Raw genomic sequence first — 144,179 nt, 5'->3', positions numbered from 1 at the left:
AGGTTGCTGGGCTAAAATCGGCCTAGGGGTTTGATTTAGCATGGATGTTCTTACGTTCTTATGCTTGAGGAATTCCATTTCTGTCAATGCCAAAGCAAACTGCCCAAACTAATGTGCAGAATGGAATATAATTATCCTTCAGCCTTCACACATCTCTGAATTTTGCATTGAAGTTTTTGGCTCAGAAAAGAAAAAGAAAAAAAGTACCAAAACGTGCTTAAAAATGCATTTTTCAGGATATGCTACTCTCAGAAATGCATAGGTTGAGATGAAATATTTCTATATAGATGTGCATTTTCTAACAAAATACCATCTGAAGGCATAAAAGTGGTCTTCAAGTGGCGCCGCCAACGGGGGCCCCAACCCCCTCCCTCAGCACTCCCCCACAGTGTTTTTTCATCTCCATTGAAATTAATTACACAATTAATTGTGTTTGTTTCAACAGCCATGGATAATGAGATGAACCAAGTAGGTTTTGTAAGAAGCCGAACCGCAGCAAAATGGAAACAGCACTGCTCACAATGAATATCAAGGCCTTGAACGTAGCCCAGGAGCTAACCAGCAGCCTATGCAAGTCTTTCAAAATCTTTCATAGGCTGGCAGCATTCTGCCCTGGAGAACAGCTGCTGCATTTTGCAGCCAATGCATCTTCCCAGGTCAATGTCAAGAGCTGCCCCCACACAGAACACATTGCAGTAATCTAGTCTGGAGATTACCAGAAGGCTCCAGAAATGGCCCATCCCTAAATATAGTAACAAAATAACTAAGTGCAGCTGGGGAATCGATCATAAAATAACCCCACAAGAGGCTGTTGGAACAAAAAAAAAATTCATTTCATGGAACAGGCCCTCTGGGATTCCTCAAAGGCAGACCACACAAGGAAATGTGCTTCCATGCACAGATTGCCCAGCACCTGTGGCAAAATTCTCATGCAGATGCTGTTAGGTCAAATCACCACCAAGTGCTGTAAGTTTCATTCTACGGATGCAGAATAAAAAAGGGTAAAAAAAAGGGGGGTAAAGGACCCCTGGATGGTTATGTCTGGTCAAAGGCTGAGGGAGCTGGCATTTGTCCACAGACAGCTTTCCGGGTCATGTGGCTGACATAACTAAACCACTTCTGGTGCAACGGAACACCGTGACGGAAACCAGAGGGCACAGAAACGCCGTTTACTTTCCCGCTGCAGCAGTACCTATTTATCTACTTGCACTGGTGTGCTTTCAAACTGCTAGGTTGGCAGGAGCTCGGACAGAGCAGCGGGAGCTCATTCCGTCACAGGGATTCGAACCGCCATCCTTCTAACTGGCAAGCCCAAGAGGCTCAGTGGTTTAGACCACAGCGCCACCCACATGCAGAAACGCCGTTTACCTTCCCGCTGGAGTGGTACCCATTTATCTACTTGCACTTTGACGTGCTTTTGAACTGCTAGGTTGGCAGGAGCAGGGACCGAGCAACGGGAGCTCACCCCATTGCGGGGATCCGAACCGCCAACCTTCTGATCAGCAAGCCCTAGGCTCTGTGGTTTAACCCACAGTGCCACCAGGGTCCCAAGGTTGGGTATACGCAGATTCAAAAAATGGGGGTGGGAACACACCAGACTCGGGATATACCATGATGTGCATACAGCTTCTGTGTGCTTCCAGACAAGTAGGATCGGCACAGCTCATGCATGCAAGTTTTCGGCAGAGTCCACATCACATCATGGCCGTCAAAATTCTAGCCTGCATTCCAGCAGCACCTCATTTAACCTGGAATTTTCATGGAAAAGCCCATTCTTTCTTTAAAAAACAACACCTGTTGCCATTGACTTTTTTGTCTGAACGACCCATTCACAATATTGTCCCTACCTTGAAACACCCTGAATTCTGATTTATACACATTAGTCTGAGAGGTGCGAATCAGGCCGATTAGTGTAGGAATTAACAAATATCAAATTCCTCAAGCATTCCTAAAACAGAGCAAAACATTTCACGATAGCCGGTGGGTAAACAAGCTGAAAATGAAGTTGCAAGGTTGAATGGCGATTCAATAGCATCCAACATGTGCTCAGATTTGATGCTCTCTTTACTCAGTAGTTTCCGCTCCCTTTTTCAGGGAACATTAAAATTTTACTGTATGGGGGGGGGGGGGAGAAAAGGAAAGAAATCAAAATTCTCAAGCATTGGGGGGGAGGGGAGTTAGACAAGAGTAATAAACCCCAGAATGAATAACTCCAAACTGGTAATTTTAATCACAGAAGCACAAAGAACTCAGAGAGTTTGATAATGAACATAAAATATTGTGGCCATTAAAATATATTTTTAAAAAAGTTCACCGTCCTTCCATTCCAATTTACTTCCCTATAAATCAGGGAGCAATTTACTCAAATGTTCTTCCACTTTAATTGTTTTTACCTTGGTTTTATGTTAAATTCCACTGAGTTACTGCTAGCACAAGGGTTCACATTATTTGGGGAGGGGGGGAAATGTCAGTGGGTGGGCAGGAATTAGTATAAAATTCAAACTTTAGGTCTGAACGCTGAAGGGCGTGTTGGGCAAGACTTGGCAAAAATGATCCATGAAAGAGGGTGTATCTGGAAACGTATGTTATCTTGCTCTGCTTTGCTTTGGACCACATGAGTGAGGCTGAGAGAGGGGGGGTTGTCACATGGGCAGCTCAGGACCTCCATGCACAGTGCCCAGACTTGCACCCCGGGCAGGTGCTGCCATAGAACCCAACTGCTAGGGGCCAAGGTTTCTTCAGCCCTGCCCCCAATGAAGTATTTGATGGGATTGGACACACACACACCAATTTTGATGGGCATTTCCATTCAAATGGTGTGTGTGTGTTCTTTGTCTTGTGATCAGGGCAGGGTGCAAAGCAGGAGTGGGACAAGGGTGTGGCCTGCTTGGCAGGGGGCGTGGCTTGAACTGAGTCCCAAAGCCCAGGTAGAGAGACCTAAAGGGTTGCATTAGGCCATAGGTAGGCAAACTACCAAACAAGTGAGAGCTGGACCATAAAGAAGGCTGATAGCCGAAGAACTGATGCTTTTGAATTATGGTGCTGGAGGAGACTCTTGAGAGTCCCATGGACTGCAAGAAGATCAAACCTATCCATTCTGAAGGAAATCAGGCCTGAGTGCTCACTGGAAGGACAGATCCTGAAGCTGAGGCTCTAATACTTTGGCCACCTCATGAGAAGAAGAAGAAGAAGAAGAAGAAGAAGAAGAAGAAGAAGAAGAAGAAGAAGAAGAAGAAGAAGAAGAAGAGTTTGAATTTGATATCCCACTTTATCACTACCTGAAGGAGTCTCAAAGTGGCTAACATTCTCCTTTCCCTTCTTCCCCCACAACAGACACTCTGTGAGGTGAGTGGGGCTGAGAGATTTCAGAGAAGTGTGACTAGCCCAAGGTCACACAGCAGCTGCATGTGGAGGAGCGGAGACACGAACACGGTTCCCCAGATTACGGGTCTACCGCTCTTAACCAATACACCACACTGGTGTCTCCCTGGAAAAGACCCGGATGTTGGGAAAGATGGAGGGCACAAGGAGAAGGCGACAACAGAGGACAGTGTTCTCGAAGCTACCAACATGAGTCTGACCGAACTGCGGGAGGCAATGGAAGACAGTAGTGCCTGGCGTGCTCTGGTCCATGGGGTCATGAGGAGTCGGACACGACTAAACGACTAAACAACAAAAGACAAACTAAATCCGGCCCGCGGACGATCCGGGAATCAGTGTGTTTTTACATGAGAAGAATGTGTCCTTTTATTTAAAATGCATCTCTGAGTTATTTGTGGGGCACAGGAAATTGTTCATTTATTATTTTTTCAAAATATAGTCCGGTCCACCACATGGTCTGAGAGACAGTGGGCCGACCCCCTGCTGAAAAAGTTTGCTGACCCCTGCATTAGGCTCTCAGTTCTAAGGACGCCCATCCCCTGCAGTGCATCATGTGTATGATGTATGGGGAAAACCTCTGGAGGAGGTATCCCTCAAATGCATTGTATATTGTGAGCCTTGGGAATAGGTGAGATGCTTAGAACATGAAAATGATGGCAAGTTTATTCTCTGTGTACATTTTGATTACAAAATACACTAATGGAACAGCCTTCCTCCAACTTAACAATCACCTTAGATGGTTTTGAGATGCATGCCTTCTCCCTGATAAGCTAGTTTTCTACATGCATGGAGTTCCCCACCCCTCCCATGGCAGAGTATTCAGTCATGCAAAAGAAAACAAAATCCCAACATCATCCAATCAAAGCTTTATCACTTGATTCTGTCAAATCAGGTATGGGGAATTTGTGACACACACACACACACACACACACACACACACCCAGATACACTGCTGTGAGTTGGACTAGATGGTGCTTTTGGTCCCTTCAAACTTACAATTTTGTGATTCTGGACAACATCAGCCATTGTCCTTGAGGCTGCAGTCCAACAATGTTCGGAAGGCCACAGGTTCCCCATGCATGATGTATGTCTAAACTGCCCTTAAATTGTTCTGCCTGGGAGCTACATTTCCCAGCCACCTTGTGCAACAGTTTAGGAATTAGAAAAGTGAATTCTCTCTCCCTCCCTCCCTCTCTCTCTCTCTCTCTCTCTCTCTCTCTCTCTCTCTCTCTCTCATCAGGCAGGAAGCCCTATTTCAAAGCCCTTCCAAATCCACCGAGAACAAGGAAGTTTCAGAATGTGCAGGTCTTTAGCCTAATATATGCAAATATTTTCATCAGCAGACAGGGAAGAAATATCCCTTTCTTTCTTTTCCCCCCTGCAGTTTTACCTGCTTACGGTTTCCTTGTTGTCGCTCTCGTGTTTTTTAATTATGTAAATGAGCAGAAGAAGGGGGAGCATCACACAGGTGCCAAGGGACCAAGCTGTTATCTCATTAGAACTAAGCATTCTCCAAAGGAGAAGAGGAGGTGTGACTGGGGGGGGGGGCAATAACATGTGAGAGTAAGATGTGGAGAAGGCAGAGGAAGGGTGGGATGCACGTTCTGTTTCTAGCTCGGAGAAGAACCAGGTGAAAAAAGAGTTTTTCGTTTGGATATTTCTGTTGATTTTGAAGGCCTGGCTGAATCAGGATACTGGCCCATCTAATCCAGCATCAGTTTCTTGTGGAATTTCCCAGTTTTCCCAGCCACAGCTCAGTGATAAAATGCCAGCTTTGCCTTCACAAAGTCCCAGGTCCATAGGAACATAATTTGTCTAATGTTCTTTTAACGTCATCCGAGTTGGTGGCCCTCAGTGCCTCATGTGGGAGTGAGTTCCACAGGTTAACAATGTACTGGGTGTTCGAAAAATCAGCTTTCTTGGATATCTATTAATACTAGTGTTGCGAGACAGGGAGAAAAACATTGCTCTATCACTTTCTCCATGCGACATGCTATTTTATACGCTCCTATCATGTGGTCCTCTTAGTCATCTTTTCTGTCAGCTGAAAAATTCCCAAGCCTGGAGTCTCTTCAACCGGTATAAATCCTGCTCAGATCTATTGGCCTTACACAGGCACAGGCAAACTCGGCCCTCCAGATGTTTTGGGACTACAACTCCCATCATCCCTGACCACTGGTCCTGTTAGCTAGGGATGATGGGAGTTGTAGTCCTAAAACATCTGGGGGCCGAGTTTGCCTATGCCTGGCCTTACATGAAAACCCATATCAAGAGATATTTTAATCTCTGCTTAACTCTGCCTCCAGAGAAGCGGACACGGGGCAATGGATTCAAACTACAAGAAAGAAGATTCCACCTAAACATTAGGAAGAACTTCCTGACAGTGAGAGCTGTTCGGCAGTGGAATTTGCTACCAAGGAGTGTGGTGGAGTCTCCTTCTTTGGAGGTCTTTAAGCAGAGGCTTGACAGCCATCTGTCAGGAATGCTTTGATGGTGTTTCCTGCTTGGCAGGGGGTTGGACTGGGTGGCCCTTGTGGTCTCTTCCAACTCTATGATTCTATGATTCCATTCCTTTTCCTACCTATGTTGTTTCCGCTGTATCAGATTTTATTTTATTTGGTAACGTTTTATTGAGGCTTTTCATAATACAATAAAAAAGCAAACTAATCTAAACAAATAATAATAATATAGGAGGAAAGAAGGAAAGAAAGAAAGGGGATTTTTAAAAATACAAAGCCCTCTCTCACAGTTACACCTTAACTTTTGTCTCATACAGAAAAAGTTGTATGCTCTCAGCTCTCACCTGGGAATATCCCTTTCTTCCCCCAGCCTCTCACCCTGGCTGATCTCACCTTCCCTGCCTCTCACCCAGGGTCCTTCGCCACCCGTCTTATCACTTTCATCTGCATGCAGCTCTTACCAAAATATAGCAAGAGAGACTATTAAAGGGAACAATAAAAGAATAAAGAGAAAAGCGGTAAAGAAACAACAGAAACGGAAAAGAAATAGATCTTTGATCCACCTGTCAGCCATAGATACAATAATTCTTCACAGTTTTCAAACGCTCAGTCTAGATTAATATATTCAGCTGTTTCTTCCTCTGCTGGGCAATATTTCCCCAATCTTCAGTCTCTGTATCAGATCTTAGATTGTAAGCTCTTTGGGGCAAAGCCTCTCATGAACACTGATGGCTGTAAAGAAACAAGCAGTTTAGCACAGGGTGTTAAACTTTTTTTCCGGTGGGACACAAGGGGTATGCATACCCCCAAACATTTTGTGAATCTAAGTTTGGCCTCATTGAGGGGCAGTATTGCAATATGAGTAGGAAAATGGAAGTACCCAAAAACATTTTTTAAAGGGAAAAACACACTGTCAAAACCCATGATAATTTCAGCACCACACTCCAACCAACTGAGCTAACTGGCAAGTCCAAAATATTTTGGGGGAGCAAGGTTGGGAAAGGTTGATCTAGACATTTGCATCACAGCATCTTAGATTTAAGTGCTGGTATACACCCTAGCTCTGAGTCTATACGAAATTCTTCTCTAGAGACCTGGTCACTAACCCTTGACCTGTACAGGCCACTTCATTTGCAATAACTGGAAATCCCTGCTCTTGGAGGGAAAGGAAGGCAGATTCTCAGCTAGCCAGGGTCAGTCTTTCCACATTCTTCAAGAGTCATTGCCTGGAGGGTCTCTTGGGGGACGGGACACAAACTGGGCTGCTTTCATAATTTCTGGATGCGGCTTAAGCGTTTGCGAAGATTGTTTGTTTGTTTGTTTGTTTGTTTCAGAAGGTTGACCTGAAAAGTCCAAGAAGAAACGTCAACGCCATGTCGAGACAGAAAAAGATGAATTTTCCAGGAGGAGAAATGCCAGGCGTGTTTAGGTTTTTAATTGGAAAACAAACAAACATATGTAATGTGGGCCTTAAACTGTCAATGCAAATGCAAATGTAGTGTGCAAATCAATCATTCCTGACCTCAAGTAAAACAATTTTTAAAAAATCCAGTAGCACTTTAGAGACCAACTAAGTTTGTTCTTGGTATGAGCTTTCGTGTGCATGCACACTTCTTCAGATACACTGAAACAGAAGTCACCAGACCCTTATATATATTGGGAAGGTGGGTGAGATCAGGGGCGTAACAAGGGAGGCGTAGGGGGCGGACCACCCCATATTCCATAATGGAGGGGGTGACAAATTATCAAGGAACAATTACTGCCCTACTAGGGCGGTTCATAAAAAAACATTTTTTAATGCCTGCTCCGAAGGTCTTATCTTACTATACTGGGGATTACATTGCAATATATGAAATTCAATGCATATTGGTTATTATCTTGACCCTCCTCCACCAAAATAGCTGTTTACTTGCCTGTTTTCCTGTCATGAAGGCTGAAATTTCAGTTCAGAGAACACTTACTGTTCCCAACCCTAACCCTGTGGAAAGCCATCTAATTAGACTTTAATTTGATTTTGAGATGTTTTTAGGAGGTGATTTAATTATTGTTTGATTTTATAACAATGTTATGTATCTGATGTTAGCCACCCTGAGCCTGACTTCGGCCGGGGAGGGCGGGATATAAATAAAAGTTTATTATTATTATTGCTTGTTATTATTCCTTTGTAAGAAAATATGAAATAGCGTAAAACCATTTGGGGGGGGAATCAATGGGGGGGACGACAAGAAATTTTCCACACCGGGTACCAGATGAATCACCCATCTCCTACTACCCTCCTGAGAAAAACCCCACCCCACCCTCCCACTATATATAAGGGTCTGGTGACTTCTGTTTCAGTGTATCTGAAGAAGTGTGCATGCACACAAAAGCTTATACCAAGAACAAACTTGGTTGGTCTCTAAGGTGCTACTGGAATTTTTTTTAAAAAAAATTATATATTTCGACTGCGTCAGACCAACACGGCTACCTACCTGACTCAAGTAAAACATTTGGCATAATGCAGCAACTATCCAAACTTGCGTGCATGGCAATTTACAGCGAATGAGAAGGCAAGTCTCTGCCCCAAGCAGCTTACAGTGCAGAAAATGATAGAAGGAAGAAAACAGAGGAACAGAAGCAAAACAGAGTCAGTGTCAAACAAATATATATATATCCAATTATTTCTGATACAATATGTACTATGCCCAAGCACACATTACTGAAGTGATTATGTATCCTTTTTCCCCCCCTGCCTCTGCTTCATCCCTGTTGTTGTTTAGTCGTTTAGTCATGTCTGACTCTTCATGACCCCATGGACCAGTGTACAACAGGCACTCCTGTCCTCCACACTCCTCCTGAATTGTTCAGCAGAACATGAGGACTAGCAGCCTCACAAAAAGTTTTGAAAGGAGCAAGAACTAGTGGAACAAACAATAAATCTCATTTTAATTTATTCAGACTTAACTGCCGAGTAAATCTGCAAGTGACTGGACCATAAATCTCCAGCTCTCAGCATGGTGAAAAGTACAGGGAAGATTCCTTATCCTTCTTCTGATGTTCCATAAATTATCATTATTAGAATACTCTCTGCCGCTGGCGAAGGCCGTAAATAACTGTAGCTCTAACAACTATATCAGCCTATATCTAAAGAACAGAAGCCTGTTCAAAACATCCCTTCAAGGGAATTATTAATATATTTTTGCGCTTGGAATTTTCTGATTATTGATATATATATATATATATATATATATATATATATATATATATGGGATGGTGTAATAGCCAAACAATAATACAGAGAAGGGTCTGACTCAGCTGAGAAATCTATGATAAAATGAGGGTTACTAATAACAAAGAAACTTGCCCACTGAGGCACAGGAGGTCTATAATATGATTACCAAGTTTTCAAGCAAACCCTGTAGCTGTGCTTTGATGTTAATGGGTTGGTGGATTTCTACACTTAGGCAGAAATAACCAGATACACAAATACAGGATGGGGGAATCCCAGCTGGCCAGCAGTATATGTGAAAAGGATCTAGGGGTCTTGGTGGACCACAAGCTTAACATGAGTCAACATTGTGGTGCAGCAGCAAAATCAGCTAATGTGATTCTAGGCTGCATCAACAGAAGTCTAGTGTCCGGATCAAGGGAAATCATAGTCCAACTCTATTCTGCCTTGCTCAGACCACACCTGGAGTCCTGTGTCCAGTTCTGGGCGCCACAATTTAAGAAGGATATTGACAAGCTGGAAGGTGTGCAGAGGAGGGCAACCAAGAGGATGAAGGGTCTGGAAACCATGCCTTATGAGGAACAGTTGAAGGAGCTGGTTATGTTTAGCCTGGAAAAGAGGAGACAGAGATATGATACCCATCTTTAAAAAAAATGTAAAGGGCTGTCACATGGAGGAAAGAGCAAGGTTGTTTTCTCCTGCTCCGGAGGGTAGGATTCAAATTTAAAGATTCCCACTAAACATCAGGAGAAACTTTTTGACAGTGAAAAGACTCTTTCCTTGGAGGTTTTTAGGAAGAGGGTAGCTGACCATCAGTCAGAGGTTCTTTAGCTCCGATTCCTGCAATGAAGGGGGTTGACCTTGGGGTCCCTTCCAACTCACAGAACTGTAGATTCCATGATGTGCAGACCTTAGCAGGTGATGATATCTCAGTAAGTGGTCTGAAAAGAAAATAGAAAATTCTTTCCAGTAGCACCTTAGAGACCAACTGAGTTTGTTCTTGGTATGAGCTTTCGTGTGCATGCACACGAAAGCTCATACCAAGAACAAACTCAGTTGGTCTCTAAGGTGCTACTGGAAAGAATTTTCTATTTTGTTTCGACTATGGCAGACCAACACAGCTAACTGGTCTGAAAAGATTTGCCTACTGGTTTGTGCAGATCATGCTGCTGCTAAGGGCAAGTTCAAAGTGGTGTAGTTTTTTTCTGTTCCGTTGGCTGGTCTTATATGCTTCCCATGTTCGTTGCCAAAAAGTTGCTAAACGCGTGGAATGCCACTCCCGGATTGCCTCTGTGCAAACTGCAAATTGATACATCAAAATGGCAATTGGGACAGAGTAACTTGTCTTTGTCCTCCTCCTCCCCCTCCTCCCTTCCCCCACCCCCACAACAAAGTATATTTCACAGCTGCCTGCCAGATAAAATACAGATTGCAACTTTCTTAATTTACAGAGCCTTTAAGTCTAATCTCGTGAGCCAGCCTAAAGGGGTTTTTCATCCATTGAAATGCCAGAATAATTGAAATTGTCTTCAGCCGACAGCCAGGCAATAATGAATATTGTACTTTGCCGACTGCATGTCAAGGTTACACATAGCATTGCAAACACAGCTAATCCCCACGGCACTCATAGCAAAGCTATTACCAGGGCTGGTCGCCAGTCACCTTTGGCACAAGATACAAAACCCAACCACTTAGAATCATAGAATCATAGAATCCTAGAATTGGAAGAGACCACAAGGGCCATCCAGTCCAACCCCCTGCCAAGCAGGAAACACCATCAAAGCATTCTTGACAGATGGCTGTCAAGCCTCTGCTTAAAGACCTCCAAAGAAGGAGACTCCACCACACTCCTTGGTAGCAAATTCCACTGTCGAACAGCTCTTACTGTCAGGAAGTTCTTCCTAATGTTTAGGTGGAATCTTCTTTCTTGTAGTTGGAATCCATTGCCCCGTGTCCGCTTCTCTGGAGCAGCAGAAAACAACCTTTCACCCTCCTCTATATAACATCCTTTTATATATTTGAACATGGCTATCATATCACCCCTTAACCTTCTCTTCTCCAGGCTAAACATACCCAGCTCCCTAAGCCGTTCCTCATAAGGCAACGCTTCCAGGCCTTGGACCATTTTGGTTGCCCTTCTCTGGACACGTTCCAGCTTGTCAGTATCCTTCTTGTCAGTATCCTTCAGTATCCCACTTCCCTTTCTTCCCAGGATATCTCCCACAAACGGGCGCCCACCGGGCTTCTGTGCAGCAGGCAACCTGAGGAACAACAATCTGCAATTCTCTGGAAGCAGGTGAAGGACTGGGAAAGTCCTTTTTCCAAGGTGGGTGGCAGGGGGAATATAAGAAATGCAGGAATCTGGGGGGGGGGGGGGGCAGAGGATCAGACGACAGGAGAGGCAACAAAGGTGATTCTGGGGAAAGGTGGCAATTTCCAGGCCTGCTCCCTTTGAACCAAGTCTCAGTCTCAGAACTTTTGGCGAAAGCAGACACTTGCTCGGAACAGCGTTCCTGGGCATGTGCAGAGCGCACCCCGCACAAGCTTAGCTGTAACACACTTTGGTATGACTGCGATTGTGGACGCAGGTGGCGCTGTGGTCTAAACCACTGAGCCTCTTGGGCTTGCCAATCGGAAGGTCGGGGGTTCGAATCCCTGTGACGGAGTGAGCTCCCGTTGCTCTGTCCCAGCTCCTGCCAACCAAGCAGTTCGAAAGCACGCCAGTGCAAGTAGATAAATAGGTACCGCTGCGGCGGGAAGGTAAACGGCATTTCAATGTGCTCTGGCACTCGTCACAGTCCTCCATGCACCAGAAGCGGTTTAGCCATGCTGGCCACATGACCTGGAAAAACTGTCTGTGGACAAACGCCAGCTCCCTCGGCCTGAAAGCGAGATGAGCTCCGCAACCCCATAGTCACCTTTGACTGGACTTAACCATCCAGGGGTCCTTTACCTTTACCTTTAATGACTGCAGTTAAAAGGGCAGTACTTCCATAGTGCCAGAGTGAATTCTGTAGTTTGGCTGTGTCCTGATCTCTCCAGCATTCAGCTTCCTTGGATGTCCAGGAGTTACGGCAGAGTTGAGGAAAAACTGTCGTCTAACCATACATAATTTTAAACGCTTCTAGCATGTTGCCTGTTCTCTAAGCTGGAAATGTGGCAATCCTTTCCCATAGGAGAGATGCTCCGCCCTATTGATTAATTTGGGTGCCCTTTTCTGAACCATTGTTCCAACTCTACAATATCCTTTTTGAGGCGCGGGAGCCGGAACTGTGCACAGTATCCCCAAATGCAGCCGCACCATAGATTAGTGTAGGAAGGCCGTCAAAGAGGATCACAGTACACCTTAAAATGCACTCTAAGGATATCAAAGGGACAGCCTTCCCCCCTCCCCCAATTCAGCATGCTAACCTGCTCAGCTCTGTGTCAAGGTAATTAACCCTTTCACTGATCTTAACTCCTGATTAGCCAAAGGCAATGCAGGTAAATGGTTTTATTTTGTTGTAATGGGGAGAGAGAGAGAGAGAGAGAGAGAGAGAGAGAGAGAGAGAGAGAGAGAGAGAGAGAGAGAGAGAGAGACTCAGTGAGGCAATATGGTATTGTTTTGTAATGCTGACCTATTTACCTGCTGGGGATTTCGACACCATTTACGAGATAATGATTGCCTTGCTTTTGACACACGTGTTGCAAGTCAGCAGTGGGGAGCCCCCAGCTCCTGAGCCAAACCAGCTGCACCCGGCCACCCAATTTGGGTCAGGGGTCTGCTTTGGGTCGGCCGTACCCACCTGTCATTGTCAGAAACGGGAGAGGTAAATCCTTCAGCCCCATCGGCACTATAAAGTAGATTCACGCTGCTAAAGTTTAGACACTCAAGGCTTCCGCCAAAGAATAATGGGAACGGTGGTTTGCACGCTGAGAGTTAGAAGAATAAAATCATATAATTGTAGAGTGGGAAGAGTCCCCGAGAGTCATCTAGTCCAACCCCCTGCAGGAATCTCAGCTAAAGCAGCCATGACAGATGGCCATCCGACCTCTGCTTAAAAATCTCCAAGCAAGGAGAGTCCACCACCTCACGTGAACTGCTCTTACTGTCAGAAAGTTCTTCCTGATGTTTAGTCGGGAGTCTCCTTTCTCAGAACTTGAATCCATTGGTTTCAAGTTGTTATTATTCCTTTCACAGAGCTTCCGTTCTCAGAGTGGGTTATTAACTAACCTCTTCCTAGAGAAATCTGGGAGGAGAATTGTTATGTACTGAGTTGAATAGGATCCAAAATGCAGCAGTCTGATTGGTCCTAGAACAATAGGATTGAGATTGCAGCAGTCTGATTGGTCCGCAGGAGCCACCCAATCCAGCTCCAGGTGGAAGTGAATCCGCAACCCGATTGGCATACAGGAGTATCCCGGAATTAGCCAATCACGTGGGGCCCATTGTGTAAATAGTGTATATAAAGCAAACGTTTTGGGGGAACTGCATTCCACACTACTATGAGCTGAATAAAGAGCATGAAATTCACACTTGACTCCGAGTATATTTCAAGAATAGAGTTCTTCAAACAACTCTCAGCACCCATAAGATAAGATAAGATTTATTTATTGTCATTGTCCGTATATACACAGTATACACAACAACGAAAATCAAACACCCAAAGACCGGATTTACCATACACATTTGCACATATCTCCAACACTCTCATCCTTATTAAAACATAATCTATTAAAACATAACATAATCCAGAGTATAACATAACCTATTAAAAGCATAGCATAACCTAAGAGCCTGTCTCATTCCTTACTACTCACTGCTTACTATTTCTTACTACTGACCCTGAGATCATTATTAAGTGCAATCAAAGCTCTTGGATAACCAATGCTCCTCTTCTAGAGTCTAGAACTCACTCTGAAAACCTCCCTTGTTCTCTTAGAACAGTGCCCACCTTAGAGGTGCTGGGACTGAGTTCTGGCTGAAAAAAACCCTGGGTCCCTCCCCTGGTCTCCTGCCTCCACCACACACTCTTCAGAGCCCTGCCAGTCTTTGACACATGGGCCTTTGGACTGATCCAGCAGGGCTCATCTTACGATCTTAGGAACAAATTGTTCTGAGAGTTTGTAGATGGAGGGAAGCAGTTTTATGGAACACCTGCAGAGTGGCAAAACTAGAGCAGCTTCCATTTTGAGATAAATCCCTACATGGAGTACACAGTGTTAAGTAGCCTAAAGTTTGTTTCATGCCCCGGTCTCCTCTTCCATCTTTTTTTTTTTTCCAAAGTTTGCAGCAGTGCATATCCTTAGGACAATGTTCAGTGATGCTGCAGAAAATAATATCCCAGAGCTCTTCTATGGTTTGCATTCTTACAGTAAAATGGGAATGGGGAGTTTGCGACACACACACAGCCCAGATGTGATCAGGCTCAAACTCCCATCCGCCAGCATGGCAAAAAAGTTCAAGGATGATGGGTGTTGTAGTCATAAGAACCCAAGAAGAACCTGCTGGATCAGGCCAATGGTCCATCTAGTCCAGCATCCTTTTCTCACAGTGGCCAGCCAGATTCCTGGGGGAAACCAAGGAGCAGAACACGAGCGCAAGATCACTCTTCCCTCCTGTGGTTCCCAGCAACTGATATTTGGAAGCATTGCTGCTCTCAGCTGCAGAGGAAGAACATGGTGATCTTGGCTAGTAGCCATGGATAGCTCTCTCCTCCGTGAATTTGTCCAATCCTCTTTTAAAACCATCTAGGATGGTGGTCATCATTGCTTCCAGTGGGAGTGAGTTCCATAGCTTAACTTCTTCTTCTTCTTCTTCTATCACTCGTAGTCGAGTAAGATGGTCTTCCATAAACACGGTTTTAACCATGAGTCCATTAATGGCTGTGGAGGCCAATTCTGGATCCACACGTCCTTCCACAGTGGGGACATTGGTTCCAGGGTGGGAGTTGATTTGCCAAGCATGCCTTCATCTAAGCACGTTTCTCCCTTGCGTTCTGAGTTCGAGTGTCTTCAAAGTCCATGACACCTTTGGTAAAGGCTGTTCTCCAACTGGAGCGCTCGCAGGCCAGGGTTTCCCAGCTGTCGGTGTTCTAAAATGTAGCTTAACTATGCACTGCATGAAGAGGTTCTTTCTTTAAGTCCAGCAACATCTTGAGAGACACACGTTCCCCACCTCTGTGGATGTGGTTAGACACCCTAGGAAGAAGTGATGACGCCCATCTTGCATATCTTGATTTGCAGTTACTCACAAGGATGGTACTGGATTCTACACTACATGACTGGAGCAAGTATTATTATTATTATTATTATTATTATTATTATTATTATTATTATTACCATGTCCATCTGGTTGGGTCTCCCCAGCTCCCTATAGAATATTAAAAACACAATAAAACATCAAACATAAAAAACTTCCTTAAACAGGGCTGCCTTCCAATGTCTTCTAAAAGTCAGATAGTTGTTTATTTCCTTCACATCTGATGGGAGGGAGGTTCCACAGGACGGGTGCCACCACTAAGAAGGCCCTATGCCACTACCTTCATGGCATCCTCATGGCAGAGAGAGACCAGGAGGAAGCAGCAGAGCTTGGGTTCTTAGTGAGAAACCTGAAAGCATATTTTCCCTGACAGTTTTCACCCTGCCTTCTACTTACTGGAGCTTGCAAAGTTGCTTATACCCGGGGGGGGGGGTTGAGCAGGAACTCAGGCAAACTGAGTTTCCTTACCTTTTAAAAATTAAATAATTATTTTTTGTCAGGGGTGAAGCAGATGAAATGGATGTGCCTGAGCCAAAAATCTACCTATATCTGTAACCAATAAATGTCTAATCCAGATCATTGTCTGTTTGAGTTTATCAATCACACCCTACATTTAGCCGCTGCCCCGAGAGGGGGGGGGTGCGTGGCACTGCGACTGGGCCTACAACAAACAAACTTCATGGTGAACTTCCCCCCTTTTTTCCACAAAAAAGTACTGCTTGCTTATACCTAAGAATACCCCCTGATGGCTATGCTTTATGTCCTCTGTTGGAGGCTGTATGCCTGTGCATCCCAGATGCTGGAAACTACAGGAAGAAAAGAGGCCCAATTCTCATTTGCAAGCATCCCGCAGGCAGCTGATTTGCCACTTTGAGAACTGGATGCCGGACTAGAAGGGCCATTGGTCTGATCCAGCAATCTGTCATTAGGTACTTATGTGCTTACGCTGAATTTAGGATGCTGAATACAGATTGCCTATTTCAAAGCCGAAGGGCATAAGGAACTGTGCGGCCTATATTTAAAACTGCTGAGAAATGTTTCAGAATGCAAATCACCATTCCCAGAAGCCATGAACAAAAGTCTCCGGAGTTTCTTCGTCTTCTTCTTCTCCTTTTGCCGGTGCATAAAGTGATTTTGTTATTTACCAAATAAACGGCAGCAACTCCTCCAGGAGCTGCTATGCTTGAGTGCCTTAATGCACATTTAGAATATGCAGAGAAAAATCGTGAGTCAGGCGAGGTACAAGCAAGAGAGTCATCTCAGGCTGAGCTGCGGGGACGAGTTCTCAGCCGGATCCCAAATGAGACGATATTGTGGATTAGGCAGTTGCTAAACTCCTTTTAAAACAACAACAACACACTGAACTGCAGCATGGATGCAAGAAGCAAGTTAGAAACCTTGATGATGACTTGGTCACATATTTAAGATCTAAGAAAGCACATTGTCCCAGAAGCCCCATGGCTGTTTTGTTTTGTTTTGTTTTGTTTTGTTTTGTTTTGTTTTGTTTTGTTTTGTTTTGTTTTGTTTTGTTTTGTTTTGTTTTGTTTTGTTGTTTTGTTTCCAAATAGGGAAACTCAGCTTTGGGAAGGGGATTTGTAAAAAAAAAGATTAAGTAAGGGGAGGGGTGCTTGTGGTTTGTTTACTGAACGCCCCCCCCAGCTGCTTTTACACCTGCACAGGTAGACAACTGTGACAGATTGGCCCTAGTGTGGAGGAGTTATTACCTCCCGGCTCAGAAGGAGTTAATCCACGTTCATCTTGACTGACAGTTAATCCTTTGGGGGCGGGGCAGTCCCAGTTTAAAAGGAGGGAACAGCCGTTTTGACAGGGGAGAAGAGGGAGGGTGTGTGTGGAGACAGGGAAGAAGAAGGGTGTGGGGCCAGGATAGTGGTGGTTTAGGTTAGGTTTAGTTTAACATGAAACTATAGATCGAAAGATGTTTCTGCATTACCGCAACTAAGATTGTGAATGCATGAATCTTTACATCAACTATGTTCTCAAGAAAATAAAGTTCAGTTCTTTTTGGTGCCAAGGAGGAATCGTCATTATTGGTCCAGCAGGGTATCAAATCTCAGAGGTGTGGACTCAAGAAAGGGCAAAACTTACCTGAGGAAAGGGGGTGATAGTTTGTGTCCTAGAGTCACACAGAAAAGTGTTAGATGGTGAAAACCTAGAGTGCCACGAAGTTGCCAGAGTGTTGAGGCAAATCGAGACAGTGGGGATCCGAGCTGAGGGAGGCCCTTTACTGTAGGCAAGAGGTTGTTCATTTAAGTAACCCAGAGTAGTGAGGATACCAGACCACGAAAGCTGGAAATAAGACTCTCATTACTATTAAGCCCATGAAGTAAGAGGGGTTTGTTTTCAGGCGAACCAAGTGGAGGGGGGTTGGTTTCACCCCTGTACCCTTTCGGACACGATTTTAGTAATTGAGAGGGTGGGGTTCGTCGCAACAACCATAGGAACAAGTCCAGTCCTACCATTAGGCAGAGTGAGTCAACCACATTGGGCTGCAGCAGATGCTGGGAGGAGGCATCAGTAGGGAGGTGCTGGAGAAGAGAGCAGGCCTGCACCCCCTACGTTTGTCTGACGCCCTCGGGTGTGGTGGAAAATACTGACTCATCGTCAGTGTTGAGGTAAATTTCAATGGCCAGTCCAGCTGGCTTCAATGCATTGAATTGCAGGAACGGGGGCTCCATCCATTTTGTCCTTCATCACAGCAATGTTGTTGTCGTTGTGGTTAAGATTTATATACTGTGCGTCATCCAAAGATTGCAGGGCAGTTTACAACATAAAAACACAAAATACATAATAATAATAATAATAATAATAATAATAATAATAAACATTGGGGCTGGCCCAAGACATTTTGGGCAAAGGAATGCAAACTAAGAGCCTGGTGTATTTCTTCTTCAGTTACAATAACTAAGGCAATGTTTGTTATCAATCCAGGGCATGTTGTCACTCTTTCTGAAGCAAAGTACAGTCAGTCGTACCTTGGATCCCGAACGCCACTGGAACTCAGACGTTTTGGCTCCTGAACGCTGCAAACCCGGAAGTGATTGCTCCAGTTTGCAAACGTTCTTTTGGAACCCGAACACCCGGCTGGGATTCCGTGGCTTCTGATAGGCTGCAGGAGCTTCCTGCAGCCAATCAGAAGCCGCGATTTGGTTTCCGAATGTTTTGGAAGTCGAACGGACTTCGGGAACGGATTCCGTTTGACTTCCAAGGTACGACTGTAATGCGCGCCTGTTTGGCATGGTGCTTATCTAGTTCTGACCTAGAAGCAGCCTGATCCTATGTGTGTTCCTCAGAAGTAAATCTCACTGGGTGCATTGGATTACATCCTTGCGTGCCCTGGTCCCCAACGTGCCACCTCTGGACACCAGCTCATCTCATGTGCTTATGATCTCCCCCTCTTTTTTAAAAAAAATGAAATTATCGTTTATTTATCAGATATACAATGTTTGGCGAAAGTGTACAATAAACATTCCAAATGCAAATGAAAATAAAAAAACAATTACAATTGCTATATTTGTTAGAGTTTTCAAATTGCCTAGGTGCAGAAATTCAGCTGTCTATCTTCAAGCAATTACCAGTTGGCAGAAAGCCCAGATCTGCTCTCTCTCTAGACCCTTAGCAACGACCTGTGATTGGTCAATGAGTTCCTAAAGAGTGAGCTCTGTGTGAGAGCTTGTGTGTTAGTGTGTGGTTGTATTAGGTGTAAGTGGTCAGTGTAGAGAGAGAGACAGAGAGGAAAGATTTTATGTTTTGTTTCTTTTATTTTGTATAGTCTGTACATAGTAACTTATGGATACTAGTTGCTTCAATAAATATTGTATAAAGTTATCCAAGGAGTTGCTGAGTTCCTGCGTTGTGCTGTCCAGTTAATTACACAACAGCCAGAAGCTTCCAGAAAAGTCTCCGGTTAACTCTGCTGTGTCCAGGAATACGTTATACTCCTGACACTAAATCATAAGAATATTTGTTTGGTTTTGTTATTACCCCTAACCAATATCCAATTCTATACACTTATAAAATACTACAAATGAATCAATAATAGTTTAAGTAATATCAACCAAAAATAACATATCATTGAACGGAAAGGAAAACATAAAAAAGAAGAAAAGAAGAAAAAGAAAGCCCCCCCCCCAACACCCCAAAATTAAAAAAAAACAATACCAATGAATTTCCCAAACCCATCTGACTTCCAATCAAGCCCAACCGTATGATTCACTCCTACTTATGAGATCTCCCCCTCCAACATCAGAGGTCTCTTGTCTCACGTCACTGTAACATATGGACTGTGAGATGTTCGCCATCACTTTGCACTCTAAGCATACCTGCTCTCCTTTGCCAGATATGGACGAAGGAAGCTCTCCATTGTACCGGAGGAAAATTGAACTACACAAACCTTTTCAGAGCCCGAGGGGTGCAGATTCTGACCCCTGTGCCCCCTCTGACCTTGCACCAGAGCTCCTGGCTTGAGCGCATACTGAAACCTCTCACCTAGCAGTTTAGCCAGAGGGGCTTTAAATCCTTCCCATTTATTATTTGCCATTTCCTTGTCCCAATCGAATCTCGCATTCAATTATTTTTTAAGGAGGCCGAAAACACTCATCATCAACGACTTTGCTCGGTTCGGAGCCTGCCTGCTCCTTGGCCTTTGTTGTTCAGTGAGGTAGAGCGTAATTGGCCGATTCTTCCCAAACGTTCGTGTTTGAGACAATAATCCACTCTGTCTCCTCTTAATTAAAGTAAATAACCCCGGCTTACAACAGCCAGTTCAGAGGGGCCTTTTAAGGAGAGGCATTCTCTCAGTGCAAGGAGCTAATTGATTTTTCAAATGATAATGGTGTTTACATTGGGGAGTCAACGGCCAGCCCCCTCTCCTTGCGAGGATAGCCAACTTCAGCCTTCTCCTTCAGTCTTCTTCGTCCCATGAATATCAAATAGCCAAAGATGTCACCCGTTGAGGAGGCACTCCCACATCTATGGACAGCACAAATCCATACCCCCTTCTCTGCAGCCAAGATTTTGAAAGCGAATAGAATTATTTCTCTCTTTTTTAAAAAAAACAAACTTTGTTAAGTAATCCAAGTATTTTTCAACAAAGCAAAACTAAGCATCAGGCGAAGACTTGCTATTATAGATCTGTGGCACATAGTTGGACATGACATCGGAACATGAAGAGGTGCAATCTAAAGTCAGACAAGAAAATAGGATTATTGCGCTTGCGGGAACAAAGACAGCTGGTAGTGGTGGATACTGGTATGTAATCAGTACCAAATAAAGTCAAATTTCATAGGAACCTGCCAGCCCTGAGTTTGTTTCTTCATGTACATCCAAAATGTCCACCGCTGGGGCAATAGAGCATGTTGAATTTTTCAACTTTCAATTTCCAATAATGTGCGGGTGCCAAAAAGTTGTAACAGCACTTGGGGGACTCAAAAGATATTTTGGTTACATTAATGTGATTTAGTCTTGCTTGGTAAGTAAAATGTGTGTAAAATTGCATAGAAATCGTTTTAAATTATTGCCAAGCACTTGCAGTTATGTTATATATTTATATTACATTAGTTAGTTAGTTAGTTAGTTAGTTAGTTAGTTAGTTAGTTAGTTTAGCATTGCCTGACATTTTCAGAAGGTAAAATTAAAATACTTTGGTTTTCCAAAAGCAGTTAAAAGAACTTCATCAAGCATAAACTTACCAAGCTAAATGTTGTCCAATCACAAAAAGAATAGCAGAGTTGAATTCCCTGTGTCCCAAAAAATATTTTTAAGACCGTGGCCAGAGGCTTACTTCACCCCAAAGTTTTACTTCATCCCAACGATGCACTCCTCTATTCTCTCCCGAGACAGACACCAACAACAAATGTTAGTCTGTAACACACAAACTGGCCAGTTTGTTTGAAATCATGAACCCAGTGAAATCCTCAGTAATTCTTTATTTTGAAGTCCCTGGACCTTTCTGGTTGCCTACGCAACACTCACAGCAGCTTATGACAATAAAAATTGCAGCCTCTCCGTAAAAACCTCAGGATTGATAAAATTGCAATGGAGGGTGCATGGCTGATAAAAACCATATTTTCTTACCTGGAGAAGCAAAAGAAAAGTGGCTGGAGTATAACATTATTCACTTCCTCATGTGGAAGACAGCAGAACTAAAGGGCTCATCCGGACTTGTCCTTGCCCCACTGCTTTCCCCAGAGAAACCCCAATCTTTACTGCTGAATCAGAGCAAACATCAATTGGGTTTCCTCACGACTGACGTTTGCTCTGATTTATCACTAAAGAGTGGGTTTTCCTAGGGAACAAAGTGGGCCAAGGGCTCAAGGGCTCCATCCTATGTCTAGAAAGCCTGGGGCAAGCAGAAAACTACTTGGACCTATGCTTTTATGTATGTGACAAGCACAAGCCTGGATGAGCCCTAATCCAGCCAACTGCGCCACCGAGCACATTGTCTCTCTAGCCCCTGCCAACCATGCTTCTTCTTTTCTTGACTTCCCACCCTGTTTTCCATTGTGTTTTAATTCCCCCGCCCCCCTCAGCTGCACATTGTCTTGTAATTCTTATAGCAGCGCATCAATACCATATTCTCCAACCAAGCTTCTGCCATAGGTGGCACACAGACAAGGTTCCCTCTGTTAGATCTTGGGCAGTGGGCAGGCTAGGGATATTTCAGCATCCTTTCCATCCCTTCAGTATATCATAGAATCATAGGCTTGGAAGGTGCCCCGGGGGGCTATCTAGTCCAACCCCCTGCAATGCAGGAATCTCTTGCCCAACGTGGGGCTTGAACCCACGACCCTGAGATTCAGAGTCTCATACTCTACTGACTGAGCTACCCTGATACCACCATGAATTTGGTAGTCCTTAAGTTGCCATGAATCAGAAGGTCGGCGGTTCGAATCCACATGGCGGGGTGAGCTCCTGTTGCTTGGTCCCAGCTCCTGCCCACCTAGCACTTCGAAAGCACGTCAAAGTGCTTTCCCAGCGGGAAGGTAAACGGTGTTTCCGTGCGCTGATCTGGTTCACCAGAAGTGGCTTGGTCATGCTGGCCACATGACCCGGAAGCTGTACGCCGGCTCCCTTAGCCAGTAAAGCGAGATGAGCACCGCAACCCCAGAGTCGGACACAACTGGACCTAATGGTCAAGGGTCCCTTTACCCTTTACCTCAAGTTGCCACGAAGCTCTTGCGAGGTTTGGAGCAAACAAATTTAACAGGCTTAACCCACACATCCCCTGGAATCTGTTGCTTAACACTATTGGGGAGGGCCACGGCTCACATGCAAAAGGACATGGGTTCATAGAATCATAGAATCATAGAGTTGGAAGAGACCAGAAGGGCCATCCAGTCCAACCCCCTGCCATGCAGGAAACACCATCAAAGCATTCCTGGCAGATGGCTCTCAAAGCCTCTGCTTAAAGACCTCCAAAGAAGGAGACTCCACCACACTCCTTGGCAGCAAATTCCACTGTCAAACAGCTCTCACTGTCAGGAAGTTCTTCTTAGTGTTTAGGTAGAATCAATTTAGGTTCAATCTCCAGCATCTTCAGACAGGACTGGGATTCTCCTTCCCTGAAATCATAGGAATTAATTAATTAATTGAAACAAAGCATCTTTTCTATCTCACTCGTAATCCTGTACTCGGAACAAACGCGAAAAGTCAGTTGATCATTATGGTGTCGGAAGCCTGCAGCCAATAGAAGGAATGATGCGCTCGCCACAATATATTGAAGTTCTACAAAAGAGAGTTATTCAAAAGCTGGAAAAGAGGTATCCTGACGGTACTGGGATATTGCAGCAGGACCTTAGCCCCCCTGTCGCACATTGAAAGCAGTGAAGAAATTCGTGACAGAGCAGCAAATACAGGTACTTGATTGGCCAGGGAATTCCCTGGACGTAAATCCCATTGCGAATATGTGGGCTATATGCAAAAGTCGCCTCCGTGCTGTAGACTGGACGACTATGGAGAAACTCATTCAGGCACCAATTCAAGTGTGGTACGGGGATCCAAAAATCAACACTGACTGTTCAAAACTAGTAGACTCCATGCCAAACCGTGTTCAAATGCTACTTAAAAATGGCGGAGGTCATATCCATTACTAATGTACGTGTATGTGAGTTTTGTCCATGTATATGTGAGTTTTGTACAATAAACTACATTGTTTGTTTCAATTAATTTGCACAAGGGTGTAATCACAGCAATACTGGGCTACATGGAGCAATGGCCCGACTCAAAGCTGCTTCCTGTGTTTCTATAAGCATTGCTGAAATGATAACCGGGGAAGGATAACAGATTAGAATCATAGAATTGTGAAGGGACCCTGAGGGTCATTTAGTCCAACCCCCCGCAATGCAGGGATCTCAGCATGTGGTTTTCCATCCAACCTGAAACCATACCAGACCCTGCTTAGCTTTGCAAGTCTGCCAGCCGTTTTATTGCTGCACCACTCTTTAGTTCAGGTCGTATTTGGGAAAGGGGCGTAGCTCAGTGGCGGAGCATTTGCCTTGCATTCGGAAGGTCCCATGTTCAATTCCTGGCATCTCCAGGTAGGGCTGGGAAAGGGTCCTTGTCTGAAATCCTGGATAGCTGCTGCCAGTCAGTGTAGACAACACTGAGCTAGATGCAGCAATGGCCTGATTTGGTATAAGGCAGCTTCCTCTGTTCCTCGGTCGTATGACCCTGGGAATAACGTCCCGCTTGTTTCAGCACACACATTCAAAAGGCCTCTTATCCACCTTGCAATCTTTCCAGGTAAATACATTGACAAAGTGGCGGTTCTTGGCTACCCTGTAATTAAGGGTGAATGCGACTTGCTTAATAAGGGCTGAGGGGGCCACCATTGCGTCGGCTCAATTTACCTCAGGTCAAGAACTTCCCAGCGGAGTCTCCCTGGCTGGCTTCATGCCCAAGCCCCCGCTGGGCATGATTTCTGCCAAGCAAACGAAACCGGGAGACTCTGTGCCTTCTTCCCCCTTTCCAAGAAAGGCTCCGGCCTCCCCAACCATTTGCGCAATTGTGGTCTTTCTCGACTCCGAAATCGCACTGAGGTTTTGCAGAGAGAAATTTTTAAAAAATAAAAAATAAAAATTAAGGAAGGGAAGCAAATTAAAGCCAGGGGGATATAGAGAAAGAATTGGGTTGTGGGGGAGAGAAAGAGGGAGAACAAGAAAAAAGGAGACGGGGGGGGGATGCGAGGCAGAGATTGCGGCCAGCTTCGCAAATTGGCACAGCCTTATCAACAGCATTTCATGGTTTTCTGGAACTCTTTCAAAGGGAACTTGCCTTTGTGTGCGATGGCTTAAGCTTTTCTGATATTTAAAGCTATGCTTAAAAGTTTACAGGGGAAAAAATTACTTCTTAGTTTTCCTCTCTGTCTCTTGCAAACTGCCAGCGCCGGTCTTCAGCTTTCCTTCTGTGGATTCTTCCTTCTTGCCACTTTGTTCTGCCAGCTCCCAATTTTCCCTTCTGCCGTGGGCACGCTGCCCGCCTGTCCTCTCTCCCCCATCCTTCACAGGGTTGCAAGGGAAGGGAATGGTTGGGGGTTCCCTTGATTTCTCATGAAAGCTGCTTCTCTGGCTGGCTTGGGGAAAGGACTCATCCAGCCCCACATTCGCCTTCCAGCGGTGAGCAGCTTGATGCCTCTAGGAGGCTCACAACCAGAACATTAAGATGGTGGTGGCATCTGTCTGTCTGTCTCAGGAGACAATGGAGTGTGCCTTTGGAGGTGAAGTCAAACTGTTGGAAAGTTAAAGCACCTGCTGTGGCCGTAGAGCCTAATACGGGAGAGACATGTTTTGTTGCAGCTGGGGCAGATGGCGGCATCTGGTTTCGCTGTTACAGATGCGCCAAGGTGTTTCTTCTCTCTGTGTTCCTCCCAGCAGTCATTTCTCCTCTGATCACTTCTGTGGATACACGACCAAGATGATCAAGGGTCTGGAAACCAAGTCTTATGAGGAATGGTTGAAGAAGCTGGGTATGTTTAGCCTGAAACCCCCTGCAATGCGGGAAGCTCAACAAGGTCATCCATGACAGGTAGACATCCAACCTCTACTTAAAAACCTCCAATGAAGGAGAGCCCACCACCTTCCGAAGAAGCCTGTTCCACTGTCGAACAGCTCTTACCATCAGAAAGTTTTCCCTGATGTTTAGCTAGAATCTCCTTTCTTCTAGTTTGAATCCATTGGTTTGGATCCTACCGTTTGGAGCAGCAGAAAACAACCTTGCTCCATCTTCCATGGGACAGCCCTTGAGATATTTGAAGAGATGGCTATCATATCACCTCTCAGTCTCCTCCTCTCAAGGCTAAGCATACCCAACGCTGTCAAATCGTTCCTCACCAGAAGGGGTTTGAACCTGGGACATCTTGAGTGCAAAACAAATGGTCTGGTATTGAGCACCCAGGGCCCATTGAGCATCTCTGCCAAAGGAGTATTACAAGTGTGTCCTTCTTTTCAATGATGAATTGAAAATCCATGAAATCCATGAAATGATGGAAGGGGTTTGTAAAACTGGCCTGAAGTAGAGAGCTCCAGAGTGTTAGCTTGGGACCCTGTCCAGAGTAGAAGAACCTCACAACTCATTGGCCATTCCCCCACAATAGAAGCATAGAATCGTAGAGTTGGAAGGGACTCTAGTCATGGGGTCATCTAGTCCAACCCCCTGCAATGCAGGAATCTCAACTAAAACCTCCATGACAGGTGGCCATCCAAACTCTGCTTTAAAACCTCCAAGGAAGAAGAGCCCACAACCTCCTGAGGGAGCCCGTTCCACTCTTCCCGCTGTTACTTCCAGCTGAAGTTCCTTGCTAAGCTTCTGCTGGAAGTTTAAGCATTTGGTTACCGAATGAGCAGCGAGCGCTCGCCCGACGGATTGCGGGGAGGGGAGAGAGAAAGAGGAAGAAGAAAGCAAGGGAGATGAAGAAAAAGCGAAAAATGCCAAGAGAAAGAAAGATCAATCGCTAATCCCCCTAAAGTAACTCTTTGTGGGCAGCACGTCTAAGTTTAGAAATCAAAACCGAGAACAAAAACGGGAGGCTGGTGCATATATTACTTCCCTTTGGAGCACATACTGCTGTTTTTCTCATACCCTCTGGTGTATCCTGTTCACCCTTTCAGACTGGTGTCAAAGTCCTGCGTGGCACCATGAGTATCGGGCAGAGAGAGGTGCCTGCCATTGCCCACGGGAAATTCTCTATCTCCTCCGGCATCACGCCTCTTACCTACCAAAATTAATTCCAAGCACATCCTTGGTGGGTACATTTCTCATCCCCCCCCTTTCTTCCCAGCCCCTCCCTTATTTGCTTTGTGTTTATTTCTGATTCAGTTATCACTAAAATACACATTTTAATTATATTGTAGGAGATTCAAACTTCCTTTGCTTTGAACATTTACATAAACAGTTTCGTTCGGCATACCTACACCAAAGCCTGGAAACCCTTGCAGAATACTGAGTGTGTTTCTTACCGCTCGATCCACCTCCAAATTGAGACAAAAGTGCTCAGGTTTAAGCTCATTTAATGCCTTTTGAAAATAATGGCACCAAGTCATTTAAAAAATTTAAAAAAAACCGCAGCCTTGTGAGTCGAAACCTACACGTGGTGCTTTAAAAACTGCAAAGATATGCACCAGGGGGGCTGGCAAAAAGTATATTTATCATTACTGCCCAAAGGGAACTGATTTTGAAACGGCAAGTTCCTAGTCCTCAGAGAGGTGTTTCAGGGAAGTGCAGGCAAAGTACGAAAACAAAGGAGGGGCGTGTAGGAAAACTGAGCAGTCAGATGCAACGGGAAATTCTCATGCAAGTTGTTATGAAGACAACAATTTGCCTCAATTTTTTATTTCTTCCAAGTTTTGCAGCTGCGGTAGAGTTTGGCGGCAGAATGTCTTATGCCGCCGCCGCACAAATTTCAAGCAGTTTTAATGCGGATTTACAGCACTTGGGTTGCACTATTAAATATGGTCGTTAAATTCAGGCCGTAGCCGACAGTCTCAAGGTTGGGGAAATAAGCCTGGTCCAATAAGTTATATGCACATTCATGGTTTAAAATGCAGTAAGGTTCCACCCTCCACTTGCTGCATTTCAAGTCGTAGATGTATGTTGCTAAAGAGAGAGAGTTCACCCCTTTTTCTGAATACATTTCCATTCTGATATCTCGTAACAGATGCGTTTTTTGCCTAATATATACAGGTACCTACTTCTGGCAGCAAAGTTCACCTATGAGATTTTTCTGCATTATTTTACGAATGTACACGTTTTCTTTTTATTAGCATGTTACAAAACAATATGAATGTGAAAAATGAAACCGAAAAATACACATTTTGTTTTTGTTTTTAAATTTTTTATTTATCCTTTTCGAGTTTATACATTTCACTAATTTTACCGTCATTTTGACGTTTCAAAACTTGACTTCCTTCCCCCTCTTTCTGTGGGTCCGTAAATTTATTTTTAATATTTTCTGCATTATCCAGATTAACTTGATTTGCTCATTTATTCATCTACTTTAAGTATATACTCTTATGAAACTGCAGGTTATTAGGGTTCTTATCTGTTTACAATTTATCTGTAAATATTTTTTTTAAAAAAACAAACATTTCCATTCTTTTATAAAAAGTTTGTTATCTTGGTTTCTTATTCTTCCAGTTAAGTTTCGCCATTTCTGCATATTGTAGGTTTCTGAGCACAATTCAAAGTGTTGGTGCTGACCTTTAAAGCCCTAAACGGCCTCGGCCCAGTTTACCTGAAGGAGTGTCTCCACCCCCATCATTCTGCCCGGACACTGAGGTCCAGCGCCGAGGGCCTTCTGGCGGTTCCCTCGCTGCAAGAAGCCAAGTTACAGGAACCAGGCAGAGGGCCTTCTCGGTAGTGGCACTCGCCCTGTGGAACGCCCTCCCACCAGATGTCAAGGAGAAAAACAACTACCAGACTTTTAGAAGACATCTGAAAACAACCCTGTTTAGGGAAGCTTTCAATGTTTAACAGACTATTGTATTTTAATATCTTGTTGGAAGTTGCCCAGAGTGGCTGGGGAAGCCCAGCCAGATGGGCGGGGTATAAATAAATTATTATTATTATTATTATTATTATTATTATTATTATTATTATTATTACATTCCATAGGTTTTTGTACCCATTCTTCCTTAGCTGGGACTTCTGCTTCTTTCCCTTCTTGAAAACGAAAAATACACATGGAGAGATGCAGTGCAAAATGAATAAAATTTTGGAAAACACCATTTTGGTTCTCACGTCAGTTCATGGAGTGCAAATCTGGTAGGTTTGCATTAAAATAGGAAGATAGATGCTTATACTGAGTCAATCCAGCGGTCCATTTAACTCAATATTAAACCAAATGGCTCTCCAGAGTTTCAGGCAGGGATGCTGTCGCAGGCCTCCTTAGAGATGTCGGGGATCGAACCATGGACCTCCCACATGCAAGGCAGATGCTCTGCCACTGAGCTACGCCCCTTTCCCCAAATATGAACTGAACTTGTTTCTTCCGCCTGCACTCAGTGGACATGTGTATCATATCACACCCTTAATGAAATAAGCAGTTAATAAGTACAATTGCAAGGGTGCCATTTTTATCCACGAGGGCCTAGAGAAATGGATACTGTTAACTCCTCTGGGCAGACCCTGGCAAGTCTTGGTGGAATTATTGACTCAGCTCAGCTCTTTTGTGTGAGTGTCTGAGAACAGAACGATTAGCAACTCCCTTGTGGATGGAGCCTAAATAGCTGTTGTTTGGCCTGATAACTGATGATTCATCCATGCAACTTCAGATAAGAGCGAGTATTTTTATGGAAATCCAATGCTATTATTTTGGAAAACCATTACATCACCACACACATCTCCAGGGAAGTTTTTTCCTCCTCCTCCTCCTTCCACAAAGCTTAATACTCGTCACAATTACCAAAGTGTGAATCTGAAATATCTTCCATCTCCAAAGTCCCGGGTGAGCACGTGGAACTCCCAAATCATGCAGACGATCTCCTTTCAATCAGCAATAAGGCTGGCTGCAAGGATGAGTAGAACCAAACATCACAAAGAGAGAGAGGAGTGATTTGTAATGTTTCCACGGTTGTCATAATCTAATAATATTATCAGCAATGAGGATAAGATGAGAAGGGAAGAAAGCCCTAATTCAATCAGCGCATGTTTCTATCTCCTCTCTGATTGCTTTTAATTCGTTGACTTCCTGGGTTTCATCTCCAAGAATCTGACTTCATCACAGAATTGAAAACAAAGCTTAAATCAAACCAGACACAGATATCTAGCCAATCATCCATTAGAGAAACCCATGGCATCCATTGGGGTTTCCCAGCATACCATTTTATCAATCACTCATTCTAATCTCTGGGGAAATCATGGAGGTCAGAAGATCAGGGGACCCTACATGATGGTGGTAAATGTGAGCTAGTATCCTCCCATACTGCTCAATTGTCCTGATTTAAGTGGGACATCACGGAATTACAGAATCTGATTGGATCCTGGAATGTCCCTTTTTTGTGGTCTGGCCCTCTGGTGCATGTCAACTAGCTTGTGCCAGAGTGCCAGACCAAAAGATGTTTTTAGCTTGTTTTTTTGGGGGGGGGTGTGTCTCGCACCCTCACGCAAGTCTCCCGGCTCACATCAGAGCACTGGACCAAATGACAAGCATTCTGATTTTGATCAGCAGGATGTTGAGGGGCATGTCTTCCTAAGGTTTTTCATACTTTCATTCGAAAATATTGGGAGCTGGCCGAGACCAGGGGTGACCTGGGGGAAGTCAGGACATTGCAGAAGGACCAAAGCTCAGTGGAAGTGGAGCTGCTTTGCATGCAGAAGGTTCCAGGTTCAATCCCTTGCATCTCCAGGTAGGGCAGGAAGAGACCAAGGTAATCTGAAAATCCTAAAGAGAGACAGTGCCGGTCAGTGCTGAAAGTACTGAGCTAGATGTACCTGTGGCCTGACTTAGGATAAGTCGGTTTTCTAGGGTCCTGTCTAGCTGAACAGGGCTAGATGGGGCCTCCCCATGATTCAACAAGTCAACTTGTTTTGAATGAATGAATGAATGAATGAATCTTTATTTGCATCAGCCATCGGCCATAGCAATAAAACAACAATACAATGTACAAAGAATAGAAATAAGTCAATTATATAAAATACATTTTAGGGGTTTTGAATCAATAGTCAAATAGTGGATCTTATTCTGATTGCCCCAGATAAAAGCCTTGCAACCTTTGCTGTCACCTGCTCATCTTGATCTGCCAAGAGAAATGACACGGTGGCAGTGGTTGGGCGACCCAGAATGGACAATGAAAGAGGGGTAATAATCTCATTAAGTCTTTATAAAGAGTGCAAGCCAGAAGGGCATGCGCCACCAATTTGGTACTGCCATCTCCACAGGGACATAAGTGTTTTTCATGTGGAATCTGTTGGAATCGTCCCTCGAGTACAGCCGAGGGCAAGACATTCAATCTTGTGAGAGTAAAAGTGTGTCTATACTTTAGAATTGCTGGGTTATGCAGATAGGGTGCCAGAGAGTCAAAATGGGAAGGTTGAAAATAGTCATACAAAAATTTCCTTATTGTGGCCAAGTTGTTCTGACGCTCGATATCATTTAGGCACTGACAAATTAGACTGTTTGCTTTACTAAAACCCAAAGTGAATAGCTGCTGTGGTGATAAACCACAAGAGTGAAGTTTTTGATAGACAATTTTAGTCCAGGTGCTCTTGTGATAATATTGCAGCACTAGGGATATTAGACAGGGGTGGGGGTGGGATTTGAGTTTAAGTGAAGCCAGTAGGTAAGTGTCCTACGCCAGATCTGTAATTCTGCCAAGGGAAGATTTGCCTCTAGGCTCAATGATGCGTTTGGTACAGGGTGGTACAGAGAAAATTTGCCTTAAGAACTTTGATTGGACATAGATCCAAGGTGAGTGTCTGTCCAAATCTGAGCCCCATACAATAACTGTGCTAGGGCAACTTGTTTTTAATATAAAGACATGGTGAGGTAAAGGTAAAAGACCCCTGGGTGGTTAAGTCCAGTCAAAGGTGATTATGGGGTTGCAGCGCTCATCTCGCTTTTCAGGCCGAGGGAGCTGGCGTTTGTCCACAGACAGCTTTCAGGGTCATGTGGCCAGCCTGACTAAACCACTTCTGGCGCAATGAAACACCATGACGGAAGCCAGAGTGCACAGAAATGCCGTTTACCCATGCTTTACCCCATGTCTTTATAAAAACACAGAGAAAGCATTGTCTAGGCCACACCACAACAAACAGGAGCAGGTTAACTTGCAATCTGACCAGGATGTGCTGTTCACCACACTTGTGGTTGTAAAGTTTGTTTGTGACGCAGGTGGGGGAAGGAGGTGCCAAGCCTGTGCCATCCTCACATGCACCATTTTAATTTTACTTTCTGGAGAGACCAAACCTTCATCTCGTCTGCTAAGAGGCTTGTGCAAAGAGATCAGAGGCTTGAAGGACTCTCCTGATTGGGGGGGGGGGGTGTTTAAAAACCCAACAACATAAAAACCAAGAACTTTTCATGGCTGGCACAGTTAACGAGCCTGTTTTGCCTGCCATGACCTCATTACTGCTCATTTTTCCTTTCTGTTTTTCAACATGGAGAAAAGTGTTAATGAATCAGGCTTTTGGAAATAATGCACACCTGGGGTCCTTTAAATCACACCACTGACACCTTTTGAACAAACACATGGTCCGTGTTTCAAATGACCACCTGGGGGATGCTGTCCAGACCAAAACGGGTGTTAAAATAAAAAAATTGAATGTTGATTATTATTTTTTGTTCGAGGCAGACAGCAATTAGAAATACAGAATCAAAACACTTAAATATCTTCTTCTCTCTGACTTTTTTAAAATGCCAACTTTCTCTTTCCAAGATGCAAAAAGTATGTTGGAATGCAAGGACCTTGCAATCTTCCAGGTAGGACTGGGGAATAAATTTGATTCAGTTTACAATTTAAAGGCCATTTTACCTAACTTGCACTTTTCAAAGCATTATACAAACCACCCTTCAAAATCCTCACTTCTCCAAATTTTGAAATGTAGTTCTCTAGCCAAGTAATGGGTACTCATATAAACAGCATGCTTAAGCCTAATTGGTGCATAAAGGGGTTAATACCATAGAGTAAGCTGTCCTGTCAGGCTTAGCTAAGTCCACTTCCCCTCCACCTTGGGAGGAACTAGGTAATCAAGCCCTTTCTCACCCAGAGTCTACCTGTGAAGTCTACATGTGAAGAGGTTTGAGCTGGTTGCTCCAGCTCTGACCGCATGGCTCTCACAAGCCACTCTTGAGTTCCTATACCAATAATTTAGAAAACTTTCACTACTTTGTAACTAACCTAAGTTTTACTGCCTGCGCAACTTTTCTGAAACATAACAACAAAAAGGCAATCCAGAGCACTTTAGATATCAGACAGCATATTGGATGGCTTCACTTCTTGCAAAGCACACACACTTAGAAAAACATAGAGTGCTATAGGAAAACATAGAGTTAATAATTGGAATAGGAATAATTTATTATTGGCCAAGTACATTTTCCAACATACTTGGAATTTGTTTCGGCTACATTGCAATGTAAACATACAGACACTGTTCCTCTCACAATACAAAGAAGTAAAGAAACCCCACCCATATTTTACCTCCCCTTAAGCTATACAACTACGAATTTAACAATTTAATGGCACAAGGGAAAAAACTATTCTTGTGCCTGGCCGATTTTGTATATGAAGTCCTGTAGCGACGTCCAGATGGAAGTAAATCAAGCAGATGATGACCGGGATGTAAAGGATCTGCTACAATTCTCTCTGCTCTCTTCCTAACTCAGGTAGCATAAATTGTCTCTATTGAAGGCAAGCTAACACCAATCACCCTTTCTGCAATTCTTACAGCTCGTTGGAGCCTTTTCTTGTCTCTCTTGGAGGCTGTACCATACCAAGCTGTTATAGAATTACAGAGAACAGTTTCAATGATGCCTCTGTAGAATTGGATCAACACTTCCTGGGACAATTTAAATTTCCTTAGTTGACGCAGGAAATACAGCCTCTGGTGGACCTTCTTAATAATACTATTGATGTTGCTTGACCAATTTAAGTTATGAGAAATTATAGAGCCCAGGAACTTAAAGGAACTTAATCAAAATAGATTAACGGAGGCATTGTTAACAGGGGCCCTGAGCTGATTTGTGGGCGGGGGCGGGGCAGTTAATGACATTGTGTTTTTTTTGGGGGGGGGACTCCAAATCATCCCAATTTGCATTGTTATTCACTCCGCAGACAGAGCCATTGTGCATATTTACACCACTGTAACAAAGGCTAATTATACTAGCAGCTTTTGGATAACAGTCCGCTTAGGCCAGAGCAGACTGGTGGAATTCAACATGGCTGCTCTAGACCCAATTTCATGTAAATCTGCTTTACGAAATGCTCCCTGAAAGAGACAGTATGCACACCTGTCAAGTTAAAACTGGCCTTTAAAAAAAAAGTTGCCCCCCCCCACGTTAAGTCGACAAAATTTAAGTTTTGGGGTTAACTTGCCAAAATGTATTCGATAACACACTCACACACCTATGAAAACACAGCGTTCCGTCAGAAATTCCACTAACTGAGCCTAAGGTTGCATTAGAGCCATACAGCTGCAAAAATATAAACTGTATCTATAATATATTTTATCATGGCGGGGGGAGGGGTTAATTCACTTTCTCCCCAAATGCAAAAGTGTCAGGTTATCCCCCCATAGACACCAGCATTCAGACATATATATGTGTATATATATACAGAAATGCAAAATCATATCCAGCATTGTTCAAGAATTCTAAGGAACCCCCCAAAAAACTCTGTGATTAAAATCAGTGCAAATGTGCCCAGGTAAAGGTAAAGGTACCCCTGACCGTTAGGTCCAGTCGTGGATGACTCTGGGGTTGCGGCGCTCATCTCGCTCTATAGGCTGAGGGAGCCGGCGTTTTGTCCGTAGACAGCTTCCGGGTCATGTGGCCAGCATGACTACGTCGCTTCTGGAGAACCAGAGCAGTGCACGGAAACGCCGCTTACCTTCCCGCCAGAGCAGTATCTATTTATCTACTTGCACTTTGACGTGCTTTCGAACTGCTAGGTTGGCAGGAGCTGGGACAGAGCAACGGGAGCTCAACCCGTCACGGGGATTCAAACCACCAACCTTCTGATCGGCAAGCCCTATGCTCAGTGGTTTAGACCACAGCGCCACTCGCGTCCCCGTAAAGGTGCCTACCTGGTGTCAATACTATAATACTGATTTGATAAAACTGCAGAAATGTTGGTCAGAGAGGTTTGAAAAAGAGAAGGAACAAGTATACCCTCCAAGTATTCCAATTTTCCATGGACAGTCCCAGAATTACAGAAGCCTGTTTCTGATTTGATCCCACAATGTCCCGGTTTTCCTTTTTCTTCCCCTCCTCGTCTTGGAGAACAAAGTGTTGTGCCTGTGTAGGTGCAAAAACGGGAGTCCCTGCACCAAATGAAGGAAAAGTTGAATCTGGCATATGAAGCCCTTCCTGCGATTTTGAAGGGAAAGCTCACCAATCTACTTTTAATTATTTCATCGCAATGCTTCAGCAGCCAGCCATTTTTTTTAGGAATCATAGGAAATGTTTATACCTCTATTGTAAATGGAGCCTTATACTGTCTACTCAGAGGTAAGTCCCACTATATTCAATGGAAACTGGGTCAAAACTGGGAAGCATTTTTATTCAGAACTACAGTGGAACCCCGGGTTACGCACGCGATCTGTTCTGGGTTGCCGTGCGTAACGCGGGCGTGCGTAACTCGAACGCACGTAAAAAAAAACAAAGAAACCCGGAAGCCACACAATTTGAGCACTTCTGCACATGCGCAAAGTGCGCAGAAGCGTTCTGCGCATCCAGCGGTTGCGCGCGCTCCGGAAAACACTTCTGGGGTGTGGGAGTGCGTATCCCGAACATACGCAACACGGAGCGTACACAACATGAGGTATGACTGTAAATCCCACTGAGTTTAATAGGATTTAATTTCTGGTATGTTCCTGCTGGAGGAGACTCTTGAGAGTCCCATGGACTGCAAGAAGATCAAACCTATCCATTCTTAAGGGAATCAGCCCTGAGTGCTCAATGGACGGACAGATCATGAAGCTGAGGCTCCAATACTTTGGCCACCTCATGAGAAGAGAAGACTCCCTGGAATAGACCCTGATGTTGGGAAAGATGGAGGGCACAAGGAGAAGGGGTCGACAGAGGACGAGGTGGTTGGACAGTGTTCTCGAAGCTACCAACATGAGTCTGACCAAACTGCGGGAGGCAGTGGAAGACAGGAGTGCCTGGCGTGCTCTGGTCCATGGGGTCACGAAGAGTCGGACACGACTGAACAACTAAACAACAACAACAACAACAATAACAACAACAACAACAATGTTCCTGATCATTCTCACAGTTTCCGTTGTTGTCAGTCCACCTTTTTCCCTGACAGGAACTCAAGGCAGCCTACAGCTACAACTTTATTTCATGCCATTCATCTGTGGAAGGTATTGTACAGGATCCCTTCCCTCGCACATTTTTTTTCTTTACAATAATCCAGCGAGGTCGGTTCGGTGGAGAGGTTGCACTTGGCTCGAGGTGACCAATGTCAATGTGTAAACGATGCCCATCCGTGTGGCGAAATCAAATGCAGGAGAAACTTCCTGTTGTAGAATAGGATGTCCCTATTTTCATTGGAGAAATGTTGGAGGCTATGGGACTGCTGAGAAAACCCAAGAGGTACATCAATACCATAAGGGATATGGAGCTCTGAAAGTTAAGCCAGATCTGCTCTGAGGCAAGTAAAACCCAAGTCCGCTAATGGATTCCAAACAGCTGGTTAAAAGCACCAGGACTTTCCTAACATTTAAATTCACGTTTTACTGGACAGTGTACGCTCTTGAGCTTCTATAAAGCCATTATAATATTCTGCAGACGTCATTTTGACACATATTTGAATGGGATGTGGAAGCTCTTGTTTGTTCAGCTTTCCCCCTGGGCACGCCAAGGAGTCTGTTCCCTTGTAATTCCAGTTCTGCTCCAATGTGGTCTCCTTCGCCTGAGCCGCATTCTGCTCTTGATGCAACACCTGACTAACACAAGTGACTGGATTTTGAAAGAACACCTCTCCCTCCCTCCCTCCCTCCCTCCCTCCCTCTCTCTCTCTCTCTCTCTCTCTCTCTCTCTCTCTCTCTCTCTCTCTCAACAAGTTGGTGAGTGAGGGGGTGACACAGTAGACCATGCAAGGGACATTCAGTGGAAACAAAAAGCTTTTTCAAACAGTCAAACGCAACTCATAGAGCCTTCGCGTGACAAGCATGGTGCTGAGCGAAAGGCTATTCAAAGGGAGACTTCTTTTGCATTTCCTAGCCCCACCTGTCCAAAGAAAGGGTGACACCTCAGAAAGATAGCACTAGCAATCTAGGTTGATGTTTCAGAGAAGCAGCAGGCTAGAGCCTCGGCTTCAGACCTGGGTTCAAATCCCACTTCATTCATGATTGAGCAGCTTTAGATAGGTAATATTCTGGTGTGGTTCTGAGCTCCCGGGATGGAGGGGAGAATAAATGTGATCAACTAAATAATGGCCGTTCTATATTATTAGGCGGACCAAAACAAAGGAAGCAGACAAAAGCTTGAAATACCTGTGAACTCTGAATTCCTGGAATCCGGATGCAAATCTTCAGTGCATAATGTCAATATTTAAGAAAGACTGGGCCACCACGGTGAGCGTGACTGTTTACCTGATGTCAGCCAACACAGTGTATTAATGCTCATCTGGTCCCTGCCAAAACACACATTATTCTGACAACGCATCAGTTAAAACAGCATTAACTCCAGCAGCAAACGCAAGTAATGTCCTGCAGTTTTCATGACCGGTTCCGGCCAATGCCACAAAGAGGCTCAACTTCCCGCATGCTCATTCTCTGGCTCGTTTTTCTCAAATCAAGCTGTGAAATTTAACCTTGCTTTCTGCTACTTGCCCTTTGCTAACTCCCTTCTCTCTCTCTTCCTTCTAGGCTCCCTTCCTCTCCCTTCCAATATTCTCTGACTGCTGCACCAAAACCCCTCTTTCGATCTCAGCCAGACTGACTGGTTTCCTTTCCCTCAGAGAAGCTGGACTGCAAACCTTTGGATAGCATTATTCCCTGGCCAATGCGGGAATGTTGACGAACTGTCTGTGACATCACAAAAACTTAACTGGTCAGTGTTAGAAGGTCAGAAGCACCGTAGGGTATAGATTTTTATGTCCTCATTACATTTTATGAATGGCTGTACATGACAGCAAACCCTCTTTGTAAGCAGCCCAGTGTGTTTTCAGTGGGCAGATTAACGTAAGCAACTCATTGCATTCATCACAGCTAAGCCAGGGTGGTGTTCAGAAATCTGTAAGTGTGAAAGACAACAGTTTAATTTTTGTGGCTCTGTAAATCAGTCATTTCAGTTTCTCCTTTACTGTTAAAGGCCTTGATCTTAGTTAATAGCTGTTCCCCTTTGTGGTGTATTGTACAACATATTGTTGAATGAACAGCGATTGAAGTACACATGAAGATGCAGAACACACCTTTAATTCTGTGGCCATTTTTGTTTGAGAGTAGCTAAAGGCTCAAGTGAGTTGCTTTGCTACCAGATTTAGGACAAAGCAGGATTCGTCTTCCTGATCTGAATTGCTTTTCTTCCTTCAGGAGAAACGGCCTCTCTCATTTCAACATCTTGCTCTTCAGAAGAATTGTGTCTTTGGATGAGTCGATCTGCTGTGACTAAGGTGGGACTTCCCCCAAGTGAAAGTCACCGCCTAATTTCTTCATGCCTTTCCTTGGCAGCGGCACCTGGGGCAGAGGTGGGACAGGGAGAGAAACACAACAAGAAAGAAGACAGAGAGGGCATTGCAGGATACATTAGCCACAACTGGAAGGCCTGTTGAATCACACCAATGTTTCACCTGCCCCAGCATCCAGTTTTCAACAGTGGTCAGCCAGGTACTTCTAGGAAGCACACAACCAGACTGGCTCAGCCCTTACCAGGGGTGAGGGGTGTCTGTGGGTGTGTTGGGGTGGGGCCATGGCCACATGGTGCCAAAGGTCTCCTGAGGTCTGGTACCAGACCTTCAAGCAGTTTATGAAGACAGCAGCAATCAGACCTTGGTTTCCTCTAGATTTAAGCAGGTGAAGGAGCCGCTTATTGACTGTCCTCTGATGACAGTAGTTTGATGTTTGGTAGCCAGCATCTGGTTTTTAGAATTATCGTGCCTATGGCTGTTGCATTTAACTTTCATGGCGACTAGCTGTTGATTTAGCTGTCCTCCGTCAATTTCTCTGGTCCTTTTTCCTACGAGAGGATGTTGAACTGCAGGAAAAGTCCATTTGCGGGGGGGGGGGGACGGGACACAGCTGGTGGTAGGTGGAGCTAGTACAAAAGTGGGTGGAGCTTGTCACAGTGCCGGATCGTACAGCTCCCTTCTCTCTCTATCTCTCTCTCTCTCTCTCTCTCTCTATTTCTCTGTGCCTCCTCAGACATATATGTGTAGGTATGTCCGTATCCTATCTTTCTTTCTCTCTGTCTCTCTTTGAGTCCATATTAACACCATACATTGAAAGCACTATGATTCCACTTTAAATGTTCATGGCTTTCCCCAAGGAATTTTAGGAGCTGTCATTTGTGAAGAGTACTGAGAGTTTCTAGGGGACCCCTATTTCCCTCACAGAGCTACAATTTTCAGAGCAGTTGAACAATCAAGCCCTCTTCCCAGGGAACTCTGGGGATTGTAGCTCTCGGCACTCTTGAATGACTACAGCTCCTTTTGGAGGGGAGGGGAAGCCATGACTCTTGAAAGCAATATCATAGTGCTTTCAATATATGGTGTGAATTGGCCTCAGTACAACCCAATTTCTCCTTCCCCCAATCTTTGCAGGGTACATGTGTGCCACCCCATCTGTGCCACCCTAGAGGAGGAAACGTAACAATATAGACAGTCTTTCCTGAGGTTTTGGATCACAGAATCCACCGCAACTGAAGTGGAAAAAGCGATTCTAATGATCCATGGATTGACTCTGAAGAATAGCTGCATTTAATCATTTTATTCTTTATCCTCCGTTCCATAGAGGCCATGATAGAATGCCCCCGGGTTCTCCCCATAACCCTGGGAGGTAGGCTTGTGGTGGAGCCAGGGTCACCCCAATGCTGGAGGGAAATAAACTTAGGGGTCTCGAGACTAACACTCTAGCCCCCATGCCCAAAAGAAGAAGGTTTTCCTGTGGTCTTCTCTCAGAGAGGTGTTTGATTATTGGCCATGAGGCCCTTAAGAAGGGGAATGCACTGATATTTCCTGATGAAAGAGGCATTTCTCTAAGGTCATGTTTCAATGTCCTTTTGTCTCCCAGCCTATGACCCCCAGGAGAAAAGGGGACGTATCTCGTTGTGGTGCCCCATTATCTATGGCCACTCAGTGGAATCACAGTAGCCAGGTGGCTCGGCTGTCAAACAATCCCATCTTTCATTTCTCCAGCGTCTGTTGCACCATCCTCGCCTCTCTCTCTCTCTTGCTCTCCATCCCCCCCAACTCCGCTCCGATCAGCCTGCGAAGCAGACCACAAAAACGCAGAGAGGAAGCTAGTGTGCCCCGGTGATGCAGAGCAACAAAATGAAACTGCTTTCCGTCTCGCAACCAGCTTCAAGCTCCCCCTCGAAATTGGTTTGAAACTGAGTGAGAACGGGAGTTGCAGAATGACTGGAATCAGGGCGGCAAAAATACAAGGCTCCGCAAAATCACTCCCAACGTTTCAAAACTCTACAAAGAAAGGAGATTCCAATGAAACAGCAGGCAGAAGTTTCGGGCAGTAAAAAAAAAAAGCTGTATGACAGCAGAACCACCTCAGAAAGTGGTGGGCTCTCCTTCCTTGGAGGCGTTTAAGAAGAGCTTGGATGGCCATCCGTCACGGATGCTTTAGCTGAGATTCCTGCATTGCAGGGGCTGGACTAGATGACCCCCAGAGATACCTTCCAACTCTACAATTCTATTATTCCAAGGAGGGGAAAAAGTTATTAATAATATAGCAAAACAGCAACGTAGGAACGCTTTCGCGAAAAAATAGCGAAACAATAGCAAATATAACATACCAAAAAAATTGCATTTCAGTACTAAAAATATAACTAGATTACTTGAACAACACGCCATATCTGATAGAGGGGGGGAAACCAGTGAGCTTCACAGTTTCACCTCAGTCCTAGAAACAATCCTATCATGATGTGACTCACAATCCGCCTCTTGCAGCAGCTTCTTATAAGTCTGCCAAGGGCAAGAAGTGAAGTAAATAAACTCCAAAAAAAAAAAGAAGAAGTGAGGTGGTTGGAAACCTCCCTCCCATGATGCTGGCAGACTACAAGTCCAATCACCTTGACATCTTTCTGCAGGGCCTGCAAGACGGAACTGTTCCGCCAGGCCTTTGGTCAGGGCCCAGTCTGACCCCTCTCCTCCTACAAGACCCTATACTCTAACTCCTCTCACCGGCTCATATAAATAGCTGAGCCTGGTGAGTATCTAAGGTTCCCAACCCCTAGGTGGTACCTGGGGTTAAGAACTTAATTCGTTCTGGAGGTCCGTTTTTAACCTGAAACTGTTCTTAACCTGAGGTACCACTTTAGCTAATGGGGCCTCCTGCTGCTGCCGCACGATTTCTGTTCTCATCCTGAAGCAAAGTTCTTAAACTGACGTACTATTTCTGGGTTAGTGGAGTCTATAACCTGAAGCGTCTGTAACCCAAGGTGCCACTGAAGTCATAATTTGCAGATTGCCTTCTGATCTTATTTGATTTTAATCCGATTTTAAGCTGTATTTCAGTCGATTGCTGAATTTTATTTTTTAATGTATTTATATTTTGATTACAGGTAGGTAGCCGTGTTGGTCTGCCATACTCAAAACAAAATAAAATAAAAAATTTAGCCACCCTGAGCCAAGTTATGGCTGGGGAGGGTGGGATATAAATAAAACTTTATCATCATCATCATCATCATCATCATCATCATCATCATCTATGGCCATTGGGTCCACTGTCTGGGGCTGGTGAGGACTGCAGTTAACAACATCTAGATGCTAAAGGGACTCCTGACCATTAGGTCCAGTCACATCCGACCTTGGGGTTGTGGCGCTCATCTCGCTTTACTGGCCGAGGGAGCTGGCGTGCAGCTTCCGGGTCAAGTGGACAGCATGATAAAGCCGCTTCTGGCGAACCAAAGCAGCGCACGGAAACGCCGTTTACCTTCCCACCGGAGCGGTGCCTATTTATCTACTTGCACTTTTGATGTGCTTCCGAACTGCTAGTTGGGCAGGAGCAGGGACCGAGCAATGGGAGCTCACCCCGTCGCGGGGATTCGAACCGCCGACCTTATGATCGGCAAGCCCTAGACTCTGTGGTTTAACCCATAGCGCCACCCGCGCCCCACAGCGCCACCACGTCTAGATGGTACCACATTGGCAACTCCTGTTTTATGTTGCAACTTGCCCTGGGAATCATGCATTGATAAAGCACAGGGTAGAAATTTAATTTAGTAAGTAAGTAACATAAGAAATGCCCAAAGTGACAGTTGAAATGTAATAGCAAATAATATCAGCTCACATAGCAGAATATGAGGAGCCTCAGCCACTCAAGTCATAAAACACCAGACCGAGTAACAAAAAGGAATCTATGCAAAAGTTCTCAGCGGCTTTATTTATATATTTTAAAAAAACCCTCCTTGGTCACTAGAATATATTTTAAGAGCTAAAAAGCAAGCTCTAAAATCAGGAGTCGGGAACCTTTCCCAGACTGAGAGTTACATTTTCTTCTGGTTGACCTCAAAGGGGTCACGTACCAAAAGCAAGAGCAGCAATGAATGTAGGTAAAACAATGAACGGGGTTTTAATCTTTCTATAAAAGTCGAATTTGTACACATCATACCTCATCTATCCAGGCCAGCTAGAGTCATGAACACTGAACAGTTGAAGGACGGGTTCTCGTCAGGCAAAAACACTCTCAGTAATATGAGGATAGGGAAATACTACAGATGTAATACAGTGTCCGTAGAAGGAGAGGGTGAGAGGAAGTCACCAAGACAATGTAATAGAAGATGTAAGTGAATTTATGATAATGTATTGTGTTGGTGTTGTTTTTCTTTATTGTTGTTTTTAGTGTGTTGTATTGTTTTTGTGTTTTTGTATTGTTATATCAAAAAATAATTTTTTATAAAAAAAAAAGAAGTGGCGAAGTCGAGGTCAGTGAGGGTGTGGCCTGGGGGAAGAGGGTGTGGCTAAGGAGGAGGTCCTTTGCCCTTTTAATTATCCCAGTGATTTTAAATGTTTTATACTGTGATGCCAAGAAAGGCAGTGCTTTTTTCATATATGTGTGTGTGTGTGTGTGTGTGTGTGTGTGTGTGTGTGTATGTATGTTTAGGGGTACTCTCATTTTCCTACTCATATTGAATTGAAATACTGCCCCTCAATGAGGCCAAACTTAGGTTCACAAAATGTTTAGGGGGTATCCGTACCCCTGAGTCCCTCCCCCCAGAAAAAAGCACTGAATAAAGGTATTTGATATTTGATAAGGTCCTAAGGGCCGGCTAGAGATGTCTGCAGGGCCACAATTATCAACCCCTGCTCTCAAATGTTTTTTTTTGGGGGGGGGAATAAAAAAATAGTAACCTCATACCTAAGACTTTTCCAGCTGACTTGGGCTGAGTACACACCATACATTCAAAGCACATTGTTTCCCCCAAGAATCCTGGGAACTGTAGTCTGCTAAGGGTGCTGGGAATTGTAGCTCTGCAGGGGGGGACTGCAGACAAGGCAGGCCCCCTCCCTGGTGAACTTCATGCACTTTGAAAAGACTTTCCTATCTCTGCAGGCATTTTAAGGTGGTTTTCTGTTTTCAGGATGAATTTTAATTGCTTTTACTCTTCATATGGTTTTTCTTTCTCTTCCCAAATTCTTAGAAATTCTTTATGTTCAGTGGAACATAAGCACCTGGAATAAACATAAAAGGAGGGAAGAGGAAAGAAGAATACTTTGCAAACTGTCACTCAGAAGAAAAGCTACCAGCTGGGAAGAAACAGCAGGAACAAAAAAATAAATGAATGAATGAATTGCCAATAACTTCTAAAATCAAGGATGCAAAGACACCAATTGGATCAATAGCATTTTAGCATATGGAGAGCTGAGATTAAGAAAAAACAACAAAGCCGAGACATCGTGTGTGAGGTTAAAATAAAAGATTGATATCTGGAGAGCAAAAAAAAAGCTGAGGAGAGAAGCCGAGATGTGAGATAGCCAGTACTAAGACCATGACAACACTTAAAAGCAAGTAACAGGAGCTTAAAGTTAATCTGCTGAGAAAGAGGGAGCCAATTATGTTTGTTCCTGAAGGACAAAGATGATCAACGTGTGAGAGAGAGAGAAATCAGGGAGCAGAAGAATTAAAAACAAATATTAAAGACTGGAGGGAAGGAAGAGGGAAAGAGGGAGAAGGAATCTTACATTATTCAGTTGTAGGAACAAACAAGAGACCGAATAGCAGTGCAATCCTAACCATGTCTGCTCAGAAGTAAGCCCTACTGAATTCAACGGGACTTACTCCCAGGTATGTGGGTTTAGGATTGCAGTCTAAGAATTGGTTACAGGTAGGTAGCCATGTTGGTCTGCCATAGTCAAAACAAAATTAAAAAATCCTTCCAGTAGCACCTTGTTGTTGTTCAGTCGTGTCCGACTCTTCGTGACCCCAATGGACCAGAGCACGCCAGGCACCCCTATCCTCCACTGCCTCCCGCAGTTTGGCCAAACTCATGCTAGTTGCTTCAAGAACACTGTCCAACCATCTCATCCTCTGTCGTCCCCTTCTCCTTGTGCCCTCCATCTTTTCCAACACCAACATCTTTTCTAGGGAGTCTTCTCTTCTAATGAGGTGGCCAAAGTACTGGAGCCTCAACTTCAAGATCTGTCCTTCCAGTGAGCACTCAGGACTGATTTCTTTAAGGATGGATAGGTTTGATCTTTTTGCAGTCCATGGGACTCTCAAGAGTCTCCTCCAGCACCGTAATTCAAAAGCATCAATTCTTCAGCGATCAGTCTTCTTTATGGTCCAGCTCTCACTTCCATACATTACAACTGGGAAAACCATAGCTTTAACTATACGGACCTTTGTCGGCAAGGTTCACTGAAATAGAAGTCACCAGACCCTTATATATCTATCTGAAGAAGTGTGCATGCACACGAAAGCTCATACCAAGTACAAGCTTAGTTGGTCTCTAAGGTGCCACTGGAAGGAATTTTTAATTTTGTTTTAGGAAATCCCTATTCCTCTCACAGAATTACAGTTCCCAGAACTCCCTGGGAAAGGGGATAGATTGCTTAAACCACTCTAAGAATTCTAGCTCTGCAAAGAACCTCTTAACTTCTCATGGCACCCTTAACCAACTACGGTCCCCAGAATTCTTTGGTGCTGTTTTAAAGGCATAGTTCAGATGGGGCGTCACCGATGGTTGACTGATTTCCCCTCCTGAGCCTCCTGCCATACTGGTCTTCCAACCCTCTGGGGCGGGAAGGAATGATCAAAAGGGGAAGCAATGAAGTTGGGAAGAAAAGGGGGGAAAGTGGCAAGGTGGTTCAGTTTCTGAGAAGAAAGAGGGCTATAGAAAAATGAGCAGCCAAAAATGAAAAGGAAAACATAAAAGCCCAACTGAACCAAATTCCCCACTTCCTCAGCCCTTTATTGTCAAACTTCCTTCTCGACTTACCCTACTTTCGAGTTTTACTTTCTCAAACCTTTGACTGCTCTGACGTTTACCTCGGCCTGCTGCATTTCCTGTGCCTAAGTTTTTTTTACTTCAAGGGAGTGCTTCTCAGTCCTCCACTTGGCCCTGTGCGAGGTGTTAGCCACAGCCAAACTGACAACTTCACCTTCCCTCACAGACACTGAACTGCAAGATTCTTAGCCCCGTGAACCACTGAACTGTCCATGCCTCTGCATCAGATCTTCCAGTCAGTGTCACTCCATGTCAGATTGTCTTACTTATCTTGCCCTTCTTCCATGGAGCTAAGTTCTTAGTGTTAGGAAGTTTCCCCCAGCAACTTCCACCCCACTGGTTTTTAATTCAACCACCAGATCTGATTGATAAGATTTAATACCCTGCCCTTCATCTCAAAATCAAGCTCTCAGGACAGTGGAGGGGGTTTGTGGTGTACCCCGTTGGAGCAGTGGTGGTGGCACTCACCCTTCTGATAGGAAATGTTCTTGGGGGGGCACCAAAATAATGGGAGGTCAAGGATAGTCAGTTGGGGGGAGTGAAGAAAGTCCCTATTTTCATCTCAGGAATGTTGAAGGGTGTGTGACAGACTCCAAATCCCATCAGCCCTAGTCAGCCTGGCAAAAGACCATGCAAGTTGTATTCCAACAACCTCTGGAGGGCCACAGTTTCCCCATTCCTGATGCAGGGAATAGACTAGGGCAAACCATTTCCCTAAAATGCTAGTTTTCAACATTCAGGGACTTTCAGGGACTTGTTTTCCCCATGGGAGAGCACTCAGACATGCAATCATTCCCAATTGGCAGTCCCGAAATGGCACAGTGCAGGAAAAGCTTCATTTGCTTCCTTCAGCTGATTGAATAAATTGGCTCCCAAATTTGAGCACCACATTTCATCTCCAGGTGAATGAAGCCAGCTTTATTCATCTAATTCCACAAGCCGTTTATCCTATTTTTACTCCCTCCCAAATCAAAGAAATGTGATGTGGTTACAAACCCATTCCCTTGTATAATTATTCCTTCCAAGTTAATTACAAGATGCTGTAATTAATTATATTTAATGATTAACGTACAAAAACGCAGAAAGGATGAGCACAACCCAGGGAACATTTGCTCTTAAAAGATAGGTCCAGACTAGTTTTTCCTCTTATCAGGGAAAGGTGCAGAAATTAAAAAAGGAAACAGAGAGTGAGAAAGAGAAAACGCCGAGGGGGCTGTGGTTTTTTTTTTTTTTTTTTTTTTTTTTAAGTAAGAAGAGTAATTATGTCCAAACGAGAGCGTATTTTTCCTTTGGAGTTCAAGCACCGCCTTCTGCCACCTCTCCACCCAAGTTTTGATTACTTTAATTGGATTCTGCTTGTCATTTACTCTGTTGTTCATTTGTACAGTAATTAAATTGAGTTGAGTTGGTGCATAATGTTACACCAGAGTTTACATTATGAATTCATGTTGCAATTATATCGAAATGGATACACACAGCTGTATTGGATCAGGTGGATGATGATCCATCATGCTCTCCCCATCCCATCTTCAATCATGTTGTCATCTCAGTGCCAGCCGTGATGTAACATCATGCATCCAGGAGCGATAAGACTCACTGAAGCTAGTGCAAGAGGGTGTGGAGAAGGCCCCATGGGCCTCAAGTTCAACATTGCCACGGGAAGGTCAAGGTCAAGCCACCAGCCAGATCCAGATGACCATGAGTTAGGAGGACACACCACAAATTACAAGAAAAGAGATAAACAACTACCTGACATTCAGAAAATACTTGAAGGCAGCCCTATTTAGGGAAGTTTTTAATCTGTGATATTTTAATGTATTTTAATATTTGTTGGAAGCCGCCCAGAGTGGGTGGGTAGACCCAACCAGATGGGCGGGGTACAAATAAATTATTATTATTATTATTATTATTATTATTATTATTATTATTATTACTAAAGTTGAGTCATTTCTCATGAGTCAAGGCCCTGAATGAAGGGAAATTGTGGGGTTGGTGTTACAATAAATAAGGGCCAACCTAATAATAACAGTCATTATTATTACAGTGGTGCCTCGCAAGACGAAAATAATTCGTTCTGCGAGTGTTGTCGTATAGCGAATTTTTCGTCTTACGAAGCACCCACGGGAAAATAGCGGTTTGATGGGGGGGAATTCGTCTTGCAAGGCAAGCCCATTGAAATTTTCGTCTTGCAAGACAGCCTTCTGCTAGTGAATGCCTTTTGTCTAGCGAGTTTTTCGTCTAGTGAGGCATTCGTCTAGCGGGGCACCACTGTATTATTATTATTATTTATTCATTTCATTTGTTACCTAATACAAAATATCTCTAGGTCACATGGGGGGGAACAAAACAAAAACATCCAGTTTAACAATGAAACTACAAGAGCCCACTAAAGAAAGAAAACCTCCACAGGAACAATAAACATGATTATTATAGTCCCTCAAAGGAAGAGTTATGTCTTAACCAAGCACCACAAAGATGTTGATGTTGGTGTCATCCATCTTGGACTTCCTTCTCTTTGAGTATTTCTGACCATGGAATCTCACCCAGTAGCTCCTTAAGCTTTCCCTTGCCTCTGTATCATGAAACCCAAGAGGACCTGATCACTTCCTCCCAAAGTTCCAGTACTTCCACTTGGTCAATCAGTTCCTCCCTGTTGGTGAGAACCAGGTCCAAGATAGATGATCCCCTTGTTGGTTCTTCCACCTTATGGGAAATGAAACTGTCAGCCAGGCAACAGAGGAATTTGTCAGACCTTACATTCTTGGCATAGTTTGAGTTCCAACAGGTATCGGGGAAGTTGAAGTCTCCCGTGATTACTATATCTCCCCTTTTTTAATGTTTGGTAATCTGCTCTAGGAAGGCATTATGCAAGTCTTCAGTCTGGCTCGGTGGTCTATAGCAGACATCACAGTAAGGTCAATGTTCTTTCCCTCCCCTACAATTTTTGCCCATATACTCTCAATCGGCTTTCCATGCTCCAAGTCATGGATCTCTTCACAAGTGTACCCATCCTTTACATATAATGCTACTCCGACTCCCTTCTCATTTGGTATCTTCTTTTGAATAAGTTGAAGCCCTCTATTTCTCCATTCCAGTCATGAGTCTCATCCCACCAGGTTTCAGTAATGCCTATTAGATCATATTTGCAATCCTGTATTAATCGCTCAAATTCGTCTTGCTTGTTTCCCATACTCTGTGCATTAATATAGAGACAATGCTATGGGGCCATGCTAGTAGTGCCCTCCTTAGCGGGTGAGCCCCTCCTCTGAACCCTGGTGGCAAGCATCAGCAGAATTCTACCCATGAGTGCTATATGTCTTCAGGACCTAAACTAATTTTTCTACAATGCTCCAAAGTACTCCTGACATGGTGTCATTCTGGAGCTTTGGGCACCATTTATATCATGATTCCAAGCCTTGGCCTACAGAAGAATTATTAAACTTTGGGTGCCCAGATATTTCTAGACTACAGTGCCCATGATGCCTAACCATTGACTAAGTTGGTTGGGAATGATAGGAGTTGAAGTCAATCAACGTTGGAGAATACAAGATTGAAGAACAATGGTGTAGAGCTCAACAGGGCCCTGAGCCCAGGGAGGACATCAGTGGTGGGCCCTTCCTGGAGCATTAGGTCCTCAACAGCTGCCACAATGATGCCCACTGCCAACACCAGCCCTGTAAATGGATGTAAGATGGTTTTCAGAAAGGGAATGTGCGCAACTGCCCAACCCACAACACCACGGAAACTATAGGACAGGCAGCCCTACTTTAGCACAATACAGTCTTGACACTGTACTATGGCCAGCCTCAACAGATGCCTTGTACACAAGTACCTCAGTTTAAGAACAATCCGGTTTAAGAACAATTTGGTTTACAAACGCCGCAAAACCGGAAATAGTGTCTTGGTTTGAGAACTTTACCTTGGTCTAAGAACGGAATCCGAACGGTGGAAGGGCACCGGCGGCAGGAGGCCTCGTTAGGCAAAGCGCACCTCAGTTTAAGAAAGGTTTTTGTTTAAGAACGGACTTCCGGAACGGATTAAGTTCGTAAAACAAAGGACCACTGTATGCAGAAGAAGAAGAAGAAGAAGAAGAAGAAGAAGAAGAAGAAGAAGAAGAAGAAGAAGACGAAGAAGAGTTTGGATTTGATATCCCGCTTTATCACTACCCGGAGGAGTCTCAAAGCGGCTAACATTCTCCTTTCCCTTCCTCCCCCACAACAAACACTCTGTTAGGTGAGTGGGGCTGAGAGACGTCAGAGAAGTGTGACTAGCCCAAGGTCACCCAGCAGCTGCATGTGGAGGAGCGGAGACGCGAACCCGGTTCACCAGATTATGAGTCCACCACTCTTAACCACTACATCACACTGGCTCTCAGCTGAAAATTTCAGCATACAGTAGAATCAGATGAAGATATCATGCAGGACAGAGAGAAACCTCACATCGCATTAATGTAACTAACATATTTTGCACATCACCACTCAACGGTGCATTGTTGCAAACCACAAACCTCTAAATGGTTATCTAAAAGCCCAAATACAATAAACATTTACACTCTATAGCACAGATGATGACCTTTCCAGCATGCAGCAACGTGTGTTTATAGTGTGGAAGTAGTGTGCGATATCACTTTTCAACACATTGTGATGTGATCTTGCATAACACACACACACACACAAACTTTCAAATAATAAAATACGAGCAGAATTAGAGAGTATTGAGTTGGAAAAGCTGGCGAAGCTTTGTTTTTAACTACGATGACTTTAAAAAACACAGAAAGAAGTGAAGGGAAAGTAAATAAAAGGGAATATGTTTAGGACTGCGGTCTTAAGTATATGTAAAAACCACATTTTGTAAACTTACGTGTAATCCCACTGAAGCCTCTCAACCGGCGTTGTCTCTGCAAAACAGACTCCACAAGAAACTTTGAAGGAATAACTTAAGCACCCCTGAAATGCGTGTTGGCTTTCATTGGCTCATGCAGGATTAAATCAGCTGGCAAACCCCAAACAAGGATTTTGTATTAACTTGGGCATGCGCTTGTAAAGCAAATTACTCTCTCTCTTTTTTTTTCCGGGGGGGGGGGGGGAGTGGAACCCTCTGGTCATTCAAACTGATTTTCCCAAGTCTGTATGCATTGATTAGCAGTTTGGGTTGACTTTTTCTTTCCACATTAAAAGTTCTCCTCTGGACTAAGCCCCTGTCAGTGAAAAATAAATAAAAATGAGAAGTCTGATGATACATGAGTTGGAAAGGGATTTATACAGGGTGGGGAAGGAGGAGGGAGTAATCTGTCTGCAGTTCTGCCAGCTGGTTTCATAACAAATCAACATTTGAGATTCAAAAATTAGGCTGGTTAGAATTAATTTCGGAATGTAGTTATTTACTTCCTTTTAAATTCTGACTTTTTGCAGACTTGATGCTCTGTCCCATTTCGTTTTCCTTTTGTTTTTAATTACAGTGCAAACCTATATATATATACCCTGAAACCGGGATAAGAGAGGAACTTGATTCAGTTTGCAATTTAAGGCAAACTTGCCGTGGTTGGCCCAGGATACCTGGACTAGATGGTCTGCTGGTCCGATCCAACAGGGCTCTTCTTGCATTCGTCGTTTGCACAATCCTAAACGAAATTGCAAAGCCAGCCGCAGTCATCCTGTGACATTCACACATCCCCAAATTTTGCATTGCAGTTCGCTAGCCAAGTACTGCATATAAAAACGCATAGAGTACAGTAGCATAGAGTAGAGCAAAGTGAGCATTAAAAATGTGTATATTTAATGAAGGCATTATACAAATTTGCCTTATTTTAGGAGAAATTGCAAAAACGTCTATAATAGACAAAATTACAAACATGAATATATTAGGAGAAATCCATACCAAAATCATAAACCAATGTGAAGTGAACTTGAAAAATGAGAAACTGAAATGCCCGGGGTTTCTTTTTTTTTTTTTAATAAGAATTTATTGGATTTTAACGGTAAAAATACACAAAATACAAATACATACACTACAAAAAACTACACAAAATACAGACAGACAAAACACTTATTTACTCATTCTTAGTTCCAGTTACAGGTGGGTAGCCGTGTTGGTCTGCCATAGTCGAAACAAAATAGAAAATTCTTTCCAGTAGCACCTTAGAGACCAACTGAGTTTGTTCTTGGTATGAGCTTTCGTGTGCCGAAGAAGTGTGCATGCACACGAAAGCTCATACCAAGAACAAACTCAGTTGGTCTCTAAGGTGCTACTGGAAAGAATTTTCTATTTTGTTACTCATCCTTATCTTCTTTATAATCCTAAACTTGAGACTTCCTCACATCCTCTCTTTTGCATTCAATTCTAATCTTCTTTAGTAACTTTGTAACATTGTAAAATCTACTTTCTTGCATCTGATCTTAGTCTTACAATTATAATCAACATATCTTAAGTCTTAAATCTTATTCTTATCAAATAAACCATCAACTTCTTATATCCTCTCTTCACTTAACTTTATTATGCTGTAGCCTATATATCTTCTGATTCCGATTTCACATATATAAAAAACACATTTTTACAAATACCTAAATGTTTCTTCCATTCTCATAAGCCGTTTTCCCTCTGGTTTCGGAGTATCGTGGTCAGCCTTTATAATATCCCCATTAATTCATACTTTACCCCACTCCCCTCCTGTCCAACATCACCCTTCCCATTACCTTCCCCATCCCCCACAGGTCTCCCCCCCCAAAAAATTCCCCCAATTCAGTTTCTTCTTCTTCTATTATTTCCTTCATGTTCCATTTTAAACTTAGTATTCCTTGTTGTAGCTCCTCCAGAATGTAACATTCTTCTTGAAAAGTAGTTGCAGTAACTTTGTCAAAAAGTATCTTTCCTCCACTCTCAGCTCCTATTGCAATTTCCAAGGTTGTTGTTCTCGGACCTCTGGGCTGCCACCCCAGAGGTTCACTGTATTGTCCAAACTGTGGGCTCCCCGCCTCTCACACCAGGGAAGCCTTTCTTGTTTTCCAGCTTGTCTATCCTGTTAAGTACGTGCATGCCTTTCTTTTCACAAGATAAGAAAAGAAATAACAAGCTTTCAAAATAACTGTTTTATGCTGCTCAGAACCTGATGGCAACAGTTAAACAAACTCCTTATCATGCCACCAATACCCTGTTTAAAAAAAAAATGTCCTGGGTTCAAATTTCCACTCAGCCATGAAGTTCCACCTACGTTCAGGGCTGTTGTGCAGAAGTGGGTGGTGCTGTGGTCTAAACCACTGAGCCTCTTGGGCTTGCCAATCAGAAGGTTGGCGGTTCGAATCCCCGTGACGGGGTGAGCTCCCATTGCTCTGTCCTGGATTCGGCCAATCTAGCAGTTCAAAAGCATGCCAGTGCAAGTAGATAAATAGGTACCGCTGTGGCAGGAAGGTAAACAGTGTTTCCATGCGCTCTGGTTTCTGTCACGGTGTTCCGTTGCGCCAGAAGTGGTTTAGTCATGCTGGCCACATGACCCAGAAAGCTGTCTGTGGAGAAACGCTGGCTCCCTCGGCCTGAAAGTGGGGTGAGCACCGCGCCCCATAGTCACCTTTGACCGGACTTAACTGCCCAGGGGTCCTTTACCTTACCTTTCTATCTTGTGCAGATACCCTGAGCTTCATAGAGGAAGAGCAAGAATGAAATGCACCTGAAACATGTTGTAGTCGCCTCACTTGGAAAAGTATGTGGTGGAACTGGAAAAAGTTTCCAAAAGGAACAACTCTCTTACGAGGAAAGGCTACAGCATTTGGTGTTTCTTAGTATAGAGGGGAAAGCAAGTAAGAGGGGACATGTTTGAAGTGTATAAAGTTACAGGTAGGTAGCCGTGTTGGTCTGCCGTAGTCAAAACAAAATAAAAAAATTCCTTCCAGTAGCACCTTAGAGACCAACTAAGTTTCAGTGTATCTGAAGAAGTGTGCATGCACATGAAAGCTCATACCAAGAACAAACTTAGTTGGTCTCTAAGGTGCTACTGGAAGGATTTTTTTATTTTTTTTATTTTGTTTTGAAGTGTATAAAACTATGAATGGGAAGTTTTTAGTGTTTGATGTTGTTCTGAGTTTTTACTTTTGCTGGGAGCTGTCCAGAGAGGCTGGGGCAACCCAGTCAGATGGGCAGCATATAAATTATTATTATTATTATTATTATTATTATTATTATTATTATTATTTGGAGCAAGTGGGTGGAGAAGTGTCTTTCTCCCTCTCACATAATACTAGAACTTGGGGCTATCCAATAAAACAAAACAATGGAAGATTCAGCACAGACAGCTCAACTGTGGAACTTGCTCCCACAAAGGAGGCAGCAATTGCTACCAACACGGCAAGCTCCAAAAGAGGTTTAGACAATTCAGTCTCTGGCAGATTGAGTGGATGATAGTGGGTCCAACGGTCAAGAAGGCAGTTTCTGCAAGTGTTGCAGAGGGGAGTGAGGGGCAAATAAGGCTCATCAACCTGGGAAGGAAGCCCACCCAGAAGAAGGAAAACTCTTGTCCTAAACTTCCCGTGCCTTGGGCAATATCATTGGGAGAAGAACGGGCTAAGGAATAAAAAAATCCAGAGTAGAGTGAATACACAAATGCAGAGTAGAGTCCCTGGGACAGCTGGATGCTGCCTTGTGCACCTCCTTCTGGCAACTCCCACAGCCAAGCTGGTGCCAAACATCTTGCTCTGCTTCCTTTGGGTCACATCAGCAAGTCTTGCCACCTAGACAGCCCAGGACCTCCATATGCAATGCCCATTCTGGTGCCCCAGGGAGGCCACTTTGGTGCTGTTAATGCAGCGGTTTGACTTCACCCTTGGAGGCGCACTCCATTGTCTCTCGAGACAGATGGGTGCCAACCAACCAGACAATTGATAGAGATTGCAGGTGGCACTGTGGGTTAAACCACAAAGCCTAGGGCTTGCTGATCAGAAGGTCGGCGGTTCGAATCCCCGCGATGGGGTGAGCTCCCGTTGCTCAGTCCCTGCTCCTGCCCACCTAGCAGTTCGAAAGCACGTCAAAGTGCAAGTAGATAAATAGGTACCGCTCCGGTGGGAAGGTAAAAGGTGTTTCCGTGCACTGCTCTGGTTCGCCAGAAGCGGCTTAGTCATGCTGGCCACATGACCTGGAAGCTGTACACCGGCTTCCTCAGCCAGTAAAGCGAGATGAGCGCCACAACCCCAGAGTCGTCCACGACTGGACCTAATGGTCAGAGGTCCCTTTACCTTTACTTAAGACTATCAATGGCTACCAGCCGTGAAGGCTATGTTCGACCTCCACTGTCAATGACTGTACGCCATTGAATATTAGCTGCTGGGGATCACAGGTAGGGAGAGAGCTGTTGCTTTTTCCATTTGATTATATACATTCAAATCATCATTATCCACTTCACCACCCTGGCTCTTTAGAGCCTATCGACTTCCCTCCCTCCCACCTCATGGCTTTCAAAATTAACTTTTATATCATGGGTAGGCTAACTAAGGCCCGGGGGCCGGATCCGGCCCAATCACCTTCTAAATCCGGCCCGCGGGCGGTCCGGGAATCAGCGTGTTTTTACATTAGTAGAATGTGTCCTTTTATTTAAAATGCATCTCTGGGTTATTTGTGAGGCATAGGAATTTGTTCATTTTCCTCCCCAAAAAATATAGTCCGGGCCCCCACAAGATCCGAGGGATGGTGGACCGGCCCCCTGCTGAAAAAGTTTGCTGACCCCTGCTTCATATCATTGCATTGTGTACGTTTACCAATTCTAATTGCACTCATTACAAAATGACTCAAAATTTAAATAAGATATAGAAAGGTAGACAATTTCTCATTACAAGTCTTCAGGCAGGCACCCCTGCTAATGATGTTAATTGCTTACAATAATCTTTCAAATACTGTGTTGGCAGGTGAAGAGGATGGACTTTGCAGAACTGGGGAAGCTGACAGGAAAAATCCGAAACCAGCATGATCAAGTATTCCAAAAGGACTGGAGTAAATTCATACGAGATTTATAGAGCTATTGCCTTCAGATCCAGGGAAATGTGCTCTTAGCTAAGAGTTAATTTTACTTAAAAGGGAAGGGCCGTCTGCACCCTAGGAGCAAATCTGATTACAGCCTTAAATGATTAGGTTGTGTTTCCATCCTCCCTCCTTGTATCAGCTGGCAGTCATCGTAATGAGCCAGCCCTTTCATGAAGCCGAATGTTATAAGATTCAGGTTAGATAAAAGAAAGCACTTCTATAAACTATGGAATTCACTCCCACCAGGGGCTGAGGAAGGGGGTGCGGTGGGTGCGGGCCACCCTGAGATGTCGCCACCGAAGGAGGTGACAAAATGCCGGGCGGCACTCACCAGGGGCCTGCAGTGCGCCCGAGCCATGCGTCTCTCCTGGGAGAGACACGGTGGCTTGGGCACACACAGGCTCCACGCTGCCCAAATGGTCTGCCCACTGCCTTCCCCCCCCCCAAGCTGTAGGGCGGCTGAGTAGGAGGAGGCAGGCAGACTCCGGAGGCCCCGCGGTGCGCCCCACCCCTGGGCGCGCCTACCCAGGCGCCCGAGCGGCTTCCTCCATCGCTGACTCAGACAGGAGGCAATGATGGCCACCAACTTATGTTACAGGTGGGTAGCCGTGTTGGTCTGCCATAGTCGAAACAAAATAGAAAATTCTTTCCAGTAGCACCTTAGAGACCAACTGAGTTTGTTCTTGGTATGAGCTTTCGTGTGCATGCAAATTATGTGGCTTTTTAAAAAGGACTGGACAAATTCATGAAGGGCATTTAGGCACAAACCTAATGTTCTGGAGTGTAGCTCCCACAAAAAAAATATTGAGTCTGGAGGTACCCATAGTCTTAACTACCACGTAAACTTCGTGTGAGCGAATCTGTGTGAATCAGGGGCCTGAATAGTTGGTTCCATCTGGAAGATGCTTCCCATGTGCCAAAATGGCGATTCCATCCTGCGGCAGCCGCACACTCTAAGCTTTTAAGTGGTGGGGATTTGGCTCCCTGCCCTGCACTCTGGTGCCTGTTTTCAAACTGTTGTGGCATAAAAAGCCATATCTGATGCAGCCTGTCATAGAATTGTAGAGTTGGAAGGAATCCTGAAGATTATCTAGTCCAACCCCCTGCAATGCAGGAATCTCAGCTAAAGCATCCGTGACAGATGGCCATCCAACCTCTGCTTAAAAAATCTCCAAGGAAGGAGAGTCCACAACCTCCCGAGGGAGACCATCTCACTGTCAAACAGCGCTCACTGTCAGAAAGTTTAGTCGGAATCTCCTTTCTTGTCGCTTGAAGCCATTGGTTCGAGTCCTACCCTCCAGAGCAGGAGAAAACAAGCTTCCACATGACAGCCCTTGAGATATTTGGAGGTATTTAGGAAACAGGACATGGCTCCAGCATGCCACAAAGAAGGGTATCGACAAAAGTCTCTCTGCGGCCCCTCCCAACGCCACTGGGAGATGGCGCGTCAGCAAACAGCCCGGCGCCTGTCAATGCATGGGAATATTTCCCCTCCCTTGGAGCAGAGGATCCCAGCACCCATAGCACTCCAATCCTCCTGAGACTCTTACATAAGCAGCCCCACGTGCCTCCGACCTCGACCGAATCCACAGAGGGCTTGGAGACATATTACCCATTTAGCAAATCTTTTTGAATTTAATTAAAGAGAGAAAGGCAATGTGGGCCCTTCCTTTTATTGCACTTGCCATTGAAGCTGGTTATGAAACTCTGGGGCTGGCTCTGAGAGCCACCTGCCTCTGGCATTCCAGCGGAGGGATGGGGTTTCTGCCTAAACCCTGTCCCAAATGCTAACCACTGAAATCAAGGCACCGACATTTCATTTGGTAGCTGCGGGGCAACTGTGCAAAGCAAGGAGTGGAACACCATATCCAGGCCAAGATGGCATTGTGCTTAGCAGTAAATTACTCGTCTCCTTTTATTTGATTTTGTACCTTTTGGGGAAATTTTTTAATGATTTTAATGAAGGTTTGGTACAAGATCATAACTTATATTTTCAGGTACTGGGGTTTTAGCATGTATTCCGAGCGCGATTTGTGCTTCTATCCCACTCAACAAAGTGTACCAGTAGTAAAGGAAGAGAGAGAGAAAGACTTAATAAATCTAAATCAATTAAGTCCTGTTGAAAAGTTCTCAATAAAGTTAGAAGCCAAAGATGCCCGAGGTAGGACTAAGTCTTACTCTGGCTTTTAATGAAAATGCTAATGATTTCTCCTTTTCCGGAATATATTTTGGCTTGCAGTTTCAACAAGATGCACTCCTTCCACAATCAATTCCGCACACCTTTATGTCGGTGGTTTTCTGCTTACCCCTCAAGGGGGGTAAAATTAATAAATGATCATTTCTACCCAAAGGGAGTCATGACAAGAAAGAGAAAAAAAATCATAAACAGGAAGCAAGAGGTTCCTCTTAACACCAGCGAGGGGCCATCAAACTGACTTGTGATGAATTTCGCAGGCAACGCTGTCAGACAAAATCCTCAGGTGTTTCATCTGGTGGGAAAGTAAAGAATCTCGCGTTGCAAATTTGCATTTGAAATTTCCACCACCAAAAGCATTGAATGGGTATCGTTGCTCAGATTCTCGGTGCCCATGACAGTTGTTCTTTCTGCCCAATGGGAAGGCCGGCTTTGCGCCCTGTTAGCTGAGAAAAAGGCTTGCTCGTTGCATTCTTTTCCAATGAATTACATGAAGGAAACAGAGTCCAGAGGAGAAGGCAGGGAATACACAGTTCCAGAACAGAACATCCTGCCAGTCCTGTCGTCCCTAAAATGTAATGGCTTTCATTATAATACCTGGTACTTCCTTCTCCTCCGTTGACAAACTGCTGCTGGTGTTTTGCTCAGAACAATAACTCAACTCAACAGGACGTTGACAGATTTGCATGCCATGGCTCCGCCATGCCCAATCTCTTTGTTGTAATTGTATAGGTCTCAGCCTGTGACAACAGCCAGTCAATTTCCCCCAACCACCCCATCTGTTTAAGTAACTACCAAACAGGTTCTGAGCTAGAGTTGCCATATTTCGAAAAGTGAAAATCCAGACAAAAAAAGTTGTCGTCGCTAAAAACTAAATTTCAGCAATTTCCACCCGGACGCTGTTTACAAGGGTTGAATACCGACTATGTCTGTGAAATTCCGGCAACTCTATCTGGTCATGAGCAACCAGAATTAGCCAACGTGCCCAGAGTTCTTTGGCTACTGGGCGGAGGATGAAGCCACGTGAAAGCACATTTAGTGGACTAGGGTTGAAACAAAAGGGGATCTTATATGATCTCTTATCTGACTCCTCATTTGGGTTTGTAGTACCCACCTTATTTTATGGTTGTAAGTCATTTTTAATTGTTTTTAATATTGTGTTTTAATGCTGTCCCAGGAACTTAGAGTAAAGCACAAGGAAAAGAAGAAGAAGAAGAAGAAGAAGAAGAAGAAGAAGAAGAAGAAGAAGAAGAAGAAGAAGAAGATTTCTGTATTTTGTACATCGCTCAATTTTGTTTGTGATATATAGTTGCATTTTGTTGTTAGCTGGTTTCTTGTTGTTGTTGTTGTTCAGTCGTTCAGTCATGTCCGACTCTTCGTGACCCCATGGACCACAGCACGCCAGGCACCCCTATCCTCCACTGCCTCCCGCAGTTGGGCCAAACTCATGTTAGTAGCTTCGAGAACACTGTCCAACCATCTCATCCTCTGCCGTCCCCTTCTCCTTGTGCCCTCCATCTTTCCCAACATCAGGGTCTTTTCCAGGGAGTCCTCTCTTCTCATGAGGTGGCCAAAGTATTGGTGCCTCAACTTCAGGATGTGTCCTTCCAGTGAGCACTCAGGGCTGATTTCTTTAAGGATGGATAGGTTTGATCTTTTTGCAGTCCATAAGTTTGATTTTTTTTTTGCAGCTGGTTTCTTAGGAAATGTTATTGACTGCAGTAGTCTTTGTGTTGGTTTTATGTAAAATGCAATAGCTACTTCTATCACATCAAGTGAATATATATATATATATATATAACAAACTCATAGAGATTAGGGAGGAGACAAATATAAGCGATCCAGATCACGCACTCACAAAGGTAAATTTCTACCCAGTTTGTCTGCACAGGGATTTTTTCATTATTACCATTTACGTTGGCATTATCTGCTTGTAAAACCACAAGATGTAGAGATAGCCACCAACTTGGATGGCTTTATAAGAGGATTAGACAAATTCATGGAGGATAAGCCTATCAATAGCTACTAGCCATGATGGTTACATTCTCCCCACTGTTTGAGGCATTATGCCTCTGAATACACCAGTTGCTTAGGAATCACAAGTGGGGAAGTGCCCTATTGTGCTCATGCCCTGCTTGCTGGCTTCTCGGAGGCAACTGGCAACCCACTGTGAGAACAGGATGCTGCACCAGATATGCCTTTTATATGTTCCAGCAGAGCTGGTCTTATTCCCTGGAGTCTGGCAAACGTGGCAAATTCAACATTGGAGTTCTTCTCTCTTCAAGACTAAGATCAAGGGAAGTAATAGTACCACTATATTGTGCTCTGGTCAAACCTCACCTGGAATACTGTGTCCAGTTCTGGGCACCACAGTTCAAGAAGGATACTGACAAGCTGGAACGTGTCCAGAGGAGGGCAACCAAAATGGTCAAAGGCCTGGAAACGATGCCTTATGAGGAACGGCTTAGGGAGCTGGGTATGTTTAGCCTGGAGAAGAGAAGGTTAAGGGGTGATATGATAGCCATGTTCAAATATATAAAAGGATGTCATCTAGAGGAGGGAGAAAGGTTGTTTTCTGCTGCTCCAGAGAAGCGGACACGGGGCAATGGATTCAAACTACAAGGAAGAAGATTCCACCTAAACATTAGGAAGAACTTCCTGACAGTGAGAGCTGTTCGACAGTGGAATTTGCTGCCAAGGAGTGTGGTGGAATCTCCTTCTTTGGAGGTCTTTAAGCAGAGGCTTAACAGCCACCTGTCAGGATGGAATGCTTTGATGGTGTTTCCTGCTTGGCAGGGGGTTGGACTAGATGGTCCTTGTGGTCTCTTCCAACTCTATGATTCTATGAAATTTACCTGGAATGTTAAAGGACCCAATAAGGGATCACCCACACATTCTTTTTGCTCTGCACTTTCTGGGCACAGGTTCTTGCTTTCAGAGGCACCATGTAGCCCCCAAGATTTAGGGGGCCCAGCCCCCTTCCAACAAATATTGAGGGGGCCAAAGACACCTCACCCCTTAAAGTAGACATGCCGGCTTGCTTTTTAAAGCTCCTGTCCGAGCACTTTTTCCCTCTCAGCGTTTTTCCCGCTCTTTAATGCTCAATCAGAACAAACAGCAATATGGGCTTTCCAACTAGAAACGCAGCAATAAAAGAAGTCTGGGTGAACCCTATACAGGTGAAACTCGAAAAATTAGAATATCGTGGAAAGGTTCATTTCTTTCAGTAATGCAACTTAAAAAGTGAAACTAATATATGAGATAGACTCATGACATGCTAAGTGAGATATGTCAAGCCTTTATTTGTTATAATTGTGATGATTATGGCGTGCAGCTGATGAGAACCCCAATTTAACAATTTCAACTCATATATTAAACTCCAGTAGCTAATGAAAACAATTGCTTACATAAAGGGACTTTTCCACGATATTCTAATTTTTCGAGTTTCACCTGTATGTGGTTATCTGGCATGAGAATTTCCAGGGGACAGCACTACCCAGTTGTGGCTTTATTCCAGAGCAGTGTTCCCTGGAAGATCACAGTGTTATTTCTGCAATATTTGATCTGCTTGCAAATAAAGCAGATCATAGGTGGAAGCAGAGAGACTGAAGACTTCCTCCCCACAGAAAGTGACCCACTTGGGTCCCCAAGAGTGAATAGGGACAAGTACAGAGATGCCATGGACTGCTAGGGTATCCAACGTGGTCCAATCAGAACTTGTTGAACTACAAAACCCATCATCCATCACCTTTGGCCAGAATGACTAAGGCTAACAGGATTTGGAGTCCAGCAACATATGGAGGGCACAAACATCTAGCTTACAGTACAGAACCAGACCAAGACATTTTGCTGCTTGAGGCAAAGAACAACACGGTACCCTCTGCTCCCATTACATGTATAACTGCCAGGTCGACTATCCGCTGAATCATCAACACCACTAATTGTATTTCTATTTACCTAAATTACATTAACAATTTCTAAATTTGCATCTGTGTGTATACATAAGCGTATGCCAAACTAATGTGAATCTGTGACCTCTTTTTTCGGTCATGCTTTACCTCTTTTTTTAAAGATGCATTTAGTGAGCAACATAGCCAGAAGCCACAGAGAGAAGAAAACAGCTTTCTGTTCCTCCTTTCTTCAGACAAGTCCCACATCACCTCCGAACATAAGTCCAGCTGGTCCAGTCCGAGAATCTAAGTGCTGCAACATGTCTTAACAGCTTTCGAGCACTTCCACTGGCTTCTAGCTCTTTGTTTACGGGCACAATTCAAAGTCCAGAAGTCTAGAAGTGAGTCAAGAACCTAAAGAACTGTCCATCCCTCTATATGCCTGCCCATTCTCTGACATCAAAAGCACAAGACCAGCACCAAATGTTTCCGCCATCAGAAATCAGGCAGGTTGCAATGCAGATAAGACCTTTTCACTAAGGGTGCTTTGATTCGGAAGCTGCAGACAGTGGCGGAGGAAGCATCCGTGCCGCCTGGGGCGGCGCACAGAGGCACCCCCCTGGGGGTGGGGCATCACAACATCACAACACATGTTGGGACGGGCTGCGCATGTGCAGAAATGCAGCACATACGCAGTACATCGGCCCGGCGCTGCTGCTCCCGTGACAACCAGGCGGGCTGCTGGGCAGGCGGTGGCTTGTGGGCTGCCCCGTTTGTGCTGCTTTACGGACAGGGCAGCCCCACAAGCCGCCGCTCGCTTGGCAGTTCGCTTGGTCACTGCAGGAGCAGCGGCACCAACTCGGATGCACTGTGAATGCCTGGAATTTTTGGGCATGCACAGTGCATCCCGCCCGGGGGAGCCACCGGGGGAGCAGCGGCTCATGGGGCTGCCCCAGCTGTCCGTGGAGCAGCACAGACGGGGTGCCAGGTGGCGGGGAGTGGCAGGAGGGACCGCCAAGTGTCACCCCCCCTCCCCTGGAACCTGGGGCGCAGCACCCCCTACGCCCCGCCCTTCCTACGCCACTGGCTGCAGATCTGAAGCCATCCTTCCTGAAGTAGATGCACCATATCAATCATTATTTATTTCACTTCATTTCCCCAGGCTTTTAATTAACAGAAGCCTCTGAGTGCATTATCTGCTTTCTCTTTTACATCTGTTCTGTATTTTATTACAACACCTTATCCTGCTGCTTTATGGATTGTTCTTTTGTGGGTCTATAGGAAAACGATCGCTTGTATCACACACCCCGCAAGTCTCCCGGAAAAAAAGGAACATCCCATTTTCTCGCGCAAGAGCGTGGCAGACATTTTGAGTACCGTTATCTCACGCAATTTCACACCAAGATCTTGTCCCTGAGAAAAGCACGTCTTTGGCGCTTTGTGTCTTTGGGGAAGACACATATCTTGGTTTTGGGACTCAAGATGTCGGAGGGTAAGATATTAATGTGTTCTGTTTGAAGCTGCCCAAGGAAGCTGTGGTTTGTTTCAAAGTGTCGGGGCTCATCAAAGCAGCCTACACAGAAACACAAACACACACACACACACACACACACACACACACACGCCACAGCTCCAGCCCCAAAGAGCATTGAAAAATGCAGAGGACTCTGGTTCATTAGAGCAACTGGCCCCAAAACATCCTTAGTCTCACCATTGCCCTTGTAGAACTCAAGAGGGGGGAGGAGGATAGGGACAAAAATGAAATTTGCTGTCTCTGCCCATCATTGGGTTCTGGCTCCACCTGTCATTATCTCTAGCGCCACCTATTGTTGGCCTCCCTGCTCTCTGTCCTACCAATTCCATTGCGTACCAAACACCACTGGAAAAGTGTGTGGTGGGGAAAGAGTGATGTAGTGGTTAGCTTCTTTGGATTTTGGCTGGAGAGACCTGGGTTTCCATCCCCGTTCAGCCATGAAGTTCATTGGGCGTCATATGTTCCTAATGTGGGTCTGATATACCCTTCCCATCTCTGGCCAGCGGTGCCACATGGTTGGGACCTTAGGGCATAAGTCTAAGACCCCACTCAGCAGAACAAGTAGAAAGGCCCCCAAATGCATGTGGGCTTGCTTATCATTGAAGTAAATTATATAATTTCACAATCTTTGGGGGGGGGGCAGATAAGCCCATTAATTGCAGAGTGTAAATCAACCTAACTGCACCTTTGTCTCCGGAGTATTTAATTTCCTCTCTGCCTCTGTGCATGTTTATGCCACTCACTATGCAGCCAGAGGGTTTGGGATCTGGAGGTGTTAAAAAATCTAAATAAATAAAAATATTTGCCATGCAATGGGGAGCAAGCCAAATTAGTGGGCAGGCTTCCAATATGAGTAACAGACGAAAAGCCGGTCTTTGGGCAAGAATTCCCAGCGTTCCTCCCTCCCCTTCTTCCTTCCCAAGAACCTTGATTCCCCTTAGACTTTTTTTCTCATGCTCTTTCCTTAGCACAAACCTCCTGCTCCTATTATTTCCTGGCCACCCCTTGCTGGATTCATCTAATTGAGGCTCCTTGGGGCAGGGGCCCTGCCGTTTAATTTGCCCACAACAGCCCCGACACGCCCTGCAGAGCTGGGTTAATAATGAATAATAGTCCTGCCTGTGAGCAACTCTGACCTACCGTGGGAGAAGTCCTGTGCAGACATCAAGTATGTGAACCTGGAGAACATTCCAGCATGGAGCAAGGAGGAGGCCTCAGAAGAGTGCTTTATCTTCAGAAAGATGGAAGGATTGCAAATCTCCTGGGGAGAGAGCGGGGGGGGAGAGAGACCTGTTTACTCCAGGAAGCACTCGTGTTAATATGAATCTTCTTGGCTGGCTTATACCATCTCACATGTAAGGCCTGGGTTACATCATCAGTTAGAGATCCTGTAACTTTCCTCAGATATAGAGCCTAAGAGGCAGAATCGGGCCATTAGTTCATCCAGCCAGGTGTTTGATTGTGAGTGTATTTTTATGACTATTATTGAAAATTCAGTAAAATGGCCACATACAAATTCAACAAAACAGAGAATACATCATAATGTATTGACTATGGCAGACCAACACGGCTACCTACCTGTAACTGGAACTATGGGAGGCACCACATTGAGCCACATGAAATGGAAGTCCATCAACCTCACCAAGAATATATAAGGGTCTGGTGACTTCTGTTTCAGTGTATCTGAAGAAGTGTGCATGCACACGAAAGCTCATACCAAGAACAAACTTAGTTGGTCTCTAAGGTGCTACTGGAATGATTTATTTTATTTTATTTTATTTTATTTTATTTTATTTTATTTTATTTTATTTTATTTTATTTTATTTTATTTTATTTTATTTTGACTATGGCAGACCAACACGGCTACCTACCTGTAACCATCACAATGGGAGAAATGTTGGAGGGTATGCACTGTTTGTGGTGCTGGAGGAGACTCTTGGGAGTCCCATGGACTGCAAGAAGATCAAACCTATCCATTCTTAAATAAATCAGCCCTGAGTGCTCACTGGAAGGACTGCTCCTGAAGCTGAGGCTCCAAGACTTTGGCCACCTCATGAGAAGAGAAGACTTCCTGGAAAAGACCCTGATGTTGAGAAAGACGGAGGGCACAAGGAGAAGGGGACGACAGGGGATGAGATGGTTGGACGGTGTTTTCGAAGCTACCAACATGAGTCTGACCAAACTGCGGGAGGCAGTGGAAGACAGGAGTGCCTGGCGTGCTCTGGTCCATGGGGTCACAAAAAGTCGGACATGACTAAACGATTAAATAACAACAACAATTCCACAAAAATGATAATAATTTTGTTATTTATATCCCGCTCCTCTGACTCGGTTGTCCCAGCCACTCTGGAAGGCTTCCAGCAAATTAAAACATCAAGCACTGTAAGATATCAAACATTAAAATCTTCTCTATACAGGGCTGCCTTCAGGTATCTTCTAAAAGTCAGACAGTGGTTTATCTCCTTGACATCTGATAGGAGGCCATTCCACAGGGTGGGCGCCACTACCAAGAAGGCCTTCTGCCTGGTTCCCTGTAACCTCGCTTCTCTCAATGAGGGAACTGCCAGAAGGTCCTCGGAGCTGGACCTCAGTGTCCGAGCTAAACAATTCAAAGATAAAATAGTATTATTAATACAACCTCCTAATTATATTCACCCAAGAAGAGGTACGCTGGTAAGACTATACTCTCAAAAGGGGGTATATTATTATTGTAAAAGAAGAAACGCTGATCTAGAAAAATAGATCGACAGAAAGATAGAGGCGGATAGATATTCAGCAGGCTCATGTGGCAAGTTGCTCTAGGTATGTACAAAAAGATTTCTATCGCGACACAATCTGATAAAAAGCAAAACACACCTTGGCTGTTGCCTAGCAACGACGGGAAAAGCAGCCTAAAGTAGCCTAAGAAAAAATCAGGGGGAAATGGATTTTGTCTCTGCGTTCAATATGAACTGGATGCCTTGTGTACAATACGTGTCCCCCTCTTCCTCCAGGATGGCTCTGAACAAAACTGAGATGCGAAAAGAAGCTCTAATCCTCCCTGCAGGTTTCCCACAGGCATCTGGTTGGGCACTGCAAGAAGAGGATGCTGAACTACATGGGCCATCGGCCTGATCCAACAAGCTCTTCTTAGGTTCTTATGTAAGCTGTGGGTGAGCTTGGATTCTGTCTAGCTGGGCAGGTATAACCGGCCTTTTTTCACACAGTTATTCCAGGAGAAGAGCATCATCAGCACATGTTCCCTTTACGACCTTGTCCTCTCTCCCTCTCCCACCCTTCCTTGTTTGCCTCTCACGTGAAGATATCTGTCATTAAATTTGGGGCCCAATCTGCCATCGCAGTTCAGAAAGTTGGAGACACTGCTCTGTAGTGTGGCTGGCAGATCAGCATGTGTATTTATTAAAATATATCTTGAGTTTCATTTCTACCATAAGGTAACCAGTCCTCTACATTTCCTGGTTAGGGTAAACGAAGAGCTTTGCTGACTTGGGTCAAAAGCCCAGCTCGTCGTCTTAAAAACCATTGTAAACAGCTAAAATAGTTAGTGGGGTTGGAATAACACTTAATGGTGGATTTTGTGGAGATGCAAAAGATTCGCGTTATTAAAAAAAGATACAGGAGGAAAGGACTAACAATAGGACCCACAAAGGGAAGGGATGAAGTCCAGGAGTTTCATGTAAAAAATTAATTTGAAAAACCCAAATATATAAATTTACCAAAAAAAACAAAAAGCCCAGCTAGTCCTGTCTTCAGTTCCCAAAGTGGCCAGCCAGGGATGAGGGGAAATTTCAGTTTGCATTTTACACCGAATTTATCAGATCCACACTCTCCAAAACAATGTAAGAGCCAATACACAGCCACCCTTGGAAATTCACACTTATGTGAAATTTCGCTGTGCGGTGTCGCTCTCCAACCATTCTTCACCAAAAATGCAGATGAGAAAGAAGAAGAAGGAGAGGAGGAGGAGGTTTGGATTTGATATCCTGCTTTATCACTACCCTAAGGAGTCTCAAACATTCTCCTTCCCCTTCCTCCCCCACAACAAACACTCTGTGAGGTGAGTGGGGCTGAGAGACTTCAGAGAAGTGTGACTAGCCCAAGGTCACCCAGCAGCTGCAGGTGGAGGAGCAGGGAATCCAACCCGGTTCACCAAATTACGAGTCTACTGCTCTTAACCACTACACCACAGTGGTGTAGCGTGCATAAGCAAGAATATATGACATGGAATGGTTGTATGAAGAGGAACGGTGAGAGGAACTAGCTGGGCAACCCCCAAGGGAAGAAGGCTCAGAACCCAGGGAGTGGTGGTGGGATAGCGATGAGTGGTCAGGGGGAGAAGAAGGGGGAAAGGAGTTGACAGAAGCTGAAGGGGTAACAGGGCTTAGTGAGCTGGGAGAGGCTGTGGCAGAGAGAAGTCAGGAATCAGAGGCAGAAACTGAAGCAGGAGAACGGGATGGGGGTGGCCAAGTGGCAGAGATTGTTAGGATTCTTGCTCCGTGTTTGCAGTCATGGGATTGATGTCTATCACATGACGGTGTATGTTTTTATTCCACAGTGTGGGAAGTGACGGAGACAGGATGTTTTGTACTACTGTGTTCCAGAATGTAGGACTATTGTCCTTTGTTTCTTTCTCTTTGCTGTCTGATGAGAAAGAGGAAGGAGCTAAGTCAGAATGTTCCAAGTGTATTATATGTAAATAAAAGTAGATTAGCCAAAATACTGTGCTACTGAGTTCTGTTACGCAAACTGCAAATACTCTGCAGGATCATAAGTGTGCTGATGCCTCTTGGCATCAGTCGCTGTCAGGCTGGAGAAAGCTTTTGAAGCTCCCGAACGATCGACCAGGAGGGATAGAACCTGCCAGTCCGGCATGTGTCTCTACCAGGGTCCTACATGCGAGTAAGACGATCGTAACAGAGGTAAGTCAAGCTGATGAAGAGCCATAGGTATCTCCCCCTCCTGCTGCAACAAGGTCCCCAACCCCCTCATCTCCCCAAAACAGAAGAGGCATGAAAAGGGAAGAGGAGAGGTTGGCTGCATGCAGGCGCAGTCTCTGTTTGCTTGGAAGAAGCCCTGGAGAAGAGGAGGCATAGGCAGCTGTGAGGATGCAGGGGTCCCGGCAACCAATTTCATGGAGTAAGACCCACTGGGGCTGAGCTGTTGTGCTCCTTAGGCCTGACACTCAGCCAAGTCTGTGGAGATCATGTTTTTGCTAATAAAGAGTTAATTCCAATACTGGACTGTGTGATTACTGACCGACACACGCTGTGACAATACATTTTTGAAAATAATGTATGAAAACACATTATACTGGGGGGATTACTTGCAAAAAAGTGTACATTAGTCAAAACAGCATATAAAAATGTGTTTATTAGGAGAAAATTGCACTAAAATGCAGAATAATTCTCATGGGAATTTCTTTTTTTTTCCAATCACAAATTAAAAAACTAAATTTATGGGGGGGGGGAACTGAGAGAAACCAAAATTGACAGCAAACATAGAAAGGGAGAGGGAGAGGGAGACAACGAGGGAGAGGAAGAAGAGGGAGAGGAGAAAGTAAACTCTGAGAGTAAAAACACACACACACACACAACACAGTTCAGATCCAAATGGGTCAAAGAATCTAGGCCTCATGTGCACTATGCATTTAAACCATCATTCCCTCAAAGATTCCTGGGAATCCAGGGAACTGTAGTTTGTTAAGAGGGTGCTGAGGCTCATTACGAGACCCCTATTCCCCTTAGAGGGCTATGGTTCCCAGAGTGGTTTAAACAACCCCTTTCCCTGGGGAACTCAGTGTAGCGAACACGGGGCTGTATGAGCAAATATTCTGACCTGCTGCAAACCAGCTCCCTCTGTTCTTAATGGCGGCTCCTGTATAATAATAATAATAATAATAATAATAATTATTATTATTATTATTATTATTATTATTATTATTTTATACCCCGCCCTTCCCCGCCAAACCGGGCTCAGGGCGGCTAACACCAATAAAATCACAACAAAAACATAAAACAATTCATTAAAATACAGATTAAAATACAATTTAAAATTTAATCTAGACTGCAGCCTCATTTTTAAGTAGCCCACCAACCACACCAAAAGAATGAAACATCAGGGTTAAACTGAAACCAACCCAAAGGCCAGGTGGAACAGCTCCCTCTTGCAGGCCCTGTGGAAAGATGCCAAATCCCGCAGGGCCCCGGTCTCTTGTGACAGACTGTTCCACCAAGTTGGGGCCAGTCCTGAGAAGGCCCTGGCCCTAGTTGAAGCCAACCTAGTATCCTTGTGGCTCGGGACCTCCAAAAAGTTATTATTTGAGGACCTTAAGGTCCTACCCGGGACATACCAGGAGAGGCGCTCCCTTAGGTATGAGGGTCCTAAGCCACATAGGGCTTTAAAGGTCAAAACCAGCACCTTAAACCTGGTTAAAAAACAAAGGGCTGAAGTACCAATAAAACAAGGCACCTGATCGCACAGGGAGACATAGGTGTCAACTTTTCCCTTTTCTTGCGAGGAATCCCATTCGGAATAAGGAAATTTCCCTTTTTTTAAAAGGGAAAAGTTGACAGCTATGCACGGAGAGAGTGCATAATAGATATCTTTCAAGTGGGTGGCATCTGGAGTTTTGCTAGGTGTGATACAGATGGCCCTTTCGGCTGCGAGGCAACTCATCAGAGCCGCAATTTCATGTACTTAGCCAAATCAAGCCTAGGTATAACCTCTAGACATTTACCTGGTGCTAATTATACCTTCTCTGGGCAACCTGCTCTTCCCTCCAGCCCCTAATTGTTTTGTTACACACACAAATCCTCCTGCAAGCCTACACAAGTGCCTATCGTTTTTCATTATAATTTTGGGGGGGAGGGAATCCATACTCCCGAGTTTCACGCTAGAAAAAAGAAGAAGCAAAGAAGAGAGAGAGAGAGAGAGAGAGGGAAGGAAGGGTGAGTAAGGGAGAAAGGTGGGAGGCTTTGCCAGTGGGATAATCTTTTGCCTACAAATCAGGCCTCTCTGTTTTCTGGAATTAGACCTCCCACATTTCAAATGGTTGAGGCGAATTAACTCACACCCACCCAAGGCCATATATTTCTCCCTTTTGTCTGTGGGGAATTTCCTCTCCATTGATAGATGGGAGAGGTCACGAGCCAACTGGAATTTCACCTGCCAGCTTAGAAGGGGCAACGTAGAAATATTGGATAATGAACTGAGTCCTGCTCCTGCAGATTTGCAAACAGGAATCAGGACGCGGTTTGTCAACCCAACAGCCGTAGGAACTGTTAGCGAAGTCAAAATATTCGTCCTAAAATCGTGGAGCTTTGTCTGCATGAACAGAAGTTGCCGAAGATGATGTCCAGCTATTAGGAGTAGACCCATTGACTTATGCTACTTTGCAAAAAACAAAACAAAACCAAAATGCATTCTGATTCAATTTTTTTAAAACTGTAACAATCTCAGTTACAGCTACAATTGTATTTGAGATGCTATAAAGTAAATAGAAGACAAACATATTGAATTTTAACAAATTGATGCTTAATAATTTTGCTTGAAATACTCCGGGACAAAAAGTACCATTTTACAAGGTATGTATCCATTGGCACCTACTCTTAAAAGAAATATTTCACATCCAACATCCCCTCCACGCACACAAAAAGCACAGTTCAAAACTGTTTAGCTTTTTAATACTTTGTACCGCTAGGGTGACTTTTTATTATGCATTCACGATCATTTGTGCTCGCGATGATATTGGGGTGGTTATACATGACCCCGCTTTCAATACTGTTTTTACTTCACCGCCCCCAAATAAAGATGTCGACTCAATATTCTTTCCCTCACACGGCACATAGTTAAACTATGGAACTCTCTCCCGCAGGATTAGTGGCCTGCAAAAAGAGGGGAGATCAGGGGGTGGCGCTCAACAAAGTAGCAGATATCCAATGAAGCCCCAACGTTGGGAGATTCAGGACAGAATTTCTTTTAAGAAGAAGAAGAGTTTGGATTTGATATCCCGCTTTATCACTACCCAAAGGAGTCTCAAAGCGGTTGACATTCTCCTTTCCCTTGCTCCCCCAAAACAAACACCTCTGTGAGGTGAGTGGGGCTGAGAGACTTCAGAGAAGGGTGACTAGCCCAAGGTCACCCAGCAGCTGCATGTGGAGGAGCGGAGACACGAACCTGGTTCACCAGATTATGAGACTACCACTCTTTTTTTGTTCTTTTTTTTGTACAACCACTTTTTTATTGTACTTTTACAAGACAGGTTTATGCAATGCTGCCAGCGTTGGAGGCGATCCTGGGCCACAGATCTGCACACTCCTTGGCTACGGGGCCTGTGATAGCAGAGCCTTTCATTTCCCCTTTGTTGTTTACTATGACCCCCGCATTTTCTTCAAAGTACAAGAACACCCCGTCTTTTCTCCTATATGATTTCCGTTGACGAATCACAACTGCCGGATGCACTTTCTTCCTGAGCTCTGGTTTGCCTTTCTTGACAGTAGCCATTACCATGTCTCCCACGCCAGCAGCTGGCAGCCTATTCAGGCGCCCCTTAATCCCTTTCACAGAGATGATGTATAGATTTTTGGCCCCAGTGTTGTCTGCGCAGTTTAAAACAGCTCCCACAGGGAGACCAAGGGAGATGCGAAATTTCGCACCAGATGAACCACCACGTCCTCGCTTAGACATCTTGGGCGGCCCGAGTACCACTCTTAACCACTACACCACATTAAGCACATCTTCATACCACTCATAGTTATAGCATGGGATTTGCACCCTTGGGAGACAGTGATGACTGCCATCTTGGATGTCAATTGCTTTTAGGCTTCCCTCAGACATCTGGTTGGCCACTGTGGGAACAGGATGCTGAACTAGACAGGCCACCAGCCTAGTCCACCTTATCTTCTGAAGTTCCCATCTAAAGAAGTCACTGTCCTGGGAGACCATAAAGCCTGGAGCAGGGGACCCCAAACTAAGGCGCGATCGGCGCCGGAGGAACCGGCCCAAGATCAGGTAAGTCTGGGGACCCCTGGCCTAGGGCCTAAAATTTCCCATTTGCTTCACTGGCTGTGGCCTTCACTCTTTTCTTTAAGCTCTTCCAAGACTGTGATTTTGTGGCGCCAGCCCTACCGCGCCACCCCGGTCGTCTGTGAAGTCAACGGCAGGGCTGAAGCTCCGTGTGTGTTCCCAGCAGTTTCTGCAGCTGTGCCGTGGAAGGGGGGAAGAGACAATATCTTGCTGGAGAAATCTTGCCTTTTCTTTTTTTAAAAAAAGCTAATAATAAAGCACCTTATATTCTTGTCTTAAGGCAAGTGGAGTGCTGTGCCACAGATAAACGCGCCACTCCCTCTTATATTGGCTCTGAGGGAGCCGCCGTTTAGGACATGCAGAGCCTTCCAGTTTTAATCTATACTCTAAATTAGATCTAGGAGACAAGTTGCAGGTCTCAGCCACCTTGGAATCCTCTCCTTAGCATGCATATGAGTTTTGGCTCTCAAGAGTTCCAGTCAAGGGACTCGGCGTTGTCGAGTCTTGCCCTAGTCCCCTGAAGTAGTTGAACTTTTGGAGAGGGTAGAGCTCTAGATTGGTTTGAGGGTATCAGGCTGGGTGATTCTTTTCAAATATTTTGGAGGGGAGACAGAGGAATTCTCACGCCCGTGATCCTGGGTGACCCGTTTCCAAACCTCACCTAAATTGCCTCCAAGTTAATCTCAGCACAGATACTTCAATCAAGGCATTTACAGATACCTTTCAGAAGCGCCAAGTCCCTAAAGATATGTGGCATACCCAGCGTGGGATAGAGTGCGGGCTAGAGAGGGCCTGGCTCCCACGCTAGGAATGGAAGATCTACTTTACATTTTAATGATTTTGTTTTAAATTTAGTTTGGCCTGCATTCTTAAACTAGCCAATTTGATTGGGCCGAATGCATGGATCAGAGCATAGGAGCCAAATCCTAGGGGCCAAGGGGCCTTCTCCCCCCCCCCACCCTAATAAAATATTTGAGGGGGCCAGTGCCCCCAAAGTTGATGGGCATTCCCATTCAAATGGTGTGTGCACACCACATCATGTGATCGGTTTATGGAGGACAGGACTTACCTTCCCCCCTCCCCCCAAAAAATATTCAAGTTGGCACCCCTACATCAGAGCATAACAATCCTTTGTATTTTGCACTTCTCTCAGCTTTGTTATATGGTTCTTGGCTTAAGAAGTGTACCAAAATGCCTTTGAAATGCATATTTTATAATGCCATGCATTTAGAAATTGATTGTTTTATTTCTATGCTGCTTAATCTGTTAAAAATATCTCTAAGTGGTGTACAGAAATGCATATGTTCTGATAAAATACCTATTTAAATTTGTGATACAATGCAGTGCTTTTTTCTGGAAGAATAGGTGCTGGTACTCAAGGAGGAGGAGGAGGAGGAGGAGGAGGAGTTTGGATTTGATATCCTGCTTTATCACTACCCGAAGGAGTCTCAAAGCGGCTAACATTCTCCTTTCCCTTCCTCCCCCTGAGTGAGGCTGAGAGACTTCTGAGAAGTGTGACTAGCCCAAGGTCACCCAGCAGCTGCATGTGGAGGAGCGGGGATGCGAACCCGGTTCCCCAGATTACGAGTCTACCGCTCTTAACCACTACACCACACTGGCTCTTGTTACAGTAGGTGCCACACTTTTTAACAACAACAAAAAGAGGTGCTGGTACTGCGTACCCTTGAGTACCCCCTGAAAGATCGGGGGGAAAGTACAGTGATACCTTGGTTTAAGAACAGCTTAGTTTATGAACAACTTGGATTAAGAACGCTGCAAACCCGTAAAGATTTATGAGAATGGATTTTAAGTTATGGATTATTGAAAGTAATAGTTAGGATAATAAATGTAAGATTAAGAGATGAGGTTTGAAAATGTTATGTTTGGAAAATATATGTAAAAAATAATAATAATGTATATTAAAAAAAGAAGAAGAAGAAGAACGCTGCAAACCCAGAAGTAGGTGTATTGGTTTGTGAACTTTGCCTTGGAAACAGAACATGTTTCGCTTCCTGTTTAGTGAAAATTTGATATCTGTACTTAACATGTGGAGGCATTTACTGTTGGTATTTAATTGTGTTGGGTGAATGGCATGCAACTGTATATCATTCTGGACCATATTCAGTAGCCGAGGTCCAGTTCAAACATCCTACTTCTGTGTCCTGTGAGTGCTCCACATCTGATACCATGAAAAAGGGGTTCATCCCTTAACACACGTCTCTGAGCTAGGGACATAAGCAGGCGGCGATTTCTATTCTGACCTTTCTTTGTCACAAACACCGCCGTTTCCATTTCACTGCAGTTTGGTTTCTGCCAAATGCTATGTGATTCATCTTGATGTCTGCTCTTTAACGCAATCTACCTAAGTTACAAATCCATGGAGGAAAGGAATATCGATCGATGGCTACCAGCCATGATGGCTGTACTCTGCCTCCACAGTTGGAGGAAACAAAGCTTCTAAACACCAGTTGCTGGCAACCACAAGAGAAGAAGAAGAAGAAGAAGAAGAAGAAGAAGAAGAAGAAGAAGAAGAAGAAGAAGAAGAAGAAGAAGAAGAAGAAGAAGAGTTTGGATTTCATATCCCGCTTTTCACTACCCGAAGGAGTCTCAAAGCGGCTAACAATCTCCTTTCCCTTCCTCCCCCACAACAAACACTCTGTGAGGTGAGTGGAGCTGAGAGACTTCAAAGAAGTGTGACTAGCCCAAGGTCACCCAGCAGCTGCATGTGGAGGAGCGGAGAAACGAATCCAGTTCCCCAGATTACTAGTCTGCCGCTCTTAACCACTACACCACACTGGGGAGAGGGCTCTTGTGCATAAATCCTGATTGCTGGTTTCCCACAAGCATCTGGTCAGCCATTGCAAGAGCAGGATGCTGGACTAGATGAGCCACTGGCCTGATCCAATGGGCTCTTCTTCAGATCTTATGTTCTTAATATAGTGCAATTCTTTCTATAATATTCCTTTCGGTGCCGGCAAATATTAATCTGTAGACAGGGCTGTAGGTAGAGGTCATAGGCAAAAAATAAATGGGGCAATGAATTGAAACTTTGCCTTTCTACAATAGGCTAGCTTCTACAAACACATGCCTTTCTATTCTGCATCCAGGCAAGATAAAACATTATCAGAGTTCAATGGCGCATTCAAGCCAGACCACAAACACTCGGAGAGGGCATGACACAGGACTGGTGAGGGGTGTGGTGTGGCCTAAGGAGAGGGGGTGTGGCCTGGAAAGAGACTCGAGGGCCTGAAAGAAGCAAGCGAACGTGGCTTCCAAGTCTTACGTTGCCCACGCCAATCTGAATATTTTGAAGGGGCAGCTCCCTGAAATGGTTAACCTCTCCCAGAAAATCAAAAAGGCAGAATATTCACTGAAGCTGTAGTTCTCTGATGTCACTTGCCCAAAGGTCTTTGCCTGTGACAAGGTGACTCAAGAGGGAATTTGCCTGTGTGGAAGGCACGAGAAATCGTTCTGTCGGCACATTTCAATTTGGAATTGGATACTTATATATATTTGGCAAATGTTCTCCTATGAAAGGACTTTATAATACCCCAATAAAACAGTGTGAGCACAGGTAGCTCACAGTTATTTGTCTGGATCAAAGGACACCCTCCCCAGTTTAACCTTCTGGTAATTTGTTTAAACTTGTAGGGCTCTCAGAGGGCAGCTGTCTTTCATTCTGGGCAAAGTCTACCTTGCCTCTGTGGCACATTAAGTCCTGGCACAAGCGCCTGTTTTGCAAATCCTATCCCATAGGGTGACCTCATTTTCATCTTCAACAAAGGCAGCTTTATGCAAAGGTCGGTGCCAGAGAAAAGGTGGAGAAAATTTAAACACCTCTCCACATTCCCATCCCTAATAATCCCGATAATGCACAAGCATGTTGTGCTTTTGTTGCTGTTTTGTGTTGGGTTTTGACAAACACCTTGGCTCTTCTAGGTAAGTAATAAAACAACGGTTTTAAAAGAAATAACTCCTTTTTCTCTGAGGAGTTGAAGGTGGCACACACAGTTTTTCCCCTCCTCTTTTAATCCCCACAGCAATAACCCATCTAAAAGGCAGTGACTGGCCCAAGGTCACACACAGTGAGCTTAACAGCCATGTGAGGATTTGAACCCTAGTCTCCCAGCTCCTAGGCTGACACTCTAACCACAACACCACCACAGATAACTGGACATACAGAAGACCAAGCCCAGCTACCTGAGGCAGAGGACATGGTGGTTCTGACCCTTTCAAAGAAGCTTATTGGAGCAGCAATTGAACCTTACTGATTAAAGGAGGGCAGAAGACTGCATTGGAGGTGCAGGACAGGGCCTGTGGTTCCCACATCTCACTGCCATTGCCTGCCCCTCTTTATGCGCCACTGTACATTAACGAATTGAAAATAGCTACCACTCTCTGGCCGCACTCCATCTGCATACACAGCTTACATTGAAATCACATGGCTTATCCCAGAGAATCCTAGAAACTGTAGATTGTTAAGAATCATAGAATCCTAGAGTTGGAAGAGACCACAAGGGCCATCCAGTCCAACCCCCTGCCAAGCAGGAAACACCATCAAAGCATTCCTGACAGATGGCTGTCAAGCCTCTGCTTAAAGACCTCCAAAGAAGGAGACTCCACCACACTCCTTGGCAGCAAATTCCACTGTCCAACAGCTCTCACTGTCAGGAAGTTCTTCCTAATGTTTAGGTGGAATCTTCTTTCTTGTAGTTTGAATCCATTGCCCCGTGTCTGCTTCTCTGGAGCAGCAGAAAACAACCTTTCTCCCTCCTCTATATGACACCCTTTTATATATTTGAACGTGGCTATCATGTCACCCCTTAACCTTCTCTTCTCCAGGCTAAACATACCCAGCTCCCTAAGCCGTTCCTCATAAGGCATTGTTTCCAGGCCTTTGACCATTTTGGTTGCCCTCCTCTGGACACGTTCCAGCTTGTCAGTATCCTTCTTGAACTGTGGTGCCCAGAACTGGACACAGTATTCCAGGTGAGGTCTGACCAGAGCGAAATATAGTGGTACTATTACCTCCCAGTGCTGGGAACTGTAGTTCTGCGGGTGGGGAGACAACAGCCACCCGGGGTTCTCGCGGGGACATCTACTCCATACATTTAAAGCATTGCGATACTATGTTAAACAAATATGTTTCTCCCCCCCCGCCCCCCCGCCCCATGAATTCTGGGAGCTGTAACTTGTTAAGGCTGCAGAGAGTTGATAGAAGAGCCGTATTTCCCTCCCAGAACAACAACTCCCAGACTGACTTTAACAGTCAATCCCTCTTCCTTGTTAGGGAAGAAGGTGGGGGTATAAATAAAAAAATAATTTCAGGGAAGATTGTATTGTTCGATGTTGTGTTTTCACTATTTTTTTAATTATTTTTTTGGAAGCCGCCCAGAGTGGCTGGGGCAACCCAGTTAGACGGGTTGCATATAAATGACAATAGTATTAATAGTATTATTTCACACAGAACTCTGGGCAAGGGCATAGCAAGGGGGCGGGCCGCCCTGTGTTCCATAATGGAGGGGGGGTGACAAATTATCTTTTTTTTAATTTTTTTGAATTTTCAATAATATAACACATACATAAAAAACTAACACTACACACTATAACAAAAATTAACAAAAATACAAAACACAAAAATCAAGAAAAAATAACAATAACCACAAAAAGCAACTATAATAACTATAATTGTTCATTCCTTAACATTGTTAGCTGACTTCCTCACGTCCTCTCCTTCTGCGTCCATTGTCTAACACCATTAGTAATTTCTTAACATTGTAAATCATCGGTAACGCCTTATCTTATTCTTAATCTAATTTCCTTATCAAACTTCTATCTTTCTTAATCTTATCTATTTTCTATGACTGTAGCCTAACATATCTTCTAGTTCAATCCTCAGATACTAACCTTAGCATAAATTTTCAAATAGTCTTTAAATTTCTTCCAAGCTTTCTGTACCGCTTCGTCCCTCTGGTCTCAAGAGTTTCCCGGTCAGTTCTGCGAGCTCCATATATTCGATCATTTTCATTTGCCATTCTTCCACTGTTGGTATCTCTTCAGTTTTCCAGTTTTTAGCTAGTAAAATCCTTGCTGCTGTTGTGGCATACATAAAGACTGTCCTGTCCTCTTTTGGGATTTCATAGTTGACCATGCCCAGTAAGAAGGCCTCTGGTTTCTTACTAAATGTGTTTTTCAACACTTTTTTCAATTCATTATATATCTTCTCCCAGAAGTCTCTTACTTTAGGGCGTGGGAGGGGGGTGACAAATTATCAAAGAACATTTTTTTTGAAAATGCCTGCTCCAGAGGTCTTATCTTACTATACTAGGGATTATATAGCTATATATGAAATTTCATGCATATCGGTTAATATCTTGACCCTCCTCCACCAATAGCTGTTCACTTGGCTGTTTTCCTATGTCATGAAGGCTGAAATTTCAGTTCAGAGAACACATACTGTTCCCAACCCTAACCCTGTGGAAAGCCATCTAATCAGACTTTAATTTGATTTTGAGATGTTTTTAGGAGGTGATTTAATTATTCTTCAATTTTATACCAATGTTATGGATCTGATGTTAGCCACCCTGAGCCCGACTTCGGCCGGGGAGGGCGGGATATAAATAAAAGTTTATTGTTATGATTACTTGTTATTATTCCTTTGTAAGAAAATATGAAATAACGTAAAACCATTTTTGCAGGGGGGTGATCAATGGGGGGGGGGGTGTGACAAGAAATTTTCTGCACCGGGTACCACCTGACCTTCCTATGCCTCTGGGGGGGGGGGTTGACCAAAAAAAATATTTGCCCCCGGGTACCAATTTACCTTGCTACGCCCCTGACTCTGGGAATTGTTGTTTTCTGCCCTGGGAACTCGGCTGCACTGAAAATAGACTTCAGAAGCTGAGGCCACAAACTTCCCCATTTTCATTATCTCATACACTTTGTGGCCGCACTCTGGTGCAAAATACAGTCAGGAACTTTGCTGAAGTTGTCACATTTTGTTTTATTATTTTATTTTTTAAAAAACGCAAAAAGCAACCTTTGCTATATTCTGATATTGGCAAGTCCTTGGTCTCTCTCTCTCTCTCTCTCTCTCTCTCTCTCCCCCCCCCCCACCCCCAGTTTTCCTAGCCTGTGATTCTCAGATCCTGCCTGGAGCAGAGGAGAAGCATGGTTTCAATATTATTTATCACCCCTGTCTTTCAACAGCTGTAGCTGTCGCCCAAATAGCTCCTCTGCTTCTGGGAGAGTACGGTTGAGAGCTAGGTCACCCGGAGGTATGATGCCGCCCTCTGAGAAGGGGGGAAACTTCCAGATCTTCAGACTTTTGTAATTTACTGGTAGCTAAGATTTGGAAAGGGAGGGAAGTGGAGGCAAGGAAGAGGCGTGTTGCACTGAGAAGGCCAAAGAGAGAGACCAAAATGGGTTTTGGGGAGCATTGTTTATCTGCCTGACTATTTACTTCAGGAACAGCTGGACCCCAAGTTCAAACCTTGAAGGTTTCTTCCGCTCCTCACCCACAATTCAAAATGTCACCCCGACTTACGTGGTGGACCTGGAAAAGGGTAAAAGAGTATTGGGAAATAATTTATAATGAATTGAAAAAAATGTTTAAAAGCACTTTTCCACACAAAAACAACAACACAGAGTCCTTTCTGTTGGGAATAATTCAGATGGAAATTCCCAAGTGACAAAAAAAAGGTTATTTATGTATGCCACTTCTGCGGCCCGTGTTTTGTTAGCCCCAAAATGGGAAATGAGCGAAGTCCCAAGCAAAGAAGAATGGCAACTTAAACTGATGGAATGTGTGCAGCTTGCAGACCGAACTTATAGAATAAGAGAACAAGAAGAAAGAAGATTGGGAAATGTTTATTGAATATGTGGGGGGAGGGGAATTGTGTACATTCAAATAAGGAAGCAGCATTAAGATAAATACAACAGTGTAAATGGAAGACAGGAGTGCCTGGCATGCTCTGGTCAATGGGGTCACAAAGAGTCGGACATGACTAAACGACTAAACAACAACAAAAATAAGTTTGGATGGATGTAATAATGGAATACTGAATGGTTTAGTTCAGGGGTAGGCAACCTAAGGCTCGTGGGCTGAATGCGGTCCAATCGCCTTCTAAATCCAGCCCGCGGATGGTCCGGGAATCAGCGTGTTTTTATATTAGTAGAATGTGTCCTTTTATTTAAAATGCATCTTTTGGTTGTTTGTGGGGCCTGTCTGGTGTTTTTACATGAGTAGAATGTGTGCTTTTATTTAAAATGCATTTCTGGGTTATTTGTGGGGCATAGGAATTCGTTCATTTCCCCCAAAAAAATATACTCCAGCCCACCACATGGTCTGAGGGATGGTGGACCGGCCCATGGCTGAAAAAGGTTGCTGACCGCTGGTTTAGTTTATATAAAATATGCAGGGATTTATGTTATGCAAAATCAACCATGGAAAGAGAAGAAGGGAAGTCATTGATATTTTAAGGTTGTTTAAATTAATATTTTAAATTGACAAAAATGTCGGCCCAATATTCCTCCCCTCACAGAGCACATAAACGGTGGGACCCAATCCTACAGGAGGCAGTAATGGCCACCAACTTGGATGGCTTTAAAAGATGGTGAGACAAATTCATGAAGGAGAAGACTATGGATGACTACCAGCCATGCATGAGGGCTATGCTCTGCCTCCACAATTGGAGGCAACAATATTTCTGAATACTAGTCATTGGAAACCACAGGAAGGGTCACCTGGGGGTGCCTAGTTCATGCCCCCTGAAAAAGAGGGCCTTTTCGGTAGTGGCGCCCACCCTGTGGAACACGCTTCCATCAGATGTCAAAGAAATAAGCAGCTATCCTATTTTTAAGAGACATCTGAAGGCAGCCCTGTTTAGGGATGTTTTTAATATCTAACGCTGTATTGTTTTAACATTCGTTTGGGAGCCGCCCAGAGTGGCTGGGGAAGCTCACCCAGATGGGCAAGGTACAAATAAATTATTATTATTATTATTATTATTATTATTATTATTATTATTATTAAAATTGTGCCCCTGCATGACATAGAAATAACAAGGAGAATTCTTAGCTGAATAATTGCTGGCTTTTAGAACTGATGGACTGATTAAACATACTTGCACGTCGCCAGGCCTCAAAATGTGCTTTTCTAATATGCTGACGGAAGGGTAGAATAGATTGAAATCTAATAGACAACATGTTTCGAGAGGGAGGAAAATAAAATCTGATCGGACAAAATGTATTGTGGTGAGGGTTTCTTTGTTATTCCCGGTTGCGGCAGCACACCAGAACCAAAACAGCCTCAGACAAGTGTTCTTTTAACCCGTCCAAAAATCGCCTTCTGATTAACTAAAGCTGTACTTGATCAATCTATTATCCATTAAACGGATTAGATTTTTAAAGAAAAGAAACCTTGAACCCCTTAAAACTGTCTTAAAATTTTAGGACCATGAGCATTAGAGAAAGAAGAATTTGGAAGCTTCGCAAGATTTCCCCTTTCAATAGGGGTGTTTTGGGTTTTTTTAAAAGACGCATGCCAACCGAAAAAGGGGATATTTTGGGTTGGGTAATTCTCTTGTCAACCCAATGCAAAAGTGATGAAAATTCAGCAGCTTTCACATCCAGTAGGAATTTAGCCAGATGACTGTCTAACGCTACACAGGGATGCAAGACCAGCGTATGGCAGTTCATTGTAGAGTCCAAAGAAAGTTCAACTTTAATACCAGCCATCCAGATACACCTGGCGTTAGGTGAGCCCAAGGAAAACCTCAATTCCATCCCTCAAGTTGAGGCTCCAGTACTTTGGCCACCTCATGAGAAGAGAGGACTCCCTGGAAAAGACCCTGGTGTTGGGAAAGATGGAGGGCACAAGGAGAAGGGGACGACAGAGGATGAGATGGTTGGACAGTGTTCTCGAAGCAACTGGCATGAGTTTGGCCAAACGCGGGAGGCAGTGAAGGATAGGCGTGCCTGGCGTGCTCTGGTCCATGGGGTCACGAAGAGTCGGACACGACTGAACGACTGAACAACAACAACATCCCTCAAACCCTGCTCCCCTTAGTGAATTTTAGCCCACAATTTATTGCAACAAAATAACATTTGATAGTTTTGAAGTAGCACGAGACTCCTTGCAGTTTGTAGATGGAAAAATAGTCTATGCAGTATATACATTGGCTAGAGTGTTGACTGGTTTGGCCCGAAGATATCCCACAAGGCAGAGTCAAAACAAAATAAAATAAAATAAAAAATTCCTTCCAGTAGCACCTTAGAGACCAACTAAGTTTGTTCTTGGTATGAGCTTCCGTGTGCATGCACACTTCTTCAGAACGAAAGCTCATACCAAGAACAAACTTAGTGGGTCTCTAAGGTGCTACTGGAAGGAATTTTGTATTTTGTTTTGTTTTGACTATGGCAGACCAACACGGCTACCTACCTGTAACCACAAGGCAGAGGAAGCTTAGGGTCAGTTTTCCTTCTCCTAGATGAGCTACCTTCCCAGGTTGATGAGCTCCATCTGCCCCTCACTTCCCTCTACAACACAGGCAGAAACAGCCTTCTGGATCGTTGGACCCACTATTGGTCTTGTCCATTCAATCCATCGGAGCCTGTCTTTGCATGCAGGGGACGGTCCCTAACTCACTGAGGGTTTGAGACCCATCAGCTACCCTTCCCTGGTTTAGCCAGCCAATCGAAACCATTCCCAGGGTCACATGTGGACAGCTTCTAGGAGCCACAAGGGGCAGCTGAGTGCAGGGTGGGGACCAAAGGTGGACCAACAACCCCAGAAGGAACACAGTGCGTTCCACCACCACAGGCCTTCCCCTAACACCTCAAACAACCCTTTAATTGCCTGAGCCTGTGAGTAAACAATAGGGCAGTAGTGGGGAGCCTGTAGCCCCCCAGATGTTGTTCGATTACAAAGCAGCCATCATCCTTAACCATTGACCAGCCCAGCTAGTGCTAATGAGAGCTGTAGTCTAACAACATCTGAGGGGGGTACAGATCCCCCCATTGCTGCAATAGGAGGAAGCTTCATGTCTGAGTGCGTTCGGGGCAATCTGACCTGTCACTGTTGTTTAGCATTCTTTCTGCAATTTGTGTGTATGTGTGTGTGTGTCTACACACACACATTTTTTACACAAAATTTGACATTATTCAATTCACTTTCAATATTATAATTTCTTACATTTTTTGCTTCCCATCCTCACATCTGTGATGCTCCTGTTGTATTCCTTTATCTGCTGCCAGAACTGCTGTGCCTTTTCTGTTGTATTCTCACCTATATGACAATCATTTATTTATTCTCCTTCCCTTGCTCGTGATTCTCCTGCTCACGATTTCATTTGACTATCGGGGGGTTTTTCAATAGTCCAAAAGGAACCTCCCCTCGTCAACCAAGTTCTCATCCTTTTGATCTCTTATTTTTCTGTCAACTCCTCCATCTCTGCATAGTCTGTTAACTTGAAAACCCATTCTTTTTTCGTTGGGACTTCCTATTCTTTCCACTTCTGTGCATACAGGATTCCAGCTGCTGTACTGGCATATTTAAACAACTTAACCATCTCCTTTGGAACCTCTGTCCTTATAATTCCCAGAAGAAATGCTGAAGGCCTCTTGGGAATAACTAATTTAAGCGCCTTCTTAAATTCAAATTTTCTGCCATGTGGTGCCCTCCAGATGTTCTGGGCTCCCATCAGCCCCACCTCCAGAACATCTGGAGCTCACCAGAGCTGATCAGATCCAGCAAGGATGCTCTCAAAATCCCAAAGCTTTGCTCAAGAGAAAGAGAAGATTGCATTCCACGATCTTGTCTCCTTCTGTGAGGGTCTGTCTTCGGAGCAACAGAGGCACAGAGCAGCTTTTATTGATGGGTTGACAGGTTCTTTGTCGGTCAACCCACTCGCACGTTTTGGGCAATTCAGTGGAAGGGCTTGTGAGCGTTCCCCTTCCATCATGCTTTTCGCTGCTGACAAGAGAGGGTGGCAGAGCATTGATCCTGGCAAGAGTGACACGGTTAATCCTTTCTAGTGCTTCAATGCAGCTGTGCATGGAATGTTGCGCATTTGCCAAACCATCAAGCCCAGGCGATGTCGCCAAGCCGGCAATTGTGGGGGGAGTCACTATTTGCCAGCACTCAAATGGTTAAACCCAAGTGGTTAGGGAACTGCAACATTTGCAGGTGGGGCAGAGGTGCCCTGGTCTTATGTGTACCTATTAGGGGGATATTAGGTGTGATCCCTGCATTGGAGGAAGTTGGACAAGATGGTCTTGTGTCTCTTCCAACTCTACTGTTCTATAATTCTATACATAATCTGGGCTTTAAAACAAACAAAAAAAACCACCATGCCCAGCAAAGCCAAATTACTCAGGAAAAAAGTTTGTGTGCGTGTTCAGGTATATGAAATATTCTGATGAAAATATAACAATAATCTGATCTTTATTCTGTTGTGTTTTACTTGCACACTACTTAGAGACAACGGCAACTGGATGCAATAATGGAATACTGAATGGTACAGGGTTTTTTTGTAAAATATGCAGGGATTTATGATAAGTAAAATGAACCATGGGATGAGAAGAAGGGAAGTCACTGGAATCTTAAGGATGTAAAATGAGTATTTTAAATTGTAAAACAGAACATTTAATGAAATTATACAGAGAGATCATGGCAACTGAGTACTGTACAAACTGTTGAGATAAACAAATAAACTATTGTGCGAACTAGGAAAGTCAGCATAATTTACCTTATTTTGCATTGTTTGTCGTACTTATTTCCCACTGCCACTTTTGCGGTGTCAGTTTTGCATCACTGATTCTGGTTTTACTAGTAGTGAAAGTCTCACCCCCAACCACTGGGAATTTTATTATTTCAGCCAGCTTTTCCCACATACTCTCTCATGCATATACTAGCAGCCATAAGGACCAGAAGCCTGATTAGTTTTTTTGCTGGGGGTGGGGGGTGGTTTAATAAAAACTGCCATTCTTCAGAAGATGAATTTTGCACTTGTTGGTGTTGTCTCATGACAGGGCCTTCTTGGTAGTGGCTCTCCTTTTGTGCAGCGCAGCTCTGGCCCAAGACATTTTAGCGCCTGAAGCGAACCACAAAATGGCACCCATCCCCCAGCCAGGGAAGGAGGGGAGAGTGAAGACCTACTTCAGGAACAAGGGCGGGAAGAGACCAGCAGTGCCTCCTCTTGTGACACAGAAGGGATCAAGAAGGGACAGCAACTAGAAAATAGGAATTGTTTCTGGTAAACACAGACAGTTGGACTAATGAGATCAAAGGATGCTTAACTCTATGATACGTCACTCCGAAAGCATAAGCAGACAAGAAATCAACAGAATTTAATCTAGTTTATTCTCCAAAAAAAGAGGGGGGAAATATGAAAACAAAATCAAAAGCGCAGTTCTTAACACTAGCAGTAAGTAAAATTTGTACAACCATTCAGTCTGTATCATAGGATGAAATAAATCTACATCTCGGTGTTTTTTTTTTTAATTTTGGTGCTTTGAATTATACATACAAACAACAATTACAGGAACTTGTTCACAATGCGTATAAGGCCTGGACAAACTCGCCGCGGCTACAAGCTGAATGTCACACCAACTGCCCTGAAACCCTTCAAAAAGAAAAAGAAAAAAACCTCCCCTATTGTTCAGAGGCCCCGTAGCCTGGAATGCATGACTTGCCTACAACTTGGATTAATTTATTTTTTAATGCGTCAAAACAACTTGAGCCAGTGAGTGAAGACAGAGAGAGAGAAAGAGAGAGAGAAAAAAAACAAAAAACAAAAAAATGCAAGTGGCAGTTTGTCCATTTGCCGTCCAACTTCGTTCTTCGCAGTCCGTACCAGGAAAACATTCAACTCAGTATTTCATTTGTGGTGCCTTGACCAACAAGCCATTTTCCTTTCCTTTCCTTTCCTTTTTTTTAATTTTTTTTACACAGCTAAGCAGATGTCAAGAGTGTTCTTCAAAAATGTACAGTATTTCTTACAATATAAGTTATACAGTGTTCAGCATCAATCTGCTTGTCTTTGGGGGAGCGAGTGTGGGGGGAGAGGTTGAGGGGGCGGCCTGCCATCTCTTCTTCACGACCCTAGAAACCCAGTTCAAGAGTGGACTTGCGTCAGAATGGTTTATTCACAAATGGGACCCCAAATGTGGTGGTTGGCGACGCAAAAAGACACTTGAGGAAAGCGCCCAAGAGTTCAACTCCCCGCGACAGTTGCTTGGGGGTGGGGGGGTTTTTTCGTTTCTACGCCTCCGTCCAACTTTTAAAGATTTCGTTTTTCTTTCTGTGCCCTTGTCCATTTCTGTGCAGGGGAAAGAGCTCTCGCCTCTTAGCAAGGCAAGGATTTATCAACGTACCTCTCGTTCCGAGAACTTAAAAAGAAAGAAAGAAAGCATCGCAGCGGGGATTTAAGTCTCTCTCTCGGGCGCGATCTTAGCCCATGGCGGTGACCATACTAGACGGGTGGTGAGGTCCGAAGGACAAGCTGGAAGGCGGGTGCATCGGGGTCGGCGTGGTGAGCATGTGACCCGAGTGGCTGAAGGGCGAAATGTGACTGATGGAGGACATGTGTCTCGAGAGGGCGGCAGGGTTGAAGGAGCCGCCCTTAGGGAAATCGTCCAAGGTGTCGTGGACCTTTTTGCACTTTTTCGACTTGCTAGACATTTTTCGGTTTCGGGTCTGGATGCCTTCCTTCTTCATAGTCAGGGGTCTGTTAATCTAAACAAAAATCAATTAATCTTTTTTGTGGGGCCGTCTCGTCTCCCACCCACCCCCCTCTGCTCTCCCAACTCCTCCTACTCCTCCTCCTCCAAAAGCTGTGGGCCGGCAGGTACATAGGGTGAAATGTTTAAAATGAAACTAATTCCTATCTACAGGTGGGTAGAAGAGTTTGAAGAAGAGTTTGGATTTGATATCCCGATTTTTACTACCCGAAGGAGTCTCAAAGCGGCTAACATTCTCCTTTCCCTTCCTCCCCCACAACAAACACTCTGTGAGGTGAGTGGGGCTGAGAGACTTCAGAGAAGTGTGACTAGCCCAAGGTCACCCAGCAGCTGCATGTGGAGGAGTGCAGACACGAACCCGGTTCCCCAGATTACGAGTCTGCCGCTCCTAACCACTACACCAAACTGGCTCTCTAGCCGTGTTGGTCTGCCATAGTCGAAACAAAATAGAAAATTCTTTTCAGTAGCACCTTAGAGACCAACTGTGTTTGTTCTTGGTATGAGCTTTCTGTTTCAGTGTATCTGAAGAAGTGTGCATGCACACGAAAGCTCATACCAAGAACAAACACGGTTGGTCTCTAAGGTGCTACTGAAAAGAATTTTCTATTTAATTCCTATCTGTCAGGATGGGATTTGGGGGATATCAGTTCCGGGTCTAACTGGGCACAAACGGCAGAGAGACCCTCAGACAGAGCAAGGCTGGAGGCCCATGTTTTGAAGTATGTTTTGAAGGAATACATATTGCCATCTAAAGAGTAAGGGCAGGAACTCCTGCTGCACTTCTGGCATCTGAAACAGTGACACAAGCAAAAGGACACAAAAGCCGCAAATCTGACTCGAGAGTCACTCAAATGTGAAAAGTTTAAACCCATACGCCATATGTTTGTTCAATTGAATGAATGCATTTAATTGCAAAGGGGGTGAAGTCGTTTTGGAAATCTATCAACCACCGGTAATTTTCTTTTGTACCGTCAAACCTCAGCTCCCAAACGCCTCCGTTTTGGAACGTTTTGGCTCGCAAACGCCGAAAACCCGGAAGTAAATGATCCGATTTTCGAGCATTTTTTGGGAAGCCAACCATCCCACACGGCTTACATTTGAGTGCAGGAGGTTCCTGCAACCAAACAGAAGCCGTCAAATGTTTCGGAAGCTGAATGGGCCTCCGGAACGGATGACATCTGACAACCGAGGTTTGGCTGTATTGCTGAATCAACGAGAATTGTATTCGGCTTTTCTTCTTCCCATCCCCCACCCCCCATTTTATGCAAAATGTTATTTTTATTATCAGTGTACATTCTTTAAAATACCAAAGAAAAGGTAAAGAAAACACCTCTCTCTTGAGCTTTCCACTTACCGAACCCCAAAATATGCTGTTTAGTATACTTTCATCCTTTTTTCTCCCCTCAACTGGGCTGACCCTCTTTCCCTGACAAACCCCTGAAAATATATTTCCCCAAACTTGTTGCGGTGATCTCTCACCCTTTTCTATGGTACCAATGCAGGAGAAGGGAGGACAGTTTCCTCAACAAATCAACCTGAACCTCTAACCAAAAGACCTTGTGATCTGCAGGTGGTTCGGGGCTTGTTTGTTTTGGTTTTTTCTAAATAAAAAAAAAGTAGGCCTGTGGTTTACTAACACCTTCCTTTCTCAACCTGGACTAAGGCAGTCTTAACTGGATGTGATCTGCTGGTGGCAACTAGCAAATGTCTCATTAATCGCTAAAAAGGAGCAGCTCGGCAGGAGGACATCTGCTTTGAATGCAGAAGGTCCCAAGTTCAACCCACTTTGAAACCTCTGAGAGCCTCTGCCGGTCAGTGTAGACAATACTAAGCTAGATAGTCCAATAGTCTGACCTGGCATTAAGGCTTTTTTTCCCTGAACTTTAGGGTTGTGTTTCGGTATGGGAGAGAATTCAATGCAGTTTGCATTTAAAGGCAGAACTACCCAATTCATATGGGAACAGAAACACAGCCACGTGACATCAGGCAAAACTTGCAGGAAAGATGAAGTCGCGACAACAGAGCCAGGAAATGACCTGGCTTGGTATGGTGGGAGATTATTATTGTTACTATTATTACATTTGTATATTGCTTTATGGACGCGGGTGGCGCTGTGGGTTAAACCACAGAGCCTAGGGCTTGCCGATCAGAAGGTCGGCGGTTCGAATCCCCGGGACTGGGTGAGCTCCTGTTGCTCGGTCCTAGGCTCCTGCCCACGTAGCAGTTCGTCAAATGAATACACTCATTAAAAGAACTACCCCATAACCAACCCCACTGGTTTTGAAGGGGGGTTGCGTGAAAGTTGCTGAGGGCAAAAGACTTTTTTTAAAGCCTCACATAAAAGTGAGAAATCGCTTTTAAAAAAAAAATTAAATGCAAGGGACATCATACAAAGCAATTGAAAAATCTCACCCCACTGCCCCCATCCACATTAAAAAGGTAAAGGACCCCTGACAGTTAAGTCCAGTCGCGAATGACTCTGGGGTTGCAGCGCTCATCTCGCTTTACTGGCCGAGGGAGCCAATGTTTGTCCGAAGGCAGTTTTTCTGCGTCATGTGTCCAGCATGACACAGCCGCTGCTGGCAAAACCAGAGCAGCGCACGGAAACACTGTTTACCTTTCCACCGGAGTGGTACCTATTTATCTACTTGCACACTGACGTGCTTTCAAACTACTGCTAAAGCTCTGCTATTACTGTTGTCGCTATAAGACGATTCTATTCAGTTATTTCCTTAAGGGTGGTGTGTTTTTGTAGATGCCTTTACACCTAGATATGGGAACAAAGTCTACCAGGCAGCATATTTTGGGGGGTGCCACTTATGCATTGTCAAAAGGAGAGAGAGAGAGAATGCATCCCCAAAGCAAAAGGCTCAAATTTGCATAAAATTTGCAAGTTCGTTATTTGTTCATTAAATTTATATCCTGCCCTTCCTTCCAAAGCAGCCCAGGGCAGCAAATTATAAGGTCTGTATCTTAAACAGAAGCACAAATCGTGCAGGCGTGCCCATCTGCCAAGTAGCTGACGGGCAAAACCTCCCTTTCTAATGCTTCTTGGTCTTTAAACCAGACTTGGGTTCAGGCAGTCCTTCAGATAAAAGACTCCCTCAAACAGAGGAATGCCCTCCGAGAACCCTTCAAATGCAAGACTGTCAGGTAGGCCACCCTACCAGATATATGAATAGCAAAGTTATTCTAGCGTGTGAATGTAGGCAAAGACTGCTGGACCATGTCAATGGCCCATCTAGTCCAGCATCGTGTTCTCGCAGTGGCTGACCAGGTGCCTGTGGGAAACCCGCAAGCAGGATTCCCTCTTGTGTTTCACAGCAACTGAGATTCAGAAGCATTACTGCCTCCATCCTTTTTTAAAGCCATCCAAGCTGGTGGCCGTTCCTGCGTCCTGTGGCAGTCAGTTCCGTAGCTCAACTGTGGGCCGCATGAAGCACTTCCTTTTAGCCGCCATGGATTTTCCAACATTGGGTGTCCCCCAAGGAAGAAAACTTTTTCTCTGCTCACTTCCTCGCCATTTTATAAATGTCTATCATGTCACCTCTCAGCACCAGTCACTGAATAACTAAAACTGCATCCAAGGAAGGGGGTTTAGCTTGGGGAAAAACCCAAGTTTTGCAGATGCGTGCATAACCTTAAGAGGAAACCCACACCACACCACCCCCAGGGGGGGACACTTCCCAAAATATCACGCTCAAAGGGCATGGAGTACTGACTGGATGCTGCAGGGAGGTGAGAGAGAGACGATGCAGGGTGGAATGGAGTGTGCTAGTATAGGGAACAGCTCATTGGCCAGCATTCCACCCTGGGACATTTTGTTGCAGGATGCACCTTTTCATATAAATCTCTTTTTATGAGCTTTATTTCTTTATTATTTGATTTGATTTGATTTGTATTTTCAAAAACCCTTCATCGGGGCGGTTCACAGCACAAAAACACAAAATACACAATAAAAACAAGGGCAAAAATGAAATGAAACAATCGCCTCTCTCGCTCCCACGAGCACGTCGATTTAAAACAGTCACCCCCAAACTCGGCCCGCGCCAGATGTCTTAGGACTACAACTCCCATCATCCCTGACCACTGGTCCTGTTAGCTAGGGGTGATGGGAGTTGTAGTCCCAAAACATCTGGAGGGCCGAGTTTTGGGGGGGGGGTGTCTGATTTAAAAGAAATATCAGGTGTACTAAAAGCACCCCGATACAGCCAAAGCAGACCTTTTTCACCCACCGGATAAAATCAGATTCACTTCTTTTGGAGAATTGCTTGTGTCACCTACTTAGGTACTTTCTTTCCCCCTTCCCTTTGAAGCAGGGGCGTGAAAAAAAATTGTTCCAGAGCTTTGTGAGAATATTAGGGTTGCCACCTTCCCCCCCCCCCCCCCTTGTAGGGCTTCTAACACTTTGACTACCATCCGACAGAGAGAAATTTAACAAGGGCCTTTTCCCCATCTTGTGGAGACAGTGTGGTTATGAGAATACACTGCACCTGCTAATTTTCTGCTGGTCTGGCCGCTCTTTGTGCCTCAGGAGCTCTGCAAGGGGGGGGGGGAAGGATGGCAACCCTAGCAAGAATCGAGACGCAACCTGCAAAGGGCCCCTGTGTATCCGCTGCCTTTATAATCAGGCAATATTCATTTTGGTTAGAATAATGTATTATCTAGCCAATACCTCAATGTTGGACTACTGGACTAGGACCTAAGAAGACCTGGGTTAAAATCCCACTCCCGCGTGAAGCTCCCTGGGTGACCTTTTCCCAATCACCTTTCCTCAGCCTATCCTACCTTACAGGGTTGTTGTGAGGATAAATGATTGGGAAGCAAATCATTTTCACTATCCCTGATCAAATTAGAGGGCAGAATTAAAATGTAATTAATAATAATAATAATAGCATATTGTACAATGTTCAGCCCCATTAAAAGGACTCTCAGCTTGCCTTCTCTTGCTTCCCTTATGTTACAATACCATGAAGTCACCATTTACACCTGACTAGCACAGCTTCATTCAGGCTGCATTAGAGTTCGCTGTACAGCATCGGTGTGCATTGAAGTGCGCTGTGTTCAACTAAAGGGCCCCAACCCCCAAGCAGGAGCTGGTGAGATAAAGCTCTGTGGTTTGCCTGTCCACACGCAAGCCAGGAAATATATTCTATCCTAGTTTAAACCCCCAAATGGTACTCTTCAGAGAGTTACCGCCTCACTTACATTGTGGAGCTTATAGTACAGCCCACAGGCGTTGCACACGGGATCTCCGTTGGCGTTCCTCCTCCACAGGGTGGTGGTGGTGGTCTGGCAATTTGCGCACGATGTTCCTGCCCTTCTTGCCGCTGACTGGGGTAGAAAAAGAAAAGACAGGCGTGTTACAAAGACATCGAAAGGTGGACCATGGAGCACTGATGTATATCCAAGGCAGTGAATGATAGTCAGTTACAGACATTTGCCACGATAAGTACTGTAGGACATTACAGGGATTGTTGCAGATAGAGTATAGTTGTGGGCATTTGCTCAGGTTCTGTATACAGTATATATTTATGCATCTTGCAGAACTGAAACAAAGTATTAAGAGGTTGGAGATGACCTGGGTTGTGTTCTGTCCATAGTTTATTGTATCCACAGATTTCCCATTGATTAATTGCATCAAAGTAACAACACACATCGTCTGTTATTCACAAGCCATGCAAAATTTACTCCTTTTTTTTCACTGGGGCTGTTCCCTCCTACAACACCAACTAAAAATACTCAACCATTCTCCTGATACTTTTTTATTTATTTATTAGAGAAAATGGTTTCCTAAATACGAGGAGTCTAGAAAAAATTATGAATGCGTGAAAACCCTTTGTGCATCAGTAATGGGGATTTTGGAACAGGCTTGCTAGTTAATACACGTTTTCAGAAGACAACAACATCACAACACCATCTAGCCAGTCCAATCTCCCTGCCTTAAATCAGAAGCTTAATTTAAGCCTGGAGTTTTAATTTGAGTCAAGTTGATTCCCCAGAAACTGGTTTTGAAAGCCACGGGTTTCAGAAATATGTACAAAGTGGCAATAATATCACCGTACAAAGGGCCAGTGTTGTTTATGCCCATTTTACAGGTAGGCAACTGAATTAGGTAGGCCAGGGATTTAAAAGAGAGAATTTGTGCTCTTTGCCTGCCATTTACCTTGCATCAACTCTCTCTCAAAAAAAATATTGCATCATATCCCAGAAAGGAAATGGCATGTACCAGTAAGTGACAAGAGTCCACTGACTGCTATCCAACTTCCTGACTTGGTTTAAAAAGCTACTTTAAAGTATCAGTCTTGCATCCCCAAATCTTGTTGGATTATGATCTTTAGTTTAGCTGACTAGCCCATGCACCAGGTTGTATACGGGTCTTTTTGGCAGGTGTTTAGAAAAGGCAAAGAGGCCGGAATCATATCTGAAATAAAGCAGCCATAACATGCAGCCAGGAAACTGTAATGTCAGGGAAATCGGGCCTGTGTTTTTAAGTGTTCCATTCCACAGGAGCGTGGAGTAATTCCAGCCCAGGTTTTGCACAAAGCTTACTTTCTTCCTTGTTTGGACTGTCCCAGTTCAGACTTCAGGGCTGGGGAACTCACAATACTGGAGTGAATCATTTCTCACACACACACACACACACACAATGTGTTAAACCCTTCTTCCTGGCACCTAGTTTTCTAGAAACCTGTTTTTTGTTGTTTTTCAGAGGCACGCCACATCCTTTAACACACACACACACACACACACACACACACCATGCCTGCATTGTGAAGAAAGAAGTCTGTTAAGGGCCTCTCATCCCTGAGAAATAGCCACGCTGCCTGAGGTTGATGGGGGGGTTGGACTAGATGACCCTTGGGGGCCCGGTCCCTTCAAACTCTATGAATCTATGTCTCTTTGAAAGCCCACCCTAGTTATAGGGTGATGTGCGAGGATACAGAATCATCTCCCCGTCCCCAGAACCTGGAGATGGAGGGAGGTAAGTGTTGAGGCATTAATCCCAAAGCAACTGCTCTGCCCCCAGACCAAGTGCCCCTCTTTTCCAGGGGCTGTCCTGGATTAACAGAAGCCATCCCGGTTCCTGATTTGGAATGTCCCACTTTTGAGAGCCATTGTGGTATAGTGGTTAAGAGCGGTAGACTCATAATCTGGTGAACCAGGTTCGCGTCTCCTCTCCTCCACATGCAGCTGCTGGGTGACCTTGGGCTAGTCACACTTCTCTGAAGTCTCTCAGCCCCACTCACCTTACAGAGTGTTTGTTGTGGGGGAGGAAAGGAAAGGAGAATGTTAGCCGCTTTGAGACTCCTTCGGGTAGTGATAAAGCGGGATATCAAATCCAAACTCTTCTTTTCCATAGGATGTCCCTATTTTCGTCAGAGAAATGTTGGACAGTATGGAGTTATGCGACTCCTGAGCCATCTGAAGGCAACCCTGGATAGGGAAGTTTTATATGTTTTTATATACGTTGGAAGCTGCTCAGAGTGGCTGGGGCAACCCAGTCAGATGGGTGGGGTATAAATAGTAAATATATATATATATTATTATTATTATGCATTATCCCTATTTTCATCGGAGAAATGTTGGATGTTATGGAGTTAACCTGTGCCACTGTTGTGAAGGAATCCACCTTCCCATCCTGGGGGAACAGAATCCCCATTGTTGATTTTAAGCGGCACTGCCTCATTTTTTTTAAGAAAGTCATTCGTAGAGCCTGTGTCCCTTAGGAGAAGAGGAAGGCAAAAATCATGTCCCCGCTGTGTCGCATCAAACAGCAAAAAGGAGGAAAAGCCAGCGTACGTATTCCACAGTGTGGAATACCAAATCATTAAGCTGTCATGCTGAAATTATTGTAACGGCTTAGCGATCTTTCGCAATGTGGAAGAGGCTTGTTGTTTTCGCATGCGGGGATTGGAAATATAAAGCATATATTCATACTCCAAGAGATTCCTGCATCACAAGTGGAAAAGAATAGGCGGTTTTGCCAAAGAATGAATCATAGAGGCATCTTTGCCAAAAGTAATTCTTAAAGTCTTTTGTGTACGTGATTGGCTGGGTGAAGGCTGGTTGTTCCAATAAGAGGGTATCAAAAGGCTTGCAGTGCAAAGGATGCCTCGTCTTAACGCCACAGTCATAAACCCGTAAGTCACACCAAAAAAAATTTAAAAACCTGCTCCTGTGTCGTGAGTTTAAGGCTACGGCAGAGCCAAAGTAGCTGCTTTCAGTGGATATGTTATAGAATTCTGTAACATTGCATTGGTGGTGTTGGTGCAATTGATGTTTGTTATAGATCAGGTGGAGGGACCCAGGTGGCGATGTGGGTTAAACCACAGAGCCTAGGGCTTGCTGATCAGAAGGTCGGCGGTTCGAATCCCCGTGACGGGGTGAGCTCCCATTGCTCGGTCCCTGCTCCTGCCCACCTAGCAGTTCGAAAGCACGTCAAAGTGCAAGTTGATAAATAGGTACCACTCCAGCGGGAAGGTAAACGGCGTTTCCATGCGCTGCTCTGGTTTGCCAGAAGTGGCTTAGTCATGCTGGCCACATGACCCGGAAGCTGTCTGCGGACAAACGCCGGCTCCTTCGACCTATAGAGCGAGATGAGCGCACAACCCCAGAGTCGGACACGACTGGACCTGATGGTCAGGGGCCCCTTTACCTTTACCTTTACCTTTTTATACATCAGGTGAACTGAACTCTCTGCATGGCCCACTAAGGCAAAATTAGCACCATCAACAATGTAAGGAGACTAGAGATGGAGAAACGAGAAAAGAAGAACCTACTGGGTCAGGGCAAAGACTCATGCAGTTCTGTTTCCACAAGGACCAACCAGAAGTCTACAGGAAGACCGCAAGCAGAATCTGTTTCTCCACAATCTTAAATCCAGACCACCTCATTTGCAAATTACTGTTTTCAAGTCTGCACAGAAATTCACATTCATTTTGCACACATTTTTTCCTAACATGTAGCCTATATTTTGGGGTGACCGCCGTATCCATCTTGCATGCAATTTCTTTTTGTCTTTGTGGGCCATTTTTCTTAATGTGCACATTTGGGGGCTGAAGAGCTGCACCGCAAAACTGAGACAAGTGCGGATTTAGAGCATGGGTAGGCAAACTAAGGCCCGGGGGCCGGATCCAGCCCAATCGCCTTCTCAATCTGGCCCGTGGACGGTCCAGGAATCAGTGTCTTTTTACATGAGTAGAATGTGTCCTTTTATTTAAAATGCATCTCTGGGTTATTTGTGGGGCATAGAAATTCGTTCATTATTATTTTTCTCAAAATATAGTCCAGCCCCCCACAAGGTCTGAGGGACGGTGGACCGGCCCCCTGCTAAAAAAGTTTGCTGACCCCTTATTTAGAGGATCAGCTGTGTTTTAAGTTCAGGCATTTTGTACATTTGCATACAAAATACGTGGACACATTTTTTTACCCGACCCTAACAGGAGCCCACTTTTGTTGTCGTTCAGTCGTGTCCGACTCTTCGTGACCCCATGGACCAGAGCACGCCACTGGGGCTCAATAACTCTTCTGCTTTGCTATCTATGGGGCAGATTGGGGAAAGAGTTTTGAAGCACCTGGATACCCTAACTGGTATGGCAGCAGGTCTCCAGAAAAGACTCTTCTCAAACCCTGATCCTTTTAACTGAAGATACCAGGAACAGAGACTTTTCCCCCATTGCCCCCCACTGCCACTGAATTCCATCTCCTCTGCCAAACACTTTTTCCCCCCTAGGGAGGGGCAACCCATACAGGTTTGCTATAAACAAATGCTCAAAAACACCCGCAAACATGGACTGATGTTGTTGTTCTACATGATAGAAAAACAGTCTCCCAAATAAGGTTCCCTTGGCTCCAGCCGCAATTATACCATGACTAACAAACTCCGTCAGTCCATACGGAGAGACTTTATACCATATCAGGCCAACAGTCCATCCAGTAACCTATTTTACAGAAGCTTTCGCAACTCCCCTCCCCTGCAACATTTATTCTTGCTCTTAACTAGCAATGCCAGGGGGTTGAACCTGGTCCCACCTATCTGCAAAATATCACGTGTGCTCTGCTTTTTGAACTGCCGTACTCCCGTAAAAGAGAATTATCCGGGTAATCCTTTGCAGTCACATTCATTCTGATGCTAAGTATGCCATAGAATAGGACCCCCATCTTTTGTCCTCAACTACAGTTTAATGGCTGGGTAGTTTGTTTCTGCCACCGGTGTCCAACTAACACAGGGTTTCCCAAACCTGCATCTCCAGCTGGTTTTTTTGGACTAAAATTCCCATAATCCCTGACCACTGGTCCTGCTAGCTAGGGTTCATGGGAGTTGTAGTCCAACAACAGCTGGAGACCCAGGTCTGTGCTTTAAAGTGCAATGTCAGAGTACTTAAAAAAAACGCCTTTAATCACTGATTCAGAGCAAATGGCAATAGGCAGGAAACCTGAATTGGCATTTGTTCCAATTCTGCATTAAAGAGCAGTTTTTCGCATCAAAGGCACCAGGGGTAAAAGAAAAAGAGGGGAAAAAACCTGCTCTGACAAAGCATTTTAAAACATAGAGCTGTCCCTAAAAAGCTTAAGTGGATGAGCCTCTAGGGAATCAATGGACTTAAGTCCAATGACTGCATAAATCTCACCAGGGAAGCAGAGCAAATCTAAAAAGAAAATATGTCTGCCGAGGACCGTCAATGGATCTGTTCGGTGCTCCCCCCCCAAAAAAAAAAACCCCACCAGAATTCTGTGCAACAGCAGTGCAATTTATGCACAAAGGAAAACTGAATTCTGCAAGCAGAATGCATCCTGTAACTTTGCCCATCTGCAGTTATTTCTTTTGCTTGTGCTGGGAGGTTACAGACAAGGAACACAGGAAACGCCTGCTGGATCAGGCCAACGGCCCACCTAGTCCAGCATCTTGTTCTCGCAGTGGCCAAACAGATGCCTGTGGGAAGCCCGCAAGCAGGAGATAAAACACTCTGCCCACCTGCAACTCCCAGTAACTGCATAGGGTTGGGGAAAATGTGTATACAGAGAGTTCTCTGCTGACATCCTCCTACACCCACACGAAATGTACAACCAATGGCAATTCTGTGTACCAACCTCTGCCTGCTGAATTTTCACCAAATCATTGTGGCCCACACACTTATAAAGCCTAGATTTGTAGCCCGAGGGACTAGGAATCTGCTTATTTTTCAATATGAGAGTTTGGGGGTGCTGAACTCTATTCCAGTTACCAAAAATTCACACTCCTAGAGCACTAACAATCTTGGAGTATGCTTAGCTCCACTGAGGGTATCAGAAAGTGACGAAAAAAAGGAACAACAGGAACCCCAAATTCACACAGCCATGGATAGCTTGAAAACACATCACACTTCCAGTTTGGCCCATGGCCATCCAAGTCAAATTTGAGCTTTAAGGCCATGCTTAAAATTTATACTGAAATCAGTGGGAACAAAATATATTTAACTTGAACTGCACTGAGTCCTTGGCATCTGTAAAGGTAAAGGTAAAGGCACCCCTGACCATTAGGTCCAGTCATGTCCGACTCTGGGGTTGCAGTGCTCATCTCATGTTACTGGCCAAGGGAGCCGGTGTACAGCTTCTGGGTCATGTGGCCAGCATGACTAAGCCACTTCCGGCAAACCAGAGCAGCACACGGAAATGCCGTTTACCTTCCCGCCGGAGCGGTACCTATTTATCTACTTGCACTTTGACATGCTTTCAAACTGCTAGGTGGGCAGGAGCTGGGACCGAGCAACGGGAGCTCACCCCGTCGCGGGGATTCGAACCGCCGACCTTCTGATCAGCAAGACCTAGGCTCTGTGGTTTAACCCACAGCGCCACCCGCGTCCCTTTTGGCATCTGTAGACATTGGCTTTAAGGACTGATGCACACCAGAGTTCTGTAGCAAAGCCTATTTGAGGTAAGTTAGCTCTGCCACGCCTTGGGGATGTGGCAACATTGATTTAGACACCTGTCACATTGTGGTGCAATGCGTTTGGTGAAATGATTATTATTATTTATTGAATTTGTATACCGCCCTCTACCCGCGGGTTCCAGGGCAGTTGCAACATAAAATCACAATATAAAAATACAGAGTACATAATAAAAACAAAACAACCCGATAATCCCTGCCCCCAACACATTTTTAAAGGGCGCTGGGTGCCAATCAACTCAGCCTGTAACAGAACGCTAGGCGATTCACAACACGGTTTGGCACACTCAGCTCCCTGACGCTAAATCAATTCATATTGAAGATACCTTTAAAAAGGGAGGACTGGAAGGGGCAGATGATCGCACGACAAAGAGCAGAATTTAATTGAGGGTGACAGCAGGGCTCAGCCCTGGAAGTGGTCATTAAAACCCAAGCTGCACCCTGAGACATGGACAATAAAAAAGGGATGGCAATTAAAAAGTTGATAGCATGGATGCCACTAGCTCCCACCCAGACTTTGGTTGCGTACACAACAGACATTTTAAACACAGTTCCCTTCTTCCAAAGGCTCCTGGGAGCTCTAGTTTGTAACTGCAGCTCTGCGAGAGGCAAACTGCAGTTCCCAGGGTTCTCTGTTAAAGGTAAAGATAAAGGGACCCTTGACCGTTAGGTCCAGTCACGAACGACTCTGGGGTTGTGGCGCTCATCTCGCTTTACTGGCCGAGGGAGCCGACGTACAGCTTCCAGGTCATGTGGCCAGCATGAAGAAGAAGAAGAAGAGTTTGGATTTGATATCCCGCTTTTCACTACCCGAAGGAGTCTCAAAGCGGCTAACATTCTCCTTTCCCTTCCTCCCCCACAACAAACACTCTGTGAGGTGAGTGGGGCTGAGAGACTTCAGAGAAGTGTGACTAGCCCAAGGTCACCCAGCAGCTGCATGTGGAGGAGTGGAGACACGAACCCGGTTCCCCAGATTACGAGTCTACCACTCTTAACCACTACAACACACTGTCTCTCTTCTGGCGAACCAGAGCAGCACACGGAAACGCCGTTTACCTTCCCGCTGGAGTGGTACCTATTTATCTACTTGCACTTTGACGTGCTTTCAAACTGCTAAGTTGGCAGGAGCTGGGACCGAGCAACGGGCGCTCACCCCGTCACAGGGATTCAAACTGCCGACCTTCTGATTAGCAAGCCCTAGGCTCAGTGGTTTAGACCACAGCACCACCTGCGTCCCAGGATTCTCTGTTGGGGTGCTTATATTGTGTGTGCATCCTCAGAGTGCTATGGCATACAACCAAAGCCTCATGCCAATCTGCCTTGGAAGGTTGGAAGGCCTCTGAAATTCAGGAGGAGCTAAGGGGTAGTTCCTCGTTCGTCTGAGGGCAGCACCCAGTGAAATGTGCCTGAGGGCTCGAGGTAGGGCCTGATGAAGAGGAGGCAGGGCTAATAGCTACTGTTCTCATGCCAAGCAGGAAAATAAACCTGTTCCCTTGGTGCTGTCCCACTTCCTTGAGATTTAAGCCTCTCCCCTAGAGCTCCCAAGTCCAAATAAAAGCTGCAAGCCTCTTAGGGAAGGACTCATAGTTCTGCTTTGCATGCAGAAGGTCCCAGGTTCGTGAGCAGGGCTGGTGGAAATTCCCTGCCTGAAATCCTGGTGTGCTGCTGCCATTCCGTGGGAGACATGGCAAGCTTGCAAACAATCTGAGCTTGCAAAAGCAATACTGAGCTAAGTAGACCGATGGTATGGGAACATAAGATGAACGTGCTGGACCAAGCCAGTGGCACATCTAAGTTCAGATAAGTCCTGCTCTCACAGCAGCCAACCCAGTGCCTCCGCGAAACATACAAGCAGAAACCGAGCAGAAGAGCCCTTTCCCCTTCCTTAGGGAAGTTCTTGAGCATTGTTGAGCTCCAAGGAAGAAGAGTCCCCCCCACACACACACACACACACGACTGTTCCACTGTCAAATGGCTCTTACTGTCAGAAAGTTTCCCCTGATGTTTGGAATCACTTTCCCTGTAACTTGAAGCCATTGGTTCGAATCCTACCTTCCCAGGGCCAGATTTAGGTTGGATGAGGCCCTAAGCTACTGAAGGTAATGGGGCCCTTTATATGTCCAGCCGTCCTTCATCAACAACAAATTGTCGCTGTTTTTTGTGTTGAATATATGCCATATGGTAATTTATGGACCTAATAGGTATCGAAAGCCATTTGCACATAACAAAATTAAGAAGAAGTATATTAATAGTGAAATAATTATTAAGCTCTAACTTAAAATTTTGGAAATGTACATCCAGGTGTTGTTTTTTTCCTTTAAATTTTTTTGGGGGCCCCAAGAGTGGGGCCCTAAGCTATAGCTTGTTTATCTTATATGTAAATCCAGCACTGTACCCTCCAGAGCAGGAGGGAAGAAGAAGAGGAGGAGGAGGAGGAGGAGGAGGAGGAGGAGGAGGAGGAAGAGGAGTTTGGATTTGATATCCCGCTTTATCACTACCCGAAGGAGTCTCAAAGTGGCTAACATTCCCCTTTCCCTTCCTTCCCCACAACAAACACTCTGTGAGGTGAAAGACTTCAGAGAAGTGTGACTAGCCCAAGGTCACCCAGCAGCTGCATGTGGAGGAGTGGGGATGCGAACCCAGTTCACCAGATTACAAGTCCACCACTCCTAGCCACTACACCACACAGCATAAGGCAGTTTCCTATGTTCCCATCCCATGCAAACCCTCATAGCTAGGCAAGTGCATTTTCTTTCAGAAAGAAATAAACCCCAGCCGCTTCTGATATGTCCACTTTTTTCCTCAAGTGTAAGGGTGGGGGAGATGTGGCTCTCCCAATGTTCCTGGACTACAAATCCCATCATCCAGTGCCATTGGCCATGCTGGCTGAGACTGAAGGGAGATGTGGGCCAACCCCATCCTTGTTGTAGTGGTTAGACTGGGTAGGGGGGAGAAAGGAGGACAACTATTTATCATGTATAATCTCCAATACACAGATATTTCTTAAGAGTTTAGCTTCTGTACATTGAATTTATGTTCAGAAAGTTAAAAGGAAGGAACATATTTGAGGGGGAGGGGATGCACCAAACTGAAGTCCTCTCTCGAAAACATTTCTTTGTAGGTGTTTTGCTTTCCCCAGTAAAGAAAAAGATTATCCCACTTGGTAAAGGACCGCAATGGCTTCCCTTTTAAAGGATACTTTAGCTGTGATTCCCACATTGCAGGGGGTTGGACTAGATGACCCTCTGGTTCCCCTTCCAACTTGACAATTCTATGACACTATTAAAGGAAACAGCCAGAAAAAGATCAAGGTGGCCCCTCAAGTTTTGTTCGTGATTCATGTAAAAAGGAAATGGGGGAGGGCCAGGAAATTTATACCTCTTTCTCTAAAGGGGGGGGGAACCACTCTTATTCTCACCAGCAGTGGTGAGTTGGTCTTCCCCAGGTGTCTGGCTTTCACAGATGGAAAGTTCATCTGAAATTTGTGTGGGCACTCGAGAGAAGAAGGCCCCTGGGTTGGGTCTTGGATCAGGTCAAAAATGCAGGCTGCAGATTCTTCTGCTTTCAGGCTCCACAAACACCATGCCTTTAAATCATAGTTCCTCAAAAGGTAGAATCCTGGGAACTGCGTTTTAACCCTCATGGAACTACCCATAATGAACTACAACTCCCAGGATTCTTTGGGAAGGAACCTGGGGTACACGTGCAACATTTGCATCCATAGCCCCACTCACCCTGGGCATGTGGCCCTCGAGAGGTTACCAAGCAGAGAATGTGGCCCTCAAATAAAAAAACCTGTTCCCCAATCATGGTCTTCTTTGAACGGCAGTGCCTCTCCAGGACTGCAGGCAGAGGTCTTTGGCATCAACTGCTTACCTGATCTTCCCACCACCACCCATTCATTCTAACCTGGGGGTGTCAGGATTTGAACCTGCAACCTGGGAATGTCAGGATTTGAACCTGCAACCTTCGGCACACAAAGCATAAAGCTCCGCCACTGAGCCATGGTGCACCCTTTAGCTCTGCATTGTCAACACTGGCAGGCAGTGGGTCTCTGGACAGCTTTCAGGTAGGAGACATTCCCATGCCCTACCTGGGATCGAACCTGTGGCCTTCTGCATGCAAAGCAGGTGCTCTACCACGGAGCTACGGCCTTTCGCCATCCGTAGCTATAGAAGGAGTCTCAAGCCAGTGAAACCTTTCCCATTCTGAGTGGCAAACGGGCTACAATATGGGATGCTATTGCAGGGGGTGCTGGACCCTGCCCCCCCCCCCACCCTGGGTAGCCCAGCCTCAACTGAAAAGGACCCTACACTGGGGGCAGTGGAAGGACAGTGTGACATTGCATGCAGACCGCACTGAGATACATTTCACCCCACTCCAGAGTCGCTCAGTTTTCCCTCTCTGCCCCCCCCCACCCCGTAATATTTTACAGCGTGCGCGCGAAAACCCTTTTTCTATCGGAACAGCCTTGTAAGTCATCCAAAACATTTAGAGAAACAGATGTAGAAACAAACAAATGTCCTATTTCCTTAGGGCCAAACGACATGGTGCGCGCAGTCATGTGTAAATTTCCTCGCATTTCCACCCTCCCCCCTTCTTTTCTAATCGAAAGCAGCCATGGCGGGTGGGGTTTCCATTCGTGACTGCAACACTGGCAGGGGAGGGGGCTGCTTAACCCTTTCCCCGTGGACTAGTATTGAATTCGCATTCCTGCCCCCAAACTGCTTCTCCTTCCCCCGCTCCGCCAGGTGGGAGATAGGACTCTCCAGTATCTTTTTCCTTCCAAGCAGAAACATAGGTGGGAGAAGAAACCGGAAGCAGGTAAGTATCAGAGGGACCACAGAGCCTAGGGCCTGCCGATCAGAAGGTCGGCGGTTCGAATCCCCACGACGGGGTGAGCTTCCGTTGCTCAGTCCCAGCTCCTGCCCACCTAGCAGCTTGAAAGCATGTCAAAGTGTAAGTAGATAAATAGGTACCGCTCCAGTGGGAAGGTAAACAGCATTTCCGTGCGCTGCTCTGGTTCGCCAGAAGCAGCTTAGTCATGCTGGCCACATGACCTGGAAGCTGTATGCTGGCTCCCTCGGCCAATAAAGCGAGATGAGCGCTGCAACCCCAGAGTCGGACGCGACTGGACCTAATGGTCAGGGGTCCCTTTACCTTTACCTTTAAGCATCAGAGACAGGAAGACCCCAGTTCTCCTTACACCCTCTTTTGCTCTGCGCACTCATAAAATCACAAGAAGAGCCCATCTAGTCCAGCATCCTATTCTCATGGTGGCCCCCCAGATGCCATATGTCCTCTTTTTCCAGGACATGTCCTCTTTTTTATGGGTATGTAAATTGAGAGTCGTCATAGCCATCCATGGTTAAAAGCAGAAGTCGGCAAATGTGTCCTCTTTTTTGCTCCTCAAAATATGTCAACCCTAAGCAGGAGCTGAGGGCACCAGCACCTCTCCTCACTAGCAATCCTGACACAATCCTGAACCCTCACTAAGCAATTCCCCTTTGGCATCAATGGCTTGTTGTTGTTGTTGTTGTTGTTGTTGTTGTTGTTGTTGTTGTTGTTGTTTCTATACTGTCCTTCATCCAAGGATCACAGGGTGGTTTACAATATAAAAACACAAAATTATATAACCCAGTAACAAACAAAAGACAGTAACGCCCCCACACACACAACTTAGAAGGCTGTAGATTAATTAGCCAAAGGCCTGGGAGAAGAGGAATGTGTTTGCCTGGCGCCTAAAGATATGTAACGATGGTGCCACGTGAGCCTCCCTGGGGAGAGCATTCCACAAATGGGAAGCCACTGCAGAGAAGGCCCTGTTCTCGTGTTGCCACCCTCTGGGTCTCTCACGAAGGAGGCACGCGAATAAGGGCCTCATGTGACTATTGCAGAGTCCGAGTGGCTGTTGCTCCTTCAGGTAGGCTTGGACCCTTGACCACCAGCAGCATAAAGATTTAGGCATGTGTGAATGGGTCGTCACAGGTTAAACACCACACAGAACCAGTGCTTTTTCTTTAAAAAAAACAGTTTAGGGGTACTCTCATTTTCCTACTCATACTGAAATACTGCCCCTCAATGAGGCCAAACTTAAGATTCACAAAATGTTTAGGGTTGTGCGTACCCCTGCGTTCCCCCAGAAAAAAGTTACTAGACAGAACAAGCACTACCAACGTGTGCACACCACTTGTCAAAGGTGTCAATCTGTTCACAAGCACATTCCTTTTCAATTCGGCAAATGCCAAGCAAGCAACAAGAACTGTCATTAGCATCTATCCGAGATGGAGAAAACCTCTGTGCCTCGGGTCAAATGCTTGTTTCATTTCTAAAACCTGTAGGCTGCTTTTCGCTGAAAAGGCCCAAAGCAGTTTCCAACTATATTAAAACGTGCAATCCTTAAAATACAAATAAAAACAGCATAACACGACACTCTATACCTCCAAGACAAATTAACCAATTCCTCCAAGCTAAACAACAGAAAGCCATCTCAGCAGCACACCCCTAGCAGGAGAGAATTCCGGAGTCAGGGCACCACCACCAAAAAGGCCCTGTCTCACGTCCCCTGCACACACTTGCTAGCGAGACCCATAGCTGTCAACTTTTCCCTTTTTTTTAAGGGAAATTCCCGTATTCCGAATAGGATTCCTCGCAAGAAAAGTTGACAGCTATGGCGGGACCGTGAACAAGAACACCCTCAGCAGATCTCAGAATGTGGATCAACTGGTGATGGGAGCTGGAGGTCCAGCAATATCTTGGGGGAGGGGGCACAGGCTCCCCACCCCTAATGTGCATTCATGACTAAGCCAACTTCAGTGTCTCCTGCAGTTCAGGGCCTCTTTCAAATACAAACCAATCTGCTCATTACCAAAAACAATGGAGTTTAAAAACCTGCCAGTTCAACTCATGCATCCGATCATGTGCTTCTAATTTAACTGAGGAAGTAAGGATTCAGAACTTTCACCACTGAGTGAGTCATCCACACTAGAGGTCACCTCGGACGTGCATGTTTCTCCATGAGCCACAGCTTTGTGGTCTTCTTACAAGATTCCCACGCCGATTGTTATACTCTTATATTGGAAATAAGAATATAAGGAATTTTGAGGTTCTAATAGTCAAGGAGGGCAGGTATCAATACCTATCAGAAGGACAAATTTCCCAATGGTCGTGAGCAACTATAACTAAATGGAACCTCCATGTTCAAGAGATAGTATACCTCTGAAAACTAGATGCTGGAGTCAAAGTGACTTAGTAGCCTTCATGACTTAGTAACAGGCTTCCCAAAGGCATCTGGATGCAAACACACTGCCTTATCAGGTGGACTTGGTGCAATCCCCAGAGCCTATTCCCACATAGAGCATTTGCGATTTGTACTTTTATACATGGGTGGAAAACCTGTGTCTGTCCAGATGATGTGGAACTCCAGCACCCATCCTCCTTGGCCATTGGCCATGCTAGCTAAGGCTGATGGGAGTTGAAGTCTGAAAACATTTGGAGAGCCACAGCTTAGCCATGCCTGTTCTGCAGTCGCAGTTCCAAAATATCTGGAAATTTTCCAGTTTTTTCCAAAGGGCAAATAACATAGGACAACAGGAAAAGAGGACTGGCTCTTCTCTCGTGTCAAGTTGACTTTCGGCACGGTCGTGTCTAGGGTTGCAAATAAGCACCGTAACTGAACACCCTTCTAAAGGGAGTTGAATAACTTCCTGCTAAAAGCACAATCGGTCATAGCTGCAAACAACCCACTCACAGCAGGTCTAGAGTGTGAAGCCATTCCAAGTGGCCAAGATGCGTTCCCACAATTGTGTGCATCATGTGCTCAAGACCACGAACTAGGTGACCAACGGAAATGGGAGAAGGTCAAAACATGAATTCGGAAATAACAGGGTCCAATTTTATGGGTCATGGATAGCCTGGGCAAAATGATAGGCGGTATTAATTTCGATGGGTCTGCTCTGTCTATGGCAAACACCGTATACCATCCTGTGGCACTTAAAACAAGAAATGTAGACCCAAAGTCACTAGTCCTTTTGGAGTTCCAGAAACTGTGTCATGAATGGGAAACCGATGCACCGCTTTTAAATCCGGGACCCTTTCAACTTTGGAGAAAAACTAGTTTCAAAACATCCCCTTTTTTCACAATGAAATGGATTCTTTTTTTCATGCCTACCGCATGCTTCCCGGCCCGACCCCCATACTCCCACTTTCTTCAGCCCCCCCCCCTTGAAACCGCCGAAGAAAAATCACCACCCCTTACTTGTTTCTTTTTCAAAATAAAAAATTATAAAAGAGATATATATAGAGACATAGAAATGGTACATAACTTGGCAGGCATAGTGAAAAAGGGGGGGTGGGCTCTCTCAAAAACCCTCTTCTGTACAGACAGATAAGACTTTGGGCGGGGATGCCCAGATCTACTCCCTCCAGAAAGTTCTCCATCTTGGGCTGAGGAAATTCAAAAACACAACATGACAGGGAGGGAGAAGAAAAAGAAAAATAAGAAGTTAGTGCAGTTTTTGAGAGTCAATTCACTTACCAGCCTTCTCTTTGGCTTTATCAGGGGGCGGTTCTGCCCGTTCATTTTATGATACAGTCCACAGGCGTTACACAGATAATGCCCCGTGCCATCTCTCCTCCATAGTGGGGTCGAGGTAGCGCCACAGTTTACACACTCCCTGCCTTCTGGAAACAAGAGGGGACACAGTTCATTGATGGACAGCAAGGGCAATAGAAAATTAACAGGCGGGGTGGGGGGGGGGAGAATCGAAAGAGGTCTTAACAATTTCTCCACCTAGTTCAGCTTCCCCTCCCAGCTAGGGCTAGGTGAATCTCTAAACTTCACCCTCTCATTTCGCCAACCTTAAATTCTTGTTCCTCACATTCCTGCATCGGTTTGTTGTGACTTTTTTTTTTTAAAGACCCCATGAAAATTCACCCACATTTCAGTGCAAATTTCTCCTGCAACATTTCATATTCTTTTTGCGAAGCGGACAGAGTTTTGCAAGAGATTCCCCCTGACAGAATGCGTTTCCTATGGTTATTCTCCCTAACGCATGCACTTTCAGCCTACTTTCCCCTTACTATTCAGGTTTTCGTACAAGTCATTCGGGTGGAGAACATCGCAACGTTCAGGGAAGGGCAAATTTCGAAGGGAAGCCGAGGTTCCGATTCACATATTGTTTCGGGAAATGTGAATCGGGTAGATTCACATTAAAATCTGGACTGAACCAAATTTCTCTCCTGTCCCAACTTCCAACCCTCCCTGGTCAAAAGGCAGACACTTTGGGAAAAGCCGGGTGCAATTAAACCATTATGCTTGCTGCCCCATTAAAAAAAATCTAGCAGGGCCAGTGGTCAGGGATTATAGGAATTGTGGTCCAAAAGCAGCTAGAGATCCACGTTCAAAAACCCTGGTTTACATTATGGGTGCAGCCATTTTGGTTCAGTAGTACATTGTGCACGTTATCAACACTTTATATGCAAAGAAATAACTGGAAAATATACCCAAGACTACTATCAAACCTTCTACTTGGTCCTCTAAATGCTGTATTCACTCACTCCACTATAATTCAAGAGCTAAGGAGGTGGGCTTTCTTTTAGGTTCAAAATATAATAGAAAATCATGTAAGCTGGACCTGCAACGAAGCTCACACCCACACCGTAAATTTAAAGCAGATTTAAAACACATGGCTTTCCCCCAAAGAATCCTGGGAAATGTAGTTTATTTAGGGTTCTGGGGGTTGTAGCTTTGTGAACCCAGTTGCCTGGGTTCTTTGGGGGAAGCCGTATATGATTTGGATGTGACCAAAACGTTGAGTCGTGGAACATTCTTGCTCAAAGTGCCTGCCAGCCCCTTTTCCAGGATATCTTGTTGCATTGCCCACTTCACCCCACAGACACTCAGCAAATCTGTGACCTCTGAGCATGTTTGGCTTTCAATGAGTTGTTTGGAGGAAAGTTTCTCCTTAAGGGTGTTGGTTTTTTTTAAGTGCTTCTGAAAACCTTGGGATTCCCTTGAGCCTCCTGATAACGTCCCTCTTGCACACAGGTGGTGGTGATTTGACTACATAAGAATCAGTGCTCAGAGAGGCCGTTGCCATTAATATGCATGGGGTAATTGTCTTCCACAAGATGTTGCCGGTAGTCCAAAATATACATGTCTTAGTAGCTGCAGGGAGCAAATGACACCCTGTGCAATGCATGCTGCTTTAGTGTCTGGGTGCATTGATTTAGATGTGCAGTCACTAGAGCAACAAAATGCTTATTACAGCCCTAGGGGAAGGGCCCCGTAGCTCAGCAGTCTTGCATGCAGAAAGTGTTGGGTTCAACTCACACCAGCAAAGGTATCCCCCTCAAATGCAGAAGTGACAAAATAAGAACAATTATTTCCTAAGGGCAGGTGCCAGCAAACAGCCTCCTCTTGTAAACAGAGTCCATTTGAGCCTAACTGCACTTCCTTTTCCAAATCAAAGTCCGCTCTATATTTTAATTGCAATTCTATCCAAAATCTGGAGATAGATACGGGAAAGAGAACCTACGGCTCTCCAGAGGTTGTCCTATCAGCAGCCAGCATGGTCACTGGTCAAGGAGGATGCGCTCAGTAAATCCCAAGTACTCAGTACTCTGGTACTCAGAAGCCTATCCAGATAAGGCAGAACAAAATAGAAAATTCTTTCCAGTAGCACCTTAGAGACCAACTGAGTTTGTTCTTGGTATGAGCTTTCGTGTGCATGCACACTTCTTCAGATTTGCTGAGTGTCTGTGGGGTGAAGTAGGGAAGTGTATCTGAAGAAGTGTGCATGCACACGAAAGCTCATACCAAGAACAAACTCAGTTGGTCTCTAAGGTGCTACTGGAAAGAATTTTCTATTTTGTTTCGACTATGGCAGACCAACACGGCTACCCACCTGTAACCAGATAAGGCAGGTCACTTTTCTTAAACTTGTTCACATACCCTCCAACATTTCTCCAATGAAAATACATCGGTACCTTGGTTCCCAAACTTAATCCATTCCGGAAGTCCGTTCCAAAACCAAGGCTCGCTTTCCCATAGAAAGTAATGCAAAACAGATTGATCCGTTCCAGACTTTTAAAAACAACCCCTAGAACAGCAGTCTACCATGAATTTTACTATCTAACAAGAAGACCATTGATCCATAAAATGAAAGCAATTCTAAATGTACTGTACTATAAAATAAATAAGACAGTATTGTAGATGGTAAAAATTAAAATTAATTTTTTTTCTTATGTGCACTGATGTTAGTCATAGTTTTGATGGGTTTTTTTATCAATTTCCGCAGTCACACAATCAATCAATCAATCAGTAGCTGAACTGGGTTCCACACAGTCACAAAAAACAAGTCACAAAAACGAAGTCACAAGCCACAGTCCCATAAAACGAAGAACAAGTCACAATCAAAAAACCGAAAAAGCCACACAAAAAACGCAAAAAAATTGCAAAAACAAAAGCTCCAAATATCACCTCTGTCTTGTGTGGATTTTCGGGACTCAACAGTTGACTCAATGGGAAGCCTCTGATTAGCAGCGGGAGACTCAATTTACAAACAGAACTCAACAGGAAGTGGAACATGTTCCGCTTCCAAGGCAAAGTTCACAAACTGGAACAGCTACTTCCGGGTTTGCAGCGTTCTATTTCCAAGTTGTTCAAAAACTAAGCTGTTCTAAAAAACCAAGGTACCACTGTAGAGATGTCTCCTCCAACACCTCTGTGATGAAAATAAGGACCTCCTAGTCCGTACCGTCCAACATTTCTCGGACAAATATAGGGGAATCCTAAGGAAAGCGGAACATTCTGGGATCAAATCCGAAACCAGCTTCTGTAAATCTGGGACCGTCCCTGGAAAATAGGGACACTTGAAGTGTTTGTGTTCAGGCTGTGGTTCTGCTAGAGAACATTGCATAATGATGGTGCGGCCAGCTCAACACAGATGGCACCATTTTCTCAACTGATGGTAAGAATTGGGTCTTATTCGCTTCCTGGTTTTCTCTGATCTGTTTCACTTTCCATATTGTCAAGTAAGGCAGATTTGTCCCCCATCGCCTTCCCCAAGATCTCATCATTTCATTGGTTTGTTGGAAAAAAGCCAGGCAGCTTAACCTCCTCGCCCCACAAAACCCTGAGTTGCTAGATCAAATCATGCAATATCTCTGCTTCCCTGCAAGTAAGTAAACTAAAATGAACCCAAAAAACAAAAACCACTCAACCCTCAGCTGCTAATATCAAAGCTAGGGTCAAATAAGGCTTATGCAGTTTTCATATGCAAGATTTAAAAAATTTGCATGCATTCTTGGTGTTAATGCACAGCAGAACACAGAAGATTGTATACATCCTAATAATATAGGTTTCACATTTGCATTATAGACTGATGGGAGCGTGTGAAAATACCCAGGTCAATGCAGGTTAACGTATGCCAGCATTAAACATCTTCCTGTTGTTAATGAAGTTTTAACATACATCTAGGAAGAAGCTGGTGTAAATGTTATAATAAATGGCATGTAAATAGCAGTCACTTTTCAAATGGGCCACGGAGTAAGGGACTTTTAAACCAAATTATCATTGACGCAAGTACCTGGACTTATGCTAATGCTATTCTAGGCTGCATCAACAGAAATATAGTGTCCAGATCAAGGGAAGTACAGTGGTCCCTCGACTTACGAAATACTCGGCATCCGAATTTTTCGACTTACGAACGAAAAAAGTGGCCGCACGCAATCGAATTTTTTGACATCCGAATGGAAGTCCATTGGCATTTTAGATGCGGTTTATTCGACTTACGAATTTTAGATGCGGTTTCCTCGACTTACGAATTTTTCTTTTTAAAACTGCTTCAATGCATTCCTATGGGGAAATCGCGTTTTCGACTTACGAACTTTTCAACCTACGAATGTGCTTTCGGAACGGATTAAACTCGTAAGTCGAGGGACCACTGTAATAGTGTCCCACTTTATTCTGCATTGGGCTGACCACACCTGGAAAACTGTGTCCAGTTCTGGGTGCCACAATTACAGAAGGATGTTGACAAGCTGGAACGTGTGCAGAGGAGGGCAACCAAAGATGATCAAAAGTCTGGAAACCGAGCCTTATGAGGAACAGTTGAGGGAATTGGGTATGTTCAGCCTGGCAAAGTGGAGACTGAGAGGAGACATAATAGCCTTCCTCAAATATACAAAGGATTGTCAAATGGAGGATGGAGCATGCTTGAATTCTCCTGCTCTGGAGGACAGGACAGGACTGGAACCAATGGATTCAAGTTACAAGAAAGGAGATTCTGGCTAAACCTCTAGAAGAACTTTCTGGCAGTAACAGCTGCTCAACAGTGGAACAGACTCCCTCAGAAGGTTGTAGAGTCTTCTTCCTTGGAGGTTGGGTGGGCTTCTGTCATGGATGCTTTGACTGAGATTCCTGCATTGCTGGGGGTGGACTAGATGACTCTACAATTCTATGATTCTGTGACTAGCAGCACAATGCTATGCATGTTTACTCAGAAGTAAATCCCACACTATTCAACGGTGCTTAGGATTGCAACTAGGGATGGACGTTCCTAGGCCAGTCGACAGAACCTATAACAGTTTCTGACTTGCACTAGAGCACTTTTGAATGTCACTGCTTGGTCTTGCAATATGAAAAATCAAAATGCGAAGATTTCAGAATATGTGAAATATTATTTGAGTGTGTGCAATATTCAGTAACTGCAAGCAAACTCCTGAAATAAACTGTCCATAGCAAACAAAGAAAGAGATTAAAAGATCTAAGCCCCTAAAGCTTTTTTTTTTTTTTTAAAAAAAAAAGAAAATTAAATAAACACTGGTCAACACTGTCTATCAGTTTTGAATCTGCAGCAGTTGACAATCATACATCTGATGAACTGCAGAACATGAGAAGAGCTGGATCAGACCAAAGGCTTCAGGAAGCCCACAAGTAGGGCATGGGGACAATAGCCCTCTCCATTGTTGCCCCTAAGGCAACAGATATTTTGCTTCTAATGTGAAAAAACCATCCTGCAAGGAAAGCATAATGCTCATGTTCAACAAAAGAGACTTAAAGACTCTCAAGGCAAATCTTAAAAAAAAAAATGTAGTATAAACACCGACAACTGGGAAACACTGGCCTGCAAGCGCTCCAGTTGGAGAACAGACTTTACCAAAGGTGTCATGGACTTTGAAGACACTCAGACTCGGGACTAAAGGGAGAAACGAGTTAAGGGGAAGGCAAGTTTGGCAAACCCTCACCGTGTTCAACTCCCAACCGGAAACCTATGTCCCCACTGTGGAAGAATGTGTGGTTTCCAGAATTGGCCTCCACAGTCACTTGCGGACTCACTGTTAAAATCGTGTTTATGGAGGACAATCTTACTCGGCTACGAGAGGAGGAGGAGGAGGAGGAGGAGGAGGAGGAGGAGGAGGAGGAGAAGAAGAAGAAGAAGAAGAAGAAGAAGAAGAAGAAGAAGAAGAAGAAGAAGAAGAAGAAGAAGAAAGATTGCCTATAATGTCCTGAGTTCAAAAGCAGAGATAATGTCCAAGCCCAATAGAAAAAGAAGTCCAGCTGCTCCACTCTCATCCGTGAGAAATCAAAGCAGCCTCCCCGAACGTGGGTCCCCCAAAACTGTCAAGACTACATCTCACATCATCTCTGATCATTGGCCATGTTGGCTGGGGATGATGGGGGTGTTATAGCCATCAAACTGGGATTCCCGTGGGGTCCCTTGCTAACCCCGCTGCTGCTGTACATGTGAATCACCTGAAGTAGGACATTGGTGGAGCCATCTCTGCCGTCAGCGGCTCCTCACATCTGCCTTGGATGAGGATGCAGTGACGACACCCACCCATCCACTGCAAGGCATGTACTGCTTCTCCCCCTCCCACCCCTCACTGGACACTGGGGTGCGGTTTGGGGGGGGTTCGTTGGGGGTGGGGGTTTGGTGAGATTTTTTCCAACATAAAATACAATAAAAACCGGAGTAATCTAAAGGAGAGAAAAAAGAAACAAACCAAGAGAAAAAGAAAGGAAGGGGGGGAAACTACAGCCATACCTTGGTTCTCGAACAGAATCCGTTCCAGAAGTCCGTTCGACTTCCGAAAACGTTCGAAAACCAAGGCACACCTTCCGATTGGCTGCAGGAGCTTCCTGCACTCAATCAGAAGCCGCGTCGGACGTTCGGCTTCCAAAAAACGTTCGCAAACTGGAACACTTACTTCCAGGTTTGCGGCACTTGAGAGTCAAAACATTTGAAAAAGAAGAAGAAGAAGTGGAGGAGGAGTTGGATTTGATATCCCGCTTTATCACTACCCAAAGGAGTCACAAAGTGACTAACATTCTCCTTTCCCTTCCTCCCCCACAACAAACACTCTGTGAGGTGAGTGGGGCTGAGAGACTTCAGAGAAGTGTGACTAGCCCAAGGTCACCCAGCAGCAGTATGTGAAGGAGCGGGGACGCGAACCCGGTTCCCCAGATTACGAGTCTACCGCTCTTAACCACTACACCACACTGGCTCTCCAGTCGCAAGGCGTTCGAGAACCAAGATACAACTGTATGTGTGTATATAATACCAAGCTCTCTATCACAATTATATCTTAATCTTTATTCCACACAGAGAAGTGATCCCTCCCAGCAATCACCTGAGAGTTTCCCCCATCTTCCCTCAGCCTCACACCCTGAGGAAGCATCTCTAGCCTGCCTCTCATGAAGGCCCCTTCATCGAATGTCCATCACCATCCTGTGTGTATCTTCATTTATTGTTGTGCAGTGGGTTGTTGATGTTGGGTTTTTGTGTCTCCATTTCAGATCTTGTTGTGATGTGCTGTACATGGAAATTGTTCCATTTGGTTGCATCTCTTTTTAATCTTCTATTTACCGGTGATGACTACTTTGTTATGTTGTAGTTACGTGTGCTTCTCGCATGCTGTACGCCGCCATCTGAAACCACTCCAAATGTCAAAGCGGTTTTCTCAACAGCCTTGGGCAGAGAGGGCAGCTGTTGAAGGAAGGGCAAGGCAAAAACCCAACTGAGCATGCAGAGCTAACCCCCAAATATTCTGGATGGTGGACTTTGTGCCAGTGCATAGTTAAGAAACGGCTCTCCCCTAGAGCCAGTGTGGTGTAGTGTTAAGAGCAGTAGACTCACAATCTGGTGAACCGGGTTTGCGTCTCCACTCCTCCACATGCAGCTGCATCAATTTGTAAATATCCTGCCACAATCTATGGAGGATCCCCCTTCTGTTTCTTCCCTGAATCTCTCTCTCTCTCTCTCTCATTTTTCAAAGCCATTTAAGCTTCTAGCCACCGACACATCCTGCGCCAGCAGATTCAGAAAGCTAATTACGTAGTTTGTGAAGTTGCCCGCCTATATATCGGATTTGCAGGGCAGATCCATAAACAGCATGCTCAAATTCAACTTGCAATTTGTCCTTGAAATAGGAAGGCTCATTCTCTGTTCAGCGCATGTCCCTTCCACCATGGAAGAAAAACATTGCAGCTACAGCCAACTCTCTTTCTATCCTTCATCCAAACTCATTTTTCTTTCTTTCTCCTCCCCCCTTCTCTTCCAGGACCTCTTTAAAGAAGCCCAGGCCTGCAGCACTCTTGCTATGGCATAATATAGCAAATAATACATTCGCAAGCAAAGCCAGCTGCCCATCATCAAAGAACCCAATTTTGCCCTGCTTGTGGAAGGACAAACCCAGCCTTCCTCAGCCTGGAACTTTCCAGGTGATTTAGACTACAATTCCCATCATTCCTGGCCTTTGGGCCATACTAGCTGGGGCTAGAAAGTGAGAGATTTTACTTTCTTGGGTTCCATGATCACTGCAGATGGTGACAGCAGTCACGAAATTAGAAGACGCCTGTTTCTTGGGAGGAAAGCAATGACAAACCTAGACAGCATCTTAAAAAGCAAAGACATCACCTTGCCGACAAAGGTCCGTATAGTTAAAGCTATGGTTTTCCCAGTAGTAATGTACGGAAGTGAGAGCTGGACCATCAAGAAGGCTGATCGCCGAAGAATTGATCCTTTTGAATTATGGTGCTGGAGGAGACTCTTGAGAGTCCCATGGACTGCAAGAAGATCAAACCTATCCATTCTCAAGGAAATCGGCCCTGAGTGCTCACTAGAAGGACAGATCCTGAAGTTGAGGCTCCAGTACTTTGGCCACCTCATGAAAAGAGAAGACTCCCTAGAAAAGACCCTGATGTTGGGAAAGATGGAGGGCACAAGGAGAAGGGGACGACAGAGGACGAGATGGCGGGACAGTGTTCTCGAAGCTACTAACATGAGTTTGGCCAAACTGCGGGAGGCAGTGAAGGATAGAGGTGCCTCTGGTCCATGGGGTCACGAAGAGTCGGACACGACTGAACGACTGAACAACAACAACAACAAGCTGGGGCTGATATGAGAAGGGCCTTTTTGGTGGTGGCTCCTAACATGTAGGACTCTCTATTGAGGCACATCTGACCCCCCCCTCTCTATGGTTTTCAGCAGCTGGTTGAGATGCACCTTTCCCAGCAGGTGTTTGGGGAAGGAGAGAGCTGATTAGACAAATTGATTGCTCAGCTGCTTCTATTGGTAATTGCTATTTAATGATTTCTTATGAGCTGTGGCAGTTTTCTTTTTAAGGACGCCATTGTTTTATGGATTCTTTGTACCTCATTTGATTTTGTTTTAAACCATCCTGTGGCTTGTGCAAAGGGCAGGATATAAATCTTCCCAAAAATTAAATTAAACTAAACTAAATTAAATTAATGGTCCAAAACATCTGGAAGTCACCAGCTGGGGAGGCCTGGACTAACCAGTGATGCGGCAATGTAGCTGTTTATTGCACTCCTTGTATGGCTTAGGTGTGTTTGGTAGCCACACCAAAAGTTATTACATCTCCTGTGTGCACTTATTCCAGGTCCTAGGAGTTATTTCACTTCTAACTTGCCTTTCCTTCAAGGCAGCATTCATCACCCTCGCACAACAACCCTGCAAAGCAGGTAATGTTGAAAGACAGCGGCAAGCCCAAAATCTCCCAGGGAGCTTTATGGCTGGATCTGAACCCGGGACACCTCGATCCCATTCAGATGCACTTGCCACTGCATACCACTGCCCCCTTTGTGATCGTGCTGTGGAGGATCGCCGGACAAAATGTTACTTTGTCAAACTGAAACATTTATGAGGCAGATCCAACATCCACTCCGACTAACCCAATTCTTTCCTCTACCTTCCAAAACATCGCCCGCAGCCTATCAAAGTGCTCTGAACTGCTCTTGGAGAAGTCAGGTTGTAAAAATTAAATTTCATTAATCAGTGGGAAAAGAAAGTCGTGATCAGAGGTGCCTTCCTTCATTCCTGACCGTGACTCCCTGCCCTGCAGCAATGTGGACAGTCCGCAAAACGTGGACTTATTTCTGCTTCTTAAATGGCTCATAAACAAGTCCTCCAAGTGGCATACACAGAAAGCAAAAGAAGCAATGATCATACAGTAAAAAAACGCCCGCAATAAATCTTTAAAATCCAAGGCAGCATAAAGCCCAAATACATAAGACCAGCACAGTTAAGATTCAGAAGTGGTTCTTGACTTGCATTGGCTACTTAACTCAGCATCCGATGCAGTCTCACGACCGGTTTGGGAAGCGGTGAATCCATGACGTCGGCCACAATCCAGGTCTACTCTGTGCCTATCCTGTAGTTTCTTATGAGATACTGCATTTTTAAGAATATAAGAACCACCACCTGTTGGATCCGGCCAATGACCCATCTAATCCAGCACCCTGTTCTCCCAGCGGCTAGCCAGGTGCCTGTGGGAAGCCTGAAAGCAGAAATCAGAGCACAAGAGCCCTCTCTCCTCCTGCGATTTCCAGCAACTGGAATTCAAAATCAATGCTGCCTCCAACCATGGAGATATAGTCTTCCTGGCTAGTAGCCATCGATAGCCCTCTCCTCCATAAATATGTCTAAACCTCCTTTCAAGCCATCCAAGTTGGTGGCCATCATTGCCTCCTAGAATCATCGAATCATAGAGTTGGAAGAGACCACAAGGGCCATCCAGTCCAACCCCCTGCCAAGCAGGAAACACCATCACAGCATTCCTGACAGATGGCTGTCAAGCCTCCGCTTAAAGACCTCCAAAGAAGGAGACTCCACCACACTCCTTGGCAGCAAATTCCACTGTCCAACAGCTCTCACTGTCAGGAAGTTCTTCCTAATGTTTACGTGGAATCTTCTTTCTTGTAGTTTGAATCCATTGCCCCATGTCCGCTTCTCTGGAGAGCAGCAGAAAACAACCTTTCTCCCTCCTCTATATGACATCCCTTTATATATTTGAACATGGCTATCATATCACCCCTTAACCTTCTCTTCTCCAGGCTAAACATACCCAGCTCCCTAAGCCGTTCCTCATAAGGCATCGTTTCTGGGCCTTTGACCATTCTGGTTGCCCTCCTCTGGACACGTTCCAGCTTGTCAGTATCCTTCTTGAACTGTGTTAAACATAGTCTTGAACTGTCTTAAACATAGTTTAACTATGGGATGCTTGAAGAAATAGCTTCTTTCTTTTCTCCAAGCCAGCTTCAATCCAAATCGAGGAAAAAGAACACCCTTGTTGCATGCGTACACAGCCACTGTTAATCTTTCTCCTGAAAGACCGCTTAGCTCTCTTCCCACCGACGATTTAGGTAAGACACATTCCTCCTCTTCCCAAGCATGCGGCTGCTGTTTTCCCTTTGCATCTACTCTTGCAAATAAGAGAATCCGTATTGAATACAGCTACAAGGTATCTTTACATAGGTACAAGTGTTTGTGCGAAGGGCTGTGTACACTCCTTGATTTGTATATTGTGTAAACAGGCACACATACTGTACAGGCATGGGATGTTACATGTGAACAGCTACACGAGTATACACCTTGACAGTGGGATCACGGATTGTGCACGTGTTTTGAATGTAACGTGCGAATAACCCCTGGCGTATTCAGAGTGTCAGGGTCAGCCTGGAGGAACCCAAGTCAAATCCCCACTCAGCCACAAAGCTCAGTGGGGCCAGTTGCTTTTTCTTAATCCTACCTACCTCACAGGGTTGTCGTGAGGATAAAAATGGGAAGGGGGTAAATATAATCAAATATAAATTAATACCCCCCCAATGAATAAAACTGAATAGACTTTGAAAGATATCCACCTTGCTTCCTCCTTCCCCTAAGAACAGGCTGGCCAGCCACCCCCTTTTTTTCATTTTATTAAAGCTTTATCTCCAGAGAAACCAGCTTTTTACAGCATGCTGAGAATGCAGGCAGAGCAAGTTCGTAGAATGATAAAATCGTAGAGCTGGAAGGGACCCCACGGGTCATCTAGTCCAACCCCCTGCAATGCAGGAATAAGTTGAAGTTGCTCTTGAAGGCCGAGGATTAGGGGCAGTTTTTGTTTTAAGTAGACAGAACCCTACCTGAAAACCACCAACTCCAGTTACAGCTGCTATTGTGTACAACTTGCTAGCTTCCCACAGGCATCTGGTCGGCCACTGTGAGAACAGGATGCTCAACTAGAGAGACCATTGGCCTGATCCAGCTGGCTCATCTTATGTGCTTAACTGGGGTTTCCCAAACTTGAGTTTTTGGACTACAACTCCCACCATCCCTAGCTAGCAGGACCAGTGGTCAGGGATGATGGGAACTGTAGTCCGAAAACAGCTGGAGAAGCCCAAGTTTGGGAAACCCTGCAAGGATGAGGAAGACTGCGCTCTCTCGGCCTGGGAAAACATGGGCAAGAAGGTAGGTGAATGCTTCCCATCTCAGCATCCTGGAGAAATTAAAGGCGCAGACATAAATTCTGGGCAAGGAAGCTGGTAAGGCAGGCTTGCTTCCAAGTGAAACCGAACAGCATGTTCGACAATCCTGTTTTAATTATTACATTGATCTCTTATTTGACCTAGATAAACAGGAGCAAAGCAACCTCCTTAGATCCAGCCTAGATCTGCCTCCTCTTTAATGAAATCCTGCCCTCCACCCAGTTATAACAGCACTTATGAATATTAGCAGGTGATTCAGTTTCCTCTTACGACAGGCTTGCCCCTGTCTGCAAAGGACTCGTTCAGCCAAATGAGTCAATTCGTGGGTGCTTTCAGTTGGGTAAACCATCATTCCCAGACAGACTAATCTACCTGTTCGGCGAAGGTATGTCTTGCCACAAACAGCAGCTATACCCAGGTTGCATAGAATCACTGCTGCAGTTACTTAGCCAGATGGTCACTGAACCCGGAATCCCCAGCCCCTCAGTTGTTTGCTTTCTGCTAAAGAAACCATTCATAAAACCACACTTGATTTCTGAAGACAGACAAAGGAGTTCAAATTTCCTGGAGACACCACCCTCTAATCAGAAAACCATCCCTCTAATTCAAGGTTAGGCCCTTAGAACTGGGCACAAGCTAACAAAATGAATTTCCATAGGGACAAATGTATAGTTCTGCACTTAGGCAAGAAGGGCCAGATGCACAAATATGGGGTGGGGGGACACCTGGCTTACTAGCAGTACATGTGAAAAGGATCCAGGGGTCTTGGTGGACCACAAGCTTAACGTGAGTCAACGGTGTGATGCAGCAGCAAAAAAAAGCTAACACTATTCTAGTCTGCATCAACGGAAGTCTAGCATCCAGATCAAGGGAGGTAATAGCCCCAACTCTATTCTGCCTTGCTCAGACCACACCTGGAGTCCTGTGTCCAATTCTGGGCACCACAATTTAGGAAGGATGTTGACAAGCTGGAAATGTGTGCAGATGAGGGCAACCAAGATGATCAAGGGTCTGGAAACTGAGCCTTACGAGGAACACTTAAAGGAGCTGTGTATGGTTAGTCTGGCAAAGTGGAGACTGAGAGAAGGGCTGTGACATGGATTATCATTTTTCTGCCTCTTTCCCTCACACGTGAAACTAGGCTGAGTTTCCTTGGGCTTACAGACTGTCCACACCATGTGAGCTACTACACCACACTGTCTCTCAGAGGTGAGCCAAGCTGCACTAGCTCCCTGTATCCAGGGCTTTTGAAAGAGATGGTGATTTCCCAGAATGCACACTGGCAACCCTACTGCATCATTTCCTTCCTACTTGTGCTCTACCAAATTATCCCCATTTTACAGAGGAAGAACTGAGGCAGAGCAAGCAAGGGAGCCACGGGTGTGGTGGTGGGGAAGCCATCATGGTTGGAATGTTTGCATTTTGGCCTCATGGCAGTTTGTTCGGACATGGCCTCTGTTGCAGGTTATACGACCTCCTGGAATTTCTTTGGGACAAATGTACAGTTCTGCACTTAAGGAACAGGAGTGTAGATTCCCTGGCTACCTCCAACAGAACTCCCCATTGCCTTCTGTGGAGTGCTGCAGAGCTACTTTTCAGAAATGTTCTGGGTGCATAAAGAGAGGAGGGTTGTCTTTGGGTTGAGGTTTCCTAGCACACACACACAGGTGTCAAAACAAATGCACGGGTGCCTGTTTCCTTGAGAGTAAAAATTAGGCCATGCAGTTCCAAATAACGAACTGGATTCAGCCCAACACACTTTGCCACCTGAGGCTGATAACCATTTTGCCCACCACCTCCCAATATACATAAGCAGAGTGGAGAGACAGTATAGTCTTATTTCAACAGTGGCAACATGATCGTAGCCTGCAGTTCACCAGCAGGCAACGTGGGTGATGGGGTGTCACACATAGCTCTGAACTCCAACAGAGGGGGATGGCCAAGGAACAAAGACCATTAGGCTCATCTAGACAGCATCTTAAAAAGCAGAGACATCACCTTGCCAACAAAGGTCCATATAGTTAAAGCTATGGTTTTCCCAGTAGTAATGTATGGAAGTGAGAGCTGGACCATAAAGAAGGCTGATCGCCGAAGAATTGATGCTTTTGAATTATGGTGCTGGAGGAGACTCTTGAGAGTCCCATGAACTGCAAGAAGATCAAACCTATCCATTCTGAAGGAAATCAGCCCTGAGTGCTCACTGGAAGGACAGGTCCTGAAGCTGAGGCTCCAATACTTTGGCCACCTCATGAGAAGAGAAGACTCCCTGGAAAAGACCCTGATGTTGGGAAAGATGGAGGGCACAAGGAGAAGGGGACGACAGAGGACAAGATGGTTGGACACTACAGTGTTCTCGAAGCTACCAACGTGACTCTAACCAAACTGCAGGAGGCAGTGGAAGACAGGAGTGCCTGGCATGCTCTGGTCCATGGGGTCACGAAGATTCGGACATGACTAAACGACAACAACAGCAGCACAGTATTGTCTACACTGTTCGAAAGTGGATCTCCAGGGTTCTAGAGCACAAACTCTTCCAAGCCCTACGTGGAAATGCTGGGGACTCTCTCCCTCCAAAGCTCTATAATCCCTCACACCTGACCAACAACAGAACTGGCCTACTGAGTTTCCTGTACCTACCAGTAGTACATCCAGAATATTTTTAGAGGCGCCTCTCATTTTCAAGGCTTGTCCACTGCAGACAATTAAACCCATCCCAACCCCTGAATATAATATGTGCTCCTCATTTCAGGATACCGCCATTCCACGGCATTCCACACAACAAAAGCCTGCTAAGATGGTGTTACTCACGTTGCTGCGGGGGGGAAGAGGAAACGCATCACTGAAAACAGAGGACAAATCAAGGCACAGATTTGTATATGTGCAGACGCTCATTAACAAACAACAAGTGTACTCAACATCAAACTACAATGCGTCTCACCATAGTTGGGTAAGAATGGAACCACAGACCAGGTAATCTGTCTCCTGTCCAGGTACTAACTAGGGCTGGGCGATATATTGATATATTGTGCAAAACCAGTTTGACGTCCATATCATAGAATCGTAGAGTTGGAAGGGACTCTGAGGATCATATTCCAACCCCTTGCAATGCAGGAATATGCAGCTGTCCCATTATCAGCACCATGCTCTAACCAACTGAGCTATCCAGGATGTTGCAATATCAGTTTCATAATTTTTGAGCTGGCTACATATCTCGAATCATGATGTGTGTGTCTGCACGCTGTGCAAAAATCACAATGTCGGGAGGAAACCGTGAAGCCAGCCAATACCACTACATAGCTCCATCTCTATTTCTGCCATCATGATACCTCTGTATATCGCGATGTTTAGATATGTCATGATATGGGAAACCAGATGTCGCCCAATCCTAGTACTAACTGCTGATGGGCAGTTCCTGCTTCCCCTTTTTTAAACCAACTGGACAGCCCTTCCAAAACAGAGGACTCACTCCAAGCGAGGTCTGTCTTCTAATGGAGAGTTGTTCTCGGTAAAGTAGGGTGCATGGCTACCCAGACCCCTAGGCATCTTCTTCCTTTGGCCCCAGTGAGACGCAACTGATCCTGCAGTCATACGTCATGTTACATTTGCTTCATGTTATGTTTTTTTCAGGTTGGGTCGCACAGCGACCCAGAAGTACCGGAAAGGGTTACTTCCGGGTTTCGCCGCTCGCGCATACGCAGTAGCGCTAAATCGCGCTTCACCACATGCGCACAAGTGCCAACTCGCGCCACGCACCTGCGCAGATACGGCGCTTCAGGTTGCGGGCTTTTCACATTGCGAACGGGCCTCTGGAACGGATCCCATTCGCAACCAGAGGTACCACTGTAATTTTGTCCCCATCCTCTTGTTCACTGAGTTTTGCAAAGGCAACATGGGGACAAAGGAGGAATCTAATAGTTAATGTCATCCTCCCCCAAACTGGCTGCAGCAAAGGAGGCAGAAAAAAGTGAAAGCGGACTGAGGGCAGTGTCTGGTCTGCTCTTATGAAGCACACTCCATTGTGCAAGCTGACACACAAACGTTTTAGCCCATGGGGCTTGCGATTTTCACCACCACTCGCCAGGCTGACAAACCCTTCACCTGCTTTGTGCCTCTGTGCTTCAGACTGCTGTTAAACACGGAGGCAGGAAACTCAGGGCAGAGGGAAAAGCAGAAGCCCAAACCACAACTCATCACCTCTGGCAGATTCCACAGCCCAGGAGGTCGTGTAACCGCCAGCAGACTCCACGTCCACACAGGCTGCCAAAATGCAAACATTCCAATCAGGATTGCTTCGCCGCCGCCACTCTGCCTCAGTTCTTCCTCTGTAAAATGGGGATAATTTGGTAGGGTACAAGTAGGACGGGAATGATGCCGTAGGGCTCCCCGTGTGCATTCTGGGAAACAATCCTGTCTCTTTCAAAAGGCCTGGATATGGGAAGGTGCTGGATATGGGAAGCTCATCTCAAGCTTCCTCTGAGAAACAGTGTGGTGTAGTACTTAGCGTGGGACGGGCAGCCTGTAGCCTGAGAAAACATGGCCTAGTTTTAAGTGTGAGCGAATTAAGCAGAAAGGAGTGTGGCAGAAGGGGTAGGAGAGAAAAAGAGAAGGGGGGTGGCAGGGGAGAGAGTGGGGGGGGCGGCAGGAGAGAGAGGAGGTGCCCAGCCCACCACAACCATGCAGCCCCTGTCAGATTCTGATCCAGGGAATGTGACCCTCAACAGAATTTCTGATTTAGAGAGTGTGTCAGATTAGGAGTGGGGGGTAACCGGGTTTTAATCCTCATGAAGCTCTCTGGGTGACCCTGAAGCACTCCTTATCGTTCAGCCCAGCCTACCTCACAGGGCAGCTGTGAGAATATAATTGGGGAGGGGGACATTTGAGAACTTGAGCTTTGCGGAGAAAAGTGGGGTCCAAATGTAATTAATGAGAATCCCCTCCACTCCCCCCCCTTATTGCAGCAAACTACCATGAAAAGCCTTAGCATTGATTTGGTGCTTAATGTGCATCCAAACTGTCTCAGGTATATTATCTTAGGAACAGCCGCCGACCTGGGTCTGTGAGCAAGTCCCTCATTCAAATCCCACCCTAATCCTGAACTTCCCTAAAGCAAGAGACAGGCAGCCATTCCTTTTGGGGGGGTTTCCCCCCGAATAAAAGTTAAAACTGATGCCTAATGCCTACACTCATCCCATTTTATTATTTTTATTTTTGCTTCTCTGGTTAACACAATTTGCAGGGTTTTTGTTTTTAACAGTGCTTTGCGTTTCATGTGACCGCGGCACAGAAATGTTTTCGGCAAATAAATAAGCAATGGCCCCACCTTGCAAGGTTATTGTAAGCATTACTCAGACAAAGCACACGATAACTGAAGCACTCGAGAAAAGCACCATCGCAATGCAAAATGTGGTCAGCGTTTGTTCTCAGATTGCCCCAGAAGAGAAGCAGCCCTGGGCTCTTTGATGTTGGAGGATGGGAGGAATGGCGGTTTAAGAGACCCGACAATGATAAGGCAATCATTTGAGTCCAGCTGCCCTATCTGAGTCTGTCTGATCCGCAACCAGAAAGGTGTCTGTCACCTGCTTGCAGTTTCCTCTTTGGTTCCTTTTCCTGGACCGTGTTAAGCACAGCGCCAGCAAGTCACAACAAAGCTAGAATAACGGCAAAAACCAAGAAGGCAGGGCACCTCTCCTGATCCTCTCCATCACCATCTCGCCTGGGCCTCCTTCCTTTCCCATCTCTGGACCTTCACCTCCACTCAGCCAGAGATCCAAACTCAACCCAGCTCTCTGCAACACAACAATGTTATGTCTGGCGTTTGGGTTGTTTGGGAACTTTTGCAACGAAGGCGGAAAAGAGCTAGGCCTTTAAAAAATAAGTATGGTTCCATACTACAAGCTTTTTCCAAAGTCTTGCAGAAGACGCCGTCCAGACTCTACATGCCTAGGGTTGCCACCTTCTTTTCTGACAGAGCTCCTGCGCTTTTAGCAATCGGGTGACGTGGCAGATAATTTTGTAAACATAAGATACTTCTTCCCTAGCTCATTGCCCAGAAAAGTTTCAGCTGCGAAGTGCCTGTGCGTTCAAAACACAGGAATCCCAACTAAGGAGCAAGTTGGCGACCTCAACAAGTTTCAGCCCTGCCCTCTAAGGTGAAAACATCTCAAAGAGCAGGACTGGAGATTTTGAGAGTGGGAAGACCTGAGAGACCTACTTTGTTTTTTTTTACGCTAGAGTGCCAATGTCCATGAAACAGAGGCAGGCACTAAGACACACACTTAAATTTAAGGTATCTGAAGAAGTGTGCATGCACACAAAAGCTCATACCAAGAACAAACTTAGTTGGTCTCTAAGGCGCTACTGGAAAGAATTTTTTGTTTTGTTTTGTTTTAAAATTAAGGAACTGGGTGCCACAGAGCTCATTCTGAGCTTGGGAATCTTTTTGCAATCCCCAGACTGAGCTCACAGTCCTTTCATGCAGGTACTGCTTTTTCAGACACAGATGGAAAGAACATAGGGACACAGGAAGGTGCCCTGCACAGTGTCAGACCATTGGTTCATCTAGCTCAATATTTGCCCTCCTCTTGGGATAGCTCAGTCGGTAGAGCATGAATTTTTTAATTTCAGGGCTGTGGGTTCGAGCCTCACATTGAACAAAAAATTCCTGCGTTGCAGGGGGATGGGCTAGATGGTCCTCATGGACCCTTCCAACTCTACAATTTTATGATTCTATTTTTCACCCTAGCGCTTACCATCTTTCCAGTATTTCAGACAATTTTCTCTCCAAGCCCTACCTGGAGATGCCTAGGACTGAACCTCCTTCGTGCAAAGTAACCGCTCTGCTACTGAGCTAAGAACCCTTTCCTAACATCATCAAAAAAGAAGAAGCTATTGCTACATCAGAGGCATTGTGGGAAACTTCAGCCGTGGCTCCCAGACAGAGCTGTTTGCTGCTGCTACTGCCGCCACCAGACTGAAGCAAGCCTACCGAGATAGGATGAGCCTCCACTCAAACTTGGAGCTGGCTTTGCAGATCTAAGCCTACTTTCAGCCTGCTCAGTGGGCAATTTGGTGGCTAGATGGACCAGTGATATAATACGGAATAACAAGGCAGTTCCATATATCTTAACATCCTTCTGCACGGAAACAGAGGAAGTTGCCTTGAGTCCATCTGGCACAGTATGGTCCTCACAGAGTAGCAGTGGCTTGGTGGGGCCTTGGATTGGGGACATTCCTAGCCCTACCTGGAGATGCTGCTAAGAATTCGAACCTGGGACCCTCCACATGCAACCTGGATGCTCTACCACAGGCATGTCCAACAGGTAGATCGTGATCTACCAGTAGATCACTGGACGTCTGTGGTAGATCACCGGTAGATCAGTGGCTGCCCACAAAGAAGCTAAAAACAACTTTTGCTCCCCTAAAAAAAAGGCTCAACATCTTTGCCCTGCACCCCTAAAATGACCTGAACCACCAAAAACAGGGCTTTCCTTCCTAAAAAGAAAAGCTCAATGTTGCTTTCCTCTTCCCCAAAGAAGCTCAACAACTTTTACATGAACCCCCCCCCCAAAAAAAGGGGGCAGATCACTGCCAGTTTTTAACTCTGTGAGTAGATCACAGTCTCTTGGAAGTTGGCCACCCCTGGTCTACCACATCTGGGCAGAGGAGGAGGAGGAGGAGGAGGAGGAGGAGGAGGAGGAGGAGGAGGAGGAGGAGGAGGAGGAAGAGGAGGAGATGAAGAAGAAGAAAGAAAGAAAGAAAGAAAGAAAGAAAGAAGCCCATCTTTCTTGTCCATCACCAAGGACCTAAGAAGACCCAGTGGAGCAATCAAAAGACCTGGGTAGTCTACAACAATAGTCAAATGCACACCAATGGGAAGCCAACACACGCACACCCCTCATTTGTAGCATCCAAACCACCCTGATCTTAAAGCCTTCCACTTGGCAAAAAAATCCCACTGGTTCCCATAGCACTACTTCCCAAGTGTGTTCAGCACTGGAGACTCACAGCCAAGACCACTCCGTGTCTGTGTGGGTCCCTGGGCAAAAAAAAAAATAAGATAGTAAAAGGAGCCATCACATCACATCACATGCAGCCTGCACATTCCCAGCACACTCAGTACAACACTACAGGGAGACTAGACCGTTCTAACTCCTGTGGTCCTTCGCCCACCTTCTCACTGCTCTCCTAAGGACTAGAAGAGGGTGGGTTAGAAATTACACTCAGGATCTCAGCTCAGTAGGCCCTGGAAACATCATCCATGGGACACAGGAGCATAAGAAGCTGCCTCAGCATTATCTACACTGAATGGCAGTGGCTCTCAAGCCTTACCTGGGACGTTCGGCATGCTCTACCCCTGAACTATGGCCCTTACCCATAATACCCTTAGAAAGGCAGCTGTCTTATACTGGATCAGACTGTCAGCTCATCCAGCTCAATGGCTTCTACATGATCAGCTCTCCAGGGTTTCAAGGAGGTGGGATGCTCCCAGCCCTACCTGGAGATGCCAGGGGTTGAACCTGGAGCATTCTGCAAGCAAAGCAGGTGCTCTATGGCCCTCCGCTGGACCACGATGACATGGATAGCTCAGTTGGTAGAGCATGCGACTCTTAATCTCGGCATTGTGGGTTCGAGCCCCATGACGGGCAAAAGACTCCTGCGCTGCCGGGGGTTGGACTACATGACCCTGGTGGTCCCTTCCAACTCTACAGTTCTATGAGTCTACCCATGCTGGCCGTGATTGTAGTAGCAGTGGAGAAAGCCTCTTCTCTCCCTTTTCTGCCTGACATGGCATTTATTAAAGGTGCAGAGGTCTGCTGCTAGAAGTAGGAAAGGCAGCCCTTAAAACAAGTTTGCAGATCTGAGTTTTCATTCTCTTCTGCTTCCTTTCCTCCCTCTTTCTTTCTTTCTTTCTCTCTCTCTCTCTCTCTCTCTCTCATACACACACACACACACACACACACACACACCCAGTCTGCTTGCATATACAGAAAGAGGCAGTTCTGCATTTACTTCTTTCTTTCTTTTTGTCACTGTTAACCGCATCCGGACTCTATTAAAGTTCCTGGCGCTGGATAAACAATGTAACTGTCGCGTGCAGCCGTCTGAAAATAATTGGATTAGCTAAAACATATCAGCTAAATAGAGACAGTCCCTGCTCAGACAGTCAGAGTAAATGTCACCCTGGAAAAACCCTGAAAACTGATCTGACTCACACTGGACAACATCTACTTGCAGGAGTCTCAATGAGGAAAGGAAGAAAGGGGGGGGAATAGGGGAAAGGTGAGGGAGCGACTTATTTTGATCTTCGTTTAATATGCAAACTGCCTGAAACCTAAAGGCATTCATTCCGAGAGCAGCCCCACTGATTTCGGTGTATATTTCCAAGATTTTAGTACAAAGATGGGGGGGCAGGGGAGGAATCACAAAACAGAACTTAGGGTTGCCAAGTTCCCTGCTCTTCTGCACTTAACAGCAGCTTGATCTACGGGTGTAGCTTTTCACAGCAGGGAGATAAACAAGATGACCAGCTAGCAGACCAAGCTTCTTGTTGAAACCAAAATGGCAGTGGGTGGTTGAAAAGTTGGAAGGCCTGGATTCTGAACACAGTGCAACATAAGGACGTCCACACTAAAATCAACAGACTTGAAGCTGGGGTCCCACTCACACTTATTAAGGAGTAACAGACTCCTGAACAAGGGTGCTCAGGACTGCACCAAAAAAAACTGCATATAATTCTGCTGTGGATCGTGGCCATTTACTCGAAAGCAAATCCCAAAGGCATGCTAAAATACACTTTCTAGAAATTGTGCCGAGCACTACTGCCTCTTTGGGCGAATTTGCTTTCTTTCACTATATAGCCTATGGATTATGAAATATTTCAGAGACAGACCCAGATCAGGCAGTCTAAACAAAACTTCCCTCTTTTCTTAGGTAGTTCCCCTTCTCCCCTCCCACCCCCCAACAGGGGAAAAAAAAGAAACCAACTTAAAATAAACTCACTCCTGGGATCTGGGAAAAGAATTGGGGGAAGTGCAGAGAGAGACTTTTGAGTGGGGAAAGTGAACACAGTACTATCCAGTTTTTTTCTCTCTGCATAAGGAAGTCACTGAACCAATAAATAACATTTCCGGAACACATTAGGTTTTTGTGGTCCCCCAACAACACCACACACACACACACACACACACACACACATTCTCTCTCTGTGCATGTAAAAACCAGCTTTCCAGAAATGTTCACATTAGCAGCAGGTAGTTTCAAGTGAATTAAAATGAGTTTCTAAGTTTAGCAAGCAGGTTGGAAATAAGGCTTGCACAAGAGCAAGAGGAATGAATGAATTGCGCATTCTGGTTTTGCATGTCTGCTTACAAAGAAAAGAGACCTTGATCCAAGGGGGGGGGGAACAGCAGAGGAAAAGCGAATCGCCTGGTTTACACATATGGTAAATGGGAGTTTGTTAATTTACGGTTTATTAAACCATGTCTTAGTGTTACACGTGAACCCTGCTCAGCAGCTTAACCATGGTTTGTTTACTGGTAAGAAACCACAATCTGAGGCCATGGTTTGTTGTTGGCTTTTGAACCATGGTGGATTCCGTGTAAAACCACTACCCTTCCTTAACTTTGGTTTGTTTTATCTCCCCCACTCAAGGCTCTCACCACACTGTAAAGGTATGAGGCAGGAGCAGCTGGAAATCAAAACAAACTTTGAAGAAGCAAGCCATGGTTTGTTTGTGGGAAGAACTCATGGTTTATTTGTGCTTTTATCTCAAATTTTTATCTTGTGAACCGCCCTGAGATCTTTTGGTGACTGCTGGTGTATAAATCTAATAAATAAATAAAATAAGTTAACCTATGGTTTGTTCATCCATGGCTTAAACAAACCATGGCTTTAGAATCATGTGTCAAAGTTCCACCTGGTGTGTCAATACCCAAAGCAATTGCTGATTTAATCCGTAAATGGATTAGGGCTGTCGAACAAATGCACAATCAGACTCATACAGTCAGCGTGTTTTTACATGAGTAGAATGTGTCCTTTTATTTAAAATGCATCTCTGGGTTATTTGTGGGGCATAGGAATTCGTTCATACTTTTTACCCAAAATATAGTCCGGCCCCCTCAAGCTCTGAGGGACAGTGGACCGGCCCCCTGCTGACAAAGTTTGCTGACCCCTGTCCTATGCTATATTTGGCTCTAGAGTATTTGGGATTAGCCCCCTCCCATGAACATCAGGACATGCCCCACTTGTTGAATGTGTGGGGCTGGAAGTGATGTTTCAGCTTAAATCCAATTCAACTCTCTGTTCCTCTCTCCCACGAGGCAAAAATCAAAGAGGAAGGGAAAGGACTGACCTGCAGAGTATGGAAAACATTTTTAATCACTACCACCTTGTGCAAATCTTTCTGAACCTAGGAGCGGGGTGGTATGAGTGAGTGAGGTTTAGTACATGTGATAATAAGGAGAAAACTGAATCACCTATCCAACACGTTTATTCAGACATACCTCTGTAGATCCAATTAATTTCATGCAACTCCAAAGCAATGTAAGAACTTTGTCTCAGACGAACATTTCGGCAAAATCAACAAAGTTTGCCTCACCAGCTCCCTAAACAAACACGTTCAAAATAGGGTCTATAAAACCTGGGGCAACTCATGTCAAGCCAAGGGATTCCAAGTGCACTTACTCGGAAGTAAGTTCTATTGAAATCAATAGGACCTCCATTTCTGTAAGTGTTAACAGCCCTTTGCTGTGGGAGGGCGAGAATCCAACCCACTTTATATTCAGGGGGGAAATAACAATTGGAAGAAAAAAAGGAAGTCGAAATTGACATAATGTAGTTAAACCAGCATAGTTTGGTTTAACCATTTTGCAAATGGTGAAATTGGGATCCCTAGCCAAAGAGATTTGTGTCTCTAAATGCCAGAGGAACCGATATAAAATTCAAGTATCTCAGTGCATAAACCCTGCAAATATCAAAAATTAGTAGGCCTGCTGAGTTTTGCTGGAAACACGTGCAAGATTCCCTCTTCTGGTAAATGACCCCCATTAAGAATCAATTGAGTTTCTCGTGTGCAAATGGACAGAGTGAATAGTGAATAGCCTGGGAGAACCTGGTTCTCTTGTCACATTGTTGAAGTTAACCCACCACACACCTCTGGTCAAGCCCTGGCTGGGAGACCAGAAGGAAATCCACCTTAGCTTGTTCTGATCTTTCTAAAGGAAGAGCAAAATGTAGCAACTGTTGTGGAACGCAACAGTATTTTAGGAAGAAAGTTTCTGTGGTATCTGCTTGATCCCTTTGTTGACCTTTGCATTGCCAGAGTTTGCTTTCTGCTTATAATGATCCTCGGCTTCTTTTTACAAAATAAAACAAAGAGTTGGCTTCTAACTGGTTGCTGGCCATCCATTTAGCACCTTGCTTGCACCAGAAGCTCTTTGGTCTGAATTTGCAGCTGAAAACCGATACAATCCCCATTCGCACCATATTATTATTCCTCCCAGTCCTTAACCTTTGCTCTTTTTAAAAAAAAAAAAAAAAACGTTTTTCCTGAACCTGAAACAGAATCATTTTAAGAATCCGTTAAGGACCCTACCTGTGCTGGAACGTGCTTTTGGTCTGGATTTGCACCCGAAACCGGTCGGCGATCCCCCCAGCAGGCTGCTGGGAGGGAAAAGTCCAGAGCCGTATTCAGGGACGTAGGAAGGGTAAGTGGAGATGGGGTGATGAGCTGAGGAAGAGGCCCCTCCTAACGAGGCCATGCTGCTCCGAGAATGAGAAGACTCCAGCTTCATGGTTTCAGCCAGAGACACCTGGTACTTAATACACTCTTTCTCCTCTTGCCGGCTGGACCCAGTGGAGCCTGGGGTGGAGATGGAGGGGTCCGGGGAGACATCTTTGGGAGGGGTCGGCGGGAAGGTGAATAGGTGTGGGCTGGAGTGGCCCGCAGACAAAGAGGAGGAGGACGCTGGAGGGTAGACGGAGAGAGGTCCCGGCGAGCTGTGGTGGATGGGGGTCTTGGAGAAGGGGCTGAGGTTCCATGGGGCGGTGCTGTGGTGGCTTCCCAAAGCCTTGCTCCCATCCAGCCAAGGGAGAGAACCGTGCAGCAATGGCGGGCGGCACACCTGACCACCTGCTAGGACAGAAAGACAAAAGCAGTTCCCCGTTAGCCAACGTCTCCCCAAAGGAGGTAAGGTGGGGTGGGACAGCTTAGGGACCTGTAAGTCAGATGGGCTCAGTTGGAACAGAGTCGGGCCAATGGTCCATCTAGCTCAGTATTTTCCATAGGTGGTGGCTCTCCAGGGTTTCAGACCAGGGATATTCCCAGGACTGGCTGCCAATGATAGGAACTGAACATGGGACCTTCTGCATGCAAAAGGGGTGCTCTCCCAGGGCTCCAGTCGAGGAATGCCTTGAGTACAGATCTGTTGGCAACCCAAAACGGAAATCTCTCGATCGATTCGAGATTTGAGGTTCGCAGGGAGGAAGCGTTGGCTACCATGTGCAAAACAAGCGTTTCCACCCACTTTCTCAAACCCAAATGCCAACGCTTTGAGCGCAAGACTAATCACACCCAAGCGCTTTAAAGTCTCTGCGTCCTGCCAAATGAGAGGAGGTGGCATTTACTTAGCAGGAGCCGTGGAAATTCTGCTGTCCTGCCTTAGGCAAATGTCTCCTTTGCCTCTATAGCTGGGCTAGCCCTGCTCAGGATAGAAGTCCGAGATCAATAAACCCACCAGAAGTGGAGAGGAATGGCGATGGTCCAGACCCAACGGACACTGCAATTCAGTACAGGACTACTCAGAAGTAAGTTCCAACAAGTTTAACAAATTGAGTGTGCTTCAAATTGCCGCCTCTCTCCAGAGCGGTCTCCAATAGGACTACTTTGGAGCAAACGTGACAGGGATTGTGTCTTGTCTCCAACATTACTCATGCTCAGAATAGGCCCGTCAACATCAATGGATGTGACTAACTTAGGCCTATTAATATGAGTGGGTCTTCTCTGAGTAAAACACATTTGGGTCCTGTGCTGTGTTTGCACTCAAGTTAGAGCAGGCTAGAGAGTACAACCCCCTCAGCTGTTATTTTTAGAAGGCTATAGTGCAGCTAAAATTATGCCATGGGACTAGTGGATTTCCATAAAATCTCCTCTACCTTTCCCCACATCATTGTGGGGATCATTACTCCAAACGCTAAAGTTTCTCTCTCGGTGTTTAGTGGAAGAGGGGAACATTTTTTCACTGAAGGGCCACATTCCCTTATAATACATGCTTCTGAGGGCCACATGACAGTGGTGGACAAGGCTACAGAGGATAGAGCCTTTGTCCAATAGGCCATGCAAAAGCCAGAGGTTTTGAGAAACACCCACATGCACATCTCTCCATCCAGGCACAAAAGGGCATTCTCAAGAGTTCAAAGTCACATCTCATGCAGTCAAACACATTCATGGCGATTCAGAAGTGGTGCTGGTATGGACCAGTGAGAGATATGGACTGGGGAGAGCTCAACAGAGGTCTAGAGAGGTCTAGAGAGCTGCATTTGCCCTCCCTCCCCAGCCCTGAACTTCCTCAGTTCTCATAAATAGGTTCACACACGACATAATCCCAAATGGAGCATTACCCCAGCATCGAAGCGAAAGACAGCAGCAGAGAATAGAGACAACAAGAGGCAAAAGTCTGAATTGCTACATAAAAGTGATGCATTCAAGTTGCAAAGCATATTCCAACAATAATAGGTCAAGATATCAGATCTTTTGCCTTAAGTATATTTTGTTGGTATTATTAAAAATACAGTGGGAAATTTACATAAACCTAATACATTATTATTATTATTATTATTATTATTATTATTATTATTATTATTATTAAAAGCAATCTGAGGTTTTCTCCCCCTCTCCACATTTTAAAAATTAATCTACTTTACTTGGAAGCGATTCTCAGTTGCAGTAAAAAAACAAAAACAGAATAGATGCAGGTGTGTTAGAGTAAATATGTTTCAAGATAAAGTTGTTATTTGGAAAGGAAACAAGACATCTACGTAGAAGACAGGCTCATTTCAAATTGGTGGGTTTATTATCAATTACTGTACTGATTTTATGATGCAGTGTAAATTTAAATCAAATTCAGCAAAGTGGTAATTGTTTTTTCACGGAAATGTGTGTTGGATTAGGTCAGACCCAAAGACAAAACTCTCCAACACTCAGATCTCAAATTCAAGAGTTGGAAATACAACTTTTTGGAATGAATGGGAATAACATCTACATCTTCGGTCTTGGGGATGTGTGTAAGTTTCTGACCCTAAGCCCCACTTAAATCCTAAGGCTAAAGATTGACAGGCAAGTACATTACACTGATTACCGTGGAGCTTAAAATACTTCCATGTAAAAAATGCTTAGGCTAGGCACGAGCATGCAACACATTTACCTCTGTGTCTTAAATACAAGTTGATAATAGAGTTGTAGAGTTGGAAGGGACCCCTAGGGTCATCTAGTCCAACCCCTTGAAATTCTGGGGTTTAGTTCAGTGGAAATTTCAATGGTGTTGAATGATTTATTCACACCTGGCATTTTTTAAGTGTGTGCCTAAAATGTAGCAGTGTAAGAAAAGGACCTTAAAGATGCCCTCCTCGGTAATGCGGCCAACTTTTCGACTGGACACTGTAGCTGTGCGTTTAACAGCAGGCTTTTGTTCCACAAGCTTTAACAGGTGAGAGTGCTGCCTATCTCCCTACTGTGGCAGGCTGCCTTCTGCTGGAGGCAGAAGAGGAAGCCAGCTCACTTCCTTTCTGATCAGTTGGCAACCCTACTGGGTCAGAAACCCCAGGACCACAGGAGTAGGTAACCCAACAGAGTTTGCTCTGTGTAGCATGTGAAAGGGCCCTTCCTTCCGTTTACCTGTGTGTGTGTGTGTGTGTGTTTCTCTTAAGAAGGTCAGAAGACAACGGTCTTACGCACACTTCTCTAGAAGAATGTCGTGAATATGGGTAAAATGTACCAGGAGCTAAGTTGCCTGTGAACACACACACACAGGCTCCAATTCAGTGTTTACACTCTCACACGGACTCTAAGATAAAGTGTAACTGAGGAAAATCATTCCTTGTTCCTGAATGATCCCATTCAGATTTCTTTCTCTCTCTTCGCAATCCTCCCCCCACAACCCCACCCCTTGGACGAATCAATCCCTGCTAATGGGCCTTCCCCAATCAATCCTGCACGGCTTCTTGAACCAGGAGGCCACGTGAAATTGACAAAAACCCATAACGAGGACTCCCACCTTTTGCAAGAAAGCAGGGGGAACTTTGCAACAGCATCGGGCAGGAGGAATAATCACGCAGTTAGGCCAGAAGGATAGATTTAAGCCAGACTTCTTTCGGCTCCCCACCTCTTGAAGCGCTGATTTTGCCTGCCCATATCTTTGTAATACATATGATTATAACCATTAAATTTATGTCCTGCACTTCTCCCCAAAAGGAGCCCAGGGCACTTAAATCATGTTCACTAGAGAAATCAGCCTAACGCATTGGAGTTGGGAGTTCAACAACCTGATCCTAAGCCGATCTACTCGGATGTAAGACACCTCAGCTGAATCAGTCTTAGTTCCTGCTAAGTAAATGCTGGATAAGACACCCACCCTATCACACTTTAATTGGGACTAAGCCCCATGGGCTTGAGGGGGGTTTACTTTTGAGGAAACATGTTTAGGATCGTGCCTCCACCTCGCAGAAATCAAGTTTCAAACCTGTGCCACACTTGGGATTAAAAGTGGAGTGGTCTTCAGAGAGCAAACAGTGCACACTCCACATCTTTTTAAGTGGGCTTTTAAAATTCCATGGTTTTTATTAAAATATCCTGTTTCGGACCTTGCAGCCTCCTTTCCAAGAAAGCCCCATGCAGTCCAAAATACTGCATATTTACTCAGAAGTATGTCTCACCAAATTACATACGACACTGACTCCCAAATAAACATGCATGGGTACCAGCAAACCCGACCTGGTGTATGATTGCAAACACAAAATACCTGTGTTTCCACAGTAGCCTCCTTGTGCTCAACGGGGATTACTCCCAAGTAGACACATATGACGCTACAGCTTTCAGACTGCAACTAGCATCTTGTTGAAACGAATGAGAAACATTCTAAGTCAACCTGTGGCTGGCTGGTTGGCAGTCCCCCTCCCACACACACAAATTAACATGCTAAATCCAAGTACTTGGAAGTATTAATTCCAATTTAATAGGTTTACGGATCGAAGCAAGAAAAGCAGTTTTCCAGTATGTCGTTTCAGCTACACATGCCAAAAGCTGACTGAAAATGTCTTTTAAAAAAAATTATTATTATTATGCAGAATTATTTGAGCAGGTTTTTCCTTTTCCTTTCTTCTTCACCCCCTCCCCCAAAAAAAGAAACCTCTGTCAGTCAGACAGCTCCAAATTTTACTTCTTCCACAAGAATTTCTCATGGTAGCTATTAAAAGTTTCCGGAGTCTGCCTGTGTTGGTTTTTGAACCAGAAAACTATCCAATGATCCAAACTGAGGCGGTTCTCCTTTTTACACTTCCTTGGAAATCAGACCTGTTCAACTCAAGGGGACTTACACCTGAGTAAACATGTGCATGCTCAAGCTTAAAGCATTCACACAAAGAGGATATCCATATTACAAGCAAGAAGGTCCCATTTTTTAACAGGGTCTCTCTCCAGTCCTAACCACATGTTAAGGTGCCTCTTAAATCCATGGGACTTCCTTCCGAGTAAATGTAACCAGGACATTTTCCTCTGATTTTTCCTCTCTGACAGGCATTCATTCCTTCTTTTTAAAAAAAATTAGTTCAGGTTGAGGATCTAAAAACATCTTACCTTTCATTTTAATTGACCAAGTTGCAATTGACTGGGGGAGGGGGGTTTGAGTAGTCTACTCTAATGGGTAAATGGAGGGGAAATCTGCAACTTTTCAAGCCAGCTTTCTCCTGTTGCTGTTTAGTGATATTGTGAATTATTCGGGGAGTTGAAATATACAGAGAGGATTCCGATCGGATAGATAAGATGCAGATTTTGCAAGCACAACTACCTAAACTCTTGTTTTGTAACCAGACTTCGGGATGAAGAAATCATAGCTCTGGAACAAGCCCTCTCCAGCCACCCAAGTTAAGCTAGGATCTTTGATTTTAAACCCACTGGCGTCCCTTTGCCTGCTACGCTGCCAGAACTACGATCTTACAAGGTTCGTTTTGGAAGTCAGTCCCAATTAAATCAAGCAAAACCCCAAAATTCTTTGGCTCTGTTTTTTTTTGGGGGGGGCGGCGGTGTCGTGGATCTGTTTGCCCAAGAAGAGATAAACTAGGTAACTTTCACAAGAAAAACTAAATAGCCCTTGTAAGCTAATTCTGCCGTGTGTGCATATTGTTGACGGTAGGGGCGAGGGTGTGTTTGAAAAGGGAACCCCTTTTTTAAATCGAATGGGTGTTTTGGAACAATGAAGACTCTTCAGAGGGTATGGAGAGATTTTTTTCCCCTTCTATCCCAGTTCAGTCCTCACGTGTGAAAACGCTCTTGGGCAGGCAGCGTCGGAGTCACTCAAATTCACGTTAGATCAAAGCGATTGTTTTGCAACTCGGAGGGGAAGGGTTAACGATATTTTGAAATGTCTTGTAAAGACTAACAGCGGGGCAATGCAATTACTAATCAGGGATTAATATTGCTCATTCAGTTCCCCGGAGGCGTTGGAGGAGGAGGAGGCCTCTCTCTTTTTTTTCTCTCTCTAAAACATTTGGGGAAATTTAGTTCTCTTCCACCACCCGTAACTTTATTTCCCAATTTTCGGGCGAGGGGAACCGGAGAAGGGCTTGAAAATCGAGAGCTAAATCTGCAGCTGAAGAAGTGTGTGTGGGTTTTTTTGGGGGGGTGAATATATCTCTGAGAGATATATTCACAAATATTATTCTTTCTCACCCACCAATTTATCCTGCTCTCCTTAACTGCATAGATACACTCCTGCCTACTGCATTCTTATTTTTTCACCCTTTTACCAGGCGAGTTTTGAAAATTCATTCTAGAATAAAATTTCAGAGAGAGAGAGAGAGAGAGAGAATTAAGCCCTTTAGAAAGACCAAACTAAGTGGGTGAGCTTGGGAGCCACACAGAGCACCTCAGGGTGAATGCTAAAATCAAACAGGAATGAGCACGACCCAGCCCTAAGTTAAATACTTTTAGCTGGCTTGGAGCAGATTGTTAAGCACACGGTTAAAGCCTGCAGTCCCTGAGAAGTTAAAGGGACCTGCTCCTGGGGGAATAGGTTAGAGGCTCGTACTGCAGTGTTTACTTGGAAGTAAGCTCCATCAAAAACTCAGTAGGCCTTACTTCTAAGTAGGCAGGCACAGGCTCTTGCGCAGCTTCTGACTACTTTAATATATTTATATTTCTATGTGTATAATTTATTTATTTTTTAAAACTTAAACTTTTTGGCGGCCTGTGCTGTGTTCCCATCCCGCTCGAGGAAGCGTTCTGTGTCACTCCGAAAACTGGCAGGCCACATTGTCAGACTTGGAAGGTGCTATTGTATTGCTTCTGTGAATATTCAGTACAGATTCATACATACTAATGGGACGAAGTCCCAGGGAGACAATCATATCACTTATTTTCCCTGACAGCTTTTAATTCTAACATCTCAGCCCGGAGGCTAAGTCATTACATCTCTCTCTCTCTTTTATTTTTTTTTTCCTCCCAGAGTTCTAGTTTAGAACGGTTCAAGTTTGTGTTTTCATCGCCCAACTGGGAAGGGTTGTATTTTTTTTTCCTCTTCCTCTCTCTTTTTCCCAAGTGGTTTCGTAATCACTGTCAAAAGGAGCCTGTTGTCTTTTTCAGCGGCATCATTACAAGTAATATTAAAAACTAGAAATGACAGCCAAGGGATAATTTAAAAAAAAACACGCGCGCGGGCTTTCAAAGTGAGCAGGGGGTGGCTGAGTGTGTGGAGGGGGGGCGTGTGGGTCTCTAACTAGCCACGATTTCTGTTAAGCACAAACTTCTGAAACTATTTGCAATGCGGCCTTAAGTCCTCAGTGAGGTCCGCTTCAGCTCACTTTACGTCCGAGTAAACGTAGTTGATGGGCTGTTTTGTTTGTTTACACTGAAGCCTGTCTGCTCCGGATCGTGGCTCCGGGTGTAATAATGAAGGCGAGGGATTAAAATAGCGGCAGGATTCCAGCCAGCTAGTCAAATATTTTCAAAGAGCAAAGATCTGCGCGCACACACACCCCACCTACCTCTCGGCAGAAGGGACACGTTTACTCGGAAGCAAGTGTGCAGTGGATTTCCTCTTAGGTAAAAGAGCACGGGACTGGCGCCTCTTAAAAGCGTGGGAATCCTGCGGAAACCCTTGAGGATTTCAAAGTGCTTTAGTGTGGCTACTAAATAGCCCCTGCTTTTTGCCTAAACGGGCCCCATCCACCACCCAGCTGAAGTTCCCAAGCTGCTTGAAACCCAAAAACGTTACAACCCGTCCCTAGGCCAACATTTACTCGCAAGTAAGCCTCGCGCTCAGTTCCGTGGGCCTCAGTCCCCGCCGCCCAAGCAAGCAAGCATCGGCATTCAACCTGACGCTGCAAAGCGAGGCACGTCTACTCGGAAGGAAGCGCCGCTGAGTTTTAGTGGGACTTGCTACCTGGTTAGTGGCTGCAACCGGATTGCAGTTTAAATCGGACTTGCGTGTGGAAGCCGGTTCCGCGGAGGCCATTGGGACGTTTCTTCTCAAATAATTGGGATTCAGCACATCTTAGGACACGTTTACACGGGAGGAAGAAAATCCCAAGGGAAGCTGCCGCGACCGCAGCCTGTGTAAGCGTATTGGGGAAGAAAATCCCGCTGAACCAAAAAAAAGGGGGGGTGAGTTTTGCTTCCCGAGTAATATTTTTAAAAGCATGCTACAGGATCGGGGCAGCAAGGAGCACTTTCCACGCGGGGAGCGTGGCTGGTTTGTAAAGAGGCCCAGAGCTTCCACCTCTTCCATCAGGACAAGGCCGAGCCTGGGCGAGAGACAGAGACCTGGTATTTCCCAGAAACGAGCCTCTCTCTTGTCAGTTGCTAATGGCTTTTGGGCTTGCATTAAATCAGCAGTTTAGAAGACCAAGCATGCAGAAAGAGCACACACAGAGAGAGAGAGAAAGCGCCTGCTTTTCTCTTGTCTAGTTTCCGGGGCTCATCGCTGGCTGTCAAAATGTAGCAGTTATTGGAGGGAAGGCAGAGAGAGAAAGCAAGCGAGGAGGAGGAGGAGGAGAAGCGGGTCGCGCCCCCCTCCCCGGGGTCTGCTGGGATCCTGGCACTCACCGTGATGGGCCGGGGGGTAACGCTGCACCGTCGCCCGAACCGAGTTGCTGTAATACGGAGAGACGTGGTTGCCTTGCCCGTCGATGTTAAAAAGTACATCCACTTCCTCCGCCAGAGGATACTGGGTGGGATCCATGTAGGAATGTCCCAGTCCGGGGTGGTGGGAGTCCGGGTGCTGCCCGTTGAGGACGGCCGGGTGGTGGTGGCTGACCCACCGGGGCTGATCCGTGCTTACTTCCATCGTGTTCTCACGATCAGTGGCGGTGGGGTTTGGGTTGGTCGGTTGCAACAAAGGTTTTCTGTCCTCTCTCTCTTCCTCTCGCTCTCTCTCTCACACACACCAGTGCAAAAAAATAAAATAATAATCTTTTTTTTCTTTTTCTTTTTAATGGAGCGGGGGAAAGAGACACCGAGCTGGGGAAATAACTTTTTTACAAATGCCAACACCTGAATTAATTAAACACACACCAAAAAAAAAAAAAAAAGTTCGTCAAAGTGAGTCGTCCGAAGGACTGGAGAGAGGGAGAGATTTGGGATGTGTCTGTCTAGGTGCAGGGAAAGGTGTTGCTTAAATAACCGTCTCCCCCAAAATGGGTGGGGGGGTGGCTGGAGAGAGAGGGGGGGTCGGGAGAGCCTGCAAGCAGCGAGAGGCAAGAGTTGTTTTCCTGTCCTCGGAGAGAGCTTGCCTGCCTTGGGTCGATCACCTGTAATGGAAGGGGGGGGGGAGACAAAAGGAGAGAGAGAGAAAGAAAGAGAGAAAGGAGGAGGGGGGGGAGAGAAAACTTGGTTTTAAAAAACTTTTAAAGCACTGGGATTTGTTTATTTTTTTCATTTACACGCACAGAAAATGCGCCCCCCTCCCCAAGCGCCAAAGAGATCTCTGCAAAAGTCCACCTCCTGCGCCTCTCTTATCTATCTCTCCCCCCCCCCGGCCGCCGCCGCATTTTCAAACAAGCTAAAGTCTTCGCGACTCACCTATCCGCCAAGCGAAGGCACCATCTCTCTCTTTCTCTTTCGATCTCCGCAGCCTCGCAGGGAAATTGGCCGCAGGGATCTCTGAGCGCTCAGCCTGTGCTTAGAGCGCTGTCCTAACTACCCTTTAGTCTCTCTGCCTTCTCTTAGGTTTAAAAAGTAAGAAAGAAGCACACCACCGCCTCCCGCACAGTCTCCTGTTTGGCCAATTTCACCTGCAGAAGCGGCGGTGAGGAGTTCTCTTTTGTTTTATATTTTGTATTGATTTTCTGGTTTGTTGGAGAGATTACTTTTCCCTCTCCTCGCCTTTCTTCTTCTCTCCCCCCCCCCTCTTTTTTAGATTGTTTTGGAGTGCGTTGGTTGGTGGGTGCTACTTTTTGCGGCGGGGAGCATCTCTCCTCCTCCTCCCCCCCTTTCAAAAAATCAGCAAACGTTGCCCCCCCCAAAAAAAAAAAACTTTGCGGACGTTTTAAAATGCTATTTTTTCTAAGAGCATGCTGAAGAAACGAGAAAGGAAAGGGGGAGAAGGAGAAACTACGGGGTGCGAGGAGCCCGAAAAGAAAGGAAGGAAGGAAGACAAGAAAGAAAGAAAGAAAGAAAGAAAAATGAATACATAAGAACCCTCGGAAAAGTTGTACGAAAAAAGCCAGGGAGAACTTGATCGGCTCAAATTGTCCTCCTCATTTCACTCCACCTCTCGCCTGCCATCCCCCCTTCCTTCCTTCCTTCTCTCTCTCTCTCTCTTGCTTTTCTTTTTTTCTTTTTTCTTTTTAAAGGGAAGGCATTATTTCTGAAAGAACCAGGATGGCGCCAGCCGGCTCAGTATCCACAGACAGCTGCGGCGAGACAGAACTTAAGGAGGTTCCAGTGTCATCAGCAGGGAGGGGGTGGAGCCTGTCCCTGAACGAGGAGGGACAGGGGGACGGGCAGGGAGGGGGGGAGGAAGCAAGCTAACTAGGGCTGATCCCTTCCCCTCCTCTTCCTCCTCCCCCCCCCCCCAAAAAGAAAACACACCTCCCCTCCACCCACACGTACCGGAGCCGGAAAGAAATAAACTCATTTCGAGGGCGATGGAGAAAGACTTAACCATCTCAAGTAAAGTTTGAGTTCCTATAAATTGATTTTTGGGGGGGAGGGGGGAATCAGCCCTCTGTTAATATTAATTATTTTTATTTTATTGGATCATCATTTCAGAGGAAGGACTGGGCACCATTTGATGTAAGGACACTGAACTGGGTATCTGTTTATATTGTGATACGAGTTAACCTCTTATCTCTGAGCAGATGGAAGTGAGTGAATACGGGCGAGTTTAGTACTTAGTGGGCTGTTCACACGCAAAACAAAGCGCGTGTGTGAGAGAGTTGATCAGCTCCAGCTAGCCTTAGTGTGCTTTGGCAAACGAAGAGGGGTAATATTTAAAATAATGGCTAGTTCGACTTTAGCAAGTAAGGAGAGAGTGCACGTGGTGTTTTCTTCCCCCGTTCGCCTTCTGCCGAGAATAAAACGGCAAGGGAAGGACGAGCCTCTCTCAGGAGTACAAAACTGAGGAAATATCAATGTGATCCACAACTATTCTAATCCCCGGAGGGAGCTGTGTTTAGGGTTCTTACTTGCAGGTGAAAGGGAACCGCTGGGAGAAAGTCTGAAAGTGGGGGAGTTAGGAGTGGGTTTGACTTGTGGACTTCAGTTCTCAAAAACATTAACTGCCCCCCCCCCCATAATAATCCGGCATCGGTCCGAAGAGGCGAAGGCGCTGAGCCGTATGCGAGGCGCCTTCGGCCCCTGAGCTGCTCCACGGGCCACTTGGCTTGCGAAAATGAAAGGGGCTGGAGGAGAAAGGAAGGGGTATCCTCGGAGCCAATCAGGAAGCAGCAAGAGCCGTCTGCTGGCCAAAGCCGTCAGCGATTGGCTGCTCGCCTCGCGTTCGAACTTTTAACTACTCTCTCAACGTTCTCTCCATTGAGCCAGTGCATCCCCTAGTGGTTCATTCAAACTCAAGAACCAGGAGGGACTATTTTCGCCCTGAGCATTTTTTTTTTTTTAAAATTATTTTGAAGGGTAGTGGTGGGGTTTTTGTTCTCTTTTCAAGTGCAACAAGTTGCATCGTCTTCCTTTCCGCTGCTCCCCCTCCCCGGCTCCCCCCGTCTTCTCTTGTCGCCCTTTCTCCCACACACTTGCCCAGACTTTGAATACAATAAAGTGGGTTGAATTGGGGAGGATCAAACTGTTGCTGGGACGAATTAGACAAGTGTTTAGAATATGCGCGAGGGACCGGAGTACAGTATTGGTTTTGTTTCTGAAATGCTAATAGTTGCATTTTTAAATGAGAGAGAGAGAGCGCTCTGTTGATTGTGGTCATTTTCCCTGTGCTGGACGTTGTTTGTTTTTAATGTAAAAAGAAATGTGTGTGTGTGGACAGGACACAGAGAAAGAGAGGTGTCTCCTAATGCTGTACTGCGATCCCTTCGCAGGATCCACCACCACTCAGTTAAGCGAAAGCATTTGGCTTCACGAGTGTTAATGTAGGCCGAGAGTAAGCGTGCTTACTCACAGAGGGAAGCCCCACTTGAGTTTAATGTGTTTTGCTCGTGCGCAAATGCGCAGAGGATGGTAGCCTCCACACCGTTGGAAGTCTATGGAAGTTCCACCAAAGTTATTACTACATCAATTTCAGCTTAATTGGTTTATGGATCGGGTTTGAGGCTTTTCTTTTCTTTCTTTCTTTCTTT

The 144,179-nt window shown here is 45.1% G+C and overlaps 2 protein-coding genes across 11 annotated transcripts; both read right to left on the bottom strand.

Moving 5' to 3' along the window:
* Positions 1–70,924: 70,924 nt before the first annotated feature.
* LOC117054291 (60S ribosomal protein L23-like) lies at positions 70,925–71,394 on the bottom strand. The gene has a single exon (XM_033162973.1). It carries the CDS (start codon positions 71,383–71,385, stop codon positions 70,963–70,965), a length of 423 nt encoding a protein of 140 aa, XP_033018864.1. The 5' UTR covers positions 71,386–71,394; the 3' UTR covers positions 70,925–70,962.
* Positions 71,395–85,064: 13,670 nt separating this feature from the next.
* Positions 85,065–140,811, bottom strand: GATA3 (GATA binding protein 3). 10 transcript variants are annotated; one of them, XM_033162276.1, is made up of 6 exons: positions 140,479–140,811; positions 131,761–132,300; positions 106,932–107,077; positions 106,719–106,840; positions 91,675–91,800; positions 85,065–86,453 (listed from the first exon to the last, which is right to left on the bottom strand). In XM_033162276.1, the coding sequence occupies exons 1-6, from the start codon at positions 140,717–140,719 to the stop codon at positions 86,177–86,179; spliced, it is 1,452 nt and encodes a 483-aa protein (XP_033018167.1). In that variant the 5' UTR covers positions 140,720–140,811; the 3' UTR covers positions 85,065–86,176. The 10 variants fall into 10 exon arrangements, with proteins under 10 accessions (XP_033018167.1, XP_033018169.1, XP_033018168.1 ...); XM_033162278.1 differs by having other exon boundaries at positions 106,932–107,074; XM_033162277.1 differs by having other exon boundaries at positions 131,761–132,297; positions 140,479–140,810.
* Positions 140,812–144,179: the final 3,368 nt, after the last annotated feature.

The sequence above is a fragment of the Lacerta agilis genome, chromosome 10, assembly GCF_009819535.1.
Source record: "Lacerta agilis isolate rLacAgi1 chromosome 10, rLacAgi1.pri, whole genome shotgun sequence".
Lineage (NCBI taxonomy): Eukaryota > Metazoa > Chordata > Lepidosauria > Squamata > Lacertidae > Lacerta > Lacerta agilis.
This window is presented reverse-complemented; position numbering and strand designations above follow the sequence as displayed.

Coding starts and splice junctions, on each gene's coding strand:
- LOC117054291 (XM_033162973.1), bottom strand. CDS start 71,385: ATGTCTAAGCGAGGACGTGGTGGTTCATCTGGTGCGAAATTTCGCATC.
- GATA3 (XM_033162276.1), bottom strand. CDS start 140,719: ATGGAAGTAAGCACGGATCAGCCCCGGTGGGTCAGCCACCACCACCCG. Junction 91,801..106,718: donor TTTTCACTATGCCTGCCAAG/TTATGTACCATT, acceptor TTTCTACCCCAG/TCAGCGGCAAGAAGGGCAGG. Junction 86,454..91,674: donor TGTACTATAAGCTCCACAAT/GTAAGTGAGGCG, acceptor TTAGATTAACAG/ACCCCTGACTATGAAGAAGG.